Source organism: Neoarius graeffei, chromosome 5 (assembly GCF_027579695.1).
Source record: "Neoarius graeffei isolate fNeoGra1 chromosome 5, fNeoGra1.pri, whole genome shotgun sequence".
In the NCBI taxonomy this organism is placed as follows: Eukaryota; Metazoa; Chordata; class Actinopteri; order Siluriformes; family Ariidae; genus Neoarius; species Neoarius graeffei.
In genome coordinates, this window is record NC_083573.1 from 51780927 (window position 1) to 51925105 (window position 144179).

Here is a 144179-nt window from a genome sequence, read left to right on the forward strand (position 1 = left end):
CCTCAAAGGAGACTCAGATCACTTAATTGTTTTCTTATGAAAATATAATGTATTATAGACGTATTAATAATTTGCATTTTCAAATACGAAATATTAAGTGGTTACGCATTGCACAAAAATACATTTCACATAAATCACCTGTTTTAGACATATGTATCAATCCTAACTACTGGGGACTAGTTATTGTGGGTGTATGTGTGAAATGCTGACACAGCCGCGCACACACAGACCTGTGATAAGGACAAGGGGAGGGGTCGTGCGGGTGGGGGTTTTACATGTACACTTACAAGTGCACTGTCTCTGCAATATCCTGTAATATGCAGTCAAGTTTACGGGAGTAGTCTTTCCCCCACCGAATTAAACGAATTCAATCACAATATTGTGAATCCATTTTCTTTCTTTGTAGGCTAAGTTTATCTCCGTTTATGTTGGTGTATGTGTTCATATATGCTCCGCTTTGTGCGCAAATAGCGTAAGAATATGTGTCGTTGACGTCACCCCCCATGCAGCGGGGGTGAAAATTCATCACTTCAGAGTGTTTAGTCCCCTACACGCCTAAGCTGGGATCGCAGATTAAGTGGTTAGCGTTGACTCGGTGCGAGTCAGGAAAGCTATTACTGGTGCAGCCGCAGGGTCTGTTGATTTTTTTAAATTATGATTTTGGCCGCCGAGCCAAGTACCTTAGACTTGCATTGATGTTTTGTTTTCATGCCGCAGAGCTATTTGTATGTATTTTAAATTTAAAGGACTTGCCTGTAGGTTTGTGTTGTTTTATGTTTGGCATCTTTCCGGTTGTAATGCGTGTCTGTGAGAAAATCGGAGGGGAGGGTTAACAGGTGGGCACGGGTGTTGATAAAGCACAACTGCCCTGGTAATATGTCACATGCAGTGGCGGCTCCTGAATTTTTTTTCAGGGGGGGCAATTTCCCCCCGTTATGTCTACACGGACTGTAAATGTCCACAGGACTGAAGTAAATTGACCTAGGTAGCAAATCAATTGGCCGAACTTGTTTTTGCCTGGTAAATTCAGATATCAATATAGACAATATCTCTTCTCTCCACTAGGTGGCAACACTAAACAAGTTAAAGGTGGCAAACTAAGGTAGCCTAGTAAACTAGACCCACCCGCCTAGCGGCCAAAAATATTTTTGCCTACGAGTGGCAAATATTCACATTTAGTCTGGCTTGCCAGGCTAAAACTAAGGAAGATTCATTGTGAAGCCTTCAAAGCAAAACATTTGGCATCACAATCAATTAATATTACATTACTCATTTATTTTCTCATATTATTCCAGTATTCTATAATAAGTAGACACAAATTCTTAATTATAAACATATTCTAATTTCTTCAATTCTAAAGAATGCAATTAAAGTGGCAGGATATAAATCCAAAACAAGTGTTTATTTAAGTTTTAAAAAAGATGAAGAAAAGCATAACCATCAAACAAACGTGCAGCTTAATTACGTGTTTTTTTTATATGGAATTGCACCATTTTAACAACAAATAATAATTCTAAATAAATTCTGCAGGTTTTTTTTCCCAAGAATTCCTCCAGAAAGCCATGCCTTAAAAGGAAATTTAAAGTATTACAAGCATGTCAATGAACACAAAAGGCTTTAGTTATTTAGCTATATACACACACAAGGTTACACAAGGTTTTGTAGTCAGTGCAACTTGGCTTAACAAGTTGGAAAAAAGGTAAGGTGCTGCTGGCTCCAATGAACACATACTGTACAATATATAAAAACTGAAAATATGCTTAATTTACACCAAGTCAGAGAGAACTTGAGGCTACTGAAATATTCCAAGCATGGCAATGTTAAACTGCCAACAAAAACATGGCAATGTTAAACTGCCATTGGTAAAACACACACACACAAACACAAACAACTTTTGCCTAGTAAATTCAAATATCAGATATCACTGTACCGTCTGCTGTGCTACTTCAGGGTGGAAGAGAACGCAAGGGGAGCAAAAAAGAGCTACATTACAGCCAGCTAGCCAAGTTTTCCGGTGGTACCAGTTCTTGTTAAAACCTCTTGAGCAGGTCTTCTCCCCCTTCGTAGACACTTGCTTGATGTTTAAATTCGGTCTAGGAGGTCCTAGCTGTTTGATTGCCGTTTTCTCCTCATTGGTAGGACGACTAAAGGGAACTTCTTTCAGAGACGCTATCGTATTGTTGCACTCAACACTCGCCGCCATCTTCATAGAATGTTCACACATTTCCCGCGCAAGTTGCGTTTTCCAGCCCAAAATTATGTTCAAAACCCGCGAAAATGCACTTAAAACCAATCTGGCAACACTTGCGCGGCGCAACAGGCGTATGACGTAAGCACGCTGCTTGTGCGAGCACATAAAACCTAATAGAAAATGCATTGGGAGCAGGATTTTCGAAAAAAACGTACGTACCATTAGTGTCAATGGGAGATTTTGGGGCAAATCTGAACCTGACAGAAATCGCCCCAAAAGGGCATGGCTACACCAGGCGCGACCTTAGCCTGATTGGACAATGACATTACTGTTGGTAGTAGGAGTAGATAAAAAAATCTCCCTCCCTGTTTGGGAGTGCGTCGCCCAAATCGCCCCTATTAACGAGCCGCCAGTGGTCACATGATTTTCCCGGACTAAAGCAACCTTCGGGGCCGTGGTTTTGTGGTTGGCGCAGCTAATTGTTTGAAACACGTTGTCAGACCGCCATCACTACTACACACTATATGAAAAATATTTGCCCCCTTGCGATTTCTAATTGCCCCCTTAGTAAACTTGTTAGGACTAGGACTGTTTTGGCCTCTAGAGGCCGCTGTTATTTCCTTTTCATGTCGTGTTTATTTTGGCCTCTAGAGGCCGCCACTGTTCCTGTGTTTTGTGTTTTTGTTAATTGCCTAATTATCTTCACCTGTGTCCTTAATTAGTTTGTCTATTTATACCCCTGAGTTCAGTCCTCTTGTCACGGAGTCTTTGTGCTGTTATGTTTATCTCCAGTTTCCTTTGTACTGTGTTTTTTTGATCTTCTTAGCTTTTGAATTTTTGCACTTTGCTTTTCTTTTGGATTATACTCTTTGGTTTTTTTTGTCTTTTGTTTTGCCCTGTATATAGTGTATATAGTTTAAATAAACCTTTTGATTCTTTTTCTACTTCCGCCTCACGCCTCTGCATTTGAGTCATCCCCCTGGTGGCCTAGTGGGGGTTTGCTGGATTATCACACCAACGAACCAGGTTCGAATCCCAGCAAAACCCTAACAGAAAGACTCCGTCATGACCGACTCAGCAGAGGCTGCTTCAACTGTCTACCCGGCCAACCTTCAGGGAATTATGGCAGCTTTGACACGCTTCGGAGCGACCATGGACGCTCATGGACGTACGCTCACCAGCCAACGTGAGGCCCTCGCTCGCCACGAGGAACTGCTTCAGCAAATTGGGAAAACCCTGGCACAGCTGACATCTCTGCCTGCATCTCCTGCTCCTGATCCAGTTCCTGCTCCTGATCCAGTTCCTGCTCCTGATCCAGCTCCCACTCCTGCTCCAGTGCCTCCTGCAATGCTGCCTTCTTCACCTCGCGAACCCAGCCTTCCTGCACCACAGAGGTATGACGGCAAGCACAGTGAGTGCCGAGAGTTCCTTACCCAGTGTCAACTCACCTTTGAGCTTCAGCCTACCACCTACACTACGGATCGCCGCAAGATTGCCTTTGTGATCACCTTATTAGCTGGTAAGGCGCGAGCCTGGGCTACTGCTATCTGGCAAAGACAGGGACCTGAGTGCTTTGATTTCCAGCTGTTTTCTGAAGAGATGCTTCGGGTCTTCGATCAGGCAGACATCAGTACCGACGCAGCCCGAAAGCTCATGTCCATCCGGCAAGGAGGAAGCGTCGCAGATTACGCCATCTCGTTCCGAACACTCGCAGCAGTAAGTGGATGGAACGAGACTGCCCTGGTGTCAGCCTTCCACCATGGTCTGTCTGACCCCATCAAGGACGGTCTGGCCTCTATTGGATGCCCAAGTGACCTCGAAACCCTCATCTCACATGCTATTCGTCTGGACAACAGGATGAGAGAACGCCACCAAGCCTTGAGCCCCCCCAGCCTCCCTACCTCTACCTGGAAACCATCTACCTCCTTCATTGACTGTCCAGAACCCATGCAAGTGGGTCGTACTCGCCTCTCCGCATCTGAGAGAGAGCGCAGAAGGAGGGATAAGTGCTGCATCTACTGTGGCAAGCCTGGTCACTTCCGAGCATCATGTCCCGAACTCTTGGGAAAAGGACCGCCCCGTCCAGCCGAGGGAGGGTTGTGACGGGGCCTACCCTCTCTCCCGGACTCCCTGGCCAAGGAATCTACATCCCGGTCTCCATCTCCTGGGGTGAGTCTGTCCACTCTTGTCAAGCTTTGTTAGACTCAGGGGCGGCTGGGAACTTTATGGATATTCACTTCGCCCAAAGCATCAATATACCTACTGCACCTCTTGAAGTCCCTCTGTCTGTGTCTGCCCTCGATGGCCAAGCGTTAGGTGATGGAAGAGTCACTCAAGTTACTTCTCCAGTCTTCCTCCAGTCTCAAGGTCACAAGGAAGAAATATCCCTGCACCTAATTCCTTCACCTGAGTTCCCAGTTATTCTAGGCCTTCCTTGGCTTACTCGCCACAACCCTCGCATAGACTGGGTAACAAGCCAGGTTGTGGAATGGGGCCCTGCATGCCATGCCTCTTGTCTGCTCTCTAGCTCTCCTGTGTCTCCTGCCGAGCCCCCTGATCTCACCGAGTTATCTCAAGTTCCCATAGAGTACTGGGATCTCAAGGAGGTATTCAGCAAGAGCAGGGCCGCCGTTCTTCCTCCGCACCGGGCCTACGACTGTGCCATCGACTTGCTCCCTGGGACTACCCCTCCTCGTGGCAGACTGTTTTCACTCTCTCAGCCAGAACGCAAGGCCATGGAGGAATACCTCAAAGATGCCCTGGTCTCTGGGTTTATTCGACCCTCCACTTCACCTGCTGGAGCCGGCTTCTTCTTTGTCGGCAAGAAGGATGGGGGGCTCCGACCATGTATTGATTACAGGGGCCTGAATAAGATCACTGTGCGCAACCGATATCCCCTTCCGCTGATGTCCACAGCTTTCGACCTGCTCCAAGGCGCCACCGTCTTCACCAAGTTGGACCTACGGAACGCATACCACCTCATCCGTATCCGACAGGGAGACGAGTGGAAGACTGCCTTTAACACCCCGTCTGGGCACTACGAATACCAGGTGATGCCCTTCGGACTCACCAACGCACCAGCTGTTTTTCAGGCCCTAATCAACGACGTCTTAAGGGACATGATTAACCTATACGTTTTTGTCTACCTCGACGACATCCTTATCTTTTCCAAGACCGTGCAGGAGCACCGCCACCATGTCCGCCAGGTTCTCCAGAGGCTGCTACAGAACAATCTGTTCGCCAAGGCCCAGAAATGCGAATTTCATGTTCCCGAGGTCTCCTTTCTGGGATTTATTGTACGGACAGGCCAACTCCAAATGGACCCTGCCAAGACCCTGGCCGTCCGGGATTGGCCTACTCCCAAGTCCGTTAAGGAGGTTCAGCGGTTCTTAGGATTCGCTAACTTCTACCGCAAGTTCATCAGGAACTTCAGTTCTGTGGCAGCACCCATGTCAGACCTCACCAAAGGGACAGGTGGACCTTATGGCTGGTCTCCTCAGGCAGAAAAGGCGTTCAAAGACCTCAAGGACCGCTTCTGCACGGCACCCATTCTGGTTCTCCCGGACACCTCCCAACCATTCATCGTGGAGGTGGACGCCTCGGACAGTGGTGTCGGCGCGGTGCTCTCTCAACGTTCGGAAGGAAAGCTGCACCCCTGCGCTTACTTCTCCCACCGCCTGAGTCCTGCTGAGTCCCGGTACGATGTGGGGGATCGAGAACTGCTAGCGGTCAAACTGGCCCTTGAGGAGTGGAGGCACTGGCTGGAGGGAGCACAACATCCATTCCTGGTTTGGACTGACCACAAGAACCTGGAGTACCTCCAGCAAGCCAAGAGACTGAACCCTCGACAGGCTAGGTGGGCCCTGTTTTTCAGTCGATTTGACTTCACCCTCTCATACCGCCCCGGCTCCAAGAACACCAAACCTGACGCACTGTCCAGACTGTTCTCTGCCACTAACAGGGAGAATGAAGTCGGGCCTATTATCCCTGTGTCCCGGATTGTGGCCCCTGTCCGCTGGGGTATTGAGGAGGCTGTCCGACGAGCCCAACGCCAGGACCCCGGTCCTGGGACGGGGCCACCAGGCCTCTTGTACGTCCCACATCAAGCCCGGGCCAAGGTTCTCCAGTGGGGTCACTCTTCCCCTCTCACCGCCCACCCGGGAGCTCGGAGGACCCTGGACTTCCTGAAAAGACGCTTCTGGTGGCCTAACATGGAGCAGGAAGTAAGGTCATTTGTCCTGTCCTGTGAGGTTTGCACCAGAACCAAGAACCCACGACAGCGTCCCCAGGGTCTCCTGCATCCTCTGACCATTCCCCGGCGTCCCTGGTCCCACGTGGCAGTCGACTTTATCACGGGTCTCCCTGAGTCACAAGGTAACACGGTCATTTTGGTCTTAGTTGACAGATTCTCCAAGGCCTGCCGCTTCATACCACTGTGCAAACTCCCCTCTGCTCTTGAAACTGCGAAACTTTTGTTTAATCATGTCTTCCGAGTCTTTGGTCTTCCACAGGACATCGTCTCAGACCGAGGGCCCCAGTTCTCCTCCCGAGTGTGGCACGGGTTCTGCAAGGTCATCGGAGCCACTGCCAGCCTCTCCTCTGGGTTTCACCCACAGTCCAATGGTCAGACGGAGAGGCTCAACCAGGACCTGGAAACCACCCTGCGAGGCCTGGCTATGGATAACCCGACATCGTGGAGCACCTGGCTGCCATGGGCGGAGTACGCCCACAACACCCTGCAGTCATCGGCCACCAAGCTGTCGCCATTCCAGTGCCAATTCGGGTTCCAGCCACCTCTGTTCCCGGACCAGGAGGAGGACGCGGGGGTGCCCTCGGTCAACCAATATGTGAGACGGTGTCGCAAGACCTGGAGCAAGGTCAGGAAGACCCTCATACAGACCTCCAGAACCAACCAGACTCAGGCCAACCGCCATAGAAGACCTGCACACGCTTTCCGCCCTGGGCAGCGTGTTTGGCTGTCCACTAAGGACCTTCCACTGCGGGTGGAGAACCGCAAGCTTGCTCCTCGCTACATTGGCCCCTTCAAGGTGGTGCGCAGGGTGAACCCTGTCTCCTACCGGCTCCAGTTGCCCCGGACTCTGAGGATCAACCCCACTTTCCATGTTTCCCTGTTACGGCCCGTACTGATGTCTACGTATGCCCCTGCCCCTAGGAACCCCCCACCCCCCCGCATCTTCCAGGGGCAGACTGTGTTCACTGTGAATCGCCTGCTTGACTCCCGCCGGGTCCGCGGCGGGTTGCAATATCTGGTGGACTGGGAGGGCTATGGTCCTGAGGAGCGCTGCTGGGTTCCTGCTCGGGATGTCCTTGATAAAGAACTATGTCGGGACTTCCATTCGGCCCATCCGGATCGCCCTGGGAACGTCAGGAGACGCTCCTAGAGGGGGAGGTCCTGTTAGGACTAGGACTGTTTTGGCCTCTAGAGGCCGCTGTTATTTCCTTTTCATGTCGTGTTTATTTTGGCCTCTAGAGGCCGCCACTGTTCCTGTGTTTTGTGTTTTTGTTAATTGCCTAATTATCTTCACCTGTGTCCTTAATTAGTTTGTCTATTTATACCCCTGAGTTCAGTCCTCTTGTCACGGAGTCTTTGTGCTGTTATGTTTATCTCCAGTTTCCTTTGTACTGTGTTTTTTTGATCTTCTTAGCTTTTGAATTTTTGCACTTTGCTTTTCTTTTGGATTATACTCTTTGGTTTTTTTTGTCTTTTGTTTTGCCCTGTATATAGTGTATATAGTTTAAATAAACCTTTTGATTCTTTTTCTACTTCCGCCTCACGCCTCTGCATTTGAGTCATCCCCCTGGTGGCCTAGTGGGGGTTTGCTGGATTATCACACCAACGAACCAGGTTCGAATCCCAGCAAAACCCTAACAAAACTGTTCCTGGCGCCGGGCCTGGCCCGTAGTCAGCTGGGATAGACTCCAGCTTGCCTGTGACCCTGTAGAACAGGATAAAGTGGCTAGAGATGAGAATTGGAGAGACACAAATTGGGTTCTGACAATTTTTACCTTTTCAAGCCATCACGGCTGTTTTGATAATGTAGGTTATAAATGTTGTTTTGTCTCAGTAACTACCTGTACTTTGTGTTATTCGAGAAAGTGGGATGTTACTTTGGTAACAGCTAGCCTATTTAACAGTCTATTTACTTTGTCTGGTTTACCTCAGAAAAGTGACAAATAGTTTAGAAAATAACATGATACACAATAACAATGTAATTGTTGCTGAATGAAAGTAAAGACCATGCAGAGAGACACTGAGCAAAACAAAATGTAAAATATTAATGAATAAGTTCCAAAAGCAGTGTGTGGTAAATGCACGTTGAAGGAAGACCTGCATAATATTCACTTTGGCTCATAATTTTTTTTTTCCAGTTTATAAAATAATTACATTTAATTTCATATGAGTGCCAACTTGCCTTTTTTAATTATTTAGCCCATTTTGTGTATCCCATTAATGTTTTATATGGATCTAAAAAAAATCATTATGTGATAGAAAAACAATGCAATGCTGTAAAGTACAGGTTATTTGCAACATAATTAAAACTTTATGTTGTTTTCTGACATCTCATCTCATTATCTGTAGCCGCTTTATCCTGTTCTACAGGGTCGCAGGCAAACTGGAGCCTATCCCAGCTGACTACGGGTGAAAGGCGGGGTACACCCTGGACAAGTCGCCAGGTCATCACAGGGCTGACACATAGACACAGACAACCATTCACACTCACATTCACACCTACGGTTAATTTAGAGTCACCAGTTAACCTAACCTGCATGTCTTTGGACTGTGGGGGAAACTGGAGCACCCGGAGGAAACCCACGCGGACACGGGGAGAACATGCAAACTCCGCACAGAAAGGCCCTCGTCAGCCACGGGGCTCGAACCCGGACCTTCTTGCTCTGAGGCAACAGCACTAACCACTACACCACCATGCCGCCCGTTTTCTGACATTTCTTTGAGTTTTCTTATGTATTTACTTTTTATTTATTCGGTGCTATAGTATAAATTTACATGTAAAATTCAAATGGGTAAAATAAGTAGTAGTTGTGAAAGTCTGGCATTTTAAGTATTAAGCAGTCTGGCCTGTGCTACAGTTTTTAGTGTTATCCCCTTTCCTCACATACTCCAGCTGGTTAATCATAATTCATATAAAAATCCATTAATGTACAGTATATAGCCAAAGGTTTGTGAATATGTGACAGTCATGGTTTGCTGAAATTGGAATGGAAGAACTCAAGTGGCCTGAACAGAGCCCTGACCTCAACCCTATTGAACACTTTTGAAATAAACTGGAACACTGACTACATCCCATGCTAAGCACACATGAATGTTATCTATCGTCAGACATCCACAAACTTTTGGTCATATAGTGTAGTTTATAAAAATATTTTATGTACTTTTACAAAACCTTTCGAAATTAAGTAAAATGCCACTTTCTATCACTCTGCTGCCAAATTTCAAATTGGACCTTTTCTGCTCATTAATAGTAAAACACACTCAATAATGCATCGCTGTTTTTTTCATATGCAGTATGATTAGCTTAATTTTTTTCTCTTAGGGAAACAACAGCTCATGATCCATAAATAAGTTTTATATGATGTCTTCTTGCCAGACATTGCTCCAAAGTGTCTCCATATCACCATGACCTGCGAAACTTCATAGTTTCCCACATGCTGAAGAGTGAGATGACAGGTCTGCATAAGCACCCGAGCACCTCTGTCCAAAAGCCTGTCCATGCCAGCAAACACACGAGTTCATCAGAATAAGAGATGCAGCTATAAAGAACTATTTTGGAAGTGCATATAAATCTGAATAAACAGAACAAAATAATTATTTGTATTATCAGCATTCAGATGAATACAAAATAAATAGACAGGGAATCCACAAATAAACCACTAAAGCCCTGGATTATGTGGACATGATGTTCGTAAAGGTCAAACTATAGGTTCACAGGCTCTAAACACAACTGCTTGTTAAATGAGACTCCATTCCTGTGAGCTGATGAATCCTGAATGTTTTCATATTCATTCATAGAGCCATGTATTTCCCAGTGCACTGTAATTAGATTCTGTAGAGGCTCACTAGTTGCCTTATATACAGGTTTAATCAAAATTATGTTAACACTTATGGATTATTTTTCTCCTGAATGTGTGGTGCGCCATGACTGCTGCTGGCGTAATTGGACCCTACTTTTTTGACACCCCAACGGACGTCTACTTACAGATAGTGCAGCAGTGTGCCATTGATGAACTTCCACTACAGATCCGATTGGCGGGGTATTTTCAACAGGATAGCGCACTGCCGCATTTTGGCCCGACTGTTCATGCTTATCTCGACCACACATTTCCAGGTCGATGGATATGTCACGGCGGCACAGTGGTGTAGTGGTTAGCACTGTTGCCTCACAGCAAGAAGGTCCTGGGTTTGAGCCCAGCGGCCGGCGAGGGCCTTTCTGTGTGGAGTTTGCATGTTCTCCCCATGTCTGCGTGGGTTTCCTCCGGGTGCTCCGGTTTCCCCCACAGTCCAAAGACATGCAGGTTAGGTTAACTGGTGGCTCTAAGTTGACCGTAGGTGTGAATGTGAGTGTGAATGGTTGTTTGTCTCTATATGTCAGCCCTGCAATGACCTGGCAACTTGTCCAGGGTGTACCCCGCCTCTCGCCAATAGTCAGCTGAGATAGGCTCCAGCTTACCTGCGACCCTGTAGGACAGGATAAGTGGCTACAGATTACGGATAGATGGATGGATGGATGGATGGATGGATGGATGGATGGGTCAGAGTGGACCATTGCCGTGGCCTCCACACTCCCCTGATTTGACGCCCTGTGATTTCTGGTTATGGGGTATGGTGAAGGAGCGCATGTATAGCAGGAAAGTTCATGATATCAATGATCTCAAGGACAGAATAAGGACTGTGGTGTCATCTATTCCCCGTGAAATGTGTGTCCGGGCTTTAAATGGTATGGTTGCTCGCTGGTTTTTGTGTGTTGGACACGATGGCAAATAGGTTGAGACCATCCTGTGAATCATCTTGCACATATGATGTATGTTTTGTTAATAAATGTTTCCTACCATTTAAGTGTTAACATAATTTTGACTAGCCCTGTATTTGGATGAAATTAAGACCAAAGAGGTTTTGTAGAGTAGAAAATGGAATAGGTACATGCTTCAGTTTTTAATTGTATTACATTCCATATTAAAAGTAAATCGTTCTGTGAAAATACAGTCTTTACTATTGTGTTTCTACTGAGAATGTGCTTATAGTCAAGAAGGTCATTCACTGGTAACCACAACAAATTGCTCTGTCACAATCTCCTTTATCATTTAGATATTACAGTGTATGTCTGTTGCTATTTTCTTTGTTGTATTTTATTTATTTGCTCTTACGTGTAAAATATTTTTTATTTTAATTTCCTTCAAAATGACATATTTGGGTGGCGTGGTGGTGTAGTGGTTAGCGCTGTCGCCTCACAGCAAGAAGGTCCTGGGTTTGAGCCCAGTGGCCAACGGGGTCCTTTCTGTGCGGAGTTTGCATGTTCTCCCCGTGTCTGTGTGGGTTTCCTCTGGGTGCTCCGGTTTCCCCCGATAGTCCAAAGGCATGCAGGTTAGGTTAACTGGTGACTCTAAATTGACCGTAGGTGTGAATGTGAGTGTGAATGGTTGTCTGTGTCTATGTGTCAGCCCTGCGATGATCTGGCGACTTGTCCAGGGTGTACCCCGCCTTTCGCCCATAGTCAGCTGGGATAGGCTCCAGCTTGGCCGCGACCCTGCACAAGATAAGCAGCTACAGATAATGGATGGATAACATATTTAAAAAACCTGCTGATTTTTTTTTTTAAATGGGCTTGGTTTTATGAAGCCATTTATTCAACCGGGTTAAATCCAAACCACTTCTGAGTGTGTGCTGATTTAAACAGGACAAATTTTTCCATCAAATTTATAAAGCTGCTATTTATAGGCTTGTAAAAAGAATGTTACGACTATATCTATTCACTGATTAGTTTTTGTATTACAAGATCGGTATGTTCTCAGCGTGCATTATCCAATTGACCACTCCTGTTTCTATCTATTCTTCAGTTCCTTCAGACAATGGATGACAACATTCACTAAAGAGAATCACAGGGTCAGTTTACATTAACCTTCAACACAGAGGATTCAGAATAACTGCATATCAGCATGGGTAATTATTATCACATTTCTTTTTCTTCATTAGCTTATTCACCTCAAGGTACCAGTGCTATTTCTTCAGATCGTCAGATTCACATTATAGGAGGCTTGCTTTGCATATCTTTCACTTCTGTTTTAATGTTAACCGTGTGTTTTATTCCTGTAGGACAGAGAGAAAAGAAACAAGACTCCCGCCCCTTAAACCATATGGACAGAAACAGCTGACATAAACAGAAAATAAAGCTGGAAAATCCAAGACAGAATAATTTGATTAGCTCCTGGATGTAGGTCATCATGAGTGTTAACATGAGAGCAGCTGGAAATTGAAAATGAACCGTCTGCGACCTCCCAGCTTAGGAATGATCCATTTTCCCACTTTTGATTTTTTTTCTGATCTTTTTTTTTTTAATCTTTGATTTGCATCCATTTTTTTCAAATGGCCTTCTTGAGTACAAGTAACACACAACTGTAGTTACATCTTCTGCTCCGTCTTGCTGTTTTGATGTTGTCCATTCAGAAATCCCTGAAGTTTATTGCAAAACAAAGCACACCTAAAAATATGGATATGAAAATAATATATGATTCAGACTTTATGCTGAGCCTCTTTTAATCATATGTTTGTCAAACCATATTTATTTCTTTTTAACTCAGCCAGAAATATGTAACATTCTGAGAGGTTCATTTGTGTTGCAGCAAATAGTAATTTTTTTTTTTTGTAAATCTGTAGAGGTATTGATTACTTCCTGCATGTTCCATTTTCTCTCAGCTTGCCCTTTTTAGTATCTCTGACCTCATTTTAACATGCCCCTGTTAGACATTAGAGAGTAAATAACCTATCTCTTAAATAGCCTACCTGCATTTGATGAACACACACTAAATATGAATGATTTCATTTTCAGATGACTTACAAGGCAGACTGTTTTAACAGTGCTGTTTTTAATTAATTGAAGTGCTCAACGTTCATCATAACCCCATTTGTATTTTTATTCTGTATAGATTCTTTCTTTCCTTGTTGTTATTTCTCAGTTTGGTTGCATAACATCAAATCAGTCATTGATTTCTATAGTTTGGTTTTAGCTTCCCGATTATTTCAGTGTCCTCTTTTCCTATTACTGAAAGTTTAGATCAGGACTTTCTTTTATAACCTGTATTTTCTTTTATTACTTTTTCTGCCACTTAGAGCATTGGAATCTACCAAAGTTGGAGCTACACAAAAGATGTGGTGCTGCAAACAACTTTTGGACTTTTTGAAGAAAGGAGTCAATTCTATTGAAACTAAATCAAAGAGAGGACAGCAGATCAGGTCTATAATTTGATTTGGTGGGTTTTTTTTGTGTGTGTGCATGTGTTTTCCCTCCTACATTATGGTGACGCATATTTTGTTTGTTTGCTGAGATCTGTATGGTCCACAACTGAGAGCTGTGAGTAACTGCACACTATATAAGTGCTATTTCACTGTATGTATAAAACAAACAGCACTGAAATCCTGACCCTGTTCATATATGAGGTTTTATAGTGATTTCATATTTGTGTTGTGCTTTTAAATATCTCTCTGTCCTGCAAAGGAAGGTGAAGAAATCACGGAGGGTTTGTATAGGCATGCTTGTTTTTGGCTTCCTCTATTTTTCCTTTTTACCATAAACTGTAACTTTCCCTTCTTTGCCATAAGACTTGAAACTTATTTCAGTGCTTCTCTTGGTCTGTTTTCCCCTTGTTCTATTCATTGTTCTTTTTTTAAATGACTCTTTTGTATGTTTTAGTCCTGTCTAAACCAAGCCTTATGTGTTTGTACCTTCAGATTTCTATTGATTTAACTACTCGCATCCCGTACTCACACACTGGCAGTCCAGTCCCATATCTCTGCTTTTAAATACAGTGAAGTTGCTGTTAGTATTTGTGTTTAATGTACAGATTTATTCTGACCTCCAGTGAGCTAATAGACTTCGTAGGATGCACTTCTATATAATGCAAAATCTTATCCAGGTGAGACTGGCGTTTTCAAAATGGTTTGTTAATGCAGCTCCTTAGGTCATGTCGGTGAGTGATTTAAAAAAAAAAAAAATTCCCAGCATCTTGGCTACAGTCCTTGCTTGTCTCTGCATCGTGAATGATATATTGCAGTCAATATTTTCAGAAGTAAAGAAAAGAAAAGACTTGGATCTGTTTTGTATATCATGGTGAACCATCACAAAAACATACTTTGATTAGACATAATTTTTTTTTAAAGATCATTTTTAAAACCGTCGTTTGTCAACATTTTTTGCAACATGAGGATGAACTCAAGAATAGCGTCTCATGTGCAACTTTTTTGATGTACACTTCATGCACACATTTATATATTTATATGCACATGTACTGTATTTTACTTGATACAACAATTCTCCCTTTTACATCTTCAATATATCATCACTTCACTCAGTTTGTGTAGACACATACACACAGACACCATCAGTCATGGGAGCTGCACGTGTCAAGCGGCGTTTCAGCGCTGCAGCAGACACTCCTTTTAATGAGGAGGAAGTCATGAAGTTGGCTCAGAGTGATGATGTCACTGGGGCTTGTACAGGAGATCTCTCTTCTCCAACTTGCAATGGCATGCTGCTTAACCAAAACAATGGAGGACCAGGGATGCTCTGTGAGAGAAACGAGGAAGATGATGATGATGATGATGATCAGGATAACAATGATGGAGGAAGATGGAGAGGAAGAGAAGGAGGCTGTGGCTTTATGCTTGAGGGTGTGACGAGGAGAGAAGGGGGCTGGGAGCGAGTTGAAAGGACTTTGTCTGTCTCTCCTTCCTTATCGACCCCTCTTACTGCCCAACCTCACTTTCGGCCTCGCAGACGATTTGTACATAAAGATGGCCACTGCAACATCACTTTCATCAATATGAGCAAGAGGGGCCAGCGATACCTTTCAGACCTCTTCACCACCTGCGTAGATATCCGCTGGCGCTGGATGCTGGTGATCTTCACCCTCTCATTCTTGCTCTCCTGGCTTCTTTTTGGATTGGTCTTCTGGCTTATTGCAGCTGCCCATGGGGACTTAAGTCCCCTACAATCATCCTCCATCACCCCCTCCTCATCCTCCTCAGCTACCTCTTCTTCTTCTTTGGTTTTGTCAGAGCAATCTGTGGATACTTCTGTAACGCTGCTGGAGCCTGAGGAACCGCTGGAGCCTGACCACTGTTTTCAGCAGGTGAACAACTTCGTGGCAGCCTTCCTCTTTTCTCTGGAAACACAGACTTCTATAGGGTATGGCTTCCGAAGTGTGACTGAGGCCTGCCCCCTGGCGGTGCTTGCTGTCGTTTTGCAGTGCATTGTGGGCTGCATCATCGACGCTTTCATCATCGGGGCGGTCATGGCCAAGATTGCCAAGCCCAAGAAGCGCAATGAGACCCTGGTGTTCTCAGATGTGGCCGTGGTAGCTATGAGGGATGGGAAGCTCTGCATGATGTGGCGAGTGGGAAACCTGCGCAAAAGCCACCTGGTGGAGGCTCACGTCCGAGCACAGCTGCTGAAGGTGAGACAGAGAGATGATGCATGGAACATGACAGAGAATAAAGAGGACATTTAGAGCAGCCTGTTCTGAATAATATTTTTTTCACATTTTGAAATATAATTGAAAAGTGTTTTAATGAGGTAGAGAGAAAGTCGGAAAGCAGTGAACATCTGGACACTTGTTTAGTAAAGAAGAATTTGTTTTATTCTGACAGGGATTTATATATCATTTGTGAGGGATTAATTTAAACTCGTGTGTGTGTGTGTGTGTGTGTGTGTGTGTGTGTGTGTGTGTGTGTGTGTAGGATTGTATTTCAAATTAGATGTGGTTTTGTCAGTATGTTTGTGTTTACCGTGTTTGGAAATCTTATGTGCATCTGTTTTACTATGTGTGAGTGTGTATACCATCAACTCCAGAATTTTTGGCACCCTTTGTTATCAAAAATGAGTATAGAAATTAAATAACATAAGTGAAATAAGTTATGTATGTGTAGCATAAACATATGAAACTGAATATTTTTCACAAATTTAGTCGTGCAGTAGTGCAAATTTTGCGACAAAAAAAGTGGTTCAAAATGATCAGCTACACCACAATGAATATTTGTTTCTACTGAATATTTGATTCTATTTATTCTTTCCTCATTCTCTTAAAGAGTATCAATAGTGGCTATGTATTTTGGAATGTTCAGCTGATAAAGGCTCTATGTAGTGCCCTTTTTTGCTCTTTATTACTGAAAATGAATGTCTCTAAAGGATATCAGATACTATTCTATCCACATTCACTGGATATGAGCAACTGTGTGCTCTGATTGGCTACTCTACTACTAGGATATCAGCTCATATACTGTGAGTAGAGAAAAACAAAATGGCAGAGTCATCAAGTCAGATATATCATTTTGTTATCAAGTATTTAAAAGAAACAGAAATAGCTAAAAGAATATAGTCCCCCCCCCCCCCCCCCCAGTATTTCCTGTTCCACACTCCAGCCCAGTCAGTGGCACCAAACTGCCAAAAACCCAAAAGAAGAAGACAAAAATGGCGGACCATGCTATTGAACCAACCAAGGATGAAATAAAAACTCTACTTGAAAACAAAACCCCCCAAAAAATGCAAAAAAAAGCAACAAAATATGGAATGAAAGTATTTGATGGTAAGAACATATCTTTTTTCCAATAATTATTCATCTCATTCATCTCATCTCATTATCTGTAGCCGCTTTATCCTGTTCTACAGGGTCGCAGGCAAGCTGGAGCCTATCCCAGCTGACTACGGGTGAAAGGCGGGGTACACCCTGGACAAGTCGCCAGGTCATCACAGGGCTGACACATAGACACAGACAACCATTCACACTCACATTCACACCTACGGTCAATTTAGAGTCACCAGTTAACCTAACCTGCATGTCTTTGGACTGTGGGGGAAACCGGAGCACCCGGAGGAAACCCATGCAGACACGGGGAGAACATGCAAACTCTGCACAGAAAGGTCCTCGCCGGCCACGGGGCTCGAACCCGGACCTTCTTGATGTGAGGTGACAGCGCTAACCACTACACCACCGTGCCACCCCCAATAATTATTATTATAGCATTTTTCACAAATTGCTACTATCATTTCGCCAGTTTGTTTACATTCTAAGCGGAAATGATTTTGTCGGATGTTTTGTACAAAGATTTTATTTAGCAAATTTGCAAAAAATAAAAATGCTCTGTTTCTCAAAATCCAGTGCATGTGGATAAAATAAAACAGTTATTCCACCCAATCTCATCGTACATGGCTTATAGCCAACTTGGCGCTACACACCTCGTCGGCTATCAGCTCATATACGACTCAATTTCGTGAAATAACTGTTAAATAGAACACATACATCATGAAATGCTGACTGCCTTCATTTTCTTTCAGCCAAGGGTGACCCCAGAGGGAGAGTTTCTACCTTTGGACCACAAGGATATTAATGTGGGCTTTGACGCAGGAACTGACCGGATCTTTCTGGTGTCTCCGGTGACCATTGTGCATGAGATTGACGAGGAGAGCCCTTTCTTCGAGATGGACCGGAGGATGCTGGAGTCAGATGAAAAGTTGGAGGTAGTGGTCATTCTAGAGGGCATGGTCGAAGCCACCGCTATGACCACACAGTGCCGCTCATCTTACATTGCATCGGAGATTCTCTGGGGTCACTACTTTGAGCCTGTGCTATTTGCAAAGAAATCTGGCTATCAGGTAAGACAAATGATGGGATCTGATTACATGATAAGGAATGAGGGGTAGAATGAAGGACCTCGGTTGTTGCTATTGTTTATTCTTAAGGAAAATATATTTCCTGTAAATTTAATCCTTATCAATATACAATATGGTAAAGGTACCATTTTGTTCACAAGCTGGATCACTAAGATAAAAAAACACACACACACAGTAGGTTTTTGGCAGTGCTCCACATCATTGATGACATTTCATCCTTCTCTAGGTGGACTACTCATACTTTAACAGGACATATGAAGTCCCTGACACGCCATCCTGCAGCGCTAAAGACCTAGCTGGGAAGCAGTACATCTTAAGCTCCCATTCCTCTTTCTGCTACGAGAATGAAGTGGCTCTGCAGCTCTCCTCCTCTGCCCTTCCCTTCCCCAACAGCATCATCTCTCCATCCCCCTCTTCCCCTCCTTCACCCTTTCTTCTCAATCCTAAAGGAGACATCTGCACCGAGCACCCACATACACACGCTCACATCCAGCACAGGGGTCAAAGTGGAGAATTAGGGTCACAAAGAATGTGAATAGGGAACACAGACAGCATTGAAGACAGTAGGGTTTCACAAGGACGGGGAGAAAATTAATACAATATACAAAAAGTCTGACAGGAGACAGAAAGGAGAAGGGAACTGATTAATGAAAAAGGGTCAAAATCAAGGGGAAAAGCAGAAGTAAAGGGTGGAGAAAAGGTAAAGGTGGAATAGTGCCCTTTTCTTGGCTATGACAGCAAGCAAGACAAGAAATATCAAAAGCTTGAACATAAATATCAACTCATTGCTGAAGCATAACAGGGGAAAAAAAACCCTGCAGTCCACATTATCAGAGTTAGCGTAGCGACTGAGAGAGTGAAGGATGAATTCAACGAGCACATTTCTCACTTCCAGATAATAAGTATAACTGACATAGGATTTATTCAGAGGTGTCATAGATTCAGTGAATTAATGGCAATTAGGTCAAAACAGAAAACTAGGGACAGAGAGAAATTGACAGAATTAAAGCAGTTTGGGGGAATGGGGAAGAGAGGCGTACGGGGAGGGATTCAGAGGGCTATTTTAGGATGAGGAGGGCTGCAACACTGGCCCACTTGGCTGATTGGACATGGCAATCTTTCAAAGTCAATGTCACTGATCGCTGAGTTCCAGCAGTGGAACAGATATACAACAGCAGTCCCTTATGGCTGTAACAAGTAACTGCGCTTCACAATGAAAGCCTCCTGTTTAGATTACAGGTCAAGTTCAAAACAGTGTTTCCAGGATGATGGTGTAACACAGAATGCACAAGTGTGTGATAAAAACACATCAGCACTATACCGTAAGTGCACAGGAACAGACACTGATGACTCAGAACAGCAGGAACAGTAAAAGAATGAACTGTTCAAAGGACATGAGATCAGAAACTTCCATAGGTTTGTATAGCAGCATGTAGAGTTTTTGTTTTTTAATGCACAGCCGGAGCCTGTCATGGACCTGGTTTGTAGTCATTCACTTATATCAGGATGAAGTCCTATAAGAACTTATTATTATTATTATTATTATTATTATTATTATTATTATTATTATTATTAACACCAAAGGCAAAACAGACTCATAGATAGTATATAAGAGTGGCATAGCCAAAGCTCGATGTCAAATTTTGTTTTGTTCAGTTTGATAATGTTATTTGGGAAAATGAACCTAATTAATATTCAAATAGCTGGTGTGAAGCTCAATATGCATCTACACTGGATCTTTGATACTCACTTTTGGCAAACTAAATATACTATATGGTTTTGCATGGAATCAGGTTTTTTTTACTATTTGGAATCTATGCAAAAGAAATTCATTTTTAGATGTTTAGATGCTTTTGTAATAAGAAAGCATGACACTTAATGAGAAATTAAGCTAGCACTGCTGTGTACCAAAATACCACTTGCAACTTTATTCAGGATATGTAGCAAATAAAAATATGACGTGTTTAGCTAAACACACACCATAACATCTGCTTTGGTTGACAGCATTGTTGTGTGTTGTGCTTCAGGGAAGGACAGGTGTGCCTGAATCTTTAGAAACCAAAAGGACACAGTGTCCTTTTATCTGTACATATGACCACTGTTTATTTCAGCTGCTTTCATGCTTTGTTACCTTTAGGGCTTCCTGTAGTGTTGAGTGCTCCAAGGCAACAGAAACAGGTAGCTATAGCCACAGTTTTATTTACAGTTTGATAATGCTTGTAGCTCATGTTGCTATCGCTGACTGTCTTTTTTTTCTTTTCATGATTCACTTTTTTTTTTTGGAATACTTACACCCAAATACCCAGGGGGTGAGTTGGTAGAAGGGGACTTATTTGTTACAAAGTTAGACTTTTCAATATATTTTGGGCCAAGTAAATTTGCACTTTGCAGAAAACATAAAATGCAATATACAAGAAATTATGCTATGACAAACTTAATTTAGTCGACATTCTGTCTCAGTCTAATATAGATTTGTTCCTGTATTGCCCTCTGCGTTCAAATGTTCAAATTTGCACCATAAAGCAAATGTATTTTAGGGCTAATGTGATGCAATTATTATTTTTTTTTAGATAAATAGCACTGAACATGTTTGTTGTCATGATATTTTTGTGTTTTGCTGTTTACTGTGTGTGTGTGTGTGTGTGTGTGAGAGAGAGAGAGATCTTTCAGTTGAATCTAAGTTCTTCTCTTGAATGATCAGATCAGATGCTTCCCGTATGCACACCTTCACACCTTATTGTGGCAATTCCACTCTGTTTTCTATTCTCCACTCCCTGAACACAACATGGCACTTACTCTCATGCATTTTTCCTAACGTACTACTGACATGTTGTTCTGTAGACTTTGTAGCAACCAATTCTACAGAAGCGCTACAGTGTAAATAAAACATTAGTTTTTACTGTTGTTCATTGTTACTCATGTTTTTTTTTTTTTTTACTTGTGCTCATATTTTATTGATATTCTGTGGAAGGAAGCTGAAAAAACAGAGACAAGAAAAACCAGAAACACTAGACTTCTTTATCTTTGGGACAGATCTCCTTAACCTGGCTTAGTATTGTCTCTGTGAAGAACTTAACATTATAATATAACAGAAAATGTTCAAAATAACATGTATCTAACAAATCCCCCCTCCCCAAAACACATCCTTTGCTTTAATTGCAACTTCACAGAGGAGACATTAAATGTCAAGATTCAGTATGTAACTAGTTATAATTTGTATACTTTTAACTAAACTTCAGACTGAAAAGGAATGCTTTGGAGGAGGGACTGAGTGAAATATGTAAGATATACTATATGTTCAAAAATCTTTAAAAATGCCTATGATGATTATGATTGTTATACTACTACTACTAATAAAGTATTATTATTAATGTCTCTCCTACTGTGAATCCTAATACTATCTAGATGTATCCTCATCTGAAACATCTAACCTTTATAGCTTGCTGTAACAGAAAAGTGCAAATCTGAAATTCCTCCGCATTAGTGCGGAATCTGGAACTGCAGCCTCTTCACGCAACGTCTCCTGAACACACGCGCGCACGCGCATCCAAAAGGGTAGTCGCGCACAGACACCTGCTCCTCAGCTCTCATTGGTCTCCTCACCCATGAGCCAGCCCACGCACTCGAGCTTCTCTTCCTCCAATTGGCTGATCCATCTGTCCATCTCCCAGCGCTCTCTCCCATTGGATAACGTCTCCGTGCTTTCTCGGATACTATTCAGTACGGTAGTATGCGGTAGGTTTTTGAAAGTGTGACAGTCCAAAGGCGTGGCTGGATTGTCCTATTCAGTGGGCGGGTTTTAAGAGCCACCCTGGACTGTGATTGGCTATTGTTTTAGCTAAGGCGGGATATTCTTGGCCGGCTATGAAAACTATTGGATGGATAGAGGATGTGTTTGGGCTGCTTGAAGTCTCCGGCTTGGTCTCAGTCCAGTCTCCTTTTTATTCTCAGTGTGAATGAGAGTGCGGCTTTTCACCTGGAGCGCTGTAATGGGAAAAGCCGCATTTGCAGTATTACCTCAGACACGCTGAAGAAGAAAGAAAGAAAGAAAGAAAGAAAGGAAACGCCTTACTTGGCTTTTGGCGTCATATTCGTCGCTCGGACTTGCAGATCTGAGGTGAGCCGTGCGCTTTATCCTTGTTCATGGTGGGCTATCTGATTTCAGCGCTTTAGCCCCTTGCTAACGCACCGGGGTTTGTCCAAATGCGGCAGTACAGTGAGTGAATAAAGCCCTACACACACAGGACCGTTAGCACACCAAAGCAGGGCGCCCTGGATTTCTGAAGAAGTGCTCATATTTATACCATACACACCCTCCATCGGCCTTGTTTCATATGGCTAATAAGATGCATAAAATAAAGGCACATATGATGAATATGGGCGTTTAATAAAGCGGCCTGTGTGTGAATGAGCTATTATTATTATTATTATTATTATATAAGCATTGTTTATTATCGACTGTTGGGACAAAACAGATTATATTTCTGTCTTTCTAAAATATCTAGAATACTGTCTTACATTAGTGTGTGTGTGTTATTCATCATACAGAGGCTCGTGCGCGAGGTGTGGTTCCTCTATGGACATGCAGGCTATTGTGGGTTGGGTGTGTATTGTAATAGACAGTACAGGTTTGGGCATCAGCGTGTGTTTAAAGGTGAATAGTGAGTGAAGAGTGAGAGAGCCCTTATGCCCAGTTAATGAGCGGTAACATGCTGTTATATCGACTGTTATTACACTGCGATATTCAGCCTCCTCCGCGCGTGAGGCCCAGGAGGCGCACAACCACCTACTTCCGCTCCATCCATCCATCCATCCATCCCTTCTTTCAGATGCTGCACTGACCTCTGCTTAAACTTCGTGTGTGTGTGTGTGTGTGTGCGTGGTTTGCGTTGGTGGGCTCAGACAGTGTTGCCAAGGAGACGAATCGGGGCGCGTGGCCTGAGAGGCTACACTGGCATTCGCCATCATATCATCACACACACACATCACATTATCTCTAGCCGCTTTATCCTTCTACAGGGTCGCAGGCAAGCTGGAGCCTATCCCAGCTGACTACGGGCGAAAGGCGGGGTACACCCTGGACAAGTCGCCAGGTCATCACAGGGCTGACACATAGACACAGACAACCATTCACACTCACATTCACACCTACGGTCAATTTAGAGTCACCAGTTAACCTAACCTGCATGTCTTTGGACTGTGGGGGAAACCGGAGCACCCGGAGGAAACCCACGCGGACACGGGGAGAACATGCAAACTCCACACAGAAAGGCCCTCGCCGGACCCGGGGTTCGAACCCAGGACCTTCTTGCTGTGAGGCGACAGCGCTAACCACTACACCACCGTGCCGCCCCCATCATATCATTATTTTATTTATTTATTTATTTATTTAAATGTGCTAAAGCGTGTGGACAACACGTATTTGGTTACATATGCATACATATATGAAGGTTAAAAAAAAAGGTCGAAATAAATAAATAAATAAATAAATAAATAAGAATAGATAAAAGCACACCATGGACTGTTGATGAATCACTCAGTGTGAAATCCTGTAAGGTATTATAATGACCACCACGTGACAGGAAGATGGCATGGGCTCGCGCCTGTGTGTGGAGATGTTTGGCTGTGATGGAGAGAGTTTGTATTTGATCATGCAGCAGTTATGAGGTGCTCAGTATTGCCTGCATTGCACACACACAACCAGTCATCATCTACCTTACTGATGGATTATGAACCTTTACGGATTGTCAAAGCCAGTGACCAAATTTCACGCTATTCACACCGGTTAGTACACTTTCAAGGAAAAGAAGGCACTAAATTGCACTATTCCTTGTCACAGGGGTGGCGATCTGAAACATACACCTTTTCAGTGGTGGCTTCTACATTTATGCGCTATATCAGCAAAATTTAGTGGACACCTGACCATTACGTTACGTTACAGGCATTTAGCAGTTGCTCTTATCCAGAGCGATGTACAACATACCCAGAGCAGTTCGGGGTTAGGTGCCTTGCTCAAGGGCACTTCAACCATTCCTGCTTGTCCAGGAACTTGAACCAGTGACCTTTGGGTCCTAAAGCTGCTTCTCTAACCATTAGGCCATGGCTTCCCCTGATCATGACGTTTATATGTGGTTCTTCCCCAAAGTTGGAAACACAATAGTTTGCTGTAGCATTACAATTTCCCTTCATTGGAACTAAGGGTAGTGGTTAGCACTGTTGCCTCACAGCAAGACGGTCCTGGGTTCGAGCCCAGCAGCCGACGAGCGCCTTTCTGTGTGGAGTTTGCATGCTGTCTCTGTGTCCGCGTGGGTACCCTCCGGGTGGCTCTAAATTGACCGTAGGTGTGACTGTGAGTGTGAATGGTTGTCTGTCTCTATGTGTCAGCCCTGCGATGACCTGGTGACTTGTCCAGGGTGTACCCCGCCTCTCACCCATAGTTAGCTGGGATAGGCTCCAGCTTGCCTGTGACCCTGTAGAACAGGATAAGCGGCGACAGTTAATGGATGGATGGATGGATGGATGGATGGATGGATGGAACTAAGGGGCCCAAACCTGTTCCAGCATCACAATGCCCCAGTGCACAAAGTGAGATCCATGAAGATATGGTTTGCCAAGTTTAGACTGGAAGAACTTGACCTGCACAGAGCCCTGACCTCAACCCCACTGAACACCTTTGGGATGAACTGGAACGCTGACTGGACCCCGGACCTCCTCATCCGACATCAGTGTCTGACCTCACTCATGTTCTTGTGATTGAATGGACACAAATTGCCACAGCCATGCTCCAAAATCTAGTGGAAAGCCTTCCCAGAAGAGTGGAGGTCATTATAACAGGAAAGGGATTAAATCAGAAATGGGATGTTCAAAAAGCACACGTTTGTGTCCACAAACGTATGGACATATAGTGTATATCAGCTGTTCAGCAAATTCTAATCTTTATAAAGTCCTCCTTCACAAATCCATATATTTTAATTCCATTGAAATGCTAATTACTTATTTAACAATTAATGGAAATGATTAACAATTTGGGGAGAAATTTGCTTTTTTTTTTCTCATTTGCCTTAGATGTTGTGCAATCATAGTGCAGCATACCCAGTGCCCACTTTAGCTCCCTTGAGTTATTATTGCAACAAGCACTAATATAGGCCCATTGGGGCAGGAATCTCTCTGCTGCATGCATGGAGGAGGACTAGCAGACAAGACAGTTAATCACTGCTTAATCACAGGTTTGGAGTTTTTCTGGCAAATTGGGTTTCTTTAAAAATACTCCATGGCTGCCAAAATCTTGTTGGACAAAGGAATATCTATAAAAGATCAAAATGACTATATGCTGGCTGACTATATTGTCAAATCCTAGTTTCCTATTACGAGATTACTCTAAAAATTCTCTAGATAGTAGTCAAGTGTGAAAGCCTCTCAACTTAATTTTGTTTAGGAAGGATACATATTAAAGGTATAAACAATAAAGATAGCATGCCAGCATCAAGAAAAGGGACAGTTTATTACACTTTTTTTTTTTTTTCTGAGAGAGTATTTAGCATGCCTAATAACAGATTTTAGTATACATACGCAGATGATTATAGGAAATCGTACGTGCTGTTTGGTTGAGAAATTCGGACTATTTCTCGATAATCACCTCGAGTGACTTGGCAAAATGGAGCCCAATCGCTTCGTCACCATAAGTGAGGAAGATTTAGAAATTCTGAAAGAAAATGCTGTTCCTAAAAGCACTAAAGATGCTGCAAAGTTTGGTCTAAAACTATTCAAAGGTAAGGTGGAGTTGTGATTTAGTTTATCTACTTCAAAACGAAGTATTTTATGTGACTCAGCATAGATAAGTGACGCAAGCCTGTGTGCACCTTTATTACATTTGCATGTCGCTTTTGAAGTTTGAAATAAATTATTTTTTCATACTTTTTTTTAAATAATCACCTGTGTATTTATACTAAAACAATTATCCACCTCAGGCTCAGTGAATATCGGTTAATAATAACCTTGACTTTAAACGGTAGCTTATATCAAAATAATACACCATTAAATTTGAGATCTAGTGTAGCCTTTTATTTAACAGTTATTCACCGATATTCACTTTACTTTCGGTGAATAATTGTTAAATAAAAGGCTACACCAGATCTCAAATTTAATGGTGTATTATTTTGATATAAGCTACCGTTTACACCTGGAGTAAGCGAATTTGTGTGATATCTTGCAACCAGAGATCTATGCTCTTCGCTCATTCTCCTTTTAGCTGGAGATAATAGGCTTACTGTGCATAGGCCTAAGTGTTAAAAGAGTAAATGCGCTTTTGGCAATCTGTCATAATGCCATTTGTCATTTTCTAATTTTCATTATAAAACATTTTAAAACCGCTCTCGGGAAAGAAGAAAAGAAAGAAAGAAAGCACAACTTTATTCATCACACACTTGTGAAATTTCCTCTCTGCATTTAACCCATCTGAAGCAGTGAACACACACATGCACACCAGGGCTTTACATTAGCACCCGCCCACCCGCCAAATGCAGGTAAAATTCGGCTTTGGCGGGTAATAACTTTAGTCCCACTAGCCACTTTGGCGGGTGGTTTATTCTGTGGTATGACAATATATTTTAATTGTAGTTTTCTCTGAAGGCATCTGATATAATAAATGCATTGCAATGTAATATTACGCGCCTACAACTCCCATGACCACCTGCATAAACATTCTGACAACATGTTAGAATTGTTGAGAACGTTCGTTAACGTCTCAGGTAAAATCAGTGATACGGTAACCTGCGGTTAATGAACGAAGCAACAAAGTTGCTGACGACTGACAAGCGCACTACAGTATGTGGCGGCATATAGCTGGAGTTTCAAACCCTGCTGCTCAGGGAAAAAGGGGCAGAGATGAGCAGGGCCGGAGCAGCATTTTAAAATCATCGAAGTCCGTGATGTGCAAAGCCCGCGCCGAAAAATGTTCGCCATATTTAAATGAGAGGGGTGAATTACACGTCACACGAGATCTATTCCTGAAATTACTTTTAATGGTGTTTGAACTGAATATCATCAGTTTTGAAAAAAAAATCATGTATGTGGCAAGAGTAAGAATAATTTAAGCTTGTTTAATGGTTTGGGGCGGCACGGTGGTGTAGTGGTTAGCACCGTCGCCTCACAGCAAGAAGGTCCTGGGTTCGAGCCCCGTGGCCGGCGAGGGCCTTTCTGTGTGGAGTTTGCATGTTCTCCCCGTGTCCGCGTGGGTTTCCTCCGGGTGCTCCGGTTTCCCCCACAGTCCAAAGACATGCAGGTTAGGTTAACTGTTGACTCTAAATTGACCGTAGGTGTGAATGTGAGTGTGAATGGTTGTCTGTGTCTGTCAGCCCTGTGATGACCTGGCGACTTGTCCAGGGTGTACCCTGCCTTTCGCCCGTAGTCAGCTGGGATAGGCTCCAGCTTGCCTGCGACCCTGTAGAACAGGATAAAGCGGCTACAGATAATGGATGGATGGATGGATGGATAATGGTTTGAGCTGGCCCAAGCAATGAGGACAAAAGATACCCTCACCATGTAGCCTGTGGAACTAAGATATATTAACAATCTGGCATCCGTTACACCTACACACACAAAATTCTGGGAAAAAAATCAGTATACACCACCATGTTTTAGGCAAAGTTATCCAAGGCAAACATAAGTTGAAACTTTCCCCTCTATTGCTTTGGCTTATCGAATGATTTATTTTTAAACTCACAAACAAGGTAGGCTACAACTGCGCTGCTTCAAAAATGTCAATTTAACAGCTTGATGAAAGCGTGCTGATGGTTACCATGGAAATCCCGTGTCTCCTGCACTGCGTTCCTCCACTGAGTCATGCGCTCATTCGCTTTTATGTTCTTGGTCTCAGAGCCGCGCGCACCAAACACACACAGAAGACAGAATCAGCATTTAACATCATTAACATGCACTTTTTACGGAGACGTTTTAATGTTATTCTTTTTTTTTTTTTAATCCAGTTGAATATTTAGTGTACAAATGTATTTTCAGCTCTGAAAAATGCCCGAGGTCCAGACCGCAGGGGCCTCAGAGCTGGCTACAGCCATGGAGATGAACAAGACGCTAATAGGAAGATAAGACAGTTCAATGACAAATGGAAGTTCGGGTGGGATTGGCTAGTTCATAGCAAAACCGAAAATACCCTGTACTGCGAAGACTGTAGAAAGTCTGGCAAAGACAGGCACCAGTAATTTTAAACTCGAAACTATAAAGGACCACAAAGAGTCAAATGCACACATTGGTACTATAACATCAAAACAGGTGGAGATGGCTGGTTCACTACAGGACAGCATTGCTTTTAGTCCCTGTCTGTCATGAAGTTGGCTGTGCTGGAGAGGATGGAGCTGCTGTTTATAAATGTTCACGTGATTGTAAAGAAGTTGATCCACCCCAGCTATCAACTTACGGCCTGCTGGAAGCCTCAGGTCACAAAGACCATTTTTCATGGAACATTCAGACTCATCTGATGATGAATGTAATGAGGACATTTAATGTCTCTCTCTACACATGTTCACACACACACACACACACACACACACACACACACACACACACACACACACTATTAATAGATAATACATAATAATGCTTGATAATACACATAATACTTGCATATCAAAACATCAAATGTTTTTCAATGATAAATGTTTTGAATTGGACTTTTAATATTAGAATCAGTTCAGTTGTACTGAATGTTATTTTTCATATTATACGATATTTCATATTGTAAGGGGCTTGAATTTGAGTTCAATAAACAGAATACTCTGTTCATATTTTTGTTTGAATTGGTTGCATGTTTTCATATAGGGAGCTACCTTAAGCCTAGGTCACAACCGGACGTACGATTTTTTGGCCGTGCGATTTTTGGCGTTTCCCAAATCGCTGCATTTTTTTTTTTTTTTTTGTTCGTGGAGAAAGACGCACATTGGCCGTAAGTTCGTCTTGCAACCTGAAAAAAACGTAAGCGCCCGTAGAGTTTGTTTGACATGACAAAGAACCTCTGCGGCCAGTCTACGGCTCAAAAATCAGCACGTCACACGCGCGCCCTCCGTGCGTTTCTTGCGTTTTTTGCACGTAGACCGGCCGTAGGAGCACGTACAGTTGGTTGTGACCGAGGCTTTAACAGCACTGAATACTTGAGTGCTACTGTAGAGATACATTATACGCTGCCATTCATAATTAAGTCTAGATCTTCCGAACTTTAACGTATCATGGTGAAGAAAAAACTGCGATTTCCTGGCAACAGAATTGTGGCTAGTGAAAAGGCTGAATGGCTAGTGACTCGGGAAAACCACTAGCCACAGTGGCCGGTGAGCAAAAAAGTTAATGTAAAGCCCTGATACACACACACGTGAGCAATGAGCACACACACACATACCCAGAGCAGTGGGCAGCCATGCTAACAGCGCCCGGGGAGCAGTTGGGAGTTAGGTGCCTCGCTCAAGGGCATCTCAGCCCAAGGCCGTCCCATATTAACCTAACCTGCATGTCTTTGGGCTGTGGGGGAAACCGGAGCACCCAGAGGAAACCCACGCAGACATGGGGAGAACACACAAACTCCACACAGAAAGGCCCTCGCTGGCTGCTGGGTTTGGACCCAGAACCTTCTTGCTGTGAGGCAACTGTGCTAACCACTTACAGCACCATGCCGGGAAGGTTATAGTCCTGCACACACCTTGTCTAAAGCATCCCATATGCTCCCATAAACTAATTCTTTACCACATTATGCCTTTTTGAAGGCATTTTGAACACTCCTCTATGGTAGTCCGATACCTTGTACAGTATTATGTTAGAATATTTACAGTATTAACAATTAGATGTGATAATCCACCAGTATAATAAAATAATATTGGCTGGGGTTGAGTGGTATATCAGGTATATTCCATTCAGCTAGCATGATATTGAACAAGTCAAAGGCGAGTTCAGTATCATGCTAGCTGAATGGAATATACCTGATAGACCACGAAAAAAAGCCAGTCATCATTATTATTATTATTATTATTATTATTATTATACATTCCTTTTGGGTGTTCAGTGCATCTTTCTCTTTCAAAATGCTCTCAGAATATTCCGTATTTAATGAAGCAAACCTGGCAGCCATGTTTGCTTAGAAATTGTCACAGTCGCTCGCTAGCGCAGAAGTTTTATGTCTACGACACATGACGTCATGTTGCCTTGACAACCATGCAATATCATAAACCATATTCAACTCTCATTCTCCATTGGGTAGAGTGATGTAATACACGTAGGATAAGCGATATGATAATATTGTATGCTGTCAAACTCTCGCGGTTACCAGAGGACTAGCCCCCCACTGTTACCCTAGCTATGCAATAGGCGAGAGGCCGAGGGCTACAGAAATGGAGATTGGCGCTGCCCTATGCGCTACGTGGCGTGGGAAGGGACTTTTGACTTTGATGCTGTCAAACCAAATGAATGAAACCCGCTAGAAGGGAATAGAATACATGTTTTTATTCCATTGAAAAAGTTTTCTGTACATATAATAATTATTTATAGTATATGAAGTTTAGATGCACACGTGTACAGTGCCCAGGCTTAGATTGTACCGTATATACTGTGCATAATTATTTACACTATAGATCACATTGCATCTGTATAATTGATTACAGTCTTTATAATTATTTATAGCAAATAGAGCCTCAAATGTTGATGTCCATGTATATATATAATCAGTACAGAGAAATAATGCACTTTAATGTTTACTTGTAGCACAAAGACTCACAGATCTACAGCACCACAAGATTTATGTAAATCTGGTAATGTGTTAAAAATAGGTCTAAAATACACACACTTTAAGCCATTTTAACAAACCCTGGTGAAAAATAAATGTACTTTATTGTATTTAAATTATATTCATATTTTCAATAGTATATTGAAAATGTACTTACACAAATTGTACTTTTTGTAAATATATAAAAAGTATACTAACATCACGCTTTCACGCTAACACTTTTAACACACTTTAAAATAATTATACTATATTACACTTTATAGAAATATATTATACTAAAATATACTTTAAGTGAAAGTTGTGTAATTTAGCACATAAAAGTACACTAAATACACTTCAAGTTGCACTTTTCTACAATTTAATTACAATTAAAATATATTTAGTACAAAATTAGTTGTTCCAAAATAGCATGCCTCAAGTTAACTAATCATAAACACACTTGAAGTATATTGATGATTAGTGTGGCTTCAAGTACACAAAAGTGTGCTAAATTTCAGTACACTTAGCACATTTATTTTTCACCAGGGAAAGTAACAGCAGTAATGCTGTAATGTAGCTGTAGTTATACATGTGTTAACCCCGGAAGTTATCGACAAGTCCAGACTTAATTAATCCCTTTTGTAACTACAGTGGCATCTGGCATGCAAAAGTTTGGGCACCCTTGCTGAAAATGTCTGTTACTGTGAATAGTTAAGTGAGCAGAAGATGAACTGATCACCAAAAGGCATAAAGGTAAAGATGAGACATTTCTTTTCAGCATTTTATGCAAGATTTGTGTATTGTTTTTGTTTTGTACAATTGGAGAGTGAAAAAAGAAAAGGAACACCATGCGAAAGTTTGGGCACCCCAATACATTTGAGTTCTCAGGTAACTTTTACCAAGGTTCCAGACCTTAATTAGCTTATTGAGCTGTGGCTTGTTCAAGTTCTTCGTAAGGAAAGGTCAGGTGATGCAGATTTCAAAGCTGTATAAATCCTCTGACTCCTCAAACTTGTCCCTAAAATCAACAGCCATGGGCTCCTCTAAGCAACTCCCTCGCATTCTGAATAATAAAATAATTGATGCTCACAAAGCAGGACAAGGCTACAAGAACACAGCAAAGTGTTTTCAGGTAGCTGTTTCCTCAGATCGTAATGTTATTAAGAAATGGCAGTTAACAGAAACAGTGGAGATCAAGGTGAGGTCTGGAAGATGAAGAAAACTTTCTGAAAGAGCTGCTCGTTGGATTGCTAGAAAGGCAAATAAAACCCCTGTTTGACTGCAAAAGACCTTCAGAAAGATTTAGCAGACCCTGGAGTGGTGGTGCACTGTTCTACTATGCAGCAACACCTGAACGAATATGACCGTCATGAGAGAGTCATCAGAAGAAAACCTTTCCTGCATCCTAGCCACAAAATTCAGCGTCTGAAGTTTGCAAATGAACATCTAAGCAAACCTGATGCATTTTGGAAACAAGTCCTGTGGACTGGTGAAATCAAAATAGAACTTTTTGGCCACAATGTGCAAAGGTATGTTTGGAGAAAAAAGGGTGCCAAATTCCAGGAAAAGAACCCCTCTCCAACTCTGAAGCATGGGTGTGGATGGATCATGCTTTGGGGTTGTGTTGCAGCCAGTGGCACAGGGCACATTTCATTGGTCAAGGGAAGCATGGATTCGAATAAATACCAGCAAATTCTGGAAGCAAACATCACACCATCTGTAAAAAAGTTGAAGTTAAAAAGAGGATGGGTCCTACAATAAGACGATGATCCAAAACACACCTCAAAATCTACAATGGAATACCTCAAGAGGCACAAGCTGAAGGTTTTGGCCTGGCCCTCACAGTCCCCTGACCTAAACATCATTGAAAATCTGTGGATAGATCTCAAAAGAACAGTGCATGCAAGACAGCCCAAGAAACTTGTAGAACTGGAAGCCTTTTGCAAGGACGAATGCACAAAAATCCCCCAGGTAAGAACTGAAAGATTATTAGCTGGCTACAAAAAGTGTTTACAAGCTGTGATACTTGCCAAAGAGGGTGTTACCATGTCAGGTGCCCAAACTTTTGCTTCAGGGGCTTTTCATTTTTTGGTATTTTATGCCTGTAAATGATGGAAATAAAAATTTAATATTGCAGAAAATATTAAAGAAATGTGTCGTCTTTACCCTTATGCCTTTTGGTGATCAGTTCGTCTTCTGCTCACTTAACTATTCACAGTAACAGACATTTTCAGCAAGGGTGCCTAGACTTTTGCATGCCACTGTACTGTACATTGTTTCAAAACCAGTGTATTATGTAGCGGGGACGACGACAGTTTGAAAACCTGCCATCTGATCATGAATTTTGTTTGGATTTGGATTAGCCTCTTGTCATTCATTTTATAGCCACGCCCCCAACACCTCTTCACATTCTCATAAATCACTATGATGAAAAGTTACATGTTTACAGAATTGTAACTTGGATTTCAAGCAGTTGAACGTCAGAGTGCACTTCAGCATTATGTCATGACAGTCCTTACTAATGCTAACTCTCGCTGAACCACCATAAGCTTTAGGGGTGGAGCTTTGTGTATATAAAAAAAAATCATTCAAATCTTATTCGACTCTACCCATTTAACTATTAGAGACCTCATCTCATCTCATCTCATTATCTCTAGCCGCTTTATCCTGTCCTACAGGGTTGCAGGCAAGCTGGAGCCTATCTCAGCTGACTACGGGCAAAAGGCGGGGTACACCCTGGACAAGTCGCCAGGTCATCACAGGGCTGACACATAGACACAGACAACCATTCACACTCACATTCACACCTACGGTCAATTTAGAGTCACCAGTTAACCTAACCTGCATGTCTTTGGACTGTGGGGGAAACCGGAGCACCCGGAGGAAACCCACGCGGACACGGGGAGAACATGCAAACTCCGCACAGAAAGGCCCTCGCCGGCCACAGGGCTCGAACCCAGACCTTCTTGCTGTGAGGCGACAGCGCTAACCACTACACCACCGTGCCGCCCCTATTAGAGACCTCATTTTCATAAATCTTACTGAATGCACCTTTAAAGTGAATAATATAATAATAAAGGAGAGTCTGGGGTTAATTATTAACTTTTTAATTTTAGTTTCTTTTTTTCAATTACGTACATTAGTAATGATAATGTGACTCAGTATGGTATATCAAATTTGTGTCATTTTACAGTTTAGTGTATATTAGCGGAGTTCGGAGCCCCATAGGCATAGAATGTGGATACATAAAGAAACCCATCGAGTTGTTTTCTGATGGTTCCGGTCCTGTGCGTGCCTGCCTGCCAGCACAGGAAGCCCAACAGCTGAGTAGTGAGTAACCCCATCAAGTTGTTTTCTGATGAGTTAATTCTGTCTCAACATACAGTATTGCATGCGTTATTCATTTTGATAACCATGTAATAAGGACCTGAGACCTTCGTGCAAAACGTGCACACTTCTAAAAAAAAAAAAAAAAAAAAAATGTTGATCTTTTACAAACAAACCATAACTCTAGATAACTCTTTAATGATCTTTCTAGTTTCATAACACAATTTCTTAATATTAGTATGTTGATAATGCCGATGCTGAGTGTTTCAAATATTTCCTCAATTGCACTTTTTCCAACAAAACCTCTATCGTCTTTTCAAAGTCAAAGCTCTAATCCTCAGAGCTACATGCGCTGCATTCGAACGAAGACTATGTTCCCAGAAGTTTTTAATCCCACTGGGTTTTTATCCCGGGTTTTCGTAATTAACCCCACCAACAGTAGTCGGAGGGGTTATTATTTTCACCTGCGTCAGTCTGTGTGTCTGTCTGTCTGTCTGTCTGTCTGTCTGTCTGTCTGTCTGTGTGTCTGCAAGATATCTCAAGAACCAATGGATCGATTTGGACCAAATTTTGTACGTGTTGCCGATCACCCAGGAAGGAAACCATTAAATTTTGGAGGTCAAAGGTCAAGGTCATGGCAGAACTTCGAAATTTTCGCCCAATGTATTTTAATAGGGAAAAGGCGGGGTTTGCACTCGTTAGTGTCCCTGTCTAGTTCATAGTATTATATTTTGTTTTCAATATGATATTATTTTTCCAATTTTTTTTTTTTGTATTCTTGTCTCAGAATGGTGAAATTGAATTTGTAAATGAAATCACTGCCCTGACTCTACTCATCAGGCCAGAGCTATTCTCTTTCTGTGTATGTTTTGTACAACATAAGGAACAGTATGCTGTAGTAACTGTAACGGTAAAGAAATAAAACAAAAGAGGCTGGCTATGATATAAGAAAATTCTACAGCCCAGAAAAAAGATGGGAGCTCTGCTTTTAGGCAGTGCCTAAATCTATATATTAGAATTAAATTTCGAATAAAACTATTTCTACGTGAGAATTATTTTATAGGGAGGTGGGCTGACTGTATGCCGCAGACATGTTTACTGTTATGTATACTGTAGCTATATGCAGAATGATTTGAATAGCTATATGAAGAATGTACAGTGAATGGGTAGAAGAAGGACAAGAACAGAGATGGCCTACTTTGCAGTATAAAGCCCTATCTAAAGATTTCTCTATTTCTTGCTGCTTCATCTGCCTTGTCACTTTACATCACCATCAGTCATACTCCATCAAGTGTTTCCTTTATACTCTTACACTCTTATACAGAGACACATGCACATTCACAGTGAATATTACACACACACACACACATACAAAGCCAAACAAAACCCAAAAATAAATGCCGTTTGCCGATCTCAGCAAGCACCTTGATGTGCCCTCCACACATTTAACAACAAAATAAAACGTCATAACAGTTTATCCATTTTAAAAGTTATATTACTAAAAATAGGCTTACCTGGATGCATCCATTCACACTGAAACCAGATATCCACCTGTAATGTAACCGACTCACTAGAATACCGTTTACCTTCGTTACACAGAGCCATTAAATAAAGGCTTCTAATTCTAAAAAAAATCGCCAGTCACCACTACGCTCTCTCTCTCTCTCTGTGTGTGTGTGTGTGTGTAAGTGTTCACTGCTTCAGATGGGTTGAATGCAAAGAAAGAACTTCACTGTGCTGTAATGTATATATTACAAATAAAGGCTTCTAATTCTAAAAATCTAATCAGAAATTTTCTGTAACCATGTGATTTTTACTGGCAACAAAATACGCGAATCAGCAGACCTCATTTTTATGTGTAAATCGAACTCTACTAGATAACACATATGCAGTACTGACACAGATACTACTAAACCATGGACATTGTCAAAGCAATGTGATTCTTGCCATCTAAAAATATAGCTTTTTTTTCAGTGAAAAAACAAAACAAAAGCATGGCACATAAAAAAAGAAAATTTTTATTTTTTGGAAAACAAAAACAAAACACTGAGTAGCTGGTGATGTAGCATTTATAGGCAGCAAAAAGCTCCCAAAGGGTGTGTGTGCACTGCTTCAGCCAAACACTTGGCACTTGGGCGTCTTCAGGGTTGTGTACAAGAATTTAGTAGCGATATCTCTCATCTCATCTCATTATCTCTAGCCGCTTTATCCTGTTCTACAGGGTCGCAGGCAAGCTGGAGCCTATCCCAGCTGACTACGGGCGAAAGGCGGGGTACACCCTGGACAAGTCGCCAGGTCATCACAGGGCTGACACATAGACACAGACAACCATTCACACTCGCATTCACACCTACGGTCAATTTAGAGTCACCAGTTAACCTAACCTGCATGTCTTTGGACTGTGGGGGAAACCGGAGCACCCGGAGGAAACCCACGCGGACACGGGGAGAACATGCAAACTCCACACAGAAAGGCCCTCGTCAGCCACGGGGCTCGAACCCGGACCTTCTTGCTGTGAGGTGACAGCACTAACCACTACACTACCGTGCCGCCCAGTAGCGATATATATATCCACTAAATTTCAGCCTCGGTAAGTCAAGTGGCATGTAAGTGATGTCACAATCTCGGATTCTCTCGCATAATTTGTACTCAGAGTGCAGTATTTGAACCTCGGACAGAGTAAGATGGCAGCACCCAGGGACATTGTTTTTCTTTTAAAATAAAGTCTGGACACAGTATACAGGTACAAATATGAATAAGTGAACACGCCTTATATGGATATTATCTTCCTTTACAAGTGTAAAAGAAATAAAAGTGTAGGGTTTTTTTTACATAGTATTTTACAATAAATTACAGTAAGTTCTGACAGCAGTTGCCAAAAAACTATGTATGTTTATACCACTGTCAACAACAGCGTAGCTACAGTGTAGTAAACTACCGTTATTCCATGAATATTCAGTACCAGTAAAAAGTTTGGACACCCCTTCTAATTCAGTGTTTTTTCTTTATTGTTATTAAGACACTTCATGTCTTCAAGTAATGATGGATGTCGTTTCTCTTTACTTAGTTGAGCAGTTCTTGACATAAAATGGATTATTTACTGTATGTTTATTATTTACTATTTACTGTTTGATCTCAAACGCATTAATAAGGCAGGAAATTGCACTAATTAACTTTTGATGAGGCACAGCTGTTAATTGAAAAGCATTCCAGGTGACGACCTCATGAAGGTGGTTAAGATAATGCCAAGAGTGTGCAAAGCATCATCAAGGGAAACGGTGGCTACTCTGAAGAATCTAAAATATGAAACACATTTTTTTTAAACACTTTTTTTGGTTACTACATAATTCCACATATGTTCCACATATTATTTCATATTTTTGATGTCTTCAGTATTGTTCTATAATGTAGAAAATAGTCAAAATACAGTAAAGCCTATGAATGAGTAGATGTGTCCAAACTTTTGACTCGCACTGTATGTTTGGGGTATTTAGTACTGTATATCGAATATATATTGATGTACCATTGCTCATCTGTGCAAGTATTACCAGCAGTTTCTTTTTGTATTTTAAAAAAAAAAAGGCCAGATCTGAATTCATGCCACCCACAGCAGATGGCCAGTATTTATAAATGTCAAATTATACTTTACTTGTAAGTAATCATGAGAACAATTCACCTCATGAATTAGGAATTTATTGTGACAAATGTATGGGATGATGGACATCTTCAGAGCAATGGAGAAAGGACTGTTAAAAGACGACTGTTTATTTTCTCATCTCATTCATTCATCTCATTATCTGTAGCCGCTTTATCCTTCTACAGGGTCGCAGGCAAGCTGGAGCCTATCCCAGCTGACTACGGGCGAAAGGCGGGGTACACCCTGGACAAGTCGCCAGATCATCACAGGGCTGACACATAGACACAGACAACCATTCACACTCACATTCACACCTACGGTCAATTTAGAGTCACCAGTTAACCTAACCTGCATGTCTTTGGACTGTGGGGGAAACCGGAGCACCCGGAGGAAACCCACGCGGACACGGGGAGAACATGCAAACTCCACACAGAAAGGCCCTCGCCGGCCCCGGGGCTCGAACCCAGGACCTTCTTGCTGTGAGGCGACAGCGCTAACCACTACACCACCGTGCCGCCTGTTTATTTTCTCTTTAAATTAATTTTAAAAAATGTATGGGATTCATTCATTGAGAATATTGCACATATATTTCCTAACTGCACCCCTCCCCCCTCTCTCTAACAGGGCCATAACCATGGCTAAGTCAGCAGCAGGCAGCGCTAATGATGTCACCCGCTTCCTCTCCATGGAGGCTGGGCCGAGCTCTCCCACATCTGTATTCTCTGCCTCCAGCCAAGCTGATTGGGCGGCCAAGAGGCTTGTCTGGGTTCCCTCTGAGAAACACGGGTTTGAGGTGAGAAGCAGGGACATTCCTAACAGACCCAAGATGTGAAGATCCCTGTGCCAGCTTGCTTTTTTTTTTTATGGTTGGCATGTTCTGCTTCATAAATGGTTTTGGTTTCGATCTAAAACCTCACTCTATAGGTTCAGTTAGAAAGCATGTTCTGATAGAAGTGTATATGTGTTTTGTATAAACCAAGGTTAAAATATGTGACTCCATCCACTGTTCCCTTCTTGAACATTCCCTGTTGTAGTGTTGTAACCTCCTCTGTGCTCCTCAGCACCAGAGCTCTTCAGCAGCATGCCACAGCTCTGATTCGGTTATCTATGAATAGAGCAATATTCTCAGAAAGCCTGCACCACTGAATGCTAAACAGCAGCATGATAGAGGCCTCACTTTCATATGTTGTCTGAAAAGAATAGGACTGTGTAACTGATTACCAGGGAGAGAGTGAGAGAGAGAGAGTGAGAGAGTGCATCTACAATGTCGATGCACTAAATAAAACACAGATTTAGTGCTGCGTAATAAATAGCTGCTCTAAATTATCAAAATTTTGACCTTTTTTCACGCTGATATCACAGAATCTTTCAACAGGAAAATGAGAACGCTAACCACAATTTGTTATTATGTTTTATCTCAGCGTTTCCAGGGTGTTTTTAATAAGTCATTGGCTAAAGAAAACATTTCATTTTGATCAGATCAGTGCAAGCCTTCGTTAATTCTTTGACATGGTTTTAAATTTTGTAAGCTGTGTTGCAGTTGCAGTGTGAAGCAATCTAATCACCATAAGCTATTTCTGTTCATATCATGTAGCCATGCAATAAACACTTTCCCCTCTTTTTTCTTTCTTTCTTCATCTGTCTGGCACACACACACACACACACACACACACACACACACACACACACTCTCCCAATCTCAGTCTCAATATACGTATCTCTGTCATTCTTTCTCACTCACAAATTCACTCCTTCATAGGTTGGCAGTCTCTATCAGCATGAATATATGTACTGTTCTCTCGTGTTCATGTATGTGTGTGTGAGAGCAAGTTGTGCACTGTGCTCATTCAGCACATGACCGGACAGTGACCAAAAAAAGAATCTTCATCATCGCATGACAAGGCCCACACACATCCGATGATGCATTAGTATTCCCTTCCAGCAGCCATCACAGTCATCAAATTACTGAGCATTGATGTGTTGTGAGTATGTGTGTGAGTGAAAGAGGGAGAGAAAAAGAGGGAGAGATGAGGAAGCAGATTTCAGCAAAAGGGTCCCAAAAATAAGACAAAAAACTTGTCTACAGCAGTGCAATGTGTTTGTTTGTTTGTTTATTTATTTTTTTCCCCCAGTCTGCAAGTGTGCGTGAGGAGCGAGGCGATGAGGTGGAGGTGGAGCTTACAGATAGTGGCAGAAAATTGACGTTACTGCGGGAGGAACTCCAGCGGATGAACCCTCCTCGCTTCAGTAAAGTAGAGGACATGGCTGACCTCACCTGCCTTAACGAGGCCTCTGTCCTGCACAACCTGAGAGAACGCTATTACTCAGGACTGATCTATGTAAGCATGTGTGTTTGTGTGAATACAGCCTATTTTTTCAAGGTCTAATGTTGTGTGTGAACTTTTGTGTGTGTGTGTGTGTGTGTGTGTGTGTGTGTGTGTGTGTGTGTTGTGCAATTGCAAACAATAGCCAATTCTGGTATCTACTGATGAAACATGCTCCCAAATAGGCTGATCAAATCAGTTTGCTGCTGCTCAGAATTATTAAACCAAAATGTATAACTGCAAGATTATGAACAAGTATTTTGAAGCAAATAAGCCATAAACATTACATTAGGTTTACACGCTACTCTTTACAAAAAATTCAGCGTGTTCTTTAACGTACGTTGGGTGTCGCTGTCCAATACATAGGACCTCCATTTTACGTCCTATCCAAGGCACAAAAGTTGTTTATTACGTGGAACTAAAATTCATGGAGGAAGTAGCATGTAAGGCTGGAAACTCAAGATTCAAGATTGCTTTATTGTCATTGTGTAAGACACAACGAAATTCAGTGCACTGCCTTACAAAACGGTCCTCAATATATACATAAAAGAGATTTACGTAAAAGATAGAAGATTTACAAACATGAAGATGTACAGATATAAGGGTTTACAAATTTACAAGATGTAGACAAAATTTACAAACAAGAAAGATATACTAATGTACAGACATTCACATAACATACACTAAGCATGTGATCAGAAAAGAACTTAACCCTACCAGAAAAGACAGAACCAGGTCTTACTGCACTATTTTCCAGCAGTTTAAGGAGCAAGTCCAGCCAGCTCATAAATCACACGTGCTCTAATAAGCCAGGTGATTTACCTACAACACATGAGTCATCCAGTCATGCATATTACGCTCCTGAATTCCAAACATATGATCACCTGCCAAGGACAACATGAATAGTTACACAAATTGAAGTCTGCCTATGGATGGTGTCATCAAGTGTTTATTCACTTGCTGTTTAGCAGACTAGATACCGTCACTCTTAATTTTTCCTAGAACCATGTCTGGAAGGTTGTTCCATATCCTTATTGTGGAGTGAAGGAAACTTCTGTCCAGTGTTGGTGCTTTTGCATTCAACATAGCAAGGGCATGATCAGGCATAGATGTGCTGGCACAAGTAATTCTGTAGAATGTCTATAAGTTTGATAACATTGCCTGGAGGTCTCCGGAGCAGTGGCTGGTATACATTTTGTAGAGCACTGTGGCAGCAGTAACGTCCCTTCTGTGTCTAAACTAGTGATGGACAATTCCCTGCAAGCAGTGACTTGATGATTTGGCTCTCCAATGATTCGGAGAACTTTCTGCTGAATTGAGTCAAGTTGATTTAGGACAGTTGGCGAGGCACTAAGATGTATTCCATAATACTACAGATTTGAGCTTTGTGGATAGTTGCTGTTCCTGCAGTATAAAGTTTGTTGGCAATTTTCTGTCATGCTCCAAGTCTCTGCCCAGCCCTCTTCAAGATATCAGAGATGTGCCTGGTCCACAGAAGCTTACTGTCGATTATGACGCCAACAATATTAAGTACCTTTTCTACTACCAGTTTGGTCCAAAGTATTGATCAGGAGTTGTTGGCATCCTTTTCTTGGACAGTATCATGGTCTTACATTTTGTGAGCTCAAAGGTAACTTTCCATTTGGCAGCCCACACTCATCTTCTCAAGGTCTCTATTTAGACTAGCTACTACACTTGCCATCTTGTTTGCAGATCTCATTGGTGCAAATAGCGTAGAGTCATCAGCATGCAGGTATAGCTGGTTTTCACAAGTGTCCACTAGATTGTCTATAAAGACAGAGAATAGAAGCGGGCCAAGTATGGAGCCCTGAGGCACTGAGGCATTGATGGGTGAAGTGTTAGATGATTGGCCTGAGAGAACAACCTTAAAGGTTCCATGATGATAACTCCACAACCATGTGAGAAGCATACCTGTCACTCCCTTGGATTTCAATTTGGCACATACAGTGGGTACGGAAAGTATTCAGACCCCTTTAAATGTTTCACTCTTTGTTTCATTGCAGCCATTTGCTAAAATCAAAAATTTATTTTATTTCTCATTAATGTACACTCAGCACCCCATCTTGACAGAAAAAAAACAGAAATGTAGACATTTTTGCAAATTTATTAAAAAAGAAAAACTGAAATATTACATGGTCATAAGTATTCAGACCCTTTGCTCAGTATTGAGTAGAAGCACCCTTTTGAGCTAGTACAGCCATGAGTCTTCTTGGGAATGATGCAACAAGTTTTTCACACCTGGATTTGGGGATCCTCTGCCATTCTTCCTTGCAGATCCTCTCCAGTTCCGTCAGGTTGGATGGTGAACGTTGGTGGACAGCCATTTTCAGGTCTCTCCAGAGATGCTCAATTGGGTTTAGGTCAGGGCTCTGGTTGGGCCAGACAAGAATGGTCACAGAGTTTTTCCGAAGCCACTCCTTTGTTATTTTAGCTGTGTGCTTAGGGTCATTGTCTTGTTGGAAGGTGAACCTTCGGCCTAGTCTGAGGTCCTGAGCACTCTGGAAGCGGTTTTCTTCCAGGATATCTCTGTACTTGGCCGCATTCATCTTTCCTTCAATTGCAACCAGTCGTCCTGTCCCTGCAGCTGAAAAACACCCCCATAGCATGATGCTGCCACCACCATGTTTCACTGTTGGGATTGTATTGGGCAGGTGATGAGCAGTGCCTGGTTTTCTCCACACATACCGCTTAGAATTAACGCCAAAAAGTTCAGTCTTCGTCTCATCAGACCAGAGAATCTTATTTCTCATAGTGTGGGAGTCCTTCATGTGTTTTTTGGCAAACTGTATGCGGGCTTTCATATGTCTTGCACTGAGGAGAGGCTTCCGTCGGGCCACTCTGCCATAAAGCCCCGACTGGTGGAGGGCTGCAGTGGTAGTTGACTTTGTGGAACTTTCTCCCATCTCCCTACTGCATCTCTGGAGCTCAGCCACAGTGATCTTTGGGTTCTTCTTTACCTCTCTCAGCAAGGCTCTTCTCCCACAATTGCTCAGTTTGGCTGGACGGCCAGGTCTAGGAAGAGTTCTGGTCGTCCCAAACTTCTTCCATTTAAGGATTATGGAGGCCACTGTGCTCTTAGGAATCTTAAGTGCTGCAGAAATTCTTTTGTAACCTTGGCCAGATCTGTGCCTTGCCACAATTCTGTCTCTAAGCTCCTTGGGCAGTTCCTTCCACCTCATGATTCTCATTTGCTCTGACATGCACTGTGAGCTGTAAGGTCTTATATAGACAGGTGTGTGCCTTTCCTAATCAAGTCCAATCAGTTTAATTAAACACAGCTGGGCTCCAATGAAGGAGTAGAACCATCTCAAGGAGGATCAGAAGAAATGGACAGCATGTGAGTTAAATATGAGTGTCACAGCAAAGGGTCTGAATACTTATGATCATGTGATATTTCGGTTTTTCTTTTTTAATAAATTTGCAAAAATTTCTACATTTCTGTTTTTTTCTGTCAAGATGGGGTGCTGAGTGTACATTAATGAGAAATAAAATGAACTTTTTTGATTTTAGCAAATGGCTGCAATGAAACAAAGAGTGAAAAATTTAAAGGGGTCTGAATACTTTCCGTACCCACTGTAGACCATTGTGCCACACTTTGTCAAAGGCTCCTTTGATGCCAAGAGTGATGATGCATTCTTCATTTCTATCAAGGGAAGTATTACATATCTGAACAAGGATGGTGAGAAGGTCAGTAGTGCTGTGATTCGGTCTGAAGCCGATTTGTCTGCTGGAGATCAACTTATCAACCTAGATAAGTCCCCTGGAGATTGGTTTGCTGGAGCTCAACCACAGCTTCCATCACCTTGCTGATGATGCAGAGGAAGGAAATGGGTCAGTACTTTGTTGGATCAGCTCTGAAATCTCTCTTGTGCACTGGAATAACAAAAGCAGTTTTCTACTGGTCTGGGAAAACAACTATGGAGAAGCATAGTTGAAAGAAACAGCATAATGGACTTGCCAGTTCTGCACAGCATTCTTTCAAGACTCCACTTGGAACCTGGTCAAGACCAGTAGCTTTGTCAGGCTTGAGATATCTCAGGATCTTTGTGATGTCTTCAGGTCTGAAGACTGCTTTGTCCAGCAAGACTTCAGGGTGCATTGTAGCCCCATGTGGTTGATGGTGACCATTTTCTAGTCTACATTTTTCTGCAAAAGTCTGACTAAAAATGTTGGCTTTGTCTTTTGCTGTTATGTGCCCAGTGCCAGAATGTTCAATAGCAGGAATTTCAGAGTGGCTGGACCTTCCAGAAAGGGAGTTTATGACATTCCACCACTTTTTACTACTTAAACTTCTGTCAGCAAGGTCATTCTTGAGTTTTATGCTGTGGTTCCTTTTAACATTTCTTTCTGCCTGATTAAATGCATTTCTTGCTTGTACAAACTTCTTCTTGTTTTTAAGTGTACTATGTTTTTTACCTTTATGGTAGATGCATCTTTTCCTTTTTGCAATTCTTCTGCACCTATCGTCAAACCAGGCTTTGTCACCTGTTTTCCTGGTAGCTGTTCTGCTTGAATGTAAACATTCATGGCATCACAGATGACTTCAGTGATCTTTGTGCAGACTTTCTCTGGATCGTTGTCATTGAAAAGAGCAGGTCAGTTGACTGATGACAGATATCCCCTTATATCCCAGAAGTTGGCCTTTTCATAGCACCAGACTTTCTTTTTGCATGGCTTGTCACGAAATGCTGATATTTCAAACTGTACAAGCACAGGGTTGTGGCCTGAGGTACCTATGTTGGCAAGGGTTGTAGCTACAGCAAGTAGGTCTGTCATGACTAAGTCCAAGACATTTTCCCCTCTAGTCAGATCTTTCACAATTTGCTGCAGACCTAGACTATTTGAAAATTGTTGAGTGCGGCGACCTGCACTGTCTGTTATTCGGCTACCCAGCCAGTCTTGGTGATGGACATTGAAGTCTCCAACAAGCAAAACAGATTCTGCCCCACTTTCAGTCATTTTAGGAAAGGTGTTGAAGTCCAGGTATTCAAGAATGTCATTGTTAGCACTTGGTGGTCTGTAGACAGCACCAGTCAGTAATTTCTGTGAATGGAGGGCTCCCGAAAACCACATGATTTCCAGGTTTTGTGGATCTCTTCTTGGGTCATGGTGGAATGCAATTCCCTCCAAGCAGTAGACAGCAATACATTTGTTTGAGACACCTACTCTATCTCTCCAGCAACAGAGAGAGTAGCCTGGGATGGTGATGGAATTATCTCCAACTGGTACAGTTGAGTCAAGGAAAGTCTCAACAATGATTACAATGGATAGCTGCTTCCCATGACAAAGGTTGGCAAGTTCTCCTATGTTCGAACATAGTCCACATACATTGATTTCCATAACTTTTAGTTCCTTATTTCGTAGTCAATGGGCCAGGCAATAAAGGGGGTCAATTTCCCTTTAATCTGTCCATTCGAGTTTCTTAGTTTTAGAATTTGTAGCAAGTGAAGATTAGCACAAGGACCAAGAATGCACCTGACCAGTGCAGTAGAGGTATGTACTGTACATAACCTGATCTAAAAGCATCAAAAAACTCGTAACAAATCATATTCTGTGAAGAACCACTTTGCCAAGGATGGGATGATCAGCACTGGTGAAATACCTCTACTACCCCTACAACTTTATTCAGAGATACTTCTTTAAACATACATTGAGCTCTAATTATAAAATTAATGGCACCTTTAATAAAAATGAGCAAAAAGTGTGTGTGTGTGTGTGTGTGTGTGTGTGTGTGTGTGTGTGTGTGTGTGTGTGTGTGTGTGTGTGTGAAATGAATGTACAAATCCCATTTCCAGACAAGTTGAGATATTTTCCAAAATGCAATTAAAACAAAAATGTGTGATTTATTAATTCATGTAAGCCTTTATTTAACAGGCAAAAGTATAAAGAACAGAGGTTCAATAGTTTTACTGACCAATTTAATTGTATTTTGTAAATATAAATGAAGTTAGAATTTGATGCTTGCAACACACAGAAAAAAGTTGGGACAGAGGCATTATTAATCGTACTATTGTATTACATCACCTTTCCTTTTAATAACACTTTTTAATCATATGGGAACTAAGGATACTAATTATTGCAGTTATGCAATTGGAATTTTTGTCCATTCTTGCTTGATACAAGACTTCAGCTGCTCAACAGTCCGTGGTCACTGTTGTCTGTTTCTCCTCTTCGTGACGTGCCATTTATTCTCAGTAGGAGACAGATCTGGACTAGCAGCAGGCCAGTCAAGCACATGCACTCTGTGTCTTCAAAGCCACGCTGTTGTAGCCCTTGCAGAATGAGGCCTGACATTGTACTGCTGAAATAAGCATGGACTTCCCGGGAAGAGACATTGCCTTGATGGCAACATATGTCTCATTTAAAAAAAACATCCCAATGTACACCTCTGCGTCAATGATATCTTCACACACATGCAACTCGCCCATGCCCTGGGCACCGATGCACCCCCATACCATCACAGATGCTGGCTTTTGCACCTTTCTCTGATAACAAACTGGATGGTCATGTTCACCTTTAGCACAGAAAACTTGACATCCAGTTTTTCCAAAAACAAGCTGAAATGTGGACTCATCTGACCACAACACACATTTCCACTGTCTTTTGGTCCATCTGAGATGAGTTCAGGCCCAGAGAAATCGACAGCATTTCTGCATTGAACTGATGAATGGCTTCCTCCTTGTGTAACACAGTTTCAGGTTGCGTTTCTGGATGCAGCAGTGGACTCTGTTAAGTGACACTGGTTTTCTGAAGTACTTCTGAGCTCATGTGGCTATATTTGTCACATTAGCATGACAGTTTCTCAGCCAGTGCTGCGTGAGGGCTCAAAGGTCATGCACATTCAACAGTGGCTTCCGACCTTGCCCTTTATGCACCGAGATGTCTCTGAATTCCCTGAAACTTTTCACAATATTACGTACTGTAGATTTTGAAAGACCTAAATTCTCTGCAATCTTCCATTGAGAAATGTTCTTTTTGAATTGACTAACAATTCTCTCATGAATTTTGGCACAAAGGAGTGAGCCACAACCCATCCTTGCTTGCAAAGACTGAGGCTTTGGTGCATGATCCTTTTATACCCAATCATGGTACCTTCACCTGTTAACAATTAACCTGCTTATTGTGAAAGCTCCCAAAATTGTGTTACTTGAATATCTTATAAACTTTTCAGTCTTGTTTTGCCTCTGTCCCAACTTTTTTTTAGTGTGTTGCAGGCATCAAATTCTAACTTCGTTTATATTTACAAAATACAATTAAGTTGGTCAGTAAAACTACTGAAAATCTTTTCTTTGTACTTTTGTCAGTTAAATAAAGGTGTGAATTAACAAATCACAGATTTTTTTGTTTTGATTGCACTTTGTAAAATATCACAACTTGTCTGGAAATGGGTGGGGTTTGTAATGAGCAGCAGGATGGTGCAGAGTGTAGCATTGCTGCCTCACAGCTCCAGGATCCCTGGATCGATCCTGAGCTCGGGTTACTGTATATGTAGTGTTTTACATGTTCTGCCCGTAGCTAAACCTGACCTAACCTAAAATGATAGGTAAATCATTCAGGTGTGCCATCAAATTCCAGCACACTTTTCCCATGTCCTTGCATAGGGGTAGTGATATTAGACACTACATGTGGCTAGTCTTTCTGAAAGATACTGTTACATACAAATCACAAGTGCCAGGATGTTTGTTCGTCACGCCTTAGAGTTTTGTGTTGCGGATTAGGTTTCACATAACGCGCGCGCACACATACACACACACACACACACACACACACACAGAATTGGATACAAACAAGGAATTTGGTGTAACGTTGCTAGAAAAGTTGCAGTATGTTATCTCTGAACTTTGTTTCTTTACAATCTGTTCTCTCTCTCTCTCTCTCTCTCTCTTTCCCCCCTGGTCTTTCTCACTCTTTCTCTCTCCCACCCTGTGTGTGTGTGTGTGTGTGTGTGTGTGTGTGTGTGTGTAGACATACTCAGGCCTCTTTTGTGTGGTCATAAACCCGTACAAGAATCTACCCATCTACACAGAGTCCATTGTGGAGATGTATCGTGGGAAAAAGCGTCACGAGATGCCACCACACATCTACGCCATATCAGAGGCAGCATACAGGAGCATGTTGCAAGGTACCCTAAGCAGCTCCACCCTGCTTCACTTGTGCTACACTAGCAATATAACTGATAATATTGACAAACTGGCAATATTATCTGATCATGTAATATACTGTAATATAACCGATCATGACAGTGTTACAGTGTGTGGAAAACCTAGATGAAAAGATCAACTCATACTGAACTTATTTTTTGAAAATATTGATATTAATATCACCTGTGTTGGTTCAACGCTGATCTACCACACAGAGTCTGACTTTTAATCTTACTAACACCAATATCCTCTTTATCATTTTCCAAATGCAGACTTGCTTATTTTGTTACAAAAATCTTTAAAATGCATTAAAAGCTTTTTGTCTTCTTTAATGTGCAAAGTCGTTTTAGTAAAGGGAGCGTTTTCCAAATTGCTGCTTTTACATGTCAATCCAAGCAGCTTCTATTTCAAGAAACCATTTATTAGAACAGTCCTGTGTGTGTGTGTGTGTGTGTGTGTGTGTGTGTGTGTTATCACAGATGTGTCCTCACAATAAAATTCTGTCTCTCTCTGCTTTCCTCCCTCTCGTTTAACAGACAGAGAAGATCAGTCCATTCTTTGCACGTGAGTATTATAAACTACAGTTGTAGAACAGATGTATTAAAGCTTATTATTACAGTCGGTATAAACTCCTCCCATCACAAGCATTTGTCTGCCTCTTCAATATAGCAGAGATTCTGTGAGATTTGATGATGAGGCATGCTTGGAGATCTTTTGGCAGGCATATTTAGTTTTTTTGTATTTTTTACAGAGAGTTCATTCCACTGCAGCTGCCTTTATAGAAGCAGTCTATCCACATGATCTTTGACTTTCATTAATATTATAAAACAATCCATTTCCTCCTGCTGGTTGTTTGCTGCTACTTTTGCTCCACTGTTTGTGTTTTTTGGTGTTGCACATGTGGGTGAGAGTGTCTAACTGAAGACAGTGTCCATTTATCTCTTGCCAGTGTTTATTTTGTAGCCTGAAGCTATGCTGCATTTTTATTGCAGTCTTTATTGGGCTTAGTCTGCATGTGTTTATTTGAACGTTTCTGTGGTCATTTTATGTGTGTGTGTGTGTGTGTGTGTGTGTGTGTGTGTGTGTGTGTGTGTGTGTGTGTGTATGGGTGGGGGTTCGTTCCAGAGGGGAGTCCGGAGCAGGGAAGACAGAGAATACAAAGAAGGTGATTCAGTACCTGGCACATGTGGCATCATCTCACAAAAGTGGCACTCTTGGCCGCAGTAAGGACAGCACTCTGCAGGTGAGTACAGAATGACGGCATGGGACACAGACAATGATTCTTATTGCCAGTTTTAGTTTGTTTCATGCGCTGCCTGCTGCAATAAAGAAAATTGGCCCTTACATCCCCATATGCTCTTTAAATATTTATCCTTTCCTCCTTTGGTTCGCCTCTTTAACGCATGCCTTTTCTTTACTTTTCTTATGTTCACTCTTGCTCTTTTCTTGTCCTTCTCTCCACTCTTCTCCTTCATGCTTAAGATGGATGGTACACGTTCCCTGGGTCGTGGCAGTAGTACTATAAACAGGGTAAGTGGGTCGTGATCTTCGGAATAACACGCCCTATTGTATGATTTATACCACACTCTGCTCTTTATCCAGTGTGCACAGAATCGGGGGTACACTAGTTCATGTGTGTCAAACTTAAGGCCAGATGAGGTGTTGCCATAATCAGGCCAATTTTCTGAACATTATAGAAGCCACATTCAACCACAAGAAAAATGAAGTAAAGTTTAATTTCACACTTTTTAAGCCAGCAACCAAATGGCATATCTGACATGTTACACTGGCACAAGAGTCTTTAGTTAATAAGAACATTAAGAACATGTATTAACACGTTGACTTCATTGCTTAATTCTTCTTTCGTTCAGCGCTGTAGGTTCCATCACTTGCTTGCAACTTTTAAACTGCAGTTTCCATGCTTAAAGTAGAATGTAGGATGTTTCTAGGAAAAGAGAACTTTTTCACAGACTTTTTAACTGTTTGCAATATTTGGCAATAAAACGTACAGGTATGATCCTAATAATTTAAAGTGGAACTTCACCCCTAGCTCTGAGCCTAAAAAGTGGGCATGGAGAGGGGGTGGGGAGAGGGGTGGAGCAAGGGGCGTGGATGTATGAGATGGCAGTTGCTCAGTGAGTTTTGATAAGCATATTTGAAAATGAGCCCAGACTCCCACTCACAGGCGGGGGCTGTAGGCCGAGAGTGGTCCTCAAACCTCTGATTAGGGGGCATTCATTCTTTATAAAAATATCATGACATAGAGAAGTAAAATAAATGATAAATGGTTGACTCTACATCAGCATCAGCCTTGCAAGGTTCAGAATGGTTTTAATGATGGCGTTCTGAGCCATTTTCAACCCATAAAATGGCAATTTTTATAAAAATGTTAATTTTGTCAATATTAACAGCAGCACTAATGTGTTTCATCACCGTACAGTAATATAATTTATTTTACAGCTCAAAACCACATTTAAGTGTGCAGTACCTCTTTAATTATGATCCTACTTGGGCTAATCAAATGAAATTAAACAAGTATTAAAATTGTATGTGTTTGTTTGGGATGTTGTGTATTCCTTTGAAACAGTAAACTCTGCTCACACTGCTGCATATGTCTCTGCTGTTGCTGCTGGAAGTGCAGCTATCTGTGTTCCAAGGACATTTTGTAATGTAACAGCTTTATCCCCTTTCTGGTCCTCAGTTTGGTTACCATATTTTGTCTTTCATAGCAGTCACATAGAAATCACGCTGGCGAATGTCCACTAAGAACAATGATGTACTCACTTTTTTCCTGACATCTTTGTAGCTAGCTACACCAGTGACTTTGGTGCTAAAATAGGGTGACCAGACGTCCCGGTTTTACCGGGACAGTCCCGATTTGGGGTTGTGTGTCCCGAGTCCCGACAAAAGTCTGTCAGGACACGGATATGTCCCGGTTTTCGCCACTCACGACGTTTGAGACTGAGCAGCGTGGGAATCATTAGCGGAGAAATGTCTGCATTTACTATTTTGATGAATTGACAGGAATCGTAAACTTTCCTGGTTACTGCCCCCTGGCCCTGTGGCATGGGTGTTTATTTAGCCACATTATTCCAGACAACAGAACGTGTTGCCATGCAACAATAAAATAAACATTAACTGGCGCGAATGTTCTTTGTCTAGCAGCTAGCAGCAGTAATGCCGCAGCAATTATGCTGAAAAGAAAATGGACCTTTTCCAAAGATTTACAGGGCACCTACCCCTTCCTCCGAGAGGTGCAGAACAATGCGCACAAAGCCTACTGCACACACTGTAAGTGTTCCTTCTCCGTAGCCCACGGTGGTAACGCCGATATACAGGATCACATTAAAACGGATCACTCTTCTTGTAAATATACGTAGGCTAATGCATTTTGTTTAGAGTGGGTGGATTGACAGTCGCCTTAGCTTTGTTCCTGTGCTTTGTTCCTGTACTGAGTTGGGTAGCCTATGTTGCAAATGCTGTGCGCTCCTGTGGGGGCTTTCCTCAGGCTGTCGCCCCTCTCCTCCTTTATTGCTGTTTTGTTTGAGTGTATATTCTCAAATCACTTGTCTCTTTTTTGTTTCTGTTTAACATACCATTCTGACAGTTTGGCTATATTGCTGTGTTGAACAGCTTGTTGCACCTTCCATTAAAGTGTTCACTTTTGTACACATCTTCTTGCTTTATTCATTCAGTTATGGGGAATGGTTAGTAAGGTTGATTCTGACCTAGGCTATGTTGAGGTCACATATCTACTTTTTAAGTTCATGCTATAGTGCATACAATTTTAGAGCTATAGCCTACATGTGCATATGCATTCTTCTTGGCGTTCTCACAAACAGGTGAAATAAATCAGTTTAAATTTGGCCTATGGACATAGCCTGGCCTATTCTCAGCCATTACAAAATCTGTTGTCTGACCATAATTTAACTGATCTGTATACCACTATGCTACTAGATAACAAAATGCCTGTTTGTTTTATTTCATGTGAGCTGTTGATAAATGTGAGCTTCAACAAAATGATAAGAGCACCTCTCTGAGTGTCACGTTTACATAAAAAAAAGGTGTGCGTGCACGAGCATGGTTGTGCGCAAAAGTGTCCCGGTTTCAGACTAGGGAAATCTGGTCACCCTATGCTAAAAAACACTAGGCATCAGTGTATGTAGAGTTGACAGCCAGAATGCATTTCACAATTATCATGATAAAGACTCCAAATCCAAATAGGCAGTGAAAACGTGAAAATACTGGTAGCGTGCTATAGGCCATTTCAATATTATTATAATTCAGATGTAATGAATTGATGCAGTGGTCTGTGTTCAGCCTGTAGGTCGTGAGTTTGACACCTGTACACTGGATGCTAAACCCACTGGATCAGAAGGGTTGCTGTTTGCACTTTTTGGTGGTTTTCAAATATCAGAACTCTAATCTACAGTCTATAAACAACATCATAATAACCACATTGTGCACTTTTTAAATGTGGGTTCATTTGTTTTGTGTGTTTATCTGTTCCTTTAAACATGTCTTTGTGTTTGCAGTTACTTTAACTTATTTTTTTGTCATATTTTTTTTCCCTTGTGTTTCTCCTGCACTCCATCCCTTCCTTTATTGCTGTGCTCTAACAGAGTGTGCAGTATGTGAGTATGGCCTGACTCTGAGTTTGGAGATGGCAATGATTTGACTGTGTGCTGAGTTGCTGTTCTCCTCTAAGGGACGCTGTAGCCTTAGCAGAGCTTAGCAGGGACATTAACGGTGTCCAGCCTCAGTCAGATTTATATTTTCAACTGTCGGCTGCAGAAAGTGTATGCCCGCGGGTTGCATTTTTCTTTTAAACACATCATCAAGCATGCACATCATCAAAGACTGAGGCTGTCCACCTTTATTATCGGCACATTTATAGTAGTTGCTATGAATTTATAATAGCTGACTAGAAATAGACAATTAAAATGCGTGTAGTGCTTAGTAATGGCTGGCTGCTCCCTCCTGCTTGTTTCCTGTTTATACTGGACCTTGTAGTTGCCAGAGCTTTGCAGTGTCTCACACAGTGCTGGGGCACAGATAGGGTTCCCCCTCCCCCCATTTTATTGACACATTCCTCTCTGTATCCTGTAGGGGGAGTTAGAGAGACAGCTACTGCAGGCCAACCCTATCCTAGAAGCCTTTGGCAATGCCAAGACCGTCAAAAATGATAATTCTTCCAGATTTGTAAGACTTTTTTTATCCACTTTGTTCTGCAGACATGTTTGCACATCTGTGAAATGCTGTATCTAGTTAAAACTGTTTTGCATCTAGTTTTAAATGTGTTTTGCTGTCATTTCAGGGTAAATTTATCCGCATTAATTTTGATGTGGCTGGATACATAGTCGGTGCCAACATTGAGACCTGTATCCTTTGATTCTTGTGATGAATTAAGAATATCAAATCGTATTCACAGTTTGTTCTTGATTTCTTGCGTCTCTTCAACACTCGGTTGACGCCGATCATTTGCATTGTATTTCCTTGCACTAATTGTGTGTGCCCTTAACTAGTGTGTGTGTGTCAGACCTCTTGGAGAAGTCTCGAGCTATCCGGCAGGCCAAAGATGAGAGAACCTTCCATATTTTCTACCAGCTGCTGTGTGGAGCTTCTGAGGCCATGAGAGGTAAGAGGACACAGACACACAGTCAAACGTCCACACTCTTTCAGTACAGCTAGATTTATTAATTTTTTTAACCATATGCTTCTTTACTCTCTGTGTAGCCGAGCTGCTCCTGGGTAGTGCAGATCAATATCGCTTCCTGTGTGGGGGTTCAGTTCCTGTTCCAGGTCAGAGTGACTCCGAGAACTTTACTCAGACCATGGACTCCATGAACATCATGGGTTTTACACAAGAGGAGTGCACATGTAAGAAAGAGAAATAAGGCGTCTTCCCAGAACCCCTATGAACAAGTGTTGCCAGGCAAAACAAACCTCGCCCGCCAGCCAGCACTTATTTTATACCTATATGTTGATAATGGTAATGTTTCTCACTCATCAGCTATCAGGTTATAGTCCTATGACAATCCATGACCTTGAGTTTGACCTTTCAGAGTCACTGAAGGTCAAAGGTCATGGTGCCAAATGAAAGCCCATATGGCACTTCCTATAAGTTGATAATGGTAAATATCTGTCTGCCATCAACCGTTTTCAAGTTACAGACCTCTGAAAGTCCGTGACCTTGAGTTTGACCTTTCAAGGTCACTCAAGGTCAAAGATCATGGTGCCAAATGAAAGGCCATATGGGAGTTCCTATATGCTCATAATAGTAAACATTTGTCTATTGGCAACCATTTTTGATTTATAATGGAAAATGTTATTTTGACCAAAAGGTTGACCTTTCCGGTGACCTTGACCTTCACCTTAACCCGATTATCCCCAAAATTTAATCAGGTAATCTACGGACCATAGCCCACCTACCGTTAAAATTTGAAGTCAATTGGTGCAACCGTCTAGACTGTTCGCTAGATTGTTAACAGACAGACACACAAACAAACAAACCGCACTGATTATAATACCTCGCCCTGCTTACTCCATCATGGGCAAGGTAATAAAAACTAGAAATATTACTTCCAAAGCAGATAGATAGATAGATAGATAGATAGATAGATAGATAGATAGATAGATAGATAGATAGATAGATAGATAGATAGATAGATAGATAGATAGATAGATAGATAGATAGATAGATAGATAGATAGATAGATAGATAGATAGATAGATAGATAGACAGACAGACAGACAGACAGACAGACAACATTTATGTGACTCAAGCTCCAGTTTACTGTGGAAAAATGTCTGTAGAAAACTGATGGACTCAAATCAACTTTGGGGTAGTAACAGTAGTCATACCGGTACTTTGCATCACCATTCTGTTGTGGATTAATTTCTTATGATAACATAAAAATAATATTTGTTTCCACTATCTAATTCCTATTTTTTGCTTCTCAGCCATGTTGAAGGTGATCTCTGCCGTGCTACAGTTCGGGAACATCACCTTTCAGAAGGAGAAGAACACAGACCAGGCGTCTATGCCTGACGATACAGCTGCACAGAAACTGTGCCACCTGCTGGGTATCAGTGTGCTGGAGTTCAGTCGGGCAATCCTCACTCCCCGCATCAAAGTGAGCCGCGAGTATGTCCAGAAGGCACAGACCAAGGAGCAGGTGCGTGATTGTGATGGTGTATCTGTGCTGGTGGTAGTGATCATCTGATGTGCTCATTTTAATTTTATATTTACATCCAGTACCAGTCAAAAGTTTAGACACACTTTCTAATTCAATGGATTTTCTTTAATTTTATTCCTTAAAATACACTTCATGTCTTAAAGTAATGATTGATGTCGTTTCTTTTTACTTAGTCGAGCAGTTCTTGACATAATATGGATTAGTACAGTTTACCTTAGTGGAATAGGGCTATTTACTGTATTTTTTATTATTTGTTTGATCTCAAACACATTAAGAAGGCAAGAAATTGCACTAATTAACTTTTGAAGAGGCACAGCTATTAATTGAAAAGCATTCCAGGTGACGACCTCATGAAGCTAGTTAAGATAATGCCAATAGTGTGCAAAGCATCAAGATAAACGGTGGCTACTTTGAGAAATCTAACATATGAACATTTTTTTAATCCTTTTTTGTTTATCACATAATTCTATATATGTTCCACATGTTATTTCATAGTTTTGAAGTCTTCAGTATTGTTCTACAATGTAGAAAATAGTCAAAATAAAGAAAAACCTATGAATGAGTAGGGGTGTCCAAACTTTTGACTGGTACTGTATGTTATTTGGGTGTGTTCAGGCAGACTTTGCGGTGGAGGCTCTGGCGAAGGCCACCTATGAGCGCCTGTTCCGCTGGCTAGTGCACCGCATCAACCGAGCTCTGGACCGCAGACAGAGACAAGGAGCGTCCTTCATTGGCATCCTGGACATCGCTGGGTTTGAGATCTTTCAGGTAAGACTGATGATGAGGTGAAGACACCAGACACTGAAATGGTTGATTCACGAATACAGGGTGTTTCAAAAAATTTGATATTTGAGGTGTAAATATCCCAGAAACTACATAGTCTAGGCAAATGAAACTGAACAGGCTTAATGTTGCGCAATATAAGATTTATTCCTCAAAACTTGAATGAGAAATTCAAAGGTATGTGGATTCCATTAAGGGTTTCACAAATTTTCAATATTCGCGAACCCGCTCGACCGTCTCTTCCGATGCTGGTGGCCATCCAGATCCTTTTGTCCTGCACAGACAGCCTTCCTCTTTGAATTTATTGTGCCGTGTCCAAATCTGCATTGCAGTTCGTGCATTTTTAGAGAATTCTCTCATAAATGCACTCTGCACAGTCTTGTTCAACTGTGTTCGAGCGTACTCTAACACACACAACGCCTTTTCTTTTCCAGTGAATGGCATTTCTATACCTAAAAAGATAAAAACAAAAAAAACATTAAACATAAAATTTTGACCTGTTTCCACACATGCTGTTAAAATTTGAGGTCAATTGAACAAGAGTTGGCAAAGTTATTAGATTGCGAAACTATATTAAATTTTTTGAAACACCCTGTATTTATACCTTCCACAAACAAAGTTGTATTCTATAGTGAGTTTACTCACAGTTCTAGTTCCATTTGGAAAGTTGGAAAAAGTTGAGCTCCTGTATACTCATCCTTTCTCCTTTTCCTTATGTTCTCTTGCAGCTGAACTCCTTTGAGCAGTTGTGCATAAACTACACTAATGAAAAGCTGCAGCAGCTTTTTAACCACACCATGTTTGTGCTGGAGCAAGAGGAGTACCAGCGTGAAGGCATCGAGTGGAACTTCATAGACTTCGGGCTCGACCTGCAGCCCTGCATCGACCTTATTGAGAGACCGGTCAGTGTGTGTGTGTGTGTGCGTGAGACACCTGCAACATGTCAATGAGTAGAAGAGTTTTTATCAATTGATTGAGTAATCAATTCAGTTAAACATTACTGAATTTACTATGCATTCTTTTCAAATTACTGATAATGGTGACGATAATATTCCCACACTGCTGTTGAATTCTTAAATCTGATTGGTCAGTAGGTATTGAATAATTCTTTATAATCGCATAGCTCTGACAGTTGTAATGCCAATCACAAGTTTATTTGCTCATCACTGCTCTTTCCTCTTGCTTGTTTCGGTTCCACAGGCCCATCCACCCGGCGTGTTAGCACTGCTGGATGAAGAATGCTGGTTTCCACGGGCAACAGATCGGTCATTTGTAGATAAATTGTCAGCTGAGCAAGGCTCGCATCCCAAGTTCTTCAGGCCGCGGCAACTCCGTGAAGAGGCAGATTTCTCTATAATCCACTATGCTGGCAAGGTCTGATCTTATTCCTTCTTCAGCCACTTTCCCTCTGCCCTCAGTAGAGATTCGGTTCAGGACTAGATTCAACTTTAGTTCCTCTCTGGCTTTTTATCTCTCTGTTTCTTTTCTTCCTTCCAGGTGAACTACAAGGCTGACGAGTGGTTAGTGAAGAACATGGATCCTCTGAATGATAATGTAGCGTCTCTTCTACACCAGTCATCTGACCACTTCATCTCAGAGCTCTGGAGAGAGGGTGAGGAGATGTGTGTTAGTGTGACAGTGACCGTGATGTTCAAGTAAACTGAATAAACATGCACTGATTTTGCTCATTAATAATGCTCATTAACTACTATTACATTTATTTTCTAACTCTCATGTGTTAATATTCTCGCTCTCTGTCTTCCTCATCACCTCCTATTCTTTCCTTTCTCTTCTCTTCTCTTCTCTTCTCTTCTCTTCTCTTCTCTTCTCTTCTCTTCTCTTCTCTTCTCTTCTCTTCTCTTCTCTTCTCTTCTCTTCTCTTCTCTTCTCTTCTCTTCTCTTCTCTTCTCTTCTCTTCTCTTCTCTTCTCTTCTCTTCTCTTCTCTTCTCTTCTGTCTTAATCCCTACCTCAGATATTCAGACACTTCCTCGTGTCTACTTTTTTGACTCCTATGCTTCCCTGCAAACGAATGGCTCTGACAGCAGTAGGTTTATCCTCACACTTGTCTGTGTCGACATTTGCATTCCTTGTCACTCGTTTCATTTCTCTTGTACCGTGTGTAGTGCATCCAGTTAGGTGTGCATCATCTCTTATCTTTCCCTTTTTTATTTTTTCTCTCTCTTTCCTCCTTTTTATTTTCTCTGTGTATACCCATGGTGTGTGTACATGTGTACTCTGTCTTGAGAAGTAGTTCCAGTCAGTCATACTATAGTGTTTCTATAGTATACACACTGGTTTTGTTTGAAGATACCATTTCAGTGTGTGTTTCCATTTAGTTTCTACACGTGTAGTGTCTTTCATGCCCTTGTGTTTTGTTGATATGAAGAATCACTACTAAATTCAAATTTACTTCTCAAAATTCCAAATAATTAATATATTTACTAGGGCCTGACTGTTAAATCGGCATGCCGATATTATCGGCCGATATGAGCTAACTGCTGATAAATCTGTATCAGCATTTAGAACTGTCGATACATGACAATTAAATAAGAAACAGAGAGAGAGAAGACATATCTTTTAACCATGTTATGAGTGTTGTTGTGGTATAGTTTGTCCATGAGAGGGCACACTGCAACGCTGTTGGCAAGACGTGTTTGGAATGCCATAAACAACAACAATCAGCTGACCCAAGCAAAGTTGAGCAGAGTAGCAGCAGCATGGCAAACAGATGAAGCCATTCATCTATTAAAAAAATGTCAGTTTCAGTTGAACATATAAATTAATGCCATATATGTACATTGTATTAACTGAAATTAGTTTTTGTACAGTTCCTATATAAATCAAGTAAAGCAAAGAATCCTAAAGAATTTAATAGTCATATTAACATTTCCTATATGCTATATTTGAGTGATGCAGATGGATTAAACGTTTTTTTTTTCTAATGAAGTTAGCTATACCTTAAAAACACACAACTAATAAATGTACATGTTTCCAGATGAATAGTTTTTATATACGTCTAATTAAAGTAATTCTGTTGTGTACAGTGGATATAAAAAGTCTACACACCCGGTTAAAATGATAGGTTTTTCTGATGTAAAAAAAATGAGACCACGGTAAATAATTTCAAAACTTTTCCCACTTTTAATGTGACCTATAACTTGTACAATTCAATTGAAAAACAAACAAATCTGTTAGGGGAAAAACATAAAAAATAAAAAACATACAATAAGCTGGTTGCATAAGTGTGCACACCCTAATACTTTGTTGAAGCACCTTTTGATTTAATTACAGCATTCAGTCTTTTTGGGTCGGAGTCTATCAGCCTGCCACATCTAGACTTGGCAATATTTGCCCACACTTCCTTGCAAAAGCACTCCAAATCTGTCAGATTGCGAGGGCGTCTCTTGTGCACAGCCCTCTTCAGGTCACCCCACAGATTTTCAATTGGATTTAGGTCTGGGCTCTGGCTGGACCATTCCAAAACTTTAATTTTCTTCTGGTGAAGCCATTCTTTTGTTGATTTTGATGTATGCTTGGGGTCATTGTCGTGCTGAAAGATGAAATTCCTCTTCAGCTTTCTAGCAGACACCTGAAGGTTTTGGGCCAAAACTGACTGGTATTTAGAACTGTTCATAATTCCCTCCACCTTGACTAAAGCCCCTGTTCCAGCTGAAGAAAAACAACCCCAAAACATGATGCTGCCACCACCATGCTTCACCATGGGTATGGTGGTCTTTTGGTGATGTGCAGTGTTGTTTTTGCGCCAAACATACCTTTTGAAATTGTGGCCAAAAAGTTCAAGCTTGATTTCATCAGTCCATAACACATTTTCCCACATGCTTTTGGGAGAGTTGATGTTTTTTTTTTTTTTTTGCAAAATTTAGCCAGGCCTGGATGTTTTTCTTTGTAAGAAAAGGCTTCCATCTTGCAACCCTACCCCATATGGAGAATACAGGAGCTTGTTGTCACATGTAGTACACAACCAGTACTTGCCAGAAATTCCTGCAGCTCCTTCAGTGTTGCTGTAGGCCTCTCGGCAGCCTCCCTGACCAGTTTTCGTCTTGTCTTTTCATCAATTTTGGAGGGACGTCCAGTTCTCACTAATGCTACTGTTGTCCCATATTTTCTCCGCGTCTTGATGACCATCTTCACTGTGCTCCATGGTATATCTAATGCCGTGGAAATGTTTTTGTCCCCTTCTCCTGACTGATACCTTTCGACACTGAGATCCCTTTGACGCTTTGTAAGCTCTCTGTGAACGCTGGCTTTTGCTGGAGGATGCAACTGAGTAAATGTCTGAACTTTATTTGGGGTTAATCAGAGTCATTTTAATTGATGGCAGGTGTGAATCCAAAAAGACTGAATGCTGTAATTAAATCAAAAGGTGCTTCAACAAAGTATTAGTTTAAGGGTGTGCACACTTATGCAACCAGCTTATTGTATGTTTTTTTATTTTTTATGTTTTTCCCTCTAACGGATTTGTTTGTTTTGCAGTTGAATTGTACAGGTTATAGGTCACATTAAAGGTGAATAAAGTTTTGAAATTATTTATTGTGGTCTCGGGGGGGGGGGGGGGGGGGTTTACATCAGAAAAACCTATCATTTTAACAGGTTGTGTACACTTTTTTATATCTACTGTATATAGTTCAAAGTGTGGGTTTTTTTCACATACATTAAGGCCTGCTTGACTATTTTTGTACAATTCATGAAATTTTAATACATTTCTATTTGAATGAAGACAACCGTATCACCTGATAATATCGGTCATCGGAAAACACAACCCTTTTTTTATTGTTATTGTTATCAGTGCCAAAACATCCCTTATCAGTCAGGCCCTAATACTGAACCTTTACAATTGCTTGAGTTTTAAATACACATGTATTTTATCTGTTAGACAACCAAAAGTATGTTGCATCACACTGATTTAGTATTTTCAATGTACTGGCTGTTTGTTTGTTTGTTTGTTTGTTTGTTTGTTTGTTTGTAAATTTACGAGTGCTGTTTTTGCTGGATATGCACGCCTTTAAACGGACATACTGGGCTTCCTTATTGTTGTACTGATATACTGATATAATTCATGTATGTAGCTTTGGATTGTGTATGGCTTATGCTGATGCATTCCATTTTAAAAACTATAAGTGTACAGCATACTATGAATATTTGAAAGTTTGTTGGGATTCTTACACTACAAGGAAACTCTATCCTTAACTATTGATCAAATGTCAACTAATTGTTTGTCCTGCATAGTGGAGAGGATTGTGGGATTGGACCAAGTAGGGTCTGGAGGTCTGGCAGAGGGCAGTGGGCCAGTGACGTTTGGAGCAGCTGGGCTGAAAACGAAGAAGGGAATGTTCCGGACTGTTGGACAACTATACAAAGAGTCACTGACCAAACTGATGGCTACACTGCGCAACACCAACCCCAACTTCCTGCGCTGCATCATCCCCAACCATGAGAAGAGGGTGAGAGAGAAGTTTAAAAGATGTGCTTCATTTGAATATTAATTATGAATATGGGATCATTTTATACAAATATACATTACTGTGCAAAAGTCTTAGGCGCCCTATTTTTTTATACAACCTTTTGTTATAGATTTCTATTTTATGATTTCTATGTTATCAAGTCAGTACAAAAATATTTTAGAGGTCAAAATGTTCATTTTTCAGCACAAAATTAAAAGTTACAGAAAAAAAATGTTTGTGTCTCAGCAGCATATTATACACTAACAGGTTACCTGGCGTTGCCTGGGTTTTGCAAAATTCTGGGTTTCCCCCAGACTTTCATGTCAAATTTGGTGAAGATCCATCGAGAAATGGTGATGTTAACCCAAGACAAACAAAAATCCAAACATCCACCACCCAGGGGCCCACCGGTGACCCCGTGGGGCCCAAATATGGAATTTCTGAGTTCTGCCAAATTGTGGCTATCTCCTGTACCTATGTGCCAAGTTTAGTGAAGATCTGTTGAGAATTTGTGTTGATAAATGTAACGTGAAAGGCATTCAGGGAGGGGTGGGTGGATGTTGTGCCCCCCCAGGGACCTCCTTGGGGCCTAGATATGAATTTTGTTTATATCTGCAAAATTCAGGGTCATCCCCGGACCTACTTGCCAAATTTGGTGCAATTCCATCGAGAAATGGCAACGTTAGCTCAAGACAAACAAACTTTGCTGCTTATTATATAGAAGATTCCACTTTTTCAGATTAAAAAAGAAAACATAATGAAGGCTGCTGGGTTTTGCTGCAAAATTAAGAATCAAGTGTGACAGTCAAAATGTCCAGAAGAACTGTGGCTGGTTCTGCAAGATGCTCAGTAAAACCTACCGTACAGCTCATTTCCTTATAAAACTGCACTCATTGTACCTGAGATTATGATTTATTTATTTATTTTTAAGCTTTTATGTTGAACTGTTTCATTTCAGTATTTTTAAGCCATTTTTGCTCTACAGCATTTCTTTACATTAGCCTTAGACTTTTGCACAGTACTGTATATTAAAACATTTTTTAAACTTTAAACTTTCCTTATTTCCTTATACCACAGCCTGTTTAATTCCCAAGTCTGAATGGTCAAAAAGTGATTAATTTTTGCTTAACAGCATGGCTGTAAGTTAATACTGTATTAATGCGCTCATTATATTATGCTGTTGTTTTTCTATAGTAACAACTCATTCCCAGAGGCATTTACCACCACATAATACAAGGTTAATAATAAGCATAGTTCAAGAAAAAAAGATTAAAAAAATCAAAGTCCCTCTCCCGCCAGAGTCTGGTCTTCCCAGGCAGTCTCCTGTCCCAGTACTAACCAACTCTTAAGGCATATGGGTGCGGCGCCAATCTCTGTTTCGATAGCTCTCCACCTCTTGCCTATAGAGATCTTGCAGTCACGTGACTGGAAAGTACACAACCGCCATCTTGTCGGTCAAAAACACCGCTGAATACTGCTGCACTCGTGTGCAGAATGGATCAATTTCAACCGACGGACTACACGGCTCATTTTTCTAATGAACAGATAACTAGATATATGTCTAAAATAAACGATCTACAGATTTGTGACCCTTATGGCTTACCGGACAGAGTTTTCACGACCGGATTTTGAACTGCCAGCGGAATACCCAGACGTGTATAATTACCTCATTAACTTTCCCTCGCTGTTCAGTGGTGAAGCACTGCGTGCTTATAAATCTCTGGACAGTTATCTTTACAGAAATTCAGGATTTGTCAGCGACTCAGATGTGGCATCTTGTAAACAAGAATCCTCATTGGATGGGTAAGTCACTTAAGTATTGAGTATAGCACTGACCAGCCGATTATAGAATAGAATAAGGTAATTCCAAATCGTCCGTCTTGTTTACATGGATCTGGCGTTGGAGAGATAGAGGCTTGGCAGTGGAGATTTGAGTGGCTGTTTTCTGAGCTTAGTCAACAGGCCGGCTCTGCAGCCTCGCTTTTGCTTCTGCTCCCGGCACCGCCTCCTTCACTTTGCTTCCGATAACAATCCACGGAGACCCCGCTGGTCTCGCTATCTCGTCCGGAATGTTTTTTTTTTTTTTTTTCTTGTCCGGAATGTTGTGCATGCGATGGAAATCGCTACAAACCGTCATTTTCTGCTGGAAACCAATGTCCAGTAAGTCCATACGGTTGTAGTGGATATTGAAGTCCGGTACAGACAAACAACACGGAAAAATACACACAAAAAACATAAAAAACGTGCACAGGTAGGGAGAGCTTGTAGCCGCAGCCATTGTAGTAGAATTGTATATAGTAGGGTTTTCCAGAAGAAAAGGTAGAAGTAAAAGTAGAAGTAGAAGGCGGAATATGACGTTTGACCGACACGATGGCGTCTGTCACAATCTGGATCGGCTGTGACGTCACATGCAAGTGCTCCATACAGCTGGGGTTACAGTGGGACGTTAGTCCTCTGATGACCGCGAGAGTTTGACTTCCCCACTCACATCTGTATTGGAGCGTGCCTTGCCAGACGGTAGTAGGTACCATTTTTATGATGGTCTTTGGTATGACCTGACCGCGAGTAGAACTCGAGCTCTCCCGGTCAAGAGGCGGACACGCTAACCACTAGGCCAGTTCACTTTAAGAAAAAAATATGCTGTTATATAAAAAGAACAAGAACATATAATCATTGATGTGGTGGGCCCTTTCTGTAAGGTGATGATTATTTTACATTTATGGAAGGCATCAGTAAGCTTTCAGCCATAGGAGAGTCTTCAGGACAGAGGACTTTGCGCTTTCACGTTTCTCAGTAATATAAGCTGCAAAGAAAACAAGAGGCTGATGATGGAACAACAAAATTTCACTTAACAAAGAGGAATAAACCATTTGAGGAATGTTGTTATAATAATTTGGTAATAGTAACTCCACTGAAATTTGATTGCATCACACCACCCCATTGTGGATTCCATCCTTCTATCCATTATCTGTAACTGCTTATCCTGTGCAGGGTCATGGGCAAGCTGGAGCCTGTCCCAGCTAACTATGGGCGAGAGGCGGGGTACACCCTGGACAAGTCGCCAGATCATCGCAGGGCTGACACATAGAGACATACAACCATTCACACTCACATTCACACCTACGCTCAATTTAGAGCCACCAGTTAACCTAACCTGCATGTCTTTGGACTGTGGGGGAAACCGGAGCACCTGGAGGAAACTCACGCAGACACAGGGAGAACATGCAAACTCCACACAGAAAGGTCCCTGTTGGCCACTGGGCTTGAACCCAGAACCTTCTTGCTGTGAGGTGACAGTGCTAACCAATACACCACCGTGCCGCCCCCATTGTGGATTATTCCTTACATATTACACCTGTAATGTTAACTCTGCTTCTTTCTCTCTCTCCCTATCTTTTAAGGCAGGGAAGCTGACCCCTCATCTCGTCTTGGATCAGCTTAGATGTAATGGAGTGCTGGAAGGGATCAGAATCTGCAGACAAGGTTTCCCCAACCGTATCCCCTTCCAGGAGTTCAGACAAAGGTCTGTGTGTGTTTCTCTGCTTGACTGTGTAAGCATTAGCTAAGCCACCCTGATTCTCCTCAGACTCTGTCCTGTTCATGTTCTCTCTCTTTACACAATGATTTGCATTATATTGTTATCAAGTAGTTCTCAAGTGTAATGCTCTTGGGAAAGATGTTTTATTACATCCTCTGTTTTCCTTGCTGTTGTCTGTTAGGTATGAGATTCTGACTCCCAATGCTATACCTCGTACCTTTATGGATGGAAAGCAGGCCTCTGAGCTTATGGTGAGTGCTCATATTAATACCTTATGCGTAGATCTGCTCAACATAAAAGAATCATTGCCAATGCAAGTTTGTGGTTTTTTTGTGTGTGTCTTACATGAGACTTTGCTTGAGGGTGCATTTTTTCGTGTGGGTAGATTATATACTCAAAGAGCATTTTATGAGGAACACCTGTAAACCTACATATTCATGCAATTATCTCATCTGCCAATCATGTGGCAACAGTGCAACGCATAAAATCATGCAGATATGGGCCAGCAGGTTCATGTAATGTTCATATCAACTATCAGACGGGGAAAAACGTGATCTCAGTGATTTTTGACCTTGGCATGATTGTTGCTGCCAGATGGGTTGGTATGGGTACGTCTAAGTGCTGATCTACTGTGATTTTTACGTGCAACGGTCTCTAGTGTTTACTCAGAATGGTGAAATAAAGAAAAAACATCCAGTTCTGTGGACGGAAACAGCTTGTTGGTGAGAGAGGTCAATGGAGAATGGCCAGACTGGTTCAAGCTGACAGAAAGGCTAGAATAACTCAGATAGCAACTCTGTACAATTGTGATGAGCAGAAAAGTATCACAGAATGCTCAAGACATTGAATTTTGAGGTAGATGGGCTACAACAGCAGGAGGCCATGTCAGCTTCCACTTCTGTCAACCAAGAACAGGAAGCTGAGACTGCAGTGGGCACAGACTCACCAAAGCCAGAGAGATGAAGACTGGAAAAATGCAGCCTGGTCTGATGAATCTTGATTTCTGCTGAGGCACACAGATGGTAGGGTCAGAATTTGCCACCAACAGCACCCAACCTGTCTTGTGTCAATAGGCCAGGCTGGTGGAGGTGATATAATGGGGTGGGGAATGTTTTCTTGGCACACTTTGGGCCTGTTATTACCAATCAATCATCACTTGAATGCCACAGACCGAGTATTGTTGCTAATCATGGGCATCTCTTCATGGCCACAATTTGTCATCTAATGGCTACTTCCGGCATGATAATGCACCATGTCACAAAGCAAAAGGCATCTCAAACTGGTTTCATGAACATGACAATGAGTTCAGTGTTCTTCAGTGACCTTCCCAGTCACCAGATCTGAATCGCGTAGAACACCTTTGGGACGGGGTAGAACAGGAGATTCACAGCATGAACGTGCACCTGAAAAATCTGCAGGACTTGTGTGTCAATATGGACCAGAATATCAAAGGATTGTTTCCAAAATGAAGACTTGAGGCTGCTTTGAGAGCAAAGGGAGGCCCTCCTCAGTAGTCGTATACTGTTCATAATAAAGTGCTCAGTGAGGGTATGTTTGATATTTGACAAAGATTTTTAATTTTACTACAGACTATTACATAATTTGTGCTGCAAGTTTTCATTTCATTGTGATTAGAATACAGCTGTGTTTGTGCACTGTACAGTTGTTATTAAGACAGGAAGTGTTGTGTAACTGTGTTCAGATCAGGGCCCTGGAGCTAGACGGGAATTTGTTCCGGGTGGGGCAGAGTAAAGTGTTTTTCCGAGCTGGAGTGCTGGCACATCTGGAGGAGGAGAGAGATCTGAAAATCACTGACACCATCATCCGATTCCAAAGTGCTGCACGTGGATACCTTGCTAGAAGGTGTGTCTGTGAGTTTGTTAGTTGATATGTAGAATTTCAGTAACAAAAAAAAAATTGTTTAACTCTTGGGAGTATTTACAATATTGCATCATGACAGTATTTATTAGAGGCTTTTTTGCATATTTTTATTTGGCATATTTCATTAAACGCTTTATTCTTCTGTTAGAGCTTTTCAGAAGAAGCAACAGCAGCTAAGTGCACTGCGAGTGATGCAGAGAAACTGTGCTGCCTACCTGAAGCTACGCAACTGGCAATGGTGGAGACTCTTCACCAAGGTAATACACAGCACAGATGCACCAGTCCAGTGTTTTGTAATCACTGCGACATCACATGCATTTGTATAGCAGAGTCAAAAGGAAATAGAAAAGGATAACATTTCATTATTTTCGTACACTGATTATCCAGAACAAGTGTGTAACTTACTTCATTGTTAAGATTTAGTTACTTAGGCCTTTTACTGGGGTGGCACGGTGGTGTAGTGGTTAGCGCTGTCGCCTCACAGCAAGAAGGTCCGGGTTCGAGCCCCGTGGCCGGCGAGGGCCTTTCTGTGTGGAGTTTGCATGTTCTCCCCGTGTCCACGTGGGTTTCCTCCGGGTGCTCCGGTTTCCCCCACAGTCCAAAGACATGCAGGTTAGGTTAACTGGTGACTCTAAATTGACCGTAGGTGTGAATGTGAGTGTGAATGGTTGTCTGTGTCTATGTGTCAGCCCTGTGATGACCTGGCGACTTGTCCAGGGTGTACCCCGCCTTTCGCCCGTAGTCAGCTGGGATAGGCTCCAGCTTGCCTGCAACCCTGTAGAAGGATAAAGCGGCTAGAGATAATGAGATGAGATGAGGCCTTTTACTTTTTATCTCTGTGCCCAGGTGAAGCCGCTGCTCCAGGTAACTCGCCAGGATGAGGAAATTCAGGCTCGAGAGGCACAGCTTCAGAAAGCTAAAGATAACCTGAGCAAAGTGGAGCATGACTATGTAGAACTGGAGAGGAAACACCAACAGGTACATCAAGCCATCACGGTCTATTTCACTCCTCTCTCTTTTTTTCCTCTGTTTCCCATTTGCTGCAGTGATGGCAACTACGGCTTAAATTAGGCGAAATTAGGAAAGTATTCAGGATTGAGTTACACATCTGTATTTGTCAGTAGACCTGTATTCAAAGCACTGAATCATCTATAGACAAGGGTATTTAACTAAAATGTGTGAAGATCCAGTTATATTCCTTGCATACAAAGGGCCAGATAAGCAACTAGCATGATTTAATGGTGACAAAAGTTATCATTTAATGCCTGAACATTAATAATTAGTTTTGCAAATTGGCATATTTTAATTCATAATGGTGTTTCACATTATTGCTTTTGATTCATGCCACAGATTCTTAAAATATGAAAAACATTGATTTTGATGAAGGGAGAATAAACGTATACTTCTGTGTCCATTCACTTTTAATATTCTGATTTTGTTTTTGATTTTTTTTTTTTTTTAAAATCATGGTGACAATTTGCTAATCAAACTCTGTGTCTGTACCAAGGCTCTTGCCTAATTAACATAAATGTATGCCACTGGATAAACTGCAACAGAGGATCTGCTACAGAAACAGAGCAGGTTCATGTTTAGAAATGTAAAGTCGCTGGGTTTTTTTTTTAAATCACTTTTCTATGTTCTTGCCATGTGTGTGCATGTGAGTGTCTCATGCGCCTAAGAGTGTGTTGTTGATGTCTGTATATTCTGTTACATAAGCACTTTCTTGTCCCTCACCACAGGCATTTCACGGAAGAAATGTGTGTCTTGGCGTGCTGTTTAAACAATAAACCTGATTGGACGACCAAAGCCACTTTATTATTATTAGTAGTAGTAGTAGTATTATTATATGGGTATTGACTTGGCTATGGTGTTTGTGAAGTACTTGTTTCTGTCAACTGAAATGCTTTGTTGGGTCCATATCCAGACCATGGTCTGCCAGTTGATGGCCCATGATGTATCGGTTTAATCACTGCTCAGACAGTTATATCACACTGTTATAGCTCTCTTTTTGCTGTATTTCATCAATCTATGACCTGTCAGCTGTTGGAAGAGAAGGCGGTCCTCACAGACCAGCTTCAGGCAGAGGCGGAGTTATTTGCTGAGGCTGAGGAGATGAGAGCACGACTGGCCAGCCGTAAGCAGGAGCTGGAGGAGGTTCTGGGGGAACTTGAAGGCCGACTGGAGGAAGAGGAAGAGAGGGGTGCACAGCTAGCCAATGAGAAAAAACGGATGCAGCAACATGTACAGGTGTGTGAACTGCTGTTTCTGTTGTTTTCTATCTGTTTGAAGGCTGTGCTGTTCATGATGATCATAACCTAATCGTCTCTTTCTCCATCTCAGGACTTAGAAGAACAGTTGGAGGAGGAAGAAGGGGCGAGGCAGCGGCTTCTGCTGGAGAAAGTTACTCTAGAAACCAAAGTGAAAACTCTGGAGAATGAGACCATGACTGCAGGAGAGCAGCGAGACAGACTGAGCAAGGTATTAAAGAAAAAAAATCATATTAGTTCTTCTTTGAGTTAATAGGGCTGAATAAAGAAAACTGTGCATTATGCATTCGTTTCCAACACTGTTAATAGAACCCTAGTATTCTCTCCAATGTAAAGATTTCAGTGCTTACAGCTCAAGCTGTGCTCTTGTTGTGTATAGGCTGGACATAATTTCTGAACTAACTAAACAGTACATTTAAGATTTAGAATCTCTATCCAGGCTGGCTCGGATTAAAGGTGAGGTCAGTGATTTTTAGTGAGGCCAATTTTTGTATTTGGCAACATTATTGTCATATTTTTCTAAGGTGTCAGTAAATAATTGCTCAGAGAAAAATAGTCTGCTCTTTATGGTGCTCCATGCTGCAAACGGGAAAAAAGCAAATCTTGTGGACAACAAACAAGATAAATAATACTTTAATGTATCATTTTCTATTTTATTAGTGTATTAATTTTAATAAATAACACTTTATTTACCCCATGGGGAAATTAGAGAAACAGTGGGTAACTCCACACAGTCAGCTGAGCTGAGGCTTGAACCGATGACACTGTTGTTGTTGAAGGAGCCATGCTGCCCACTACACCACCAAGCTTCAAACAATACTGTAGATTGGGCAGCCATAGCCTAAAGGTTAGAGAAGCAGGCTTGAGCCCAATGGGTCGCCAGTTTGATTCCCTGGACCGGCACGAAAATCCATGGCTGAAGTGCCCTTGAGCAAGGCATCTAACCTCCAGCTGCTCCCCAGGTGCTGGGTATGGGTGTGCTCATTGTACGTCACTCCAGATAAGTGTCTGCTAAATGCCTGTAATGTAATGTAATGTATGTAAATAGCCAATCAGTCAGGACAAGGCGTCATGCCTCATCTAAACCCTTTAAGACTAAAACACCTTTCTGACAGTCCTTGCACTAAAACGCCCTTGGATTCTTCTTAAATTAGGCTTGCTATATTTATAGGCTTGTTGTGATACGTTATAGGCTTGGATAATGATGGTTTCCCTTCTGTTCTCTCCTCTTCTTCTACCTTGTCTGTCTCTCCATCTCTTATTAGGAGAAAAAGCAGTTGGAGGAAAGGCTGAATGAGGTCGCTGACCAGCTGACTGAGGAGGAAGAGAAAGTCAAGAGTCTCAACAAGCTCAAGAACAAACAGGAAGCTGTTATCGCTGACCTGGAAGGTAACAGCTATTGTTTATTAACATCCCTATAATATACTCCACAAATGCAACCCCTGTCACCAAGAATACAGCATCCTTATCAGCGATTTTACTTTTTTATTTTTGCCTACTCACACGCCTTCTTCCTCAGAGCGCCTGAAGCGGGAAGAGCAGGGCCGTCTTGAGCAGGAGAAATGGAAGAGACGCATGGAGGGTGAGGCAGCCGAGGCCCAGGAGCAGCTCTCTGAAATGGGTCTGCTTGTTACAGAGCTCAGAGGCAGCCTGGCTAACAGAGACAAAGAGATAACCACACTACAGACACGGTACACACACAACTTACACAGAGGCTGCTGGCCTCATCATCGTCAAATCATTTTCTTTTTTTTTTAAACTTTAATTTTTATTGGATTTTTTCATTCAAATACAATAATACACAAAAAACAAACAACAAAGAAGGAGAAAAAACCCTCCATTAACAGCTTATAGGTCCTCCCATTCAGTCACAATGCAACAATTCTGTCTTGTTCAGTTGTCATGACTATAATTTCTAGTGGTATCATCCTTACCCCTTCTGTAATAATTCCATTTCTCCCATTTCCTTTCAAACTGTTCCTCCCTCATTCTCAAGGTATGTGTGAACCTCTCCATATCATAAATCTCCTCCACAATGCTCAGCCACTGATCTCTAGTTGGGGGGGTCTACCTTATACCAGGCCCTTGTAATTGCCTTCCTGCTAGCCACCAATAATACTTTCACCAGGTATTTATCTTCTCCTTGTACCCCCTCTTGTGGGATGTTCCCCAGATATAATACCAAACAAGTCTTAGGTATCTCATATCCCAGAATCTCCCTCAGCACACTCCAGACTCCCTCTCAGTATCCCTCCATCTTTTGACATTTCCAAAATACATGTGTATGGTCTGCCTCCACTTGACCACACAACCTCCAACATGATTTCTGATCTGGTGTGTATCTCCTCTTAATCTTTGGTGTTATGAGAAACCTTATAATGTTCTTCCACCCAAATTCTCGCCATATCCTGGAGCTAGTGGCTGAGTGTTGAACCTTGCACACTTTATACCAGTCATCTTCTGTTATTTCTATTCCAAGTTCTTTTTCCCATTTTTCTTTAATATAGACAGTTGAATTACCCCCACTGGCACCTATAGCTTGGTATAGAGCTGAGATTACTCTACATTTTCTCCCTTCGTATGCATTTATCATTATTTTAATAATCATATTCTGTTCTTTGGGTTCTTTTAACTTTATTTCCTTTAAATAATAATCCCTCACCTGAAAATATCCAGTCAAATCATTTTCTTTGTGTGTTTATGGATGTGTTAGGTTGGAGGAGGAGGGTGCTCGACGTGCAGAGGCACAGCGGGCTCTGAGGGAGGCCATGTCTCAAGTATCGGAGCTGAAGGAAGAGGTAGAGAATGAACGAGGGATGAGAGAGAGGGCTGAGAAGCAGAGGAGAGATCTTGGTGAGGAGTTAGAGGCTCTGAGGACAGAACTGGAGGACACATTGGACACCACTGCTGCCCAGCAAGAGCTCAGGTGTGTGTGTGTGTGTGTGTGTGTGTGTGTGTGTATACACATATGCATGTACGTGTGTGTGCACTAATGTGAGAGTTGTGTGTGTGCGCGTTTTGGACAGACATAGTAACAGAATCCAGTTATTTCACTTTGTTGCATTTTGTATAGCAAAAATAATTTCCAAAAATAATTAAAGGTTGGATTTTTCTCATTTTCTTCAGTGTGAGATGAAGCGACTTCACCAAAAGGTGGATTTTTCTAGCCCTTTTAACTAATCTTTACAAGGGGTGCCAATAATTGTGGTGGGCACTCATCTCATCTCATTATCTCTAGCCGCTTTATCCTTCTACAGGGTCGCAGGCAAGCTGGAGCCTATCCCAGCTGACTACGGGCGAAAGGCGGGGTACACCCTGGACAAGTCGCCAGGTCATCACAGGGCTGACACATAGACACAGACAACCATTCACACTCACATTCACACCTACGGTCAATTTAGAGTCACCAGTTAACCTAACCTGCATGTCTTTGGACTGTGGGGGAAACCGGAGCACCCGGAGGAAACCCACGCGGACACGGGGAGAACATGCAAACTCCACACAGGAAGGCCCTCGCCGGCCCCGGGGCTCGAACCCAGGACCTTCTTGCTGTGAGGCGACAGCGCTAACCACTACACCACCGTGGTGGAGGGCACTGTAAAAATAAATATAATTATGAATAAAAAATTGGAACATCTCAATTATGCAAACATGTTCACAGATTCTTCATTCATTGTGTTTATTTAAATTTAAGACCAATTCATGAATTCGCCATTTTATTTACATTTTTTTAATTAATTAATTAATTAATTAATTAATTAATTAATTATACATTAATGATAGTTTTTGCCACTGTACCTTATCCAGCCATTGGAAGCAGCTAATTACACTTGCAAGAAAAGACTATAAATTATTTTCATGACCTTAAAAAAAACACAAAAATAAAGCATAAGATAAATCCAAGAAATTTAAGAAATATAAAAAATAAGGCAACCTGTAACCTTGCACAAAGTGGTATAATTACAGTGGGGCAAAAAAGTATTTAGTCAGTCACCAATTGTGCAAGTTCTCCCACTTAAAAAGATGAGAGAGGCCTGTAATTTTCATCATAGGTACACTTCAACTATGAGAGACAAAATGAGAAAAAAAAATCCAGAAAATCACACTGTCTGATTTTTAAAGAATTTATTTGCAAATTATGGTGGGAAATAAGTATTTGGTCAATAACAAAAGCTCATCTCAATACTTTGTTATATACCCTTTGTTGGCAATGACAGAGGTCAAACGTTTTCTGTAAGTCTTCACAAGGTTTTCACACACTGTTGCTGGTATTTTGGCCCATTCCTCCATGCAGATCTCCTCTAGAGCAGTGATGTTTTGGGGCTGTCGCTGGGCAACACAGACTTTCAACTCCCTCCAAAGATTTTCTATGGGGTTGAGATCTGGAGACTGGCTAGGCCACTCCAGGACCTTGAAATGCTTCTTACGAAGCCACTCCTTCGTTGCCTGGGCGGTGTGTTTGAGATCATTGTCATGCTGAAAGACCCAGCCACGTTTCATCTTCAATGCCCTTGCTGATGGAAGGAGGTTTTCACTCAAAATCTCACGATACATGGCCCCATTCATTCTTTCCTTTACACGGATCAGTCGTCCTGGTCTCTTTGCAGAAAAACAGCCCCAAAGCATGATGTTTCCACCCCCATGCTTCACAGTAGGTATGGTGTTCTTTGGATGCAACTCAGCATTCTTTCTCCTCCAAACACGACAAGTTGAGTTTTTACCAAAAAGTTCTATTTTGGTTTCATCTGACCATATGACATTCTCCCAATCCTCTTCTGGATCATCCAAATGCTCTCTAGCAAACTTCAGATGGTCCTGGACATGTACTGGCTTAAGCAGGGGGACACGTCTGGCACTGCAGGATTTGAGTCCCTGGTGGCGTAGTGTGTTACTGATGGTAGCCTTTGTTACTTTGGTCCCAGCTCTCTGCAGGTCATTCACTAGGTCCCCCCGTGTGGTTCTGGGATTTTTGCTCACCGTTCTTGTGATCATTTTGACCCCACGGGGTGAGATCTTGCGTGGAGCCCCAGATCGAGGGAGATCATCAGTGGTCTTGTATGTCTTCCATTTTCTAATAATTACTCCCACAGTTGATTTCTTCACACCAAGCTGCTTACCTATTGCAGATTCAGTCTTCCCAGCCTGGTGCAGGTCTACAATTTTGTTTCTGGTGTCCTTTGACAGCTCTTTGGTCTTGGCCATAGTGGAGTTTGGAGTGTGACTGTTTGAGGTTGTGGACAGGTGTCTTTTATACTGATAACGAGTTCAAACAGGTGCCATTAATACAGGTAACGAGTGGAGGACAGAGGAGCCTCTTAAAGAAAAAGTTACAGGTCTGTGAGAGCCAGAAATCTTGCTTGTTTGTAGGTGACCAAATACTTATTTTTCTGAGGAATTTACCAATTAATTTATTAAAAATCCTACAATGTGATTTCCTGGATTCTTTCCCCCCATTCTGTCTCTCATAGTTGAAGTGTACCTATGATGAAAATTACAGGCCTCTCTCATCTTTTTAAGTAGGAGAACTTGCACAATTGGTGGCTGACTAAATACTTTTTTGCCCCACTGTATGTAAAAAATGTTGGGTTAAAAAAAGGCATCTGTAGATACCATGCAATAAGATAAGCTCATCTAATTTTCTTTAAAAATGAACTTGCACTGGTAGATTTTAAATGTAAAATATAGAAAATAGAGCCACATAAAGTGTACCTATTTCCTTGTTTTGTGTGTGTAGGTCTCGGCGTGAGGCAGAGTTGGGGGAACTCCAGAGACTGGTTGAAGAGGACACACGGCGTCATGAAGCCCAGCTCTCAGAGATGCGAGTCAAACACAGTGCGGCCATCGACTCCCTGCAGGAGCAGCTGGACAACGCCAAGCGTGTAAGTGTGTGCTTCTGAGTTCATAAACCTATACGTGCTGTCAGAGTGTTACGGTAGTTTCCTTTTATGCACATATGACTGTGTGTGCGTTGTGCTGTAACTGTGCTGTGTGTCATCAGTCGCGTCAGTCTCTGGAGAAGGCGAAGGCTGTATTAGAGGAGGAGCGTGGGAATCTGACAGCAGAGCTAAAGACACTGCAGGGGGGCAAGATGGAAAGCGAGAGAGCAAGGAAGAGAGCTGAGGGGCAGCTGCAAGAGCTCACAGCTCGCCTGGCCCAGGCTGAGAGAGAGAGGGAGGAGAGGGAGGACAGGCTCCACAAACTTCAGGTATAGAGAACGAGACAAGTTGGACAAGTGATGGAATCAGGAGCCTTGTATTAAGATATGTTTCTTTTGTGCATTGATAAAGGAGAACTGAAGGCAAATTTTTTATTATCAAAATTCTATTTATCTCATTTTATTAAATATAGGAATGCATTTTTGATAGCTATTTTGTCACTGCTATAGCAAGTTATGAGTGTTTGAAATATGCTATGTAATATATCAGTCCATATGTCAAAGCAATGGCCGTGAACGAGATTCGTTGAGACCTGTGCGAGACATCGTAGGACGGAAGTAAAACGTACAGCGGAAATCAAAGTGACCGACATCTGCCAACATTGTCAAAAGATGTGCGCGCCCTCCTTCAAATGCTGATGTAATGAAGCCGGAAGTTTTGTTTGTTTTGATAGCGATCAGGAAAGTTTGAAAAAAGTAGGCAGTAGTTGTCATTTAAACTCGTTTTTATGCAATATTTCATTTGGAAAACAGCTTTCAAAATGGCGGCACTGACACCTGGCTGACACTTCACGTTTCAAAGTCTCGCACAAGTCTTGTGAAGATCATGTGGATAAGTGACGCCTGCCATGGACCAAACAGACTAAATTCAACATGGCTAAAAAACGAATAGGCTGATAAGTATAATATTTAATTGCAATTATTTGCCAATACGAGTCACAATGTAAGGTTACTAAAACTGAAAACGTAATTGAATAACACGTTAATTAAGAAATAAAGCAAGTTTAAAAATGACTTCAGTTCTCGTTTAGTCTCAATAACAGATGGTTTAGATTCCATAAGAACATCTGGTTAGTGGACTATATTACAGTAATTTTACTAAGCATACTGTAGAGCATATTGTATTGGCTTAAATGTGAAGTTTGGGGATATTTTGTCAGTAACAATGTATATCTGTTCACCTCTCGAACAACTTTATTTTAGTTGGAGATAGATTCTCTTTCCAGCTCTCTGTCTGCATCTGACTCCAAATCCCACCGTTTGAGCAAAGAAGTCAGCAGTCTGGAGAGTCAGCTACATGATGCTCAGGTAAGTTATGTGTTCACATGTTCATGCTGGTTCTGTCTGAACTCTCCCTCTAAATATGGACAATGAGATGTTTGAGAGGACACTTCTAAAGAGTTCTGTGTGTTCCTGATATTAGCCAGTCTGTGAACTCTTTTTGTTTAAATGCTCTCCCTATCACAGAAACTGTTTTGTGATGACAATAGGCCTCTGCTAAATAAGGGAGTGTGTGTGTGTGTGTGTGTGTGTGGTGCTGTAGGAGCTGCTGCAGGATGAGACGCGTCAGAAGCTGGCACTTGGATCCCGTATGCGAGCTCTGGAGGACGAGAAAGCAGCTCTGACAGAGAGGGTGGAGGAGGAGGAAGTAAAAACCAGAGAGCTCACACGCCAGATCCAAAATTACACTCAACAGGTGCATATTTACACATGCATTGTCATACACATTCTCCTTACGTTCTTCATTGGTGATTGTTTGGTTTGTTGGATGTTTTCTAGTTGTTTCTAGAACCATCTAGAAAGTGTTTATACTGTATGTGTATACCTGCATTTTTTTTTTATCCTTTCCTTCTTGTGCTCAGCTTTCTGAGCTGAAAAGGCAGTCAGAAGACGTGAATGCAGCAGTGGAAGCAGGAGAGGAGAGCAGGAGAAAACTACAGAGGGAGTTGGAGAGCGCTGTGCAAAGAGAGCGAGCCAAAGAAGAGGAGAAGGAGCGAGTGGAGCGCCAGAAGGAGCGCCTGAGAGAGGAAATAGAAGACATGACCATTGCCTTGCAGAAAGAGAGACAGAACTGCACTGCTCTGGAGAAGAGGCAGAAGAAATTTGATCAGGTTAGAGTTGAATGGATTGATAGATGGATGGATAGATAGGCGATAGACAACCTTCCATTAATGATAGTCCTAACCATCATTCCCTGCTTTGCTGCACCTTTGACCTGTGACTTCTTTAGTGTCTAGCGGAGGAGAAGGCAGTGAGTGCACGACTGGCTGAAGAGCGAGACCGAGCAGAAGCTGAAAGCCGAGAGAAAGAGACTCGCTTCCTGGCTCTGTCTCGAGCTTTACAGGAAGCGTCAGAGCAGCGAGACGAGCTCGAGAGAACTAATAAGCAGCTTCGCCTCGACATGGAGCAGCTCGTCAATGCCCAGGATGATGTGGGAAAGAACGTATGGCTTACGCTCACAAATATAACATTCACAACTAGCATTATTAACAAAGGCTCAGTTTAGTTAAGTTCTTTATACCTCTATACCTCATTTTATAAATGAAAAAAGCTGTTGCTTCTTATTATCTGTCTCTCAGGTGCACGAACTGGAGCGTTCTCGGAATGCTCTAGAGGTGGAGGCACAGTCACTGAGAGAGCAGACACAGGAGCTAGAGGAGGAGCTGTCCGAGGCAGAGAACTCACGTCTTCGGCTAGAGGTCACACTGCAGGCACTACGAGCCCAGTTTGAGCGCGAGATCAGCTCGAAAGAAGAGAAAGGAGAGGAGAAGAGACGGGCCCTTAACAAGCAGGTATTCTCCTGTGAAAGAGACACTGTTGTGATGCAGTACTAGCCAGAGACCAACATAATCACAGACTTAAACATCCAGTTATGGCACAATCATGTATACATGGAGGGAAATGAGAATGACAATGGCTCAGAGGAGTTCATCATCTGTTCTCAGTTGGAAGGTCTGCTAAAGGTTTGATATGAATTTGGTCAGGAGCAGGCAGATATATGCATTCGAGTGGCATTACCCAAAAAGGGTTATTTTTATCTTCCTCAAGATGAGACACTGACTGAACACTTTCTAGGCACGTGTGTTTTAATGCAGCTCCACCCTGCACACATGAAAGATTGGTTTTGTTATCCCCCGCTGGCCGAAAGGCCCAAAGGGGGATTATGTCGTGGTGATTTCCGTCCGTCCATCCTGGGAAAGGTGCTCACTTTCTGAAACCAACTCCTCTCACAATTTTTGAAGGAATTTCACAAAACTTGGCAGGATTCTTTGTTATATGTCGGTAATACGCATATTGTAATTGCGTTCAATTCAGTCGCATTTTAACAGAGTTACAGCCCTTGATTGACAAAATTTCTAATTTGACAATTTCATGAGTGTGTTTTCCTTCTGAAATCAACTCCTCTCACAGTTTTTGGAGGAATTTCACCAAACTTGGCAAAAGGCATTGTTATATGTCTGTAGCATATTGTTATTTTGCTCAATGCGGTCGCGTTTTACCAGAGTTGTGACCGTTGATTAATTAACATAACATAATAATTAACATTGATTAATTAACATAAATGTATGCCACTTTTCACAATTTCGTGAAGGTGTCCTTGCCTGGGCGGCACGGTGGTGTAGTGGTTAGCGCTGTCGCTTCACAGCAAGAAGGTCCGGGTTCGAGCCCCGTGGCCGGCAAGGGGCTTTCTATGCAGAGTTTGCATGTTCTCCCCGTGTCCACATGGGTTTCCTCCGGGTGCTCCGGTTTCCCCCACAGTCCAAAGACATGCAGGTTAGGTTAACTGGTGACTCTAAATTGACCGTAGGTGTGAATGTGAGTGTGAATGGTTGTCTGTGTCTATGTGTCAGCCCTGTGATGACCTGGCGACTTGTCCAGGGTGTACCCCGCCTTTCGCCCGTAGTCAGCTGGGATAGGCTCCAGCTTGCCTGCGACCCTGTAGAACAGGATAAAGCAGCTAGAGATAATGAGAATGAGGTGTCCTTGCCTTCTGAAATCAACTCCTCTCACAATTTTTGGACGAATTTCTCGAAGCTTGGCAAAAGGCCTTGTTATATGACAGTAATACGCATATTACGATTTAATTTTGTTTGTGAAAATTTTACCAGAGTTTTGACCCTTGATTAAATAACTTGTACTTTGACAATTTCATGAAGGTATACGTTCTTCTGAAATCAACTCGTCTCACAATCTGTGGAGGAATTTCACCAAACTTGGCAAAAGGCTTTGTTATATGACAGTTATACGCATATCGAAGTTTCGTTTAATTTGGGCAAATTTTACCAGAGTTATACCCTTAATTATTAACAATCTTGTACTTTGGCAATTTCATCAAGGTGCGCTTGCTTTCTGAAATCAACTTCCCTCACAATTTTTATCCCCCGCTAGCCGAAAGGCCTGAAGGGGGATTATGTCATGACGATGTCCATCTGTCCGTCCCGGGAAAGGTGCTCACCTTCTGAAATCAAGTCCTTTCACAATTTTTGGAGGAATTTCACAAACTTGACAGAATTCTTTGTTATATGTTGGTAATACGTGTATTGCAATTTTGTTCAATTCAGTCACATTTTACCAGAGTTATGGCATAGTTGCCAGCGGGAGATATTGTGCTGTCACAGTACTCTTGTTTCTGGTGCTGAAGCACTGGCATCTCAGAAATGGTGATGCCCTTCTGGGTAGACAGTTAAACCTATGAGTTCATGAGATTAACAAGCTGCTTTTGTATTTCTGAAATGACATACTGTGATGTGAAGGTGAACCTTGAACTGTCACACAGTTTGATCATGTTATACGTTCAGTACCTCCACCCAGAGATGTATGTGGTGGATCCAATTTGGAAGAAATGATTACTATTATTATCTGAAAAATTTCTGTCATTCGGTCCGTCTCTCTGTAGGTGCGTGAGTTAGAAACTCTGTTAGAAGAAGAGAAGAGTCAGAGAGCTCAGGCACTGTCCATCAAGAAGCAGATGGAGGCAGAGCTCCAAGAGGCTGAGGCTCAGGTGGAGGCAGCCACTCGGGGCAGAGAGGAGGCTCTCAGGCAGATAAAACGACTCCAGGTAATACAGAACTTTGTTAATTCTGTCTATGTGTTGCATTTTTAGATTGATATTTGCAGTTAAGCACTTATAAATGTACCTGGAAGAGAACATGGTCCCAGATCACATTAAAAAGGAAAATTTGCCAAAATGTTCTGATCGAGACTACTATAGTTCTGTAAGCAGGCTGTTTGTGGTCATGACATGTTCTGTTTGTGTGCTTAGACTCAGATGAAGGAAGTGTTACGGGAGTTGGATGAGACCAAGATCGCTCGAGATGAAATTATTGTCCAATCAAAAGACAGTGAGAAGCGCCTGCAGACTCTAGAGGCAGAGCTGCTGCAGCTGACAGAGGTGCATTATACATCTTCGTTGTTTGTGTGTTTAAATATGAACTTGAGCCACATGAATGAAGGTAAACGGCACTTTCTTTAATCATGAACATGTGGTGTGTTCTTTGTCTCTCAGGAGCTGTCTGTGTCTGAGAGGTTGAGGAGACAGGCTCAGCAGGAGAGAGACGAGCTGTCTGAAGAGATTCTCAACACCGCCAGTGGAAAGTAAGTACCAGGTCATGTAGGCGTAATAGGTGATGTTAGTTTCTGGATATATTAAATATTGCTTTTCCTTGCTTTTTCACAGGACAGCTCTGTGTGAGGAAAAGAGACGTCTGGAGATGAGGATCGGCCAGCTGGAGGAAGATTTGGAGGAGGAGCAGAGCAATGCTGAGCTCATGACTGAGAGGCACAGGAAAACCACGCTGCAGGTACACACTTTTAAAATCCGAATTTCGTCACTGATCGGGATGCCACATTTAAGCCTTTATAAATTCTAATGAACAGTAAGATTGACCATAAAAAATTAAGCATGCATAGCAATAACCTTTGCTGATATACACTCATTGGCCACTTTAATAGGAACTTGTTCTTGATTCTAAGTTTCCTGTTCTTGGCTGGCAGGAGTGGAACCCAGTGTGGTCTTCTGCTGTTGCATGCGGAGATACTTTTCTGCTCACCACGGTTGTAAAGAGTTGCTCTGAGTTACTATATCTTTCCTGGCAGCTCAAACCAATCTGGCAATTTTCCTCTGACCTCCCCAGCAAACACAAAAACGTTTATATAACGTTGTATAAACGTTTGGCTAACGTTTCGGAAACGTTACAAAATAACATTTATAAAACGAAAATTTGTGGACAATTTTTTCGTTTTATAAACGTTTGAAAAAACGTTATATAAACGTTTGAAAAACATTCTGGAAACCATCATACAACATTCTGGAAACGTTTCAGAAACGTTTTTTTAAAACATTGTATAAACGTTTCTTAAAACCATTTAAAAACAATAGTAAAACGTTTCTTTAATGTTTTAGAAACGTTATTAGAAACATGTTAATACCTGTTAAACTTATAATATAACAACACATTTTTGTTATTGCACTTAAGTTTATTTCATTCCTCTTTGCAAGTTCAACAAAACCGATTTGAGAGCAGAGTTTTTTTACATAGACAATATTCACATTTACATATAAAGCCCTCATGAACAGCAAAAAATGATAAAGATACTAGTATTAAAAATTTATCTAAATTTATTAAAGAAGCCTTGCTACTAAGAACCAAAACATTAAAGTTAACGTAATCATAGCAAATGTGCAAAATCAGTTAAAAGTTGAAATAAAAAAGCAAATTAAATCAAATAAGTTGTTTGGCCTTCAAGCGAAGCCTTCGATGAAGGAGATTTTCTAAGATAACTTCTAAGTGGACCCGGCCTTCTCGATCTTGTCCCAACAGCAACACGCTCAAAATGGCGCTACTTCCAGTCCCTGCGCCTGCGCAAAGACGTAGGTTGCGCAGGCGCAGGGAACCAGCGAACAAAATGCCAGGGCCAAAAGGGCGTGTATTTTAGCAAATATAAAACGACGAATGGTCGTCTATCCAAATTATTCAAACCATACTTGATAATTACGAGACTAGAGCCACACATTTAATGATTTATCTACCTATCTAGATCTACATCTAAAAAATATTTAGCTAGATCGAAGGGTTTTTTTTCAACGTTTATTAAACGTTTATACAACCACTTATTTTCCATAAAATTATTCCCATGTTTTTTGATACTTTTTAAAAACGTCATCATGTAGTGTTTATAATCACACAATTAATTGTAGAAATTTTAATATTATCTGTTTTAGCCAGAAGTCTCCGAATATGTATAACGTTTTATAAACGTTTCATAAACGTTGTGAATGAAACGTTTTAAAGAGAACGTTTATAAAACGTCAATAAAACATTACTCATTTACTGATTATTTTGCTAATTGTAATACAATCATTATGACATCTTAATATCTAAAAATACCAAGAGATGATAAAAAAATGTGCCACGGGTCAGCAAATATGACTTTATTAAATTTTCACCAACGTTTCATAAACGTTTAATAAAACCTAACCTTAATGCAACCCAAATGAAACGTTTTATAAACGTTTTGTGTTTGCTGGGTCTCTTATCAACAAGGCATTTCCACCCACAGAACTGTCATTTACTCAGTGTTTTTTGTTTCTCACACCATTCTGTGTAAACTCTAGAGACTGTTGTGTGTGAAAACCCCAGGAGATCAGCAGTTTCTGAAATACTCAAACCAGTCCATCTGACACCAACACCCATGCCACAGTGAAAGTCACACTTTGAGATCACAGTTTTTCCCATTCTGATGTTTGAAGTTAACATGAACAGAAGCTCTTGATTTGTGTCTGCATGATTTTATGCATTGCGCTGCTGTCAAAGGCTCGGCTGATTAGATAATTGCATCAAACAGCAGGTGTATGGGTATACCTAATAAAGTGACCGGTGAGTGTGTATGTCAATTTATCAAACTTAAATAAACCACTTATAACATACATCAGCAAGTAATGCACCCTGGACACATCTTCAGTGATGTTACCTGGGGTCTTCGAGTGTTTCAGGTCTTTCAAACATCATACACTTTCACCCAGGCAACCCAGCCAGGGGTGATCAAGCCCCAGCTTGTGTCCAGGTAGCGCTACCCTGCCCACGGATCTCCTCTTTTGATCCACAGCCACCTTGAGGCAACTTCAGCTGCCTCAGTGGCTTCCTTTATGGCCCTTTGCCTCCTTGCCCCTGTGATGCCCGGCATGTTATAAACCCTACAGAGGGACTGGCCTGCAAACCCTCTACATCCAACCTCAATGGGTTCACATCTTGTCCCCCACCCATTACGACAGCACTCCTCCACTAGTTGAGCATACTTAGCTCTCTTCCTCTCATTAGCTTCCTCAATGCGCTCCTCCCACGGGACAGTGAGCTCCAAGAGGACCACCTGTTTGATGGTTTCTGAGGTGAGGACTAGATCTGGTCTTAGCGTTGTTGTGGCTACCTTTTCCGGGAACTTAAGTTGCCTTCCCAAGTCAGCTCTCAACTCCCAGTCTTGAGCTGTTGCCAGCAAACCAGAATACTTGGTCCTGGCCACAGCTAGTGGTTTCTCCCCGGCTCTCACAAAAGCGATGGTCTGCTTTGCAGGGCGGAGGCGCTTGCACTGGTTGATTCCGTTGCAGATGGTATTCGCAATCGCCCTTAGCACTTGGTCATGGCGCCAGCGGTAGCATCCCTTGCCCAAAGCTCTTGGGCAGCTGCTAAGGATGTGCTCCAGTGTCCCCCTTTTCTGGCACAGGGTGCAGGCTGGTGACTCTACCTTCCCCCAACTGAACAGGTTTGATGGGCTTGGTAACACATCATAGACAGCCTGGATTAGGAACCGAATGCGCTGGGGCTCTGCTCTCCACAGCTCATTCCAGGAGACTTTACGATCTAGTGCATGCTCCCATCGAGTCCAGGCTCCCTGCTGCCGCATCCCCACCACCTTGCTGGCTCGTTCCTCTTCGATGAATGCCCGCACCTCTTCCTGAACCAGTGTTCTCCTGTCCTCTCCCTTTACCTGGTCGAAGTGAGGTGTTACATTGCTGCCGAGGCCTTCTCTACCTCGAGCCACTGTCCCGACCAGTGTCCTGTATCGTAGCCGTGATTCAGCCACCTCCACAGCATCCGCAGCTCTCCACTTCCGCCCCGTCCTAACTTCAATGCCTGCCTGAGAGACCTTTGGGTCCTTTGACTCTCGGTACTGCAACACCTCCCTTGTACAGCTCACTTTAAACTCTTCCAACAGGCTGCTAGTTGGGAGTTTCAGCATGTTGTTATGGCCATACAGGGCCATAACAACACAAACACATACAAAACAGCATAAATCTAAAAATAATCCACTTATATAAACCAGAACTTTTACCATAACATTACAACATAGATCCAACCCCATCCTACTCCCAACAACCCCCCCCCAGGGTTACCTCTGACTATTACAAAGTACTGATACTGGAAATTCCTTCCAAAAATGCTGACAGAACACATTGCCGTATCAATGATAACACTTTTTTTTTTTATTTGTTCATGTGGATCATCCACTATACAGTACAAGTCCCTGTCTACATTTTTCCAAGAGAAACAATAACATTAGAATAGTCGCCAGAACTACTGTTAGAGCAGTGCTATTACCTGTCAGACTTGAGAATTAAACTGTGTTATAAACAACTTTAATTTATATTTGGAATCCTGATTGACAGAACTGCCAGAGATCAAATCCTGATAATGCCAACATGTAATCTCCAGAATGTTCTCAAGCACATCTAAAAATTTCATAGTAAAATCTGTAGTAAGTAGACATTAAAAGTCAAACATTACAGGTTTCAGATGTCATTGTTTCCTCATCTGTTTTTCTCTGTATCAGGTGGAGACTCTGACAGTGCAACTGGCGGGAGAGAGGACGCTGGTGCAGAAGAGTGAGGGGGCACGAGAGAGTCTTGAGAGGCAGAATAAGGAGTTGAAGACCAGACTGACGGAGCTGGAAGGAGCTGTGCGGGGCAAACACCGTCTCAGTGTTGCTGCTCTGGAGTCGAAAATTGAAAACATGGAGGAACAGCTGGAACAGGAAAGACAGTGCGTATCATATGGCTCATGTAAAGGATGAGTGAGTTTCCATGGAACTTCACTTGATAAAGCTAATAAAGGTTATCTGAAACCCTTGAAAATGTGCTCATGATGCAGTTGTCTCTGGTAGTATTGTGTGGAGAAATAATTAGTTCATTATTAGCTGATTTATAGTAGTTTTATTCATGCCATCTTAAGCCACAGTTCTCATACTTATCTTCTTTGAAATGCTAAAGATGCTGCAAGAGAGCTTAGACAATTTACACTCATGAAAACTAAATAAGACTAAATACAGGAGGTGATCCTGTATAGAACACACAGGTGCTGAAGTTGAGTGCATTTTGTCTGTCAGGGAGCGCGCGATGGCAAACAAGCTGGTGCGGAAAACGGAGAAGAAGCTAAAGGAAGTGGTTATGCAGGTAGAGGATGAGAGGAGACATGCAGACCAGTACAGAGAGCAGGTATGCTCCCATAATTCATTCACTGAGTTTTTACATAGTTTACAAGCTAATACAAGTATCATATTTATCCCTTAAATCCCTTAAAACCCCCAGGACCCATCAATTGGACCAAACTCAATTCTGTTACTCTCCAAACTGCATACATTTCCTATTAGTTAATTAGTAATGAATTACAGTAGTTGGTAATATTTCACTTATTAGCGGAGCTCCTGCCCACGCAAGTGTATAGAGTGTGGATACATAAAGAAACCCATCAAGTTGTTTTCTAATGGTTTCGGTCCTGTGCTATAAAAGAAAATTCGACAACCCAGAAACAGATGGGAGCTCTGCTTTTAGGCAGTGCCTAAAGCTATATATTATATTGAACACCTGAAATAATATAGAGATTTAGGCACTGCCTAAAAGCGGAGCTCCCATCTGTTTCTGGGTTGTAGAATTTTCTTATATCATAGCCAGCCTCTTTTGTTTTATTTCTTCACTGGCTATAACACTGGTCACTAGGTGGTGCGTATGACTGGTAATTACTAACACTGGTCACGAGGCGGTGTGTATGACTGGTAATTACTAACACTGGTCACGAGGCGGTGTGTATGACTGGTAATTACTAACACTGGTCACGAGGCGGTGTGTATGACTGGTAATTACTAACACTGGTCACGAGGCGGTGTGTATGACTGGTAATTACTAACACTGGTCACGAGGCAGTGTGTATGACTGGTAATTACTAACACTGGCCATGAGGCAGTGTGTATGAATGGTAATTACTAACATTGGCCACCAGGCAGTGTGTGTGTGACTGGTAATTACTAACACTAGCCACTAGGCAGTGTGTATGACTGGTAATTACTAACATTGGCCACTAGGTGTTGTCTATGCCTGGTAATTACTAACACTGGCCACTAGGCGGTGTTTAGGACTGGCAAATACTAACACTGGCCACTAGGTGGTGTGTCTCGTCTCATCTTATTATCTCTAGCCGCTTTATCCTGTTCTACAGGGTCGCAGGCAAGCTGGAGCCTATCCCAGCTGACTACGGGCGAAAGGCGGGGTACACCCTGGACAAGTCGCCAGGTCATCACAGGGCTGACACATAGACACAGACAACCATTCACACTCACATTCACAACCACGGTCAATTTAGAGTCACCAGTTAACCTAACCTGCATGTCTTTGGACTGTGGGGGAAACCGGAGCACCCGGAGGAAACCCACGCGGAACATGGGGAGAACATGCAAACTCCGCACAGAAAGGCCCTCGCTGGCCACGGGGCTCAAACCCGGACCTTCTTGCTGTGAGGCGACAGCGCTAACCACTACACCACCGTGCCGCCCTGGTGGTATTTAGGACTGGTAATTACTAACACTGGCCACTAGGCGGTGTGTATGACTGGCAGTTACTAACACTGCCACTAGGCAGTGTTTAGGACTGGTAATTACTAATACCGGCCACTAGGCGGTGTTTAGGACTGGCAATTACTAACACTGGCCACTAGGCGGTGTTTAGGACTGGCAATTACTAACACTGGCCACTAGGTGGTGTGTAGGACTGACAATTACTAACACTGGCCACTAGGCGGTGTTTAGGACTGGCAATTACTATGGTTCCTCCATGGTATGTATGACTGGTAATTACAACCACCGGCCACTAGGTGCTGTGTATGACTGGCAATTACTAACACTGGCCACTAGGTGGTGTTTAGGACTGGTAATTACTAATACTGGCCACTAGGCGGTGTTTAGGACTGGCAATTACTGTGGTTCCTCCGTGGTATGTATGACTGGTAATTACAAACACCGGCCACTAGGCGGTGTGTATGACTGTGTATGACAGGTAATTACTAACACTGGCCACTAGGTGGTGTTTAGGACTGGTAATTACTAACACTGGCCACTAGGCAGTGTCACATCACATCACATTATCTCTAGCCGCTTTATCCTTCACTAGGCAGTGTGTCTGACCTTATAGTCATTCCCAGGCATACACACCGCTTAGTGGCCAGTGTTAGTAATTACCAGTCATACACACCGCCTAGTGGCCAGTGTTAGTAATTACCAGTCATACACACCGCCTAGTGGCCAATGTTAGTAATTACCATTCATACACCGCCTAGTGGCCAGTGTTAGTAAATGCCAGTCATACACACCGCCTAGTGGCCAGTGTTAGTAGTGGCCAGTCATACACACCGCCTAGTGGCCAGTGTTAGTAATTACCAGTCATACACACCGCCTAGTGGCCAGTGTTAGTAATTACCAGTCATACACACCGCCTAGTGGCCAATGTTAGTAATTACCATTCATACACCGCCTAGTGGCCAGTGTTAGTAATTACCAGTCATACACACCGCCTAGTGGCCAGTGTTAGTAATTACCAGTCATACACACCGCCTAGTGGCCAATGTTAGTAATTACCATTCATACACCGCCTAGTGGCCAGTGTTAGTAATTGCCAGTCATACACACCGCCTAGTGGCCAGTGTTAGTAATTACCAGTCATACACACCGCCTAGTGGCCAGTGTTAGTAATTACCAGTCATACACACCGCCTAGTGGCCAGTGCTAGTAATTACCAATCATATACACCGCCTAGTGGCCAGTGTTAGTAATTTTTTTTTTAAAGATTTTTTTTTGGGCTTTTTTCACCTTTATTGCATAGGACAGTGTAGAGACAGGAAATGAGCTGGAGAGACAGGGAGGGATCAGGAAATGACCTCGGGTCGGAATCGAACCCGGGTCCCCGGATTTATGGTATGGCGCCTTAGCCGACTGAGCCACGACACCCCTGCCAGTGTTAAGGCCTCTGCATGCTCTTGCGACAAGGCTTTCGCAGATAGCTTTTCGCAGACAGTTGTAATTTATTGTTGAATGGGGGAATAGGCGTGCGTGATGTTATTCACTGGCACAACGCAAGGGGGCGCGAAATCGCTAGGAGTAGTTAGTGGGTGTGGTTAGTGGAGTGTTTATCCTCCGGTTACTTATAATGACTAGAACTGGAGTCATATAGATGTACGTACTTCCTCACTTCCTCGATCAACCGCTCTTCGTGCTGCTCCATCTTCGCTCGTGTTTTTAAAAATGACGGTCGTGAAAAAAAAAAAAACCAGGAAAGTAGGGAAGCGGAAGTGCGTGTACAGCGGGTAGAGTGGACCAATCAGAGCCCTCTTGTCTGCGACGCTGTCTGCGAGGCTTCTGCCGTGGTCACAATTTTTGGGAGGTGCGCGCAGAGCGTCTGCGAAGGTGAGGGGGCTACGCAGACACTGTCTGCGACACCGTCTGCGAGGACTGGGTTGTCAGCATAAATTGGCCTTTAGTAATCGCCAGGCCTACACACATACATGGGTGGTGTAGTGGTTAGCGCTGTTGCCTCACAGCAAGAAGGTCTGGGTTCGAGCCCCGTGGCCGGCGAGGGCCTTTCTGTGTGGAGTTTGCATGTTCTCCCCGTGTCCGCGTGGGTTTCCTCTGGGTGCTCCAGTTTCCCCCACAGTCCAAAGACATGCAGGTTAGGTTAACTGGTGACTCTAAATTGACCGTAGGTGTGAATGTGAGTGTGAATGGTTGTCTGTGTCTGTGTCAGCCCTGTGATGACCTGGCGACTTGTCCAGGGTGTACCCCGCCTTTCGCCCGTAGTCAGCTGGGATAGGCTCCAGCTTGCCTGCAACCCTGTAGAAGGATAAAGCGGCTAGAGATAATGAGATGAGATGAGACACACATACATATTACTAACACTGGCCACTAGGCGGTGTGTCCATCCATCCGTTATCCATAGCTGCTTATCCTGTCCTAGAGGGTCACAGGCAAGCTGGAGCCTATCCCAGCTGACTATGTTGTGAGAGGCAGGGTACACCCTGGACAAGTCACCAGGTCATCACAGGGCTGACACATAGAGACACACAACCATTCACATTCACAATTTAGAGCCACCAATTAACCTAACCTGCATGTCTTTGGACTGTGGGGGAAACCAGAGCACCTGGAGAAAACCTATGCGGAGAACATGCAAACTCCACACAGAAAGGCCCTCGTCAGCTACTGGGCTCGAACCCAGGACCTTCTTGCTGTGAGGCAACAGTGCTAGCCACTACACCACCGTGCTAGGCGGTGTGTATGACCGGTAATTACTAACACTGTTATGGTGGCAGGCACGCACAGGAAACCATCAGAACTCTATGGGTTTCTTTATGTATCCACACTCTATGCCTATGGGGCTCCGTTCTGCTATTATGTTTTGTTTAAATATGGATTTTACAGTTTAGGCACTGCAAAAATCTGCGATGTGCTATACCCAAAACCAAAACATTTTTGGTCGTTTCTTAACTTAAATACAAAAAATTCTAGGCCTGTATTTCAGTTTGTGTTGGTCTTGTGCGCAGCTGGACAAGTCAATGGGACGTCTGCGGCAGCTGAAGAGGCAGCTGGAGGAGGTGGAGGAGGAGAATTCGCGCACAAACGCACAGCGCAGAAAACTGCAGCGAGAGCTCGAGGAAATGGGAGACAGCATGCAGAGCATGACACGAGAACTCAACGCCCTACGATCCCAGCTCAGGTAACACCGGCACAGTAGCCCTGTGCTGCAGAGAGTGATGGGAATGTGAAAGTGTTGCTTTGTGATGCTGCTCTATTCTGTGTCAATGCTGTATTAAAACGTAATGCTTTTTTTTTTTTTACTTATGTGTTAGTTATTTTTTGTGTTTCACTTCAGTCTGTGTTTATATTTGCATATGCATGTATATACCCTTTTGTTCATGTCTAACATATTTGCATTTGTGTGTGTCCTTTTGTGTATATGTGTATTTGACTCCTACACCCACTCAGCAGCACAGAACAACCCAAAGGCACCAAGTAGGTTTTTATTGTGTGTGTCTGTATGGACATGTGCCTGTTTAGAGTCTGTGTGCTTTTTATCACTACCTTTCCTTGAAAATGATCCTTTGCTCACAACATTGATTGCATTTTGTTCACACTAAAAATCCAGTCATTTCAGCTGGAATCTGATTTTTCAAATATTGCAGGAAATCTGGAATTTCAGTTACCTGGACTTAGATTTTTAATTAGTTGATCATCTACCTTTTTAATTTTTTAATTTTTATTTATTTTTAATTTTTTTACACATGCACAAGTGTGAAAACTTTAAGGGGGGAAGTTTGTCTCTGTTGAGTTTTGGATGGCTATTTTTACTTTAGTTATTATTTTTATTATAGTGTATTAAATTACCTAGAGTGAGGTCTTGGCTTTGTTCATTAGTGGCATTGATTGAAATCTGTTTACTGAGTGGCTCATGTAGACTCAGTCTCCCTTTATTGGACAACTGAAGTGCTTGTAAACACTGATTTCCTGCAGTAATCACATGTAATTTTCTTTCTAGATTGTAGAGATTATGGATTATCTAAAATCGTTAACCAGTATCCATTCTCATTTTGCATATCCGTTCTCTCCTTGATATCTCTCTCTCTCTCTCTCTCTCTCTCTCTCTCTCTCTCAGACGTGCTCCACTCCCTCTGTCTGTACGTGGAGGTCGGAGAGCTCTGGTAGATGACCTCTCTCAGGAGAACTCGGACTCTGAAGATCCTCCTGCCTCACCTACGCCATCTAGTGGCCTTCCAGGAACTCCTGTGCCCTCCGATAGTGGCCTGGGTCCACCTCCCCCATACAGCCTCACAGATGCAAGCGACCAGAGGGGAGAATGATGGGGAGTGATAGGTGAATGATAGAAGGAATAGACAAACAGACTAATCTATAAACTGACAGCGCACACTGTATTGACTATACCTCTGCAGCTAAGGTGGAAGTTACTATATCGAAGATGCACATGAGCGTTCACAGAGGAAATAATATTAGTCCTACTGAAATCAGTCATATGCTGACATTGAACAAGTGGAAATCCTGCTACTTTTCCTAACATTCTAAGGGAAAAAAATAGCATTAAAGTATATCAGAGAAGCCACATATCAGTGCAATGTATATCAGGCATAATGTGGCAACATAACCTCATGATTCAGAGGTCTCAGATGAGTTTATTGTGAGATAAGATAGCTGCACAAACCCTATGTGCTTTTTCAGTCAACCATAAGCCATGTATTTAAGGGCAATCTACATGTTTATGATGGCAATCTCAGAGAAGAAAAAAAAAAACAGACATTCTTCAAATGCAGAACCATGATAAGACAAACTCTCATTGGCTATGCTTGCATGAATGATTAATCTTCAGTATTATTTTCAGGCTTTCTCTCTCTCACTTGAGCTGAAATTGATTTTCGGGATTTGGAATTGAAATTTTTAATAAAACAGTATTTGTCTTTGATATCATTTGGTATCAACTTCAAATTGTTATAATAGACAAATTAGTCTTTTTTTTAATCAAATGTGATTTGGTAAGGATGATTTTATTCATGTGAGTCAGACATTTTCATATCAACAAGATAGTGAAAGAGAGAAAATGATTTACTGTGAAATATTTACAAGTATGAACCAGGCATGCGAGCTTTGACATTTTTGGTATAAACACAGGAACAGTAAGATGATAATGCAAATTTATAATCCAAAAACAGAATCATGTAGGACAAAAATTAAAACATTTGAACGCAGTAAATAAGATGACATTTATGAATTCACTTTGATAAAATTCATGAATATTAGAAGTAGAAGTAATAATTCAGTGGTAGTTCTCATTGGCTCAAATGGTCCTGGAAATGTGAAAGACTTTTCCAAATGTTGTATAAAAAACACAAGATTAATTTTAAAAACTGTTTTCCAAAAGTACAATATGAAATCATGCTAGATCATCATGGGTAATATTCAACACTTCTGGGTAGCAAGGGTGGGGCTTTTTTTTTTTTTTAAGTATTTATTTATTTTTTATTTTTTGTCAAATTTCATATTACATCCTGGTCCTGAGTATCTTAAACACTGACCTTGCGTTTTGTTTTATTTTGTTTTTGAGATGGTCAGTTCTGAAGCGAGTTCCTGTGTTATGTAGACTGTGAGCAGTTAAATGAGGTTTTTTTAAGTACTTCTTACATCATATCACTCCCAGTTTTAGTCTGCTTAACTGTAATATTTGTCAGTCTATCTATTCTCATTATTATATTTATTTATGTTCTGAATGTTATGTTGCTTATACTTTGCAGTGTAATATTAAATGCAGACAGAGATCCTGAGGGAGAACACTGTGTACAATTACGTGCATTTTAAAAAACAAATATACTAAATTTAGAGTGGTAGCAAAGAAAAGATGTTGTCATTGCAGATTAAAAAAAAAAAAACTTGAACAAGTGGTCATCCTGTGCATTATGCCATTTTACAAAATGGGTTTGTCAGTATGAAATTTCTTTTCATAACAAGTTGTGTAAAACATTTATGGAAAAGAGCTTTATGTTTTACCAAATTGATGGCATAGGGGTGAAAAAAGGGATATTAACATAAGTAGTTAGATAGATAGGTAGAACGTATATGTAATTTAAAGTGAAGCTCAGTGGCAGTTTCAAAACCCAGGACCTAGTTATTTCCTAGAGTTTCATCCTCATTTTTTCCCCTGCACCAAGGATGAGGAATTGCACGTTAGATCACATTTTTATGAAGTCTCTTGTAGCTGTTTGATGAAAGTGAGGGTCTAAACGTTTTTAGTCCAAGATCTTAATGTGAGAAAAGATGGTACCTACGTGACAGAGCCTTATAAGTTGTTTTTCCTGATTATTTTTATGTGCTTTAATGTCACAGTACAGTTAGTAACTTTAACTATGAAGTGCATTAAACCACACAGAAGACTCTGCTGAAAGTCTTCTTTAAGAGGTCTGTTGAACAAAGACAAGACCTTTCCTTTAGTGTAATGTCTATTATATTCACCTCAAATACAAAGCTGCTCTTGTAATTTTATTTCCAAATTTCATTTTAGACACTTCTGACCAATTCTTTCCTTTTGCGAATGTCAGCTAATCAGAATAAAAATGTTATGACACTGTTACAGTTTTACAAGTGTTAGTTGTTTAATGTATTTAAATGAAATTCATATTTGTTCACAAAAATGGTTTTAGGTTTAGGACCAAACAATCCACTGGAATCTTGTACCTTTAATTTATTAGACATACTATGTTGTGAAAATTAAGATGTGTAAGGTTGGCCTGTTTGCCCGCCTGCTCTGTGTTGTTTGCTAAAGCTGTTTCTTTGTGCAATAACAGTAATTTAGATGCACTGGTGCTGTAAAGGCTGGTGAACTACAGGTACAACATGTTTACCGGCACTACATATTGTTCAGGACCCACACTGGCAATCATGTTTCGCTGACACTGTTCATGATATATTCTCATCAGTATTATGGGAGAATATTTTGACTGATAAATCTACCCTCATAATAAATGTTGGCATAATTTAGCCATGTCGTTTTGTCCCAGTTGATTTATAGTCACTTTATCATTTTAAACTCAAAGGATGTATAGACAGGCTTTCAGGTTTTGCTTATTATAATTAGAAAAATGAAATTACATTCTTGAAAAGTACTTTAAAGATGCTCTTGGCCTTCATATGTAAGTGGACCTTAATATTTATTCTACATGTAACATTGAGCCTACATGTAGCATTCTCCTGGATTTGATATGGAAAACTGTAATGTTAAAAAACAAACATTTTGACCCTTCAGAAACTCCTCAATTAAAATGTAACTTTTTAAATTTAAACTTTATTTGTTTTCGATTATTATTATTATTATCGTTGTTGTTGTCAAGAAAAAATAACACTCTAGGCTACAACTTACAAAAGAGCATCTAATAGTGGATAAAGGAACAGCAAAATATCGTTTGGACTTCTCTATGGTGGAGATGGTACAGTCTCAGACATCTTGTTTTGTGCCTCTGTGGAACTTTTGAACTATTATTTATTTGTTTTTTGTTTTGTTTTGTTTGGCTATATGAATAAAATCTCAACTGGGGTGAATTTTAATGTACTGTGTGTTATTGGTTTTGACATATGTGGATCATTCTACCATTTTAAATATGGTAGAACATATTCATCTCATCTCATTATCTCTAGCCGCTTTATCCTGTTCTACAGGGTCGCAGGCAAGCTGGAGCCTATCCCAGCTGACTACGGGTGAAAGGCGGGGTACACCCTGGACAAGTCGCCAGGTCATCACAGGGCTGACACATAGACACAGACAACCATTCACACTCACATTCACACCTACGGTCAATTTAGAGTCACCAGTTAACCTAACCTGCATGTCTTTGAACTGTGGGGGAAACCGGAGCACCCGGAGGAAACCCACACGGACACGGGGAGAACATACAAACTCCGCACAGAAAGGCCCTCGCCGGCCACGGGGCTCGAACCCGGACCTTCTTGCTGTGAGGCGACAGCGCTAACCACTACGCCACCATGCCGCCCACAGCAATAGTTATGATACAAAATAAAAAGAATGTATTTATGATTCACTATATGACCAGAAGTTTGTTGACACCTGGCTGCTACAACTGGCCATTACCAATGCAATTTCCCTGAACTAAAAGGTCAAGCCCAAATCTGTTCCCACATGTGCATAAAGCAAGGTCCATAAAGGAATGGTTGGCAAAGGGTGAAGTGTCGAGTGGCCTGGCTCTGACCTCTACCCCACTGAACACCTTTGAGATGAACCGGAACTGCACACCAAGCCTCCTCATCTGACATCAATGCCCAACCTCATTAATGCTCCTGTGTCTGAATGGGCAAATCCTCACAGCTACACTCCAAAATCAAGTAGAAAGCCTTCCCAGAAGAGAGGAGGTGATTATACCAGCAAAGTGGGAATAAATCTGCTATGGAATTGTTCAAAAAGCACATATGGATGTGATTCAGGCGTCCACAAAGTTTTGGCCATATACAGTGGTGCTTGAAAGTTTGTGAACCCTTTAGAATTTTCTATATTTCTGCATAAATATGACCTAAAACATCATCAGATTTTCACACAAGTCCTAAAAGTAGATAAAGAGAACCCGGTTAAACAAACGAGACAAAAATATTATACTTGGTCATTTATTTATTGAGGAAAATGATCCAATATTACATATCTGTGAGTGGCAAAAGTATGTGAACCTCTAGGATTAGCAGTCAATTTGAAGGTGAAATTAGAGTCAGGTGTTTTCAATCAATGGGATTTTCACACAAGTCCTAAAAGTAGATAAAGAGAACCCAGTTAAACAAATGAGACAAAAATATTATCCTTAGTCATTTATTTATTCAGTATCTGGTATGACCCCCTTGTGCAGCAATAACTGCAACTAAACGTTTCCGGTAACTGTTGATCAGTCCTGCACACCGGCTTGGAGGAATTTTAGCCCATTCCTCCATACAGAACAGCTTCAACTCTGGGATGTTGCTGGGTTTCCTCACATGAACTGCTCACTTCAGGTCCTTCCACAACATTTCAATTGGATTAAGGTCAGGACTTTGACTTGGCCATTCCAAAACATTAACTTTATTCTTCTTTAACCATTCTTTGGTAGAATGACTTGTGTGCTTAGGGTCATTGTCTTGCTGCATGACCCACCTTCTCTTGAGATTCAGTTCATGGACAGATGTCCTGACATTTTCCTTTAGAATTTGCTGCTATAATTCAGAATTCATTGTTCCATCAATGATGGCAAGCCGTCCTGGCCCAGATGCAGCAAAACAGGCCCAAACCATGATACTACCACCACCATGTTTCACAGATGGGATAAGGTTCTTATGCTGGAATCCAGTGTTTTCCTTTCTCCAAACATAATGCTTCTCATTTAAACCAAAAAGTTATATTTTGGTCTTATCCATCCACAAAACATTTTTTCCAATAGCCTTCTGGCTTGTCCATGTGATCTTTAGCAAACTGCAGACAAACAGCAATGTTGGTTTTGGAGAGCAGTGGCTTTCTCCTTGCAACCCTGCCATGCACACCATTGTTGTTCAGTGTTCTCCTGATGGTGGACTCATGAACATTAACATTAGTCAATGTGAGAGAGGCCTTCAGTTGCTTAGAAGTTACCCTGGGGTCCTTTGTGACCTCGCCTACTATTACATGCCTTGCTCTTGGAGTGATCTTTGTTGGTCAATCACTCCTGGGGAGGGTAATAATGGTCTTGAATTTCCTCCATTTCTACACAATCTGTCTGACTGTGGATTGGTGGAGTCCAAACCCTTTAGAGTTGGTTTTGTAACCTTTTCCAGCCTGATGAGCATCAACCACTTTTTCTGAGGTCCTCAGAAACCTCCTTTGGTTGTGCCATGATACACTTCCACAAACATGTGTTGTGAAGATCAGACTTTGATAGATCCCTGTTCTTTAAATAAAACAGGGTGCCCACTCACACCTGATTGTCATCCCATTGATTGAAAACACCTGACTCTAATTTCACCTTCAAATTAACTGCTAATCCTCAAGGTTCACATACTTTTGCCACTCACAGATATGTAATATTGGATCATTTTCCTCAATAAATAAATGACCAAGTATAACATTTTTCTCTCATTTGTTTAACTGGGTTCTCTTTATCTACTTTTAGGACTTGTGTGAAAATCTGATGATGTTTTAGGCCATATTTATGCAGAAATATAGAAAATTCTCAAGGGTTCACAAACTTTCAAGCACCACTGTAATGAATGTATGACTGCTGAGAGAAATTAACATACGGTACAGACAGATAACAAATTAAAGGAAAAACCAATGACTCTGTTAATGCTGTGGGGAGCATTTTGTTGGCATGGTTTGGATCCACTTTTCTGCTTCAATGGATGTCACTGCAAATCAGTACAGTTTTGACAGCTATGATTGATCAACACTTCTATCCTAATGGAAGTGGTCTCTTCCAGGATGACACTATCCCTGTCCACACGGTATGAGGGCTCACTCCATGGTTTGATGAGTATGAAAATGATGTAAATCATATGCTATGGCCTTTACAGTCACCAGATCTTATAATCCAGTTGAAGACCTATGGAAGATTTTGGACTGACATGTTAGACAGTGATCTCCTCCACCATCATCAAAACACCAGTTGAGGAAATATCTTTTGGAAGAATGGTGTTCATCCCTCCAGTACAGCTCCAGAGAGTTTCAAGTTCAAGTTTCAGATTTATTATCCTTTAAAAAAGGAAATTTGGTGTGCAGCAGGTATTCAGAGAACATGAGTTAAGAAAACATGGACCACACAGACACATTCATAAATATATTTACACACAAACACATTAGATATACCCACCAGCCCACACACCCCATCCAACCCATAATTGTCACTGTTAGTTATTGCCACTAAACAATGACAATAACAGTAACTACAGAAAAAATAGGAGGAAAAAAAAATTAGGTGTCCCTTAATGAATTAAGGGTCCTAATAGCCACTAAAATAAAAGAATCTCTGGCATGCCTTATCCTTACAGCAGGAATTCTAAAACGGCGGCCTGAAGGGAGCAAACTAAATTCCCCAAGAAGCAGGTGGTCGGGGTATTTTAGAATTTGTTGTGCCTTACTCATGACCCGTTTTACATACACATCTTGCAGCTGAGTAAGATGAACCCCAACCACCTTTGCTGCCACATTAACTAGCTTTGATAACCTGCCCTTACTGGCCAGTGGCAGACCACCATACCACACAACAATACAAAAGGACAAAACAGATTCAATAAAACTTTGATAAAATAAAGTCATCAAGGTCCTACACTCATTAAAAGACTTCATCTTCCTTAAAAAGAAAAGCCGCTGTTGGGCCTTTTTACACATAGCATCAGTGTTACTCTCAAATGGCAATTTGTTGTCAAGAATGGTTCCCAAGTATCTGTATTCTGTGACAACATCAACATTTTCGTTTTGAATAACAGTATGTGTAAAAGATTTCTGAGACCTGCGGAAATCAATTATCATATCTTTGGTCTTGGCTACATTAATAGATAAATAAGACTCTTTACACCAAGCAATAAAATCATCAACAACAGAACCATGTCCCTTCTCATCATTGTTTAAAAGGCTAACTATGACTGTGTCATCAGCAAACTTCAAAAAATGTCTATTCACATAATTACTCCTGCAATCATTTGTATATACACTCTCAAAAGAGATGTGTTAAAAACAACACATATTTAACACATCAGCGTGTTTATATAAGGACAACACAGTTTGTGTTAATAAATGTGTTGAACTATTTAACACACTAGTGTGTTAAAACAACACAGTTTGTGTTTTATTTATTTATTTAAATAAATAAATAAAACACAAACTGTGTTGTTTTAACACACTAGTGTGTTAAATAGTTCAACACATTTATTAACACAAACTGTGTTGTCCTTATATAAACACGCTGATGTGTTAAATATGTGTTGTTTTTAACACATCTCTTTTGAGAGTGTAGCAGGAAGAGAAGGGGGGAGAGCACACAGCCCTGAGGTGAGCCAGTACGTGAAACTTGCATGGAGGAGAGGGCACCATTAACTTTTACACACTGTGTCCGCTCTGCCAAAAAAATCAACTATCCAACCTATGAGGTTAGACTCAAGGTTAAAGTGGGTTTGGAGTTTTTCAGCCAGCAAATAAGGCTGAATGGTGTTGAATGCTGATGAAAAGTCAATAAAAAGAAGCCTGACATGGGTCTTAGGCACCTCCAGATGGTGGTAGAGGAAGTTTAACAATGTTAGGATAGCATCCTCCACACCTCTGTCAGCCCTATAAGCAAACTGGAGAGGATCTAGCTGTTGCTCCACCCATTTCATTAATTCCCACTTAACCAGTTTCTCAAATGACTTCATCACCAGTGAGGTGAGAGCCACTGGTCTAAAGTCATTGAGAACTTTGGGGTGACTACACTTAGCTAAAGGGATAACAGTGGCATGTTTCCAAATTTTTGGAATAGCTTGCATCTGAAGGGATAGGGTGAAAATAAATTGAAAAATTTTGCTCAACTGTCCTGCACAAGACCTAAGCACGCGGCCACTAATGTTATCTGGGCCAGGGCTTTTTCTTATTTTGGTATGCTTGAACAGCTTTTCGACTGCAGCAACATCAATACTAAAAGCAGACGTGTCTCTGACCCTTTCCCGCATGTCTATGATTTTATCATTAAAATCATCATTCGAAAATTTCAAATAAAAATTATTTAATTCATCTGCGGGCGGCACGGTGGTGTAGTGGTTAGCGCTGTCGCCTCACAGCAAGAAGGTCCTGGGTTCGAGCCCCGGGGCCGGCGAGGGCCTTTCTGTGTGGAGTTTGCATGTTCTCCCCGTGTCCGCGTGGGTTTCCTCCGGGTGCTCCGGTTTCCCCCACAGTCCAAAGACATGCAGGTTAGGTTAACTGGTGACTCTAAATTGAGCGTAGGTGTGAATGTGAGTGTGAATGGTTGTCTGTGTCTATGTGTCAGCCCTGTGATGACCTGGCGACTTGTCCAGGGTGTACCCCGCCTTTCGCCCGTAGTCAGCTGGGATAGGCTCCAGCTTGCCTGCGACCCTGTAGAAGGATAAAGCGGCTAGAGATAATGAGATGAGATGAGAATTCATCTGCCAGCTGCACATCAGAAGCAAAACCTTTTAAAAACACAGTATTACTATTGCAGCTGTTGTTTAGGCCTGTCATAAGTTTCATGCCATTCCATACAGATCTGAGGTCAGACTCATTAAACTTTGACTCAATCTTAGTTTTATATTTACGTTTAGCTTTGGCTATTTCGGCCCGCACAACCTTCCTTATTTCAGAATATGCGATTTTATCACCACTTTTAAAAACAGACCTTTTTTTCCCTTAACAGCTTTTTTAATTCTTTGGAAATCCAAGGTTTGTTATTGGGGTAGGAAACAATGGTTTTAGTTGGTATTACGCTTTCCACACAAAAAGAGATATAACTGCATACAGTGTCTGTCAGTTCATCAATACTATTGGATGAATCCTGAAAGATAGACCAGTCAGTACAGTCAAAACAGCCCTGCAGGGCCAAAGTGCTATCTTCACTCCACACCTGAACCTCACGTGCCCTCACTTTGTCTCTACGCAGCATAGCCCCGTATGTGGGTATAAGATGCACCACATTATGGTCGGAGCAGCCAAGGGCAGGACCTGCAACAGACTTATAAGCTCCCTTGATGGAGCCGTAGCAGAGATCCAACATCTTATTACCCCTAGTGGGGCAGGTAACATATTGGGTGAAACTACTCAATGTCTTCTTGCAATTGACATGATTAAAATCACCCAAGAAGAGGCACGGGGCATCAGGAGAGATGGATTGGAGTTTTTGATGAACAGAAAAGATGACATCAATTGCTGTGTTACTGTTCGCTTTGGGATGGATGTATACCACTGTTAAAAATATTTGGGGGAATTCCCGAGGTAGATAGTAAGGCCTGACAGACACAGACAACAGCTCAATATCCGGTAAACATATCCGTTCACGCACAGTGACATTATTGCACCAATCAGGGTTGATGTACAGACAGACACCACCACCGTGCAACTTCCCCGTCCTCCCCGGGTCACGGTCCAATCGAACTGGAGCACCAAATCCATCAATGCAAACAGAAGAATCCGAGTCTGTATCAGTCAGCCATGACTCTGTAAAAACCAGTACACAAGCGTCCCTAAACTCATGCATTGAGGAAACACACGCTTGCAGCTTGTCGGTCTTATTTTTCAAAGATTGGACATTTGCCAGAACAATTGAAGGTAGTGGAAGGCGCTTCTTCTTAATTAATTTGCGTAGTCGCCGCCGCATGCCGCCCCTTTTCCCATGCTTCCTGATTCTTTTAGTTAACGCACTTTTAAAACTTTGATTTGGCACATTAACATCAGCGAACAGTTCAAAGGGATCCCATTCACCTCGACTGTGTTGCCGGATTACATCCCGATCCAACAGATAATTGTTTGATCTCAATCCCAGGAGAAAGTCCCCTGTGTATTGAATCCTGTCGGGCTTGATAAACAAACCCTGTACGATGTTAGTAAGCTTGTCAGGAGTAATAGAGGAAATATATCCATTATAAAGTTTGTAGTGCGCGCGTAAACACTCAGAAATAAAATTACATACTCATTTGGGAACAAAAACGAGATGCAAACAGCACAAACAAATGCGAACACTTGCTGCCAGTCGCCACAAGAGCAGCGCCCTTGTTGTTGATGTGTTGAATCAAGGTGCATTGATGCTGTTCTACTGACTCATGGTGCTTCAACATATTACTGAGACACTTCATGTCAGTTTTTCCTTTAATTTGTTATCTGTCTGTATCTGCATATTTTATGCAATATATATTTAACAGTTGTTCCATGAAATCGAGTCATACATGAGCTGATACACACTGAGTTGGTTATAAGCCATGTATGACGAGATTGAGTGGAATAACTGTTTTATTCTCTCCACATTCACTGGATTTTGGGAAACAGAGCATTTATATTTTTATTTTTTGCAAATTCGATAAATAAACACTTTGTACAAAACATCCAACAAAATAATTTCTGCTTAGAATGTAAACAAACCAGCGAAATGACAGGAGCAATTTGTGAAAAATGCTATAATAATAATTCTTGAAAAATAAAAAAGATACGTTCTTACCATCAAATTCTTTTATTCCATATTTTGTTGCTTTTTTTGTATTTTGGGGCGTTTTATTTTTGAGTAGAGTTTTTATTTCGTCTTTGGTTGGTTCAGTAATATGCTCCGCCATTTTCTTCTTCTTCTTGAGGGTTTTTTGGTGGTTGGCAAACCAACTTAATGGTGCATTACCACCACTGATTGGGCTGGAGTGTGGAACAGGAGATATTGGGGGGGGGATTATATTCTTTTAGCTATTTCTGTTTCTTTTAAATACTTGATAATAAGGTGATATATCTGACTTGATGCACTCCGCCATTTTGTTTTTCTCTCCTCAGGGTGTATGAGCTGATATCCTAGTGGTAGAGTAGCCAATCAGAGCACGCGATTGCTCATATCCAGTGAATGTGGACAGAAAAAATAGAGGATATTACACGGTCGCACGAAGATATGAAGTTGATCTTCGAGTGGTGAATGTATATATATTTCTCAGCATGAGGAGATAAACGTCATATCTTTGTGCAACCATGTAATGTTATTTATATTATATGGATACAACCACAAAAAATATGCAAGTTAATCAAAAGAATTTTAATTTTGAACCAGTTCGCCATTTTGACAACATGCATCTAGTCAGCGGGAAGACACTGAGAGTGACATCATTGGAGTGAAATATCAGAAAATATGTCACTCAGATCCACAATGTATTTCGTATGAAAAATGCAAGTTTTTCAACATGAGAATATAAATTTCATATCTTCAAGACAACATGTAATTTTCTTTTTATTATATCGACACATTCACAAACAAAAAGTACCCAAATTTATCAAAACAATTCGTTGATTTCTTCATGAGTGAGGATATTGAGAAATATGTCATGGTTTTGGATCTTCATATCCCAAATGTAGCTCATATGAAAAATGAGTGGTGTATCTCCCAGTAAAACGCTTGTGTCCTTATATATATATATATATATATATATATATATATATATATATATATATATATATATATATAAATAAAACACACCCTTTGAGACAAGTAATTAAAACATCTCTGAGTTTGTCCAGTTTTTAGAGTGCTTTTCATAAAGGATATTTTTAGTTTTTAATTGAGCTTGTTGTATGATTACTCATCCAGAGTGCTAAATATTAATGAAGTTTGATTTCTCATAGGTCCGACAACAGTAGGTATGTACATGTGATCTAACCATATTGGTAAAGTCCACCTCTGTTACTATGTTGCTGAATAGCCAGTCATCATTCAGTGGTGGAGTTGAAACCGAATGAGGGTGTGGATTTTGATAAGGGGCAGGAAAAGACTGAGCCACACCATCAAAACTCAGAACACACTGATTACCTCCATAATTTGAAAAGGAACATGAGTCTCCGATGCAGTTGCTATTGACTTGCAGTGGAATGTCAAAGGCATAGCAGTGTCCTGTTGAAGAGGTGAGTGAGTTTACAGGATTGGAATGGAGCAAGGTTGGATTTAGTGTAGGTCCTGATCCAATCATTTTCTTTTCTTCATCTGTCCATGTATAATGAGGATCTTTTACCTCACTTGGTGCATGAGGGTAGTAACTGAGATGTTTCTCCCAGTTTTCAGTCTGGGTCTGGTCTAACGGGTCATGTTTAAGTTCTTGCAAAATATGACTTGAAATGTTACCCTGCTCGGAGACAGTCCGTGTACCTCTGGTTGAGTACTGACCTTCCTTGTTTGCTGCTGTAATTATTTCAGGCTGATTTATGTAGCACTCCACTGTTGCTCTAGTTTGTCTTGCTTGATTGTGGTGGCCACTGGAGCTACCATGTGCTAGACCGTTACTTCTTAATTCGTCCTCTACATTCATGTTCTTTACAGAATTTTCGAGCAGTGTGGTAATCTGCTGCAGTCCTCCACAAATATCTCCATCACCACAGGCTGCTTGCTTATCCATGGCAAAGTCTGTATGTGAAGTGTTAAGGAATGGAAGGCTATCTTGAAAACAGCTCAGGTCCTGTTCATTGTGGATGTCCCAAACTACAGCCATGTCCATTTGATCAAACTGTTGCAAATACTCTTCCGAGTCTAGCACTTCAAGATTCTCCATTATATCCATCTGTAGACTCTCTTCAATGTACGGAATATGGGAGGTGTGGTCATTGTCTGGTTGTGTTTGTAGCTCAAAATTACATGAATTCAAAGACAAAGGAGACACTGGTGAAGTGGGTGATAGATCAAACAATGTCAGCCCTAATTGTTGTTGTTCTTCATCAGGTGAATTCGGGATCTGAACATGTGAATTCTCTGTTAGTCTTTCAATACTTTCAAGTGAGCTAAATACACTGTCTTCCAGAAGGATGTTGGTAATTGGTGTCAAGTCACTCAAATCAGCCAAGGCACACTGAATTGGTTCCTTGTCACTGGTAAAGTCTTGTGGTGAGTTCTCGCTGCTATGTTCTACCTGCTCCCCATCTTCCCCTATGTGCTTGACTTTTCCATTGTTCAGCTTATTCTGAGATTTGCTCTTCAATGAGCTTTTATTAACATTCGTCACAAGACTGTCTAAAGTTCTGGTGTCATTGTCTTCATCCAGGTGCTTTGTTTCTGCTTCACCATAGACAGCAGTGGCTGCAAAGAAACAGGGATTACAAGACTTCATCATAAACCAGATCCAAGATACAGCAAGAAAAATCCTGACCATCAGAATTGCTACCAGATCTACTGTCATTATATAATTTTTTAAAACCTTTTTTCAAGTTTTCTTCAGATCCATGTTTGTGAGTCGACTTTACTTCTGATTGTCGTTGTGATTCTGTGTCCACTGAAAAAAGAGCTGATGCCAGCTGATGATTGGCTGCTTCTATTTCTACAAATTTCCTAAGAAAATTTAAATGAGCAAATGTTGTTAAAGAAAACGAGAATTTGCTCAAAATTTTTTAAAAATTGAATTCTCTTTTCCTGATATACAGTACCTCTGGATCATGTTGTGCAGAAACCTGCGGTGGTTGACCTGCCGTTTGGATGGCTTGTTCTTCTGTGGCTTTTGTAAAGTCCGCATCATGTAGCCAGCTGCTGATGTCATAAAGGTAACAAGGTCACGACCCCATGGCACTCCTTGTTCTAGCCCTGGTTCACAGGATATGGTGCTGGATGGATGCATTTCTTAGAGAAGAGGAGAACAAGATTAAATAGATTTTTCCTGTTTTTACACATTTAATTTTTTTAATGCATGAGATTAGAGGATATTATCTCAAACAGCTACATCTTAGTTCACTGAAAATATGGACTCATAAAATGCAGCTACAAAAGTCTTATCAATTTGCAAATGTCAGTTGCAAATGTCAGCCATGGTCTAAAGGTTAGAGAAGCAGCCTTGGTAAAGGGTCGCTGGTTCAATTTACTGGACCAGCAGGAAAAATCCATTTCTGAAGTGCCCTTGAGCAAGACACCTCACCATCAACTGCTCCCTCGGCACTGGGTGTGTGTGTGTTTGTGTGTGTACTCGTATGTTGCTCTGGATAAGAGTGTCTGTTAAATGCCTGTAATGTAATTTAAAGTTACAACTTAAAAATATTTAAAAATTGTCATTCAGTTGCAAATGTTCAACACCAGATTTGTCTTGAATATAGTTTCTTTGCATTCTAATCACATTTTCCTTTAAACTTTATATTACAGTGATTTGAAATATATCGTATTTAGATTTTTCATATCTAAAATGTAGATATGTTGCAAACAACACAAACAGTCTTTGTGCAGATCTAAGCATCAAATAATCATCACCATCATCAAGAACATAGCAGTAGCAGAACAAGAGCATTATGCCTACAGACAGTTAATCCACCCATCAGTCCATCAGATACATTCTCTATATTTAAATTCTCTAAACTTACTGAAGAACATCCCAATAAACAGAAGCCACACAAAGCTCCTCGGTCTTATTTGCCATTTAAATAAATAATATATAATTAAGCTCAAATAACCCTAATCTCTTTACTCACCTGTCCCAAGCATTTGTCAGCTCTGTCTGGTAACAGTGAAAAATAGATGGAATCAGAAACGATGCTGTTACTTCCATGGCCATATATAAACACGCCCTTACATAATGAGGGAGGGAGGGAGGGAGGGAGGGAGAAAGAATGAGTGTGAGGTGCAGTGGCATTGAGAATGCCGAAGAAAAGACTTAAAAGGAGGCTTTTCATCATCCTTTCAAATTAAGGATGGCAAGACATTGCTGAAAAGAGAGTAGGAAGTGACTATAGACAGGTGAAGAAAGAAAAGCGGGGCAATTATCTAAGAGTCAACTGCTTTGGTCGTGTGGACTCTGTACGCATTGTGAAAAGGACCAAAGGCCGCTTGTTAAGTGTTAGCAAACAGAAGCCCACCGGTTAAGAGCCGAACAAGGCTTTTAATTGATCAATTTAATTTCCAGGCCTCATTAACACATTCTCCTTGCTGAGAGCTCTTCCTGTTGCTACAGCCAAAATTGCCCTCGCATTTCAACACGGATGCACAGCAGGATTGTTAATTTTATGTATGAAAAAATTCAACATAAGAGACTACTGAGGAATGATCTATGAATAAGTATGGGTAATTTATTGTGCTTTTGCTTTCTTTCTTACCACTACCATGGCATTTTTTAGTGAGGTTTGGAATGACGCTTTGAACAAAACATTCAGTGCTTCTGTTTTTCACTTTTTTATTCATTAAAATGTTGTTCAGGTGGATCACAATTTCTTGCTTGTTTGGTTTTAATTGGTTTAATCTGATTCAACCACTTTTTAATGTTATGTTCAAGTTTATTTTAATTCAACCAAGATATAAAGAACATACAAAAGCTCTGAATCACATAAATATGTTTAATGTTTACATGCCATGATGTATAGAGTAAGTAATTAAAATGTGTTATTATTATTCCATCCATCCATCCATTATCTGTAACTGCTTATCCTGTGCAGGGTCGCAGGCAAGCTGGAGCCTATCCCAGGTGACTATGGGCAAGAGGCAGGGTACACCCTGGACAAGTCACCAGGTCATCACAGGGCTGACACTTATAGAGACAAATAATCATTCACACCTACGGTCAATTTAGAGCCACCAGTTAACCTAACCTGCATGTCTTTGGACTGTGGGGGAAACCGGAGCACACCCACGCAGACACAGGGAGAACATGCAAACTCCACACAGAAAGGCCCCCATTGGCCACTGGGTTTGAACCCAGAACCTTCTTGCTGTGAGGTAACAATGCTAACCACTGTGCCACCTATTTTTTTTCTTTTCCCCTTCTTCTGTTTTGTTATTTTATCTCAGGGACCGAGTCCAACCCATGGATCTGAGGTCTCTTGAGGGACTGGAAAGCACTCTCCTCAGAATATGAGCTGATCCTAGTAAGACAGTCTTCTGGATTTTTTGAATGTCATTTCTTCCAGGAATTTTGGTCATGTATTTATCCATACCATTTTTCACAAGCCCTAGGGCTCCTATTACAACTGGCTAGGTCTCAGTTGCCATCCCCCACATCCAATATTTCTCTGTCTCCAGGTCTTTATATTCTGACAGCTTTTTGGTGACTTTTGTAGAGGTGTTTCAATCTGATGGTACTGCCATATCAATTATTAAACATTTCTTCTCTTTCTTGTCTTTGATGATAATATCAGGTCTGTTTGCTTTGATTTCACGATCAGTGTGGATAGGCATATCCCAGAGGATGGTGACATCTTCCTTATCTGTGACAGTTTTGGGCTGATGTTCATACCACTTATCAGGTGTTTATTATTATTATTATTATTATTATTATTATTATTATTTTAAAAGTGCCAAGTTACCTTAGCAAATGTATTATGACCTCAAGGGACAGTAATAGGATACTAATGTGAGATCCAACTTTATCTCATAAAATGCAGTCAGATGTAGCAGTCAAACAAATGAGGTTATGAACCAACAAGCTGGAACAGAGCTGGACAGAGAGATCAGGGTCATAAGTCAAGGGAATGAGCAATAGATTGGAGGAGAGAAAATAAACAGATGTAGATCATCTATCCATTATTTATATCTCTTATTGATCAGGGTTGCAGGGGAAGCTGGAGGATTTACTGGAACAAAGGTGCTGTTGTGCTTTACATCAATTCAGCATAATGTAACTACTCAGCTGTCCATGTTGTAAATAAACAGCTTCCCTCTGCATTTAGGTCCATGGTGATGTGCAGTGTATTGGCAGGAGAATACTCATGGCTCATCCTGACCTACGTATATTCCACTATGTGTGGAGTGAGCAGAATCTATCTATCTAGCTAGCTAGCTAGCTAGCTATTATTTATTTATTTAAACTGGAAAGTTTCCCATATCTACATAAGCTTGACACATAATGACCAGGTGAGGCGCTGCAAGAGAAACCAAAAGGAGCAAAAGCTCAGTTTCATAACTTTTATCAATTTTAACTCCAGCACACTGAATTTTAAATATGGGAATACCTCTGAAATTAAAATACAGAATGTCAGCATTATTAGAGGGTATGTACATTTATATTTATATATAGGGAAGCCATGGCCTAAAGGTTAGTGAAGCAGTTAGCAAACAACATAAGAACAAACTTTCACAGACACGTATAAACACTCTAGATAAGAAAATAGACATAGACTAAACACTCACAGATATATATATATATATGGCGGCACGGTGGTGTAGTGGTTAGCGCTGTCGCCTCACAGCAAGAAGGTCCGGGTTCGAGCCCCGTGGCCGGCGAGGGCCTTTCTATGTGGAGTTTGCATGTTCTCCCCGTGTCCGCGTGGGTTTCCTCTGGGTGCTCCGGTTTCCCCCACAGTCAAAAGACATGCAGGTTAGGTTAACTGGTGACTCTAAATTGACCGTAGGTGTGAATGTGAGTGTGAATGGTTATCTGTGTCTATGTGTCAGCCCTGTGATGACCTGGTGACTTGTCCAGGGTGTACCCTACCTTTCACCCATAGTCAGCTGGGATAGGCTCCAGCTTGCCTGCGACCCTGTAGAAGGATAAAGCGGCTAGAGATAATGAGATGAGAGACGATATACAACCCCGATTCCAAAAAAGTTGGGACAAAGTACAAATTGTAAATAAAAACGGAATGCAATGATGTGGAAGTTTCAAAATTCCGTATTTTATTCAGAATAGAACATAGATGACATATCAAATGTTTAAACTGAGAAAATGTATCATTTAAAGAGAAAAATTAGATGACTTTAAATTTCATGACAACAACACATCTCAAAAAAGTTGGGACAAGACCATGTTTACCACTGTGAGACATCCCCTTTTCTCTTTACAACAGTCTGTAAACGTCTGGGGACTGAGGAGACAAGTTGCTCAAGTTTAGGGATAGGAATGTTAACCCATTCTTGTCTAATGTAGGATTCTACACTGAGTGCAGAATTATTAGGCAAGTGAGTATTTTGACCACAACATCCTTTTAATGCATGTTGTCCCACTCCAAGCTGTTTAGGCTTGAAAGCCTACTACCAATTAAGTATATCAGGTGCTGTGCATCTGTGTAATGAGAGGGGGTGTGGTCTAATGACATCAACACACTATATCAGGTGTGCATAATTATTAGGCACCCTCTTTTCCTCTGGCAAAATGGGTCAGAAGAGAGATCTGACAGACTTTGAAAAGTATAAAATTGTGAGATGTCTTGCAGACGGATGCAGCACTCTTGAAATTGTGAAGATGTTGAAACGTGATCACCGAACAATCAAGCGTTTCATTGCAAATAGTCAACAGGGTCGAAAGAAGCATGTGGGGAAAAAAAAGGCGCAAAATAACTGCACATGATCTGCGGAAAATCAAGCGTGAAGCTAACAAGCAGCCATTAGCATCCAGTTCTGCCATATTCCAGAGTTGCAACATTCCTGGAGTGTCAAAGAGTACAAGGTGTGCAATACTGAGGGACATGGCCAAGGTAAGGAAGGCTGAAAAACGACCACCACTGAGTAAGGCACACAAGATAAAACGTCAAGACTGGGCCAAGAAATATCTTAAGACTGATTTTTCTAAGGTGCTGTGGTCTGATGAGATGAGAGTGACTCTTGATGGACCAGATGGATGGGCCTGTGGCTGGATCAGTAATGGGCACAGAGCTCCACTCCAACTCAGACGCCAGCAAGGTGGAGGTGGAGTACTGCTATGGGCTGGTATCATCAAAGACGAGCTTGTTGGACCTTTTCGAGTTGAGGATGGACTCAAACTCAACTCCCAGACCTACTGCCAGTTCCTGGAAGAAACCTTCTTCAAGCAGTGGTATAGGAAAAAGTCAGCATCTTTCAAGAAGAACATGATTTTCATGCAGGATAATGCTCCATCTCATGCGTCCAAATACTCCACTGCGTGGCTAGCCAGTAAAGGTCTGAAAGGTGAAAAAAATAATGACATGGCCCCCTTGTTCACCTGACCTAAACCCCATAGAGAACCTGTGGTCCATTATAAAACGTGAGGTCTACAAAGAGGGAAAACAGTACACCTCTCTGAACAGCGTCTGGGAGGCCGTGGTTGCTGCTGCACACAATGTTGGTCGTGAACAGATAAAGAAATTGACAGAATCTATGGATGGAAGGCTTTTGAGTGTCCTCATGAAGAAGGGTGGCTATATTGGTCACTGATTTGTTTTTGTTTTGTGTTTGAATGTCAGATATGTTTATTTGCAAATCTGGAGTTGTCATATCAGTGTACCTGGTGAAAATAAATAAGTGAAATGGCTACATATTTGGTTTTTATTAAGTTGCCTAATAATTCTGCACAGTGAAAGTTACCTGAACACATACATATTCTCCTAAAATGGCCAAAACTAAAAACACCCCACTCTAACTTCCATACATATTCAGCTTTGATATTTATGAGTCTTTCTGTTTGATTGAGAACATAGTTGTTGTTCAGTAATAAAACTAATCCTCAAAAATACAACTTGCCTAATAATTCTGCACTCCGTGTAGTTGCTCAACTGTCTTAGGTCTTTTTTGTCGTATCTTTCGTTTTATGATGCGCCAAATGTTTTCTATGGGTGAAAGATCTGGACTGCAGGCTGGCCAGTTCAGCACCCGGACCCTTCTTCTACGCAGCCATGATGCTGTAATTGATGCAGTATGTGGTTTGGCATTGTCATGTTGGAAAATGCAAGGTCTTCCCTGAAAGAGACGTCATCTGGATGGGAGCATATGTTGCTCTAGAACCTGGATATACCTTTCAGCATTGATGGTGTCTTTCCAGATGTGTAAGCTGCCCATGCCACATGCACTAATGCAACCCCATACCATCAGAGATGCAGGCTTCTGAACTGAGCGCTGATAACAACTTGGGTCGTCCTTCTCCTCTTTAGTCTGAATGACACGGCGTCCCTGATTTCCATAAAGAACTTCACATTTTGATTCGTCTGACCACAGAACAGTTTTCCACTTTGCCACAGTCCATTTTAAATGAGCCTTGGCCCAGAGAAGACGTCTGCGCTTCTGGATCATGTTTAGATACGACTTCTTCTTTGAACTATAGAGTTTTAGCTGGCAACAGCGGATGGCACAGTGAATTGTGTTCACAGATAATGTTCTCTAAAAATATTCCTGAGCCCATTTTGTGATTTCCAATACAGAAGCATGCCTGTATGTGATGCAGTGCCGTCTAAGGGCCTGAAGATCACGGGCACCCAGTATGGTTTTCCGGCTTTGACCCTTATGCACAGAGATTCTTCCAGATTCTCTGAATCTTTTGATGATATTATGCACTGTAGATGATGATATGTTCAAACTCTTTGGAATTTTACACTGTCAAACTCCTTTATGATATTGCTCCACTATTTATCGGCGCAGAATTAGGGGGATTGGTGATCCTCTTCCCATCTTTACTTCTGAGAGCCGCTGCCACTCCAAGATGCTCTTTTTATACCCAGTCATGTTAATGACCTATTGCCAATTGACCTAATGAGTTGCAATTTGGTCCTCCAGCTGTTCCTTTTTTGTACCTTTAACTTTTCCAGCCTCTTATTGCCCCTGTCCCAACTTTTTTGAGATGTGTTGCTGTCATGAAATTTCAAATGAGCCAATATTTGGCATGAAGTTTCAAAATGTCTCACTTTCGACATTTGATATGTTGTCTATGTTCTATTGTGAATACAATATCAGTTTTTGAGATTTGTAAATTATTGCATTCCATTTTTATTTACAATTTGTACTTTGTCCCAACTTTTTTGGAATCGGGGTTGTGTATATATATATATATATATATATATATATATATATATATTGGAGCAAAGGGACATAAAATAAACAGTCAAGGGCACTTGAGGTATAGCAGGTAAACATGAAATAAACAGTATAAACAATAAACTAATGGCTGTTAAGGTGAGGTAATGCGGAATAGTGCAAATGAGCGAGGTAAAGTGAAATGTGCAGTCCCTGAGTTCAGTGTGTGAATGAATGTTGAGACTGTGTGTGTGTGTGTGTGTGTGTGTGTGTGTGTGTGTGTGTGTGTGTGTGTTGGGGGGGGACTGTGAGGGTGACATGATGTCAGATGCTGAAGGGGGGGCAGGGGGGTGTGCGGGCAGAATCTGTGGCAGGGGGCGGGGGGGAGGAGGGGCAGAACAGGGAGGGAGTTGAGCCTCCTGACCGCTTGGTGAAAGAAACTGTCCTTGAGCCTGCTGGTTTTGGCCCAGAGACTCCGCAGTCTCCTCCCCAATGGCAGCAGGCTGAAGAGGCTGTGAGATGGGTGGGTGGGGTCACCTGCAATCCTGAAGGCTTTTCAGGTGAGGCGGGAGTTATAGATATCCATAAGAGAAGGGAGAGACACACCAATGATCCTCTCAGCTGCTCTCACGATGCACTGCAGAGTCTTGCAGCAGGACACAGTGCAGGCGCCGTACCACACGGTGATGCAGCTGGTCAGGATGTTCTCGATGGTGCCTCTGTAGAATGTGTGCATGATGGGGGCCGGGGCTCTTGCTCTCCTCAGTTTGCGGAGGAAGTACAGACGCTGTTGGGCTTTTTTGGCCAGTGATGCAGTGTTGTTGCTCCAGGACAGGTCTTCAGAGATGTGCACACCCAGAAACTTGGTGCTGCTCACCTTCTCCACTGCAGCACCATCGATAGTTAGTGGAGCATGCTGGGTGCGCGCTCTCCTGAAGTCCACAACAATCTCCTTTGTCTTCTCCACGTTCAGGCGGAGATTGTTGTCCTTGCACCACATGGCCAGGCGGCTCACCTCACTCCTGTAGATTGTCTCATCGCCATTGTTGATGAGACCCACCACAGTCGTGTCGTCTGCAAACTTAATGAAGAGGTTGGAGCTGGATGTTGGTGTGCAGTTGTGGGTCAGCAGAGTGAAGAGGAGGAGGCTCAGCACACATCCTTGGGGGGCCCCCATGTTCAATGTGATGGTGCTGGAGGAGTTGCTGCTGACCCATACAGCCTGTGGTCTCCCCATCAGGAAGTCGAGCAGCCAGTTGCACAGGGAGGTGTTGAGTCCCAGCTGGTCCAGTTTATGAATGAGCTGTTGAGGAATGATTGTGTTGAATGCTGAGCTGAAGTCTATGAACAGCATTCTGACGTATGAGTCTTTTGTCTCCAGGTGGGTGAGGGCTAAGTGGAGGGCAGTGGAGATGGTGAACAGTTAGACTGATATGCAAACTGAAAAGGGTCCAGGGCAGGGGGGAGGGCAGACTTGATATGCCGCATGACTAGCCACTCGAAGCACTTCATGAGGATGGGAGTGAGTGCGACCGGGCGGTAGTCATTGAAGCAGGAGGGAGACGGCTTCTTCGGGACCGGGATGATGGTGGTGGCTTTGAGGCACATGGTGACAACAGCCTGTCTCAACGAGATGTTAAAGATGTCTGTAAAGACATCTGTGAGCTCCTCGGCACAGTCTCTCAGGACACAACCAGGAGTGTTATCAGGACCCGGGGCTTTCCGTGCATTTGTCGTCCTGAGAGCTCTCCTCACAATGTCTGGGGACAGCGTCAACACCTGGTCGCCGGGAGGTGGTGGGGTCTTCTGTGCCGTGGTGCTGTTGTCTGCCTCAAAGCGAGTGAAGAAGTCTTTCAACTGATTCAGCAGAGAGGTGGAGTTGTCACAGGTCTGCGGCGAGGGCTTGTAGTCTGTGATGGTCTGAATCCCCCGTCACAGGTTCCTGGTGTCTCTGCTGTTGTTGAAGTAGTCAGCAATGTTCCTGGAATACTGTCTCTTGGCCACCCTGATGCCTCGTGACAGGTTGGCCCTAGCTGTCCTCAGGCCCACCTCGTCCCCAGCTCTAAAGGTGGCATTCCGAGCCCTCAGGAGCCTGTGGACTTCCCCTGTCAGCCATGACTTCTGATTGGCCCGAATGGAGCTGGTTCTGGTGACTGTAACGTCATCCATGCACTTCCTCATGTAGGCAGTGATGGTCTCTGTGTACTCCTGGAGATCTGTGGTGTTGTTGTAGGTGGCCGCCTGTCTGAACATGCTCCAGTCAGTGGTGGAAAAACAGTCCTGGAGCGCCTCTGAGGACCCCTCTGGCCACACACGTACCTGCTTTGTAGCTGGTTTGGTGACTTTAACCAGTGACCTGTATGCTGGCATTAGCATAACAGTGGAGTGATCTGAGGCCCCAAGGTGGGGGAGGGGGAGGGCTTTGTAGGCGCCTTTCTGCATGGTGTAAACATTGTCCAGAGTATTGTTTCCACGTGTGGGAAAGTTGATATGTCCATAGAGTTTTGGAAACACACTCTTGGGGTTTGCATGATTGAAATCCCCAGCCAGGATGAGGAAAGCATCTGGGTGGGCTGTCTGCTGCTCACTGATGTGCTGATAGAGTTCATTCAGTGCTTCACTCCTGTTGTTATTGGAGCCGGGAGGGATGTATATTGCTACCAGCAATATGGCTGTAAATTCCCTCGGCAGATAGAATGGCCGGCACTTAATAATTATAAACTCCACCAGTGGTGAGCAGTGTTTGCAGACCACAACAGCATCGCGGCACCAGGCATCACTGATGTAAACACAGAGTCCTCCGCCGCGAGTCTTCCCCCCCTCGACTAGTTCTCTGTCTGACCGGTAGCATGTTAGCCGGGCTAGCTGAATGGCACAGTCCGGGATGCTGTCATTAAGCCATGTTTCCACAAACACAAGGACACAACACTCACTCACAGACTTAGAAGATGAGCAGAGTAGGCAGACATAATCCAGCTTGTCCAGCGAGCATACATTGGCCAGAGTGATGGTAGGGATAGCCGGCTGATGAGAAATAGCCGCTAGCCTAGCCCGGATACCTCTCAAACCATCATCAGACAAAGATCCTACACAAACCAAGGAGGCAGATGTCTTACTGGGGGCAGCAGTCTCCAGAGTTTTTTCCTGCTCCCACTGAGTAGCTTCCCTGGAATGATAGGGTTTGAGCATGTTAACATGGCACAATCATGTTTTTTTCCTTCACTCAGGGGTGTAGATGACATAATCTGTGTCAGACACTTTACTTTTTACCACATATGGACCTAAGAAACAGGCAGAAAGAGCAGAGCCAGGCATTGGCAATAGGACTAAAACTTGACCACCTGGCTGAAACTGTCGCTCAACTGCTTTCTTGTCAAAGCACTTCTTCATACTCTCCTGCAAGGAGGAGAGGGCTTCTTTTGCCAAGGAAAATGCATGATGCAAATGTTCTTTACACTGTGACACAAACTCTCACACACTCCATTTTGAGGAAGAACTAGACATGAACTGTTCTTTCAATACCTTAAGCGGGCCACGCACATTGTGACCAAATACCAATTCAGCTGGGCTGAACCCAAGGGACTCCTGTTTTGCATCCCGTATAGCAAAGAGAACAAAGGGGACCCCCTCATCCCAGTTTTTCCCTGTATAAAGGCAGTACTTCCTCAGCATCGACTTCAGTGTTTGATGCCAATGTTCAAGTACGCCCTGTGACTCTGGGTGATTTTGCGCTGGACACTGAGTGAGAAATGCCCAAAGATTGCAAGGTCTGTTTAAAAGTCTTTGAAAGGAAATTGGTACCTTGGTCTGTCTGCACTTTTTTCGGTAAACCAAAGGTGGTGAAGAACTTCGTCAATGCATTTGTGACAGATGATGCTGTGATTTTTCGTAAGGGAATTGCTTCTGGAAAACGAGTGGAGACACATATTGCAGTTAATAAAAACTGGTTACCAGACTTTGTTCTGGGCAGTGGGCCAACACAATTGACAATAACATGTTCAAAGGGTTCACCAACAGCAGGAATCGGGTGCAGAGGGGCTAGAGGCACCACTTGATTAGGCTTACCCACAATTTGGCAGGTACAGCAAGTCTTACAAAAGGGCACTACATCAGCTTTCATTCCTGGCCAAAAGAAATGTCTCAGGATCCGATCATTATGTTTTAGTCACACCTAGATGACCAGACCACCCATGCTCATGTGCTAGTTCGAGTACATGCTGCCAATAACCAACAGGAATGACTATCTGGTATACTGTGCCCCAATCCCCACCTAAAACATCTCCTGCTTCACCTGGTCGTCAAACCCACTTGCGCATCAACACGCCATTATCCATAAAAAATTACTGCTTTTCCTTGTACTCGCTAGTGTCCTTAACGACTGCTGTGAAACACTTGGCTAAGGATGGATCATCTTTCTGAGCACTGACGAGTGCCTCACGGGTCAGTGGCAGTGATACCCCAGGAGCAGTGATAGGTTCTGTCAAACCTCTTGGCTTTAATGCTGTGGGGTTCAACTCACCTACTGGTAGCAGCTTTTCCTCTGTCAAGACAGAAGCAAACAGATCAACAAATCAAACAGCTGGGACCTACTTATTAGCTTGAGCTCTCATCAGAACACTAACTGTAAAAACATCTGGATGATGTAGAGTCAGGTCATCCTGTCCTACCCCAGAAATGGGAACATCAGTAACCACAGGAGCAGGAAAGGCTTTACCCCCAGCGATGTCATTTCCCATGATAAAATCAATGCCGTCAATAGGAAAACAAGTGAGGACCCCTACTGGAAAGAAACCAGTAACCAAGCTAGATTTCATTTGAATGGGGTGGAGGGGTGCAGCCATGAAATCCATCCCAATACCTCTCACTATGGTACTCATGCCACAGGCAGATATAGCACTCAAGGGCAGGACACTGGAGAGGATGAAAGACTGTGAGCCACTGGTGTCTCGCAACACTGTGATTGGGCGCTGGTCCTCAGACTTTCCTGTGAGAGACACAAATCCAGTAAACGTGAAAGGTTTAAAACACTCTTCAGGCACTTTCTGAGCGGTGGACTGATCAGTGAGAGACACTGTTTTAATTACCCCCACACCCTTTGGCTGCCTTGAAGCTGACGCCTGCTGTCTTTGTTTTAATGCCATACAGTCAGCAACTATGTGACCAGGCTTGTGACAGAAAAACATTGTTTCTCTGCCTTAGCAGCTGACAAAGACACACTGGCCTGTGTGTCGCCAGATTTATAGGTAAAACCACGGTGGGAAGAAGAATCAGATTTATTAAAAACATTTTTGTGCATGAGAGCAAACTCATCCGCCAGAGTGGCAGCCTGCTGCAGTGTAGTTACTTTCTGTTTATTTAAGTAAACCACAGTATGCTCTGGCACAGTTTTTAAACTCCTCTAGCAACATCCGCTCACGCAATGAGGCCAGGTCTTCAGCCTTAAATGCTGCACACCACCTGTTGAAGAGGATTCCTTTCTCTCTAGCAAAATCAAGATAAGTCTGGCTTGAGCTTTTCCTAAGACTTCGGAAACGTTATCTATACGCCTCTGATACTAGCTCATAAGCTCGCAAAATAGCACTTTTTACTCTTTCATAGACAAGACTGTCTTCAATAGAGAGAGAAGAACAAGCCTCCTGAGCCTTACCAACCAGCTTGCATTGCAAAAGTATTGCCCACACATCTTTCAGCCAATGCAGAGCAGCAGCAATGCGCTTAAACGCACTAAAATAAGATTCAACCTCCAATTCTCGAAAAACTGGGACCAAAGAAATATTTTTACTTATGTCAAATGTACTTGCAGATTCGGATGACAGCTGCTCGCCAGAGTTAGAAATCATTGCCGAGGTAGCCCTAAAACCTGTTTCACCCCTCTGCAACTCTAGCTGACACATTCTAATAACTGTGTCTGCCTCCAATTTCTTTATTTCTAGCTCCCTCTGGATTTGAAACTCTGGCTCCTCTCTATGAACCAGCAACTTTTCCTGCGTCTCCAGTTGAAGATGAGCTAGATGCACTTTTAATCGCACATCTAGCCTAGAGCCAGAAGACGAGCCCACAGAGAGAGGATCAAACTGTGGCAAAGTGAACTTTCCTTCCACCTCACTCTTCTCTAAACCAGGAATGTGGGTAACAAGCTGCGACTCAGTCACTTGTCGCAACCGAAGATCAATGGAGATTTCACCCGAGGGCTCCGTCATACCAATGCGGCCCTTGCCTGCAGACACTGCTGCCATAGCCCCAGCCACCAAACTGTCCTGTGAGGTGAAGATACCTTTTTCCTTCAACCCATTTAACACAGCAGCTCTTAGTTCTCTTTTAACAAGGGAAGTCGAAAAAGGAATGCCATAATGCTCAGCGATTATACACAAGTCAATTTTCTGACATTCATCAAGCTGACTCAGAGTGGGATTAACCACAAACTCCTCCAAATTAAATGTTGCCATACTCACCAAAAACAAGTAAATTAACCGTACATGTAGACCAAACCTAACAAAACTAACAACATAGCTTCTAACAACACCTTATTGATATAGAGGCTTTCACTGTCACCTAGGCAAACAGAGTAATATTGATATCGGAGTTCATAGACATAATAGACAACTACTAGACTCAGCCTTACAGAAGCAAAACTCCCACCAGATTCTACTTAACCCACAATATACCTACCTATCCTCTGGAGCGTGCTGGGCTTGAGGCAACTTGAAAAGCTTAACGTCAGTGGCCAAAGCCCTGAAATGCCTACCCTCACTGGAGAACTTTATCCCCACCCAGGATTTACCCCCAAAATAAGAAAGGCAAAATAATAAATGAGTGCCCAATGGAGAGGCTGGTACAGCCCAGCTGGACACTCACCTACCTAATCCGAGGGAGCTGCTTACTGTAAATGTCTAACACAGGCTAGTCAATGTGATAGAATAATAAAGTAACAAAAAACACTAATTTAAAAACTCCGCTTACCAATCACTTTCAGTATCCTGGACGAGCCCCCAAATATGTTACGTCCCTGAGGATAAAGTCCAGGGAATGGGGGAGGTAACAAAGTACATCAACCGAGAGAAGAAGGAAAAACAAAATAGAGGGGAAACGGAAATACGTGAGTGAGTGAGTTTATTTATAAAAAAAAAAAAAGGGTCACAACAAAACGGAAAGCAAAACCCAAAACCACTCCCTATGAAGTCAAGGTTGTGCACCTAGGCACACTGCGACACCACTATTAACACACACACACAGCGTAATCGCTGTTATCAGAAATCAGATTTCAGTTATCCACACAGCATAACTGCTGTAATCCGACAACACCAAAACACACACACACACACACACACACACACACACACACACACACACACACACACACAGGGTGATCTCTGTAATACAGGGTTAAATTGTGCACGCACGCACACACACAGCATCCACACTGCTGTCTGGACAATGGCCCCATCCATAGGTTTCCCCAGGTCTTTTAAAACAGCCGCTTCCGGTGAACAATTAAGCGCCGGCGCAGCTAACCACTCACAGCAACAGTGGAGGGTGGTACCTGGAGAGAGACAGAAAAAAAACACAGCCAACACCGCAGCCGTAACAATGGCACAAACAAAGGAGATTTCTGAGGACCTCAGAAAAAGCGTTGTTGATGCTCATCAGGCTGGAAAAGGTGACAAAACGACCTTTAATGAGTTTGAACTCCACCAATCCACAGTCAGATAGATTGTGTAGAAATGGAGGAAATTCAAGACCATTGTTACCCTCCCCAGGAGTGGTCGACCAACAAAGATCACTCCAAGAGCAAGGCGTGTAATAGTCGGCGAGGCCACAAAGGACCCCAGGGTAACTTCTAAGCAACTGAAGGCCTCTCTCACATTGGCTCATGTTAATATTCATGAGTCCACCATCAGGAGAACACTGAACAACAATGGTGTGCATGGCAGGGTTGCAAGGAGAAAGCCACTGCTCTCCAAAAAGAATATTGCTGCTTGTCTGTAGTTTGCTAAAGATCACGCGGACAAGCCAGAAGGCTATTGGAAAAATGTTCTGTGGACGGATGAGACCAAAATATAACTGTGGCAGCGGGGGCATGGTCAAGCGTCAGTCTGTGAATGGAGGGCAGAGTCAGGGAAGGTAAGTGGCAGAATCACTGCACCTGACGGGAATTAACCTATGTTTGTGTGTCTTCCCCAGTGACTGCACCCTATAAGAGGAGAGGGAGAGCAGAGGAAGGGAGCTCTCTCCCCAACCAGAATGCTTGTGTGTGTGCACGCGCGTGTGACTGGGAGAGCAAAGTAGACACTGAAAAGTGCAAATAAAGAGTTTAAAAGAACTCAGTTCTGGCCTGCCGTGCTTCTGTGCTCCACCCACCTTGAACGATTTCTACAATAACTTTTTGGTTTAAATGAGAAGTGTTATGTTTGGAGAAAGGAAAACACTGCATTCCAGCATAAGAACCTTATCCTATCTGTGAAACATGGTGGTGGTAGTATCATGGTTTGGGCCTGTTTAGCTGCATCTGGGCCAGGACAGCTTGCCATCATTGATGGAACAATGAATTCTGAATTATACCAGCAAATTCTAAAGGAAAATGTCAGGACATCTGTCCATGATCTGAATCTCAAGAGAAGGCAAGGCAAGGCAAGGCAAGTTTATTTATATAGCGCATTTCATACACAGTGGCAGTTCAATGTGCTTTACAGAGGTAAAGGCAAAACAGTAAACAATAGAAAATAAAATTACATAAAATAAAGGGGGAAGAAGAGAGAAAAAATAAGAAGAATTAAACAATAGTAGAAATAAAATAATAAAATGAAGTAAAAGTTCAGTAAAAAAACAGCAGAATAAAATAGAATAAAGGTTAAGTAAAGTTTAAAACATGCAGAGACTGTAAAAGTTAAGTAAAGTTTAAAACATGTAAAGATGATGATATTTATCAGTTAGCAGAAAGCATCTGAAAACAGCTTGGTCTTTAGTCTAGATTTGAAGCTGCCAACAGCAGGAGCATTTTTGATGTCCTCTGGGAGTTGGTTCCATAGCTGTACTGCATAGTAGCTAAAAGCTGCTTCACCATACTTTGTTTTAACAACAGGTTTTACCAGTAAATTTTGCTGCTGCGATCTGGTAGATCTGATTGGGTTAGGCCGCTGCAACATATCAGAGAGGTAATTGGACCCTGTACCATTTAGAGATTTGTACACCAGCAGCAATGCTTTAAAGTCAATTCTGTAGCTTACTGGAAGCCAGTGAAGGGACCTTAGAATTGGAGTAATGTGCTCTGTTCTTTTTGTTCGTGTGAGAACCCTAGCCGCTGCATTTTGAATCACCTGAAGTCGTTTGATGGTCTTTTTTGGCAGGCCTGTGAAAAGGCCATTGCAGTAGTCAATCCTACTAGAGATGAAGGCATGTACCGGTTATAAGTTTTTCCAGATCATTTTTTGACATAAGTCTTCTTAGTTTGGAAATGTTTTTAGGTGATAAAATGCCAATTTAGTGATTGCTTTCATGTGACTGTCAAAGTTTAGCTCGCTGTCAATGAAAACACCAAGATTTTTAACCATATCTTTTGTTTTAATCCCCTTTGTGTCAAGAATAGTGGTAATCCTGAGTCTTTCATCTTTTTTCCCAAATAGAATTACTTCTGTTTTATCTGTGTTCAGCTGAAGAAAATTTTGTGACATCCAGTTGTTAATTTGGTCAATACACTGGTAGAGACATTCAAGGGGGGCATAATCATTAGGTGATAGAGCAAAATAAATTTGGGTGTCATCTGCATAGCAGTGATACAAAATTGAGTTGTTCTTGATAATTTGTCCAAGTGGGAGCATATAAAGGTTGAATAGGAATGGTCCAAGGATCGACCCCTGGGGGACACCACAGGTCAAGGACATTGATATTGAGGTACAATTTCCCATGGTAACAAAGAAGCTTCTATCTTTTAAGTATGATTTTAACCAATTGATAACTTTACCAGTCAACCCAACCCAGTGTTCAAGTCAATATAGGAGTATGTTGTGATCAACAGTATCAAAAGCTGCACTGAGGTCCAGTAACACCAGGACCGATGTTTTGCCTGCATCAGTATTAAGACGTATGTCATTTATAACTTTAATCAGCGCTGTTTCAGTGCTGTGATTGGCACGAAATCCTGACTGAAAGTCATCAAAACTGCTGTTTGATATCAAGAAGGCAGTTAATTGATTGAAGACAATTTTTTCAAGGATTTTCCCGATGAATGGTAGATTTGATATTGGCCTGTAGTTGTTCAATACTGAAACATCCAGATTATTCTTTTTAAGTGGGGGCTTTACAACGTCTTTTTTCAGGGACACAGGAAAAATGCCAGTCTCTAGGGATGTATTTATGATCTGAAGCACATCTGTAATTATGAGGTGAAGAACAGACTTAAAAAAGTTGGTGGGCAGAATGTCCAATTCAGATGTTGAGGAACTGAGATTTTGTACAGTTTTTTCAAGAGTCTCGTAATCAATCAAACAAAATTCTGACATTGTGTTGAAATTGTCTGTCTGTGTCACTGGTGATTGCAGCTTTTCAGTTATTTGCAACTGAGATATATTATGAGCAATATTCTGCCATATTTTATCAATTTTACTTTTGAAGAAGGATGCAAACTCATTGCATTTATTAACTGAGAGAAGTTCAGGTGCTAATTGTGGTGGGGGATTAGTTAGCTTCTCTACTGTTGAAAATAGCACACGGGCATTGTTCATATTACTGTTGATGATGTTGGAGAAGTCACCCCAGGGTAACTTCTAAGCAACTGAAGGCCTCTCTCACATTGACTAATGTTAATGTTCATGAGTCCACCATCAGGAGAACACTGAACAACAATGGTGTGCATGGCAGGGTTGCAAGGAGAAAGCCACTGCTCTCCAAAACCAACATTGCTGTTTGTCTGCAGTTTGCTAAAGATCACATGGACAAGCCAGAAGGCAATTGGAAAAAATGTTTTGTGGATGGATGAGACCAAAATATAACTTTTTGGTTTAAATGAGAAGCGTTATGTTTGGAGAAAGGAAAACACTGGATTCCAGCATAAGAACCTTATCCCATCTGTGAAACATGGTGGTGGTGGTATTATGGTTTGGGCCTGTTTTGCTGCATCTGGGCCAGGACGGCTTGACATCATTGATGGAACAATGAATTCTGAATTATAGCAGCAAATTCTAAAGAAAAATGTCAGGACATCTGTCCATGAACTGAATCTCAAGAGAAGGTGGGTCATGCAGCAAGACAATGACCCTAAGCACACAAGTCATTCTACCAAAGAATGGTTAAAGAAGAATAAAGTTAATGTTTTGGAATGGCCAAGTCAAAGTCCTGACCTTAATCCAATTGAAATGTTGTGGAAGGACCTGAAGTGAGCAGTTCATGTGAGGAAACCCAGCAACATCCCAGAGTTGAAGCTGTTCTGTATGGAGGAATGGGCTAAAATTCCTCCAAGCCGGTGTGCAGGACTGATCAACAGTTACTGGAACTGTTTAGTTGCAGTTATTGCTGCACAAGGGGGTCACACCAGATACTGAAAGCAAAGGTTCACATACTTTTGCCACTCACAGATATGTAATATTGGATCATTTTCCTCAATAAATAAATGACCAAGTATAATATTTTTGTCTCATTTGTTTAACTGGGTTCTCTTAATCTACTTTTAGGCCTTGTGTGAAAATTTGATGATGTTTTAGGTCATATTTATGCAGAAATATAGAAAATTCTAAAGGGTTCACAAACTTTCAAGCACCACTGTACTATTCGTTTGATATAGGATTTTATTTATTTGGCAGCATGGTGGTGTAGTGGTTAGCACTGTCGCCTCAAGAAGGTTCTGGGTTTGAGCCCAGCGGCAGACGGGGGCCTTTCTGTGTGGAGTTTGCATGTTCTCCCTGTGTCTGCGTGGGTTTCCTCCGGGTGCTCCGGTTTCCCCCACAATCCAAAGATGTGCAGGTTAGGCTAATTTAGGTTAGGCTCTGAATTGACTGTAGGTGTGAATGGTTGTTTGTCTCTGTGGGTCAGACCTGTGATGATCTGGCAATTTGTCCAAGGTGTACTCCGCCTCTCACCCATAGTCACCTGGGATAGGCTCCAGCTTGCCTGTGACCCTTCATAGGATAGGTGGTTACAGATAATGGACAGATGGAATGAATGAATGAATGAATTTATTTATTTATTTATTTATTTATTTTCAAGCATGCCTAAGGACCTTACTATATTTGCTAGTTTTAAGAGTCAGTACCTTAATTTTAAATAACATTGCCATTCCTCTGATACAATTGGGCAATATTATCATAAATTTAACCAAATTTATTCTCAACACTATATTGTATATGGTATATTGTCACTTATATTTGTCAAAGCATTATAATGAGCAAGTAACATTAGCAGTGAGAGAGTGTGGAGACCTATATTTAGTTTCGGCATGCTCCAGCTGCTTTACAGATAGCCACTGAAGACCATGTGCTTTGGGGTTGGAGGGAACCCCATTCTCAATATCAGCCATCTTGAGGAATTCAATACTATGTAGAATCCCAATCACAGAGTGGTGTCAAGATAATCTTATGGAGGGTGTGTGCTTAAAATTTGAATGTTTTCTTATTTGAGATTACAAGCAAGATAACTAATCCCAAGTGGTGAGTTGGACTTTACTTTTGAACCTTTATAATAACTTGTACTGTTGTTATTCTTTATGTTATTTATTTGTTCTTTGTGAAAAGTGCCACACAACATATATGATTCAGTTGTTTTCATGAGTTATAAAAATGACATTCTGTTTTCTTTTTAACAACAAAATACATATCAGTACATTTTTACAGTTTATTTCTAAAACAACTTATGTTGTATTAATCTTTGTCTTACTTTAACCCACTTATTTACTTGCTGTTTATTATTCCACTGTCTTTTTTCAATATGTTATTTTCTCACATTTTGCTTTGTCTGCAAAAGGCTTATCATTAGCACACTTTCATTTATGTTCATAGAACTTTGACCCACTGCAGAAGCAGCTCTTATTGGTCAAGGCTTGGACTGAGCCCTCACTCTGGAGTCTTCTGGAGCCAATCAGATTAGGGTTAGATAGAATATACCCAGTGATCTGTGTCAATCACTCTAAGATCTGTCAACTGTAAGGTGAGTTGCTTTTTGTCCCTTTGCAAGCTTCCAAAAATTTGGATTCCATATAACAATTGTCAGAGATGATTGATTTTACCAAAGTATATATTAGGTCTTTGTGAGAGTGTACTTATTCTTTTGTCTTCCATTCCAGAAATTAAGATGAATAGGGTGTGGGCCATGTTCAGCTCCTATCCATACATTACCAATGTGGTGGGCTATACAACCCTGTTTGCCACTGCAGACCTGATTCAGCAAAGCATGCTGGGAAACACACATGGCCAAAGCACCCAGCTCTGTGGGGAAATTTCTGAAGAGGAGGCATCAGTCACATCCAGAGAGGAAAGAGCTGTGGTTCACCTCAAAAACTCTGAATGGAGCAAGCATTCAGCAGAACAAAAGGATTCATTAGTAATGGTGACAAATTTCCCAGTGCACAGTGTTGAATGGAGCCAGACTTTTCGTGTAGCATTGGTGGGGTTGTGTTTTCATTCCAACTTCAACTACCACTGGCTACGTGCATTAGAGAAGAGGTTTCCTGGGGGAGGGGCCAAAATAATATTTGTGAAAGTGGTTCTGGATCAGCTAGTTGCTGCTCCTGTAACAATAAGTGCCTTCTACATAGGTGAGTAAGGAAGTGTTTGTACAACACACATACTCCAACAACACCTCGTGATGTTAAAATGGTGTATTGAAGAGTTGATAAAATTAATTTTCCTTTTATTAATTTGCTTCCCCCCCTCCAAAAAAAGTGTCTGATGTGCTGTTTAGACTACTGACTAAAAGAATAAATAAATACAAAACTCATAAATATACAGCCTTTTTATTGTTTGGTATAAAATCTTTACATTTTCTCAAGGGTTAAGCACCTTAGAAGGGCAAGAGGACCCCTTGGAAGACTGGAAACATAAATTCTGGACTTCCTACAAGGTAAGTTTATTATCTCATGGAGAACTCAACAGCAAATCTTTCTCTATCCTGTACCCTTTCATTCCTTTAGTTAAAGAAATGTATTTGCTTTTTTAAGAGCCAGTTCTTTTTATTAGTCAAAATGTAACATGACTATGGTAATGGTTGTAGTCCACTGATCCTTGTAGCAATGATATACAGACCCTTTCCAAAAAATTAGAATATCATGGAAAAGTTGTTTAATTTCCATAATTCCATTCAAAAAGTTAAACTTTCATAGATTATAGATTCAGGGCCCACAATTTAAACGATTTCAAGTATTTATTTGTTTATTTTTACATAATTTGGGCTTCCAGCTCATAAAACCCACAAAAACAGGAATTCAGAAAATTAGAATACTGTGAACAAATCACCATTTACTTCTCAGTTTTTGCAGAAAAAAAAGAAAGAAATTAGGATCACATCAAATCAATCAAAATATGGTACTTTCAAAACAATATGCCAATCTTCAATACTTGGTTGGGAATCCCTTTGCCTTAATCACTGCCTCGATGCGACATGGCATTGAGGCAATCAGCCTGTGGCATTGCCTGGGAGTTATGGAAGCCCAGATTTCCTTGATGCTTGCTGTCAGCTCTTCTTTGTTGTTGGGTCTGGTGCCCCTCATTTTCCTCTTGAGAATACCCCATAGATTCTCAATGGGGTTTAGGTCCGGCGAGTTGGCTGGCCAGTCAAGCACTGTGATGGCATGGGCATCAAACCAGGTTTTGTGCTTCTAGCGGTATGGGAAGGGGCCAGGTCCTGCTGGAAGATGAAATCTGCATCTCCATACAGATCCTCAGCAGAAGGAATCATGAAGTCCTCTAAAACATTCTGGTAGACTGTTGCGGTGACCTTGGATTTAAGAAAGCAGAGTTTACCAACACCTGCACCGGACATTGCACCCCAAATCATGACTGACTGTGGATATTTCACACTGGACCTCAAGCAGCTTGGGTTCTGTTCCTCACCCGTCTTCCTCCAAACCCTTGGACCTTGATTCCCGAATGAAAGGCACACTTTACTTTCATCGGAAAAGAGGACCTTGGACCACTGGCCAACAGTCCAGTCCTTCTTCTCCTTGGCCCAGTTGAGATGCTTCCTACGTTGGCTCAGGTTCAGAAGTGGCTTGACCTGAGGAACCCGACAGTTGTAGCCCATCTCCCGGATGCGTCTGAATATGGTGGTTTTTGAAGCTGTGACTCCCGCCTCATTCCACTCTTTCTGGATCTCTGCCAGATTCTTGAATCTTCTCTGTTTGATAATCCGCTGAAGCCCACGGTCATCTCTTTTGCTGGTGCATCTTCTCCTGCCACATTTTGCCCTTCCACTAGACTTTCCATTGATATGCTTGGACACAGCAGTCTGTGAACAGCCAGCCTCCTTAGCTATGAACTTTTGTGGCTTACCCATCCTATGGAAGGTATCAATGATGGTCTTCTGGCCAGTTGTCAAGTCTACAGTCTTCCCTATATTGAACCGAACTGAGACAATTGAACCAAACTGAAGCAATTTAATGACACCTGGGGAAACCTGTGCAGGTGCTTTGAGTTTAGTAGATGATTAGTGTGTGACACTCAATTTAAAACATTCATGCCCTGCAAAATTTGGGCTGATTTGTTCACAGTATTCTAATTTTTTGAATTGCTGTTTTCGTGGGTTTTATGAGCTGGAAGCCCAAATTATGTAAAAATAAACAAATAAATACTTGAAATAATTTAAATTGTGGGCCCTGAATCTATAATCTATGAAAGTTTAACTTTTTGAATGGAATTATGGAAATTAAACAACTTTTCCATGATATTCTAATTTTTTGGAAAGGGTCTGTATCAGTAGTCTATTTCAAATGGAGTTTAATTAATTAACCAATGTAATCATTTTATTTATACCATGGTAGTAAATGCTTGATTATAATGTTAGAAAATATTGATACATTTTCTATAAAAGCATTTCTCAGATAGTAGTTCTGGCTACAAGGTTTATACTTGTGTAAGGCCATTCGGCCATGGGAAGCCTAATGGATAGAGAAGCAGCTTTGAGACCAAAAGGTCACTGGTTCAATTCCCAGCAGAAGTGGCTGAAGTGCCCTTGAGCAAGGCACTTAACCTTCAGGCTGCTCCCCAGGCTGCTCTGGGAACATTTTATGTCACTCTGGATAAGATTACGTGGCATTTAGTAGATGCTCTTATCCAGAGCGACATACAACGAGTGCAGGCACACGAAGTACTGAACTTCTAGACAAGAAAGTTCTAGTGCCAACTGAACAAGTGACAGCAATACCTAGTGTAATTTGATGTAGATTAGATTAGATTAGATTAGATTAGATTAGATTAGATTAGATTAGATTAGATTAGATAAAACTTTATTGATCCCTTTGGGAGGGTTCCCTCAGGGAAATTAAGATTCCAGCAGCACCATTACAGATAAACAGAGAAAAGAAAGAGAGAAGACTTCTAGATAAATTAAAATAAATTAAGTATTTACATATACAAATATAAAAGAATAAGATATGGGGAAGAGAGGAAGGGGGAGGGGGAAAGGGGGAGAAAATGGGGTTAGGGTAAGTGTGTGGGGGGGGGGGAGCAGGAAAGCTATTGCACTTTATATTGCACATTATATTGCACATTGTCCGGTATTGCTTATTGTTAGGCTAGGCTACTGCTCCTTCCCATCCTCTGTCCTCCTGTTACCCCTCCTCCACCCCAGAGAGGAGTTGTACAGTCTGATGGCGTGAGGGACAAAGGAGTTTTTGAGTCTGTTCGTCCTGCACTTGGGAAGGAGCATTCTGTCACTGAACAGGCTCCTCTGGTTGCTGATGACGGTGTGCAGAGGGTGACTGGCATCGTCCATGATGTTCAATAGTTTGTCCATAGACCTCTTCTCTGCCACCAATACTCAAACAGCCAAGGAAACAAACCAACCATATAAAGTACAACTAAATAAAGAACTCAAAACAGCTAACCCCAGGTTTGCCCGTACACAGCCTGGGTTGGTCAAGACTGAAACACAGTTCACAGTGGGCAGGGAAGAAGGGGAGAGGTGCAGCCTGAAGAGGTGAGTCTTCAATCTGCGCTTGAAGGTGGTCAGAGAGTTAGCAGTTCTGACCTCAATGTCATTCCACCAACGGGGAACCAGGACAGACAGCAGTCTTGAGCGGGCTGGGCAGGAGCGGAGAGGAGGAGGGGCCTGTAATGTAATGTTTACTTTGCATAATAAGTTATCAATTCTATAGTAACAACTAACACAGGAACTCTCCACATAAATGGATTTTTTAAAATGTGTAATTTCTTGATATGATGAAGTAACTTTGGAAGGCGTCCCTGATATCAGTGCTTGGTGATAGTCAGAGGTAAAGTCTTCTTCATCTTTTGGCTGCTCCCAATTAGGGGTCGCCACAGCAGATCTTTCATCTCCATTGCTCCCTGTCTTCCACATCCTTCTCTACCACACCTTCCACTTTCATGTCTTCTCTCACCACATCCATGTATCTCCTCTTTGGCCTTCCTCATTTTTGTGTGCCTGGCAGCTCCATCCTCAGCATTCTCCTTCCAACATGCTCTGCATCTCTTCTCAGGGTGTGCCCATACCATCTCAGTCTCATCTCTCTTAGTTTAATACCCAAGCTCTCCACATGTGCTGTCCCTCTGATGTGCTTGTTCCTTATCCTGTCCAACCTTGTCACTCCCATCGCAAACCTTAACATCCTCAACTCCGCCACCTCCAACTTTGCCTCCTGTATCTTCGTTAAGGGTATGGTCTCCAATCCATACATCACAGCTGGTCTCACTACTGTCTTATACATCTTACCTTTCACTTTTGCTGGGACTTTTCTATCACAAATGACTCCCAAAATCCTTCTCCAACTTCACCCTGCCTGCGCTTTCTTTCTCACCTCACTATCATAGCCCCCAGTTTCCTGCACAGTTGACCCCAGGTACTTGAATTCACCAACTTTCTTTACGTCTACTCCTTGCATCTTCACTATACACTCTCATCCCCGTTCTCATTGATGCACGTGTATTCTGTTTTGCAACGGCTCATCTTCATTCCTCTTCGTTCCAATGCATACCTCCATCTCTCCAAATCCAGCTCAACCTCCTGTCTACTTTCACCATATATCACAATATCATGTTCCATCGTGACTCTTGCCTCATTTCGTCCGTCAAGCTATCCATCACTATGCCAAACAAGAAAGGATTCAAAGCAGATCTTTGATGAAGTCCTACCTTCACCTTGAACCATTCAGTCGTTCCAACTGCACACCTCACTGCTGTTTCACTGTTCTCATACATGTCTTGCACCACTCTAATATACTTCTCATTCACTCCACACTTTATCATGCAATACTATAACTCATCTCTCGGCACTCTATCGTATGCCTTCTCCAGGTCTACAAACACACAATGTAGCTTTCTCTGGCCTTCCCTGTACTTCTCCATTAACATTCTTAAAGCAAAAATTGCATCCGATGTGCTCTTCCTTGGCATAAACCCTTACTGCTGTTCACAGATTGCTACCTCTCTTCTCAATCTCGCCTCTAATACCCTTTCCCATAACTTCATGGTGTGGCTCATCAATTTTATTCCTCTGTAATTACTACAGCTCTGTGCATCTCCCTTATTCTTGTATATTGGGACTAGCACACTCTCCATTCATTTGCATTTTCTCATTCTCTAGAATCTTATTAAACAATCTCGTTAGGAACTCCACAGCCATCTCACCCAAACATCTCCAAGCCTCAATTGGGATACCATCTGGTCCGACTGCTTTCCCAGTCTTCATTCTTTTCATGGTTGCCCTCACCTCATCCTTACTAACCAAGTCTACTTCCTGATTTGCTGTCTCCAACGAATCTGACCTTTGTGCTCTTGGATTCTCCTCATTTAATAAATCCTCAAAGTACTCTTTCCACCTTCTTAATACACTCTCTTTTTTTGTCAGCACATCTTTCATCACTCTTACCTGCTGTACATCCCTCACTTCCCTGTTTCTCTGCCTACCTAGTCTGTACAGGTCTTTCTCTCCTTCTTTGGTCTCCAGTCTTTTGTACAACTCCTGGTATGCATCTGCTTTTGCCTTCGCTACCGCTCTTTTTGCCTTCTGTCTCGTCTCTCTCTGTATAACCACCTGCTTTTCTTATCTCTCTGATCGTCCCAATTCTTCTTTGCTAGCCTCTTCTCTTTTATAATTTCCTGCACTTCTTTGTTCCACCACCATGTCTCCTTGTCTTCCTTCCTCCCTCCTGATGACCACCCTAGCACCTTCCTTGCTGCCTCTTTTACTAGTACAGCAGTAGTATTCCAATCTTCTGGCAGACTTCCATTACCACTCAATGCTCATCTCATTTCTTCCCTAAACTCCTTCTGGAGGCGGCACGGTGGTGTAGTGGTTAGCGCTGTCGCCTCACAGCAAGAAGGTCCTGGGTTCGAGCCCCGTGGCCGGCGAGGGCCTTTCTGTGTGGAGTTTGCATGTTCTCCCCGTGTCCGCGTGGGTTTCCTCCGGGTGCTCCGGTTTCCCCCACAGTCCAAAGACATGCAGGTTAGGTTAACTGGTGACTCTAAATTGACCGTAGGTGTGAATGTGAGTGTGAATGGTTGTCTGTGTCTATGTGTCAGCCCTGTGATGACCTGGCGACTTGTCCAGGGTGTACCCCGCCTTTCGCCCGTAGTCAGCTGGGATAGGCTCCAGCTTGCCTGCGACCCTGTAGAAGGATAAAGCGGCTAGAGATAATGAATGAATGAATGAATGAATGAACTCCTTCTGATGTTCAACCTCTTTTAGTTTCCACCACTTAGTTGGCTCCACTATTTCATGCTTCCTCTTTTTCACTTTCAAGCTCATCCTGCACACGACCACTCGATGTTGTCTAGCTACACTCTCCCCTGCCATCACTTTACAGTCTCCAATCTCCTTCAGGTTACCCCTTCTGCAGAGTATGTAGTCCACCTGTGTAGATCTTCCTCCACTCTTAAATGCCACCCTGTGCTGCTCTTTCTTCTCAAAGTATGTATTTATTGCCAAATTCATCCTCTTTGAAAAATCAACCACCATTTGCCCTTCCACATTTCTCTCTCTTACACCATATCTGCCCATCACGTCATTATCTTCTCTGTTTCCCTCACCAACATGTCTGTTGAAATCTGCTTCTATCAGCACGCGCTCCTCCCTCAGTATACTTTCTACCACTTCATCCATCTTTTCCCAGAAAGACTCTTTCTCTTCATTCTCACATCCAACCTGTGGGGCATATGCACACACAACATTGATTACCACTCCTTGAATCTCCAACTTCATGCCTATCACTCTGTCTGACACCCTCTTCACATCAATCACACTGTTGACCAACTCTCCCCTCAAAACAGTACCAACACCATGTCTCTTTCCATTGACTCCATAATAAAACAACTTGTATCCACCTCCAATGTTCTTGGCCTTGATTCCTTACCACCTCGTCTCCTGCACATACAAAATGTCCAACTTCCTTCTTTCCATCATACCTGCTAACTCTCTTGTTCTGCCAGTCAATGTTCCCACATTCAGTGTTTCTACCCTCAATTCTCAGCTCCTTCCCTTCCATCTTTCATGCTCTCTCCTAACACGCCTCCCCCCTCTCTTTTTCCTTCTCCGTTTTGGCACAACAGTAGCATACTTTCCACCGGCACCCTGTTGACCAACAGTACCGGAGGCAGCCGTTGTTAACCTGGGCCCCGACCGATCCGGTATGGTATACTTTTCAATCCGCATGTTAGATTTGGCACAGTTTTACGCCGGATGCCCTTCCTGACGCAACCCTCTCCAGTTTATCCAGGCTTGGGATCGGCACCAAGAGTACGCTTATGCACCCCCAGTGGCTGGATTGATAGTCAGAGGTAAAGCTGAGATTAAAAAGAGAGGCTGGTGAGGGAATGACTGTTTCCAGCTGCTGTAAAGTGTAAGTGACAGCAGGAACGAATTTGTGGACGGTTCATAACATTAAACACAACTATTTAAAAAAACGTATAACGTTTCTTTTAAATTAATTTCATTTTTAATAGTTGGAAAAAATGCTGTTGTATAAGAGGAACAAAACACATTGAGATGAGCTGGGTTTTGGTATAAAAAAAAGCCTCACCATCATCTGTGATTCATAACCTTTTATCTATCTGGTTTTAATTCTGTTTTGGCAGACTGGAGTTGTCTACTGGTCCATAATGCAGGTATGATAACGTCCATCCATCCATCCATCCATCCATCCATCCATCCATCCATCCATTTACCCACTGATCCTCAAAGTTAAACTACAACTGCACATTTTCTGCTGTTTTCTTCTTTACAGGCAGTAAATTTCTCTCTGGTTCCCCCGATAGCACGTACAGTTTTTGTTGGAGGAATCTCACTGGGCTGGACTGTCTTTCTGTGTCATTTTAGACAACGAAAGAATGAATCTCCCTCCAGTTGACCTACATATATAGTATCTGTTAATTATGTACCATGAAATAAAACCTAGTCTGCTGCTGCTGTTCATTTTCTTTCAGTCTAACAAAGAAAGAATGATGTAATGGAGGTTAACCTGTTCATTGGAATGTATGTTACTTAAATATGCTTATGTAAACTTATTTTAGCCCACTGAACTATTTTGCTGTTTTGTTCATTTTGTAAACGGAAAAGTCTATCGGTAAATGACAACAAACTCGAAAGCAGCCGATCAGAAGATGAGTCGTCGATGAACTTCAAAGAAATGACACGCTCACGTGACTATGCGGAAGGTGTGTTCATTGCGTCATAGTGCCCGTGTCAAGAGTTTCTTCAAAGAATTCGATGATTTCCCCGCGGTTGAGTGCTTTTCAGGATGAAAACACACACACACACACACACGGGGAGAACATGCAAACTCCGCACACACACAGAAAGAGAGAGAGAGAGAGAGAGAGATGGATGTGAAAATCCATTGTAGGTACAGACTTCGATGTAAAAAAAAAAGACAGTCATTAAATACAACATAAATAGTACAATTAGATGAATGACTTCCATATTATTCAGCCTATTATGGAACATACTTGATTATTCATTCATTCATTATCTGTAGCCGCTTTATCCTTCTACAGGGTCGCAGGCAAGCTGGAGCCTATCCCAGCTGACTACGGGTGAAGGGCGGGGTACACCCTGGACAAGTCGCCAGGTCATCACAGGGCTGACACATAGACACAGACAACCATTCACACTCACACCTACGGTCAATTTAGAGTCACCAGTTAACCTAACCTGCATGTCTTTGGACTGTGGGGGAAACCGGAGCACCCGGAGGAAACCCACGTGGACGCGGGGAGAACATGCAAACTCCGCACAGAAAGGCCCTCGCCGGCCCCGGGGCTCGAACCCAGGACCTTCTTGCTGTGAGGCGACAGCGCTAACCACTACACCACCGTGCCGCCCCCATACTTGATTAGTCTACTTAAATATTATCTTTGGCATATTTATATTTACCTGAGTGTAACTGAAAATTGAAATGGCACAAAGAAGATTGTTTACACCTAGACACATTGTTTACACCTAGACACAGACAACCATTCACACTCACATTCACACCTACGGTCAATTTAGAGTCACCAGTTAACCTAACCTGCATGTCTTTGGACTGTGGGGGAAACCAGAGCACCCGGAGGAAACCCACGCGGACACGGGGAGAACATACAGTGGTATGCAAAAGTTTGGGCACCCCTGATCAAAATTGCTGTTACTGTGAACAGTTAAGCAAGTTGAAGATGAAATGATCTCCAAAAGGCATAAAGTTAAAGATGACTCATTCCCTTTATATTTGAAGCAAAAACAATTTTTTTTATTTTCATCTTTTACATTTTCAAAATGACAAAAAAAGGAAAAGGGCCCGAAGCAAAAGTTTGGGAGCCCTGCATGGTTAGTACCTAGTAACACCCCCTTTGGCAAGTATCACAGCTTGTAAACACTTTTTGTAGCCAGCTAATAATCTTTCAGTTCTTACCTGGGGGATTTTCACACATTCGTCCTTGCAAAAGACTTACAATTCTACAAGTTTCTTGGGCTGTCTTGCATGCACTGCTCTTTTGAGATCTATCCACAGATTTTCGATGATGTTTAGGTCAGAGGACTGTGAGGACCAGGCCAAAACCTTCAGCTTGTGCCTCTTGAGGTATTCCATTGTAGATTTTGAGGTGTGTTTTGGATCATCGTCTTATTGTAGGACCCATCCTCTTTTTAACGTCAACTTTTTTACAGATGGTGTGATGTTTGCTTCCAGAATTTGCTGGTATTTATTCGAATCCATGCTTCCCTTGACCAATGAAATGTGCCCTGTGCCACTGGCTGCAACACAACCCCAAACCATGATCGATCCACACCCATGCTTCAGAGTTGGAGAGGGGTTCTTTTCCTGGCATTTGGCAACCCTTTTTTCTCCAAACATACCTTTGCACATTGTGGCCAAAAAGTTCTATTTTGATTTCGTCAGCCCACAGGACTTGTTTCCAAAATGCATCAAGTTTGCTTAGATGTTCATTTGCAAACTTCAGACACTGAATTTTGTGGCTAGGATGCAGGAAAGGTTTTCTTCTGATGACTCTCTCATGACGGTCGTATTCGTTCAGGTGTCGCTGCATAGTAGAACAGTGCACCACCACTCCAGGGTCTGCTAAATCTTTCTGAAGGTCTTTTGCAGTCAAACAGGGTTTTTATTTGCCTTTCTAGCAATCCAATGAGCAGTTCTTTCAGAAAGTTTTCTTCATCTTCCAGACCTCACCTTGATCTCCACTGTTTCTGTTAACTGCCATTTCTTAATAACATTACGATCTGAGGAAACAGCTACCTGAAAACACTTTGCTGTGTTCTTATAGCCTTCTCCTGCTTTGTGAGCATCAATTATTTTATTATTCAGAATGCGAGGGAGTTGCTTAGAGGAGCCCATGGCTGTAGATTTTAGGAACAAGTTTGAGGAGTCAGAGGATTTATACAGCTTTGAAATCTGCATCATCTGACCTTTCCTAATGAAGAATTTGAACAAGCCACAGCTCAATAAGCTAATTAAGGTCTGGAACCTTGGTAAAAGTTACCTGAGAACTCAAATGTATTGGGGTGCCCAAACTTTCGCATGGTGTTCCTTTTCTTTTTTCACTCTCCAATTGTACAAGACAAAAATAATACACAAATCTTGCAGAAAATGCTGAAAAGAAATTTGTCGTCTTTACCTTTATGCCTTTTGGTGATCAGTTCATCTTCTGCTCACTTAACTATTAACAGTAACAGACATTTTCAGTAAGGGTGCCCAAACTTTTGCGTGCCACTGTACAAACTCCACATAGAAAGGCTCCCATCAACCGCAGGGCTCGAACCCAGAACTTTCTTGCTGTGAGGTAACAGTGCTAAGCACTACACCACCGTACCATCGTCAGGGTTAATAGTAAACAATTACTGGACAAAAATGAACAAAAATATTGTGATTTGTTAGTGGTGAGCAAGCAATTAATTATTTGCTGTTGTCGAAGGCAGATGCAAATAATTGCTTGCAAGACACCAACAAATCACAACATTTTGTTCAACCTTCTCCAAAAATTGCTCTCTTATCATTCAAATTATTTTTATGCCATTTTGATTTTCTGAGCAAACTGCAAATAACTGTCTATAAATAACGGTCTGCTCATGCACAGTTAGTTCATACTTTTATCAACATGGCTCAGTTTCTTTGTTACCGTTTGACTTGCCGTGCAAACTTTATTATCATCTCATCTCATTATCTCTAGCCGCTTTATCCTTCTACAGGGTCGCAGGCAAGCTGGAGCCTATCCCAGCTGACTACGGGCGAAAGGCGGGGTACACCCTGGACAAGTCGCCAGGTCATCACAGGGCTGACACATAGACACAGACAACCATTCACACTCACATTCACACCTACGGTCAATTTAGAGTCACCAGTTAACCTAACCTGCATGTCTTTGGACTGTGGGGGAAACCGGAGTACCCGGAGGAAACCCACGCGGACACGGGGAGAACATGCAAACTCCACACAGAAAGGCCCTCGCCGGCCCCGGGGCTCGAACCCAGGACCTTCTTGCTGTGAGGCGACAGCGCTAACCACTACACCACCGTGCCGCCACTTTATTATCAGTATTTCAAAAAGTAATTTGGATGATAAAACAATTATTTAACTCAGTTTTCACAAAATATCATGATTTGTTAGTGTCTACCTTCTGCATCGGCAAATAATTAGTTGCTTGCTCGACACTAACCAGCCACGATATTTTGCTTAACCTTGTCCAATAATTGCTTATTGTCTTTACATGCTATTTTATTTCTGATTAATTTATTAGTCAACTATGTAGCAATCAGAGACTGATGTGTTCAGGCAAACAGTGTATCTGACTTAGTTTCAGATAAGAGATAAAAGTCAGTTTTCACACAAAAACATGACATTACTTTTTTTCATCAGTTGATAATATTCACTTTCAGTGCATTTTTACCACTGAGCTCTACATAAAATATTTGGATGGCTCATAGGCTCATCAGAGTGAAACCATCTGGCCGCCATGTTACAATGAAGGGGAGCACTAAAAAGATATCTAAGGAATGTGGGTAAAGGTGAGAAAATAAGAGGAGGCAATGAAAGGGGGCAGGAAATACTTTTCTTGGGGCAGATTTGATCGGATACGACGCTTTCACACACAAAACAAATACACGCGTTGTGAGTGGTAATATGCTGGCCAGATGGCTTCACTTGTCTCTACAGTGGGAAACGGGCTATAAGCTCAATGATTTTTATGTAGAGCTCAGTGATTTTGACACATTTCTTTGGATATTTTCCACCCCTGTATGTTCGTAATGCGTGATTTAGAAAGACAAATATGATGTGTAAATTAATTAAGTAAACCTTAAAACAATCATCTCAAATCAAACTGTCATTATTCGGTCTGCATAAATGAGTCGCTTAACACGCTGTGGATCCAAAAGATCCTGCAGAACCGACATTTTCCCTACTGCCAACTTCTTCTTCTTCTTTTATTGTTTTATGGCAGTTGGCAAACAGCTTTTAGGTGCATTACTGTCACCTTCTGGACTGGAAAGAAAGAAAGCACAACTTTATTCATCACACACTTGTGAAATTCCTCTCTGCATTTAACCCATCTGAAGCAGTGAACACACACATGCACACACACATGAGCAATGAGCACACACACATACCCAGAGTAGTGGGCAGCCATGCTAACAGTTGGGAGTTAGGTGCCTCACTCAAGGGCACCTCAGCCCAAGGCCGTCCCATATTAACCTAACTGCATGTCTTTGGACTGTGGGGGAAACCGGAGCACCCAGAGGAAACCCACGCAGACATAGGGAGAACATGCAAACTCCACACAGAAAGGCCCCCGCCAGCTGCTGGGCTCGAACCCAGAACCTTCTTACTGTGAAGCAACTGTGCTGCCCTTTTTTTTTTTTTTTGGAGCATGAACCAGAATGTTTACTACACTATTGTGCTAAATTCTCCTAATAATTCCTGTATCATTTAAAAACAGCCCTATATCCCACATTATCTGACCTCAACTGCAACGTCTCTCTGATACCTAGTGTCATATGATTCCTCTGAAGTGTCCTTGTAAGTGTCTGTCTCTCTTGTTGATATCTAGGACAATCCAACATCACATGCTCCACCGTTTCCTGTAGTCCACAATGTTCACATCTACCATTAACATGCTTATCCATTATGTTTAATGTACTGTTCAGACCAGTGTGACCAAACCTCATTCTTGATATTATGTCTTCCTCCTTTCTATTTCTATTGCTTCCTCTCATTTCTCCTACTTTCTTTTGAATGCTGTAGTAGTATCGACCCTTATTTTCCTGCCATTTCTTTCTTATTTCTCATCTCATCTCATTATCTCTAGCCGCTTTATCCTGTTCTACAGGGTCGCAGGCAAGCTGGAGCCTATCCCAGCTGACTACGGGCGAAAGGCGGGGTACACCCTGGACAAGTCGCCAGGTCATCACAGGGCTGCACATAGACACAGACAACCATTCACATTCACACCTTTTTTTAGGTGTTAATTTAGAGTCACCAGTTAACCTAACCTGCATGTCTTTGGACTGTGGGGGAAACCGGAGCACCCGGAGGAAACCCACGCAGACACGAGGAGAACATGCAAACTCCGCACAGAAAACGGGGCTCGAACCCGGACCTTCTTGCTGTGAGGCAACAGCACTAACCACTACACCACCGTGCCGCCCTTTCTTATTTCTGTTTTGATTATACTTTTAGCCTCAGCCTTACTATATTTTGCAACCATACTTATTTCTCTTTTTCTTGTTGCTCCTTTTGCATATTTATCTGCCAGCTCATTTCCCTCCACACCAATATGTGCAGGAATCCACATGAATTTAACTTCCACTCCTGCTCTTTTAATTCTGAATATTGTTAATGTCATGTACTATGTCTTGTCTTGTATTTGACTGCCTGTATTTAATACTTTTTAGTGCACTACTGGAATCAGAACCTATCAAAACTTTGGTTTTACTTCCTCTACTCAGCTTAGAGCAAGAAGAATAACAGTTCCCCTGTATATACTGCTAAATTATCACTAACCCTTTTATTCAACATGACATTTAGTTCTGGAATGATAAACGCTATTCCTACTCTGCTGTCCAATGTTTTAGATGCGTCTGTGAACACTTTTACATATTCTGGATAACCTTCTTTGATGTATTTACCAACTTCATTTTTGCTCATATCCCTACTGCTGTCCCTGGAAGGACCAATGAGAAAAGAAGTTGTGGTCACGTGGTTTCACGGAACCCACCGTGTTCTCGCTGAACACTTTATCGCGAGACTACGCGACTTCCTTTTCCCTTTTCCCTCTGAGTCCAAGATGGTAGGTAGCAGCTTTGGCTATTTTGAAACAGGCACTTTTAAAATCTGTATCCATCCGGATGTCTCTGTTGTCAAATTTTACGAGATTAGATTTAATCGAGTCACAAAGGTTTCCAAGGACGTGCTTTTGTTAAGAGTTTTGCTCGTTGGCAGTTATAACACTGTTATACACTAATATACCGAGTCAAGCGGCCCTCTTTCATAACTATACAAGCGTGTGTGTTGTGGCGCTTTTTGTTTCACATCAGTCCAGGTGTAACTGATTGATTCACTGTTTTAGTTAAATCAAATGAGCAAACAAAACTGAGTAAACACTATAAGCACTGTTTAGTTGGATTAAACGGGTGTACTTGTGTTGTAGCCGATGCTAGCTGCTAACTGCCCCGGTGTGAGCGGCACACCACGGACTGGCTCTGAGTGAATATACTGAAATATCAGAGCCGTACTGGGTCTATCATTCAGAATAAAATGGCTGAAATTACAATTTCAAATCTTAGTTAATTGTTTTTGCACCCATTTGTCTTGGCTAGCTGACTACTTCAGAACTAACTATGCTATGGTTCTACACAGTTATGCTAACTATGGCTAATATAACTCATTGACACGAATGGCCAGGAGTGTTCACAGAACGTGAACGCGGTGAGATGTTTATCCTCTTATGAAGTTTTTCGACACCCTGACTAACAAAATTTCAATGTCCATCTGTGACCACAGCAGTTGTTAAAATGTCAGTGTTTAATATAGTGGACTGCTGTTTCTGCAGGGAGTTGACATCAGACACAACAAGGACCGCAAGGTTCGCAGAAAGGAGCCCAAGAGCCAGGATATCTACCTGAGGCTCCTGGTCAAGGTGAGTAAAGGCCAATTTATGTTGACAACCCAGTCCTCGCAGATGGCGTCTGCGCAGACGCTCTGCACGCACCTCCCAAAAATTGTGACCACCGCAGACAGCCTCGCAGACGAGGGCTCCGATTGGTCCACTCTACATCCGCTGTACACGCACTTCCACTTCCCTATTTTCCCGGTTTGTTTTGTTTTCACGACCGCCATTTTTAAAAACACGAGCGAAGATGGAGCAGCACGAAGAGCGGTTGATCGAGGAAGTACGTACATCTATACGACTCCAGTTCTAGTCATTATAAGTAACTGGAGGATAAACACTCCATTAACCACACCCATCAGCTACTCCTAGCGATTTCGCGCCCCCTTGCGTTGTGGCGGTGAATAACATCGTGCACGCCTATTACTCCCCGCTCAACGATAAATTACAACTGTCTGCGAAAAGCTATCTGCGAAAGCCTTGTCGCAAGAGCATGCAGAGGCCTTAACTCGGAGGAGTTTTTATTTTTGCAGTGTCATATTTTATATCTAAAATATCAGTTTTTCCAAGAGTGCTTTCACATCCATGAGGGCCCGTTTACAAAATGCAGCTGAGTCATGGAATACAGATTCATGGAAAATAAAAAATATTGCACAAAGCACGGATCTTTTTATTCACGGATATGATATTCGTATAGGTAATCGTATGGGGCCGAGTAAAATTTAAGGATTAATTTCACGAGTGATTTTGAAGTTTTGAAAATTCGCAACGAGGGCAATTTCAAAACTTTTGAAATCACGAGTGAAATTAATCCTTAATTTTACGAGGAACCATACGATTACTTGTTTGTAATATACAGGGCCAAATTCATACTTCGGAAGCCATTCAAGTTCACAACATTTGTCATTCACGTTTTCTGAACCAATCAGGGCGCGAGACTATCTATCTTGCATGTTTGAATCAGTTTCTAAAGCGTCTTTCATCATGACATGGCAACACGACACGAGGATTTTGAAAGTGGTTTACAAAACTTTATTGGAACTTCTTTACAAAAGGTGATTGCTAATAGCAAAACGTGGCATTGCAGAGTCAGCCATTTTGTTGACAAAATTTGCTAATTTTTGTAACCGTAAGCAAGCAACAAACTAGCCAATAGCATTTCAGAAATATGGCGCCGTGTTAAGGAAAAAAGCCCTCCTTGATTGACCGATCAGAATTGAGTAATTTGGCCCAATGTATTTAATCGCAGAATCCCTTCTTTTGTATTTCTTTTGAAATTATAACATCTGTCTTAGAACTTTTTGACTTGCCCTTGTATTTTTATTATGAACTTTCAGTCCAAACACTTAATTGTTCTAGACTTCTTAATTTATTTTTTTTTTAACTGAGTTTACAATTCTGCCATCTCAGATGGAACCATTTCCTGCATCTTGTACAGTTAAGCATAAATCCATATTCTGGCATCCTACATGTGCAGTAAAGTATTTTGATGTTCCGCATCTTTTATCAAAAGACTCGTGGGCTTTTAGTATTGGCTTGACTTTATCTGGTGCGTCTACCTCCATCATGTAGCTACCATTGACCGATAACGTCACCGTGGAGACAGTCTTTGTGACGTCCATGTCGTCGTTCCGTAGACTCGTAGCAACGTTCATAAAATAAACCATCCGTAATACATCATCTGTGTGAAATCAGTAACCAATCCGTAAATCCAGTCTCTCACTGGGCTGCGACAGCTTGCGACAAATTGCGAACGTCATTCGCGAGAGAATTTCAAAAGTGTCTTGAAACATTCGCGGGGCTTCTCAATTTCCTCGCATGAGTCGCAAAGTGTCGCTCCTTCATCGCTGAAATTTTGAACTGTTCAAAAAATGTGTGCAACAAAATTTCTCTCAAAATAGCCGCAAATGCGTCGCCTGTGTCGCAAAGCCATCGCAAACCCTTCTCAAGTCAGTTTCCGTGAGACAGGCAGTGCGAGTTCAGCTAGTATCTCACTGGGCTGCGACAGCCTGCAACTAGTTGGAGAGACAACAATTGCGATAAAATATGTGAATATCAATTCAGTGTGATTCCAAGTGAAAATTGCTGCTAATTCGCATGTTTTATCGCAATTGTTGTGTCTCCAACTAGTCACAGGCTGTCGCAGCCAAGTGAGATACTGGCTTAATATACTTATTTATTTATTTCTGTAATATCTCAGAATATATCAGGCCATTCTGTGGCTGGGAAGTTATTTAATTTGAGGGGATTCTCGAGCAAATAATGTGCAGGAAATCACTTGCTTCAAGCAGACAGAGGAAGTCCATGTGTCCATGCGCGGGTTTACCTTGACCATGCACTGACAGTTAAATCATTCTGTCGCTAAACAAACGGCTGATCACATCAAGGTGCTCGCTGACCACCAATATTTATTAGTTTGGTCTTGTGCAACATAACATCATCTCGCTTTCCGTTACTGTAGTCGGTCTTTCACGTTTCATTCGCACACTCCATTTTTCTCTCCTGTTTCAAATTTGTATCCCACAATGCCTTGCATGAACAGGGAAAGCCCACCACGTGATGCATGACATAGTGTCTTGAATTGGGTCATAATAAAGCAGGAAAAAATGGTGGGGAATTTAGGGCCACGTGGTCCTAAATTCATTAATTGTTCTGTTAGAAAAAAAATAATAATTGGAAGTCCTATGATTCGAATTCAGTAGCTTTCGGTCCACTAAACAAAAATAATTGGGTTTCAGGGAAAATTCTTTTTATGACCTAAACTTGAAAAATTTGACAGGCCGTCTACCTTTTGAAATGCGTCTTGGACAATCGGACGACTTGTCTATCGTGTGTCTCCAAAGTGTCCAGCTGACCACCTGTGTTCAGGTTTTGTTACTACCTACATCACTTCTGCTAGGTCAAA

At 42.0% G+C, this 144179-nt stretch overlaps 4 protein-coding genes across 9 annotated transcripts in view; all 4 read left to right on the top strand.

The window, feature by feature from the left end:
• Positions 1–14827: 14827 nt before the first annotated feature.
• kcnj14 (potassium inwardly rectifying channel subfamily J member 14) lies at positions 14828–18643 on the top strand. The gene is made up of 3 exons (XM_060920586.1): positions 14828–15895; positions 17773–18090; positions 18335–18643. The coding sequence occupies exons 1-3, from the start codon at positions 14828–14830 to the stop codon at positions 18641–18643; spliced, it is 1695 nt and encodes a 564-aa protein (XP_060776569.1).
• Positions 18644–22062: 3419 nt separating this feature from the next.
• myh14 (myosin, heavy chain 14, non-muscle) lies at positions 22063–94773 on the top strand. Of its 6 annotated transcripts, none has more exons than XM_060921953.1 (44): positions 22063–22225; positions 38451–38619; positions 39959–40165; positions 48137–48293; positions 48849–48876; positions 49438–49555; positions 49795–49842; positions 53422–53514; positions 53630–53693; positions 53852–53950; positions 54049–54192; positions 55276–55490; positions 56127–56279; positions 57023–57196; positions 57495–57668; positions 57792–57906; positions 58268–58339; positions 61543–61757; positions 65159–65280; positions 65477–65546; positions 66998–67158; positions 67325–67433; positions 68023–68154; positions 69217–69423; positions 69517–69654; positions 70709–70832; positions 70963–71134; positions 72157–72369; positions 75178–75322; positions 75442–75648; positions 76582–76686; positions 76922–77074; positions 77241–77489; positions 77609–77821; positions 77958–78170; positions 80276–80437; positions 80642–80770; positions 80885–80973; positions 81056–81179; positions 85204–85412; positions 85756–85864; positions 90231–90403; positions 90673–90699; positions 91340–94773. In XM_060921953.1, the coding sequence occupies exons 2-44, from the start codon at positions 38461–38463 to the stop codon at positions 91542–91544; spliced, it is 6195 nt and encodes a 2064-aa protein (XP_060777936.1). In that variant the 5' UTR covers positions 22063–22225; positions 38451–38460; the 3' UTR covers positions 91545–94773. The 6 variants fall into 6 exon arrangements, with proteins under 6 accessions (XP_060777936.1, XP_060777937.1, XP_060777939.1 ...); XM_060921954.1 differs by having other exon boundaries at positions 90676–90699; XM_060921956.1 differs by lacking the exon at positions 58268–58339.
• A 30863-nt stretch (positions 94774–125636) lies between these two features.
• Positions 125637–134031, top strand: si:ch211-120k19.1 (uncharacterized protein LOC563199 homolog). Its single transcript, XM_060920587.1, has 5 exons — positions 125637–125663; positions 125800–126270; positions 126505–126575; positions 133760–133789; positions 133909–134031. The coding sequence occupies exons 2-5, from the start codon at positions 125808–125810 to the stop codon at positions 134029–134031; spliced, it is 687 nt and encodes a 228-aa protein (XP_060776570.1). The 5' UTR covers positions 125637–125663; positions 125800–125807.
• Positions 134032–140369: 6338 nt separating this feature from the next.
• rpl18 (ribosomal protein L18) overlaps positions 140370–144179 on the top strand; it is an 11661-nt gene continuing 7851 nt past the window's right edge. Inside the window, exons 1-2 of the mRNA XM_060921959.1 lie at positions 140370–140455; positions 141218–141304. Coding sequence (XP_060777942.1) covers positions 140453–140455; positions 141218–141304 — 90 coding nt within the window. The 5' untranslated portion in view covers positions 140370–140452. The remainder of the gene's footprint in view (positions 140456–141217; positions 141305–144179) is intronic.

Excerpts from the sequence above, each read along its gene's own strand:
- kcnj14 (XM_060920586.1), top strand. The coding sequence starts at position 14,828 with ATGGGAGCTGCACGTGTCAAGCGGCGTTTCAGCGCTGCAGCAGACACT. Across the intron at positions 15,896-17,772 it reads TCCGAGCACAGCTGCTGAAG|CCAAGGGTGACCCCAGAGGG; the intron begins GTGAGACAGAGA and ends ATTTTCTTTCAG. Across the intron at positions 18,091-18,334 it reads CAAAGAAATCTGGCTATCAG|GTGGACTACTCATACTTTAA; the intron begins GTAAGACAAATG and ends ATCCTTCTCTAG.
- myh14 (XM_060921953.1), top strand. The coding sequence starts at position 38,461 with ATGGCTAAGTCAGCAGCAGGCAGCGCTAATGATGTCACCCGCTTCCTC. Across the intron at positions 69,655-70,708 it reads AGCGAGACAGACTGAGCAAG|GAGAAAAAGCAGTTGGAGGA; the intron begins GTATTAAAGAAA and ends ATCTCTTATTAG. Across the intron at positions 77,822-77,957 it reads AGGATGATGTGGGAAAGAAC|GTGCACGAACTGGAGCGTTC; the intron begins GTATGGCTTACG and ends TCTGTCTCTCAG.
- si:ch211-120k19.1 (XM_060920587.1), top strand. The coding sequence starts at position 125,808 with ATGAATAGGGTGTGGGCCATGTTCAGCTCCTATCCATACATTACCAAT. Across the intron at positions 126,576-133,759 it reads AATTCTGGACTTCCTACAAG|ACTGGAGTTGTCTACTGGTC; the intron begins GTAAGTTTATTA and ends CTGTTTTGGCAG. Across the intron at positions 133,790-133,908 it reads TCTACTGGTCCATAATGCAG|GCAGTAAATTTCTCTCTGGT; the intron begins GTATGATAACGT and ends TCTTCTTTACAG.